Source organism: Prionailurus bengalensis, chromosome E4, assembly GCF_016509475.1.
Source record: "Prionailurus bengalensis isolate Pbe53 chromosome E4, Fcat_Pben_1.1_paternal_pri, whole genome shotgun sequence".
Taxonomy (NCBI): Eukaryota; Metazoa; Chordata; class Mammalia; order Carnivora; family Felidae; genus Prionailurus; species Prionailurus bengalensis.
In genome coordinates this window covers 12,862,371-13,006,549 of record NC_057360.1, presented here as the reverse complement: position 1 = coordinate 13,006,549, position 144,179 = coordinate 12,862,371, and the positions used below count along the sequence as shown (strand labels likewise).

At 43.5% G+C, this 144,179-nt stretch overlaps 1 protein-coding gene across 4 annotated transcripts; it reads right to left on the bottom strand.

Moving 5' to 3' along the window:
* Positions 1–54,787: 54,787 nt before the first annotated feature.
* Positions 54,788–139,160, bottom strand: PRRX1 (paired related homeobox 1). Of its 4 annotated transcripts, none has more exons than XM_043568458.1 (5): positions 131,777–135,243; positions 76,317–76,492; positions 71,390–71,571; positions 67,566–67,637; positions 54,788–54,982 (listed from the first exon to the last, which is right to left on the bottom strand). In XM_043568458.1, exons 1-4 carry the CDS (start codon positions 132,015–132,017, stop codon positions 67,583–67,585), a joined length of 654 nt encoding a protein of 217 aa, XP_043424393.1. In that variant the 5' UTR covers positions 132,018–135,243; the 3' UTR covers positions 54,788–54,982; positions 67,566–67,582. The 4 variants fall into 4 exon arrangements, with proteins under 4 accessions (XP_043424393.1, XP_043424391.1, XP_043424394.1 ...); XM_043568459.1 differs by lacking the exons at positions 54,788–54,982; positions 67,566–67,637 and adding exons at positions 58,942–62,281; positions 139,143–139,160 and having other exon boundaries at positions 131,777–131,930; XM_043568456.1 differs by lacking the exon at positions 67,566–67,637.
* Between the last annotated feature and the right edge of the window lie 5,019 nt (positions 139,161–144,179).

Sequence of the window (144,179 nt, the reverse complement as noted above, 5' to 3'; positions counted from 1 at the left end):
AAATGGCAATCTACTTAATGGGAGAAGATATTTGCAAATTATATACAAATGATATATTCAATAAGGGGTTAATATGCAACATATATAAAGAACTTATACAACTCAACACTAAAAAATAATAATCCAATGAGAAATGGGCAGAGACCTACTCCAAAGAAGACATACAGATAGCCAACAGACACATGAAAAGGGGCTCAATATCACTAAGCATCGGGAAAATGCAAATAAAACCTCAGTAAGATACCTGTCAGAATGGGTATTGGTGAGGATGTGGAGAAAAATGAACCCGCGTGCACTGTTGATGGGAATGCAAATTGGTGTCGCTGTGGAAAACAGCATGGAGTTTCCTCAAAAAATTAAAAATAGAATTACCACGTGATCCAGTAATTCCACTCCTGGGTGTTTACCTCTCCAAAATGAAAACACTAATTTGAGAAGATATATGCACCACTATGTTTATTATAGCATTATTTACGATAGCCAAGTTATGGAAGCAACTCAAGTGTCCATGGAAAGATGAATGGGTATAGACGTGGTATATATATAAACAATGGAAAATTGCTCAGCCGTAAAGAATGAAATTCTGCCATTTGCAACAACATGGGTGGACCTAGGAAGTATAATGGTAAGTGAAATAAGTTAATAAAAGACAAATACTGTATGAATTCACTCTATGTGGAATTTAAGAAACAAAACAAATGAACAAAGAAAAAAAGAGACAAACTAAAAAGGATTCTTGACTATAGAGAACAAACTGGTGGTTGCAGGAGGAGAGGTGGGTGGGGGTGGGTGGGTGAAATAGATAAAGGGAATTGATGAGCCCTGAGAAATGTGTACAGTTGTTGAATCTTTATATCGTACACCCGAAACTAATATAACACCGTATGTTAATTATGCTTAAATAACAATAAAAAAAAAGATTTATGAAGCACATCCCCCCCCCTCCCGCCTCCTCTTTTTAAATAAATGTGCTCATGTCTTCATGGGATGCTTGAAACTGCTGCAGCTACGCTCTTGAACATGAGATGTCACCAACACGTATGGCAGAGTAGAGAGACGGAAACCCCATCACTGTGCTGCTGAACAGTCTCCTTCCAGATTCCCTGCCGTGTTAAATAACACATGCCTCAGGACTGAAGGGTCTCGGTGGCAGAGTTCTGTTCCCCGCAGCAGAAATCAGCTAACTGCCAGCGTGCCACAGACCCAAGTAAAAGTCCCAGCTTTCTTCGTGCATGAGCTTCGGCATGTTACCTAAATTCACAAGCCTCAGTCACCTTTTGTATATAAAATAGGGTCAGTAATTTTACCCATTAAAATTACTTGGATAGGAGGCCTCAACAAACACACATAGACTAGTGTCTGATATGACATACTCAGCAAGTGATAGTTAAAATGATTTTCACAATCCGCTCCAATTCACACCCACGGGGAGTAAGCCCTGACTATACCTCCTGTCTGCTACAGACACTTCTCACCGGGGAGGATTTGGATGAAAACCTCACCAATGTGTGATACTCAATTCCGCTACTCCAGGCAGCTAGCTGGCTGTTCTCTCCCTTCTCTAGGTTTCTGTCCCTGAAGCCAAGGGCCTGGAAAGGGGCTGGACACCCCATTACACACACTCACACCTCAAAGGAACTATGAAGGGGGACCCAGTGTTCATGTGACCCAGGTAAGAATCTGTAGTCTTGCGGGAAAATGTGAGGCCTGAAGAGCTTCTTTAATGCTGGCGGCTGAGTGGGGAGAGGAATTGGATCTCTTAATTTCTCTCTAGAATAACTGTCTTTGACATAGTACCCCAAAGTGTCTTCCTTTGCCCCCTCTAAGTTCTTCCTGGAACAATTGTTTCTATTGTGATGTATGAATTGGGATCTTCTGCATTATTAGATATTGGTTCCTGGCATTCTTTCCATCCCCAAATATATAAAACTAGTCTTATTTTCTTAATCTTCACCTGAATCCTTTCCTAGATTTCCGTACTTGTGTTTATGTTTCCTTTTTTTCCCCCTCACTTTGCCTCACACTTGAACTTTTCCTTGATTCTTTCATAGTAACTGGAACCCCCAGCCCCTTTTCCTTTTTGGGCTGAGTCTGTGTCATCTCAGTTTCTCAGAAGTCTGCACGGAAATCCTCCAAACTGGGAGCCCGAGTTCTTTCCTTTCTGCCCTTATGCCGGCAAGTTGGCTCAGGGTCAAGGTGTCGCCAGGCACAGCAGATAAAGCCAGCATCACCATTTCTGAGATTTAAAGTGTATTTATTGCTTCGGATCACAGAGAATGTCAACATGGTTTCCAAAAGAAACCCTATAGGACGATCAGTGGAACTTGGTTATTTATTTATTTCTTTGTTTAGGTTGCCCAGCAGCAGAACCTTCTCCCTGTGTTGGGGAATTTGGCACTATAGGTTTGGAGCAGCAAGGCCCCCACAGGCCAGATACCTGGTTTCTCTGATCCCTAGCCACTAGGGGACAGCCACGCCTTCAGCATGAAAACACAGCATTGTGAAGACACAAGGACTGTTTAGAATCTGCTTTAGTGACCATGATGGCAGAGCTCAGTGTCCCCAACTGGGGGCCATGGCCACACGCTCACCAGACCAGACGGTTGGGGGCGGGAGGGGAAGGGAAAGGTAGTGTGTTTCTGGACAATCAACTTTCCTTCTGGGACCTTTCTCTCCAGGCCACCAATGAATCTGAGAGCTACAAAGGACTCCTCTAATCACTTCCTTTAGCTTAAGTTAGCCAAGACCTGTTTCTGTTGTTGGCAACCAAAAAACCCTCTTACTTCTTACTTCTCTTATTTCATTAAGTCCTGCAAATGGCAGGATCTTTACATGAGAGGACTTGGGGACAAATGCTCCCATTGACATTGCCTTGGGCAATGAAGTTAACTTGTCGGAGCCTCAGTCTTTGCCCCTGAAGAAGGGGGAAATAATATCAAACTCACAGAAGTATGGAAAGAATCAAGTGAAATTTTATATGGAAAACTCTTGGCCATTTTTATTAAAACTTGGCTCTGCCTTCCCGCCACTTACAGTTTATTTGGGAAACTATGGCATGCACACATATTAGTGATGGGTAACATTCGTATTGACGCACAGCAATATCTCGTGCATCATTCTAAATAAATGCACTGTTGCACTTATTAGTTCATTAACCTATGTCACAACTCTGTGAAGTAGGTAGTATTACTCATATTTTATAGATGAGGAAACTGAAGCTTCTAGAGAGGTTCATAAGTAGTGAAATAGAACACAGTCGGAATTCAAACCCAGAGCAAAGCCGGGACTCGTACCCCAGATCCTAACTGGTTCACCCCTATGAAGTTATTCTGCCTTCTGAGGGTAGCATACAACTGCCGAAAGATAGATGCAAGCAACATATTCCGCTGAGTTCACAAGAGAAAAAGAATGCTCAGAGTTTCAAAGAAGCAAGGGAAGGCTTTGTAAGAGAAACAGGTCACATTTCTAAGATAATCAGATTACAACGGTGCCAGAATCTCAGACTCTTTGGACATAATTTTGTTTTTACTCTGCCAATTTTTTCCCATCTTTCTTAGTCTGTCCAACTTTTATTTATTCTGAAAACTCAACCAAACAGTATTCCCTCCAGGAAATCTTCCCTGACTTTCATTGACTGGGTCAGGCACCTCTTCGATGTTCGCCAAAAATATACACATTCCTATGCCTGTCCTATAAATATTGACTCATTTGTCTGCTTACAGTCACTAGCCTGTGGATCCTGTGAATGCAGGAGTCATGTCTGTCTTATTAATCACTCTACTCCCAACATCTAACACAGTACCTGGCACGCAGTTAAGTTGTCAATCAGTGTTTATTGAATGAATGTAGAATGAATATTCCCAGCAGACAAAACCACAGAGAGACAAATCTGGCTGAAGACAGAAGGTTTGGGGTAGAAAGTATTTTGCAATTTCACCAATGTCAAAGTATCCTGGCTTCTTCCAGAATTTGATTGCAAAAATATAGATAACCAAGATAATTAAATTAGAAGAGAGGCCAAAGCAAACTGTGGGTGTTGTATAAAAGAGATACAAAAATGAAATTTTATGAGCATGTTTAATCTAAAAAAAAGAAAACTACCACTCCACCTCATTATGGCCACAACCAGTCATTTTGAATGGATAGTGGTGATTATAAGCTCAGCTCAGGGGTGTGTGTGTGTGTGCGTGTGTGTGTGAGTGTGTGTGTGTGTGTGCATGGACACATGTAGTTATGTGTACGTATATTCTTCGGTGAAATTTTGTGATTAATCATTTCATAGACAATCAGAATTTCATGCGCACTGGGAATTTTTCCTAAGCTATCCTTTTGAAAGTCTCACACTCATAGAAATAATGTTGGCTCTTTTTTCGCCATAACGTTTTGATTAGTCTGGCTCCGACAAGTCTGGGTTTGTCCTCTATCTGCATGCTTCTTGAGGAAAAAGCTTCTTGGTCACGACAGACCAATATATGCACCTGAAACATTGTTTGAATAATCTAAGTGTTAGAATATGTGCCAAGAAGAAGGATACAGGAAGAATTATAGGAGTCAAGACACAGCAGGGCAGAATGGGCTGGAATTATTAGGGGATTCCTCCTGGGTAGGAGAAGAAGGATCATAAGTGCCTTTGGGGAGCAGTTTCAGTGAGACAGCGAACAATATGGCAAATACTATGGAGTAGGCCATAAGAAATGGGTGCGGATCACTTTTTGGAAGGATGGCAATGTGGCAATAGAATGTAAGAACGAGGATAATATTTGGTGGCAGAGAGAGCCTGGGAGGGTGCCGGTCCTAACAATTTCTTATTATTAATATACAGTAAAATTGAATTTTGTCACGCACAGTTCTGTGAATTTTAACACCTGTAGAGATTCGTGTAACCACCTGACCATAGTCAGGACACAGAACTGTTCCCTCATCCCAAATAACTCCTGGCTGTGCCCCTCTCCAAGCTCTCCCTCTCCCCATCCCTAGCCCTGGCAACCACTGATCTGTTGGCCATTATAGATTTCTTTTCATAAATACCATAGTAATGTAATCATACAATATGCAACATTTTGAGACTGGCTTCTTTCAGTTATCACTATGTCTTTGAGGTTCATTCAGCTAATGTCTCAATAGTTCATTCCTTTTCATTGCTACATAGTTACCATTGTATGGATGGACCTCAGTTTATCGACCCATTCAGCTATTAAAGGGCCACTAACTGTTTCTCGCTTTTTGGTGATTACAAATAGAACTGCTATAAACATTCACGTACAGGTTTCTGTACACACAGGCTTTCATTTCTCTAAATACCTAAGAGGGAAATTGTGAGGTCTTATGTGAAGTGTATGTTTAACTTTAGAATAACTGTGAAACTGCATTCTAGAATGGCTGTATCATGTTGCATTACCAGCAGGAAGCTACCAGACGTTTCGATTGCTATGCATCTTTGCTAGCCACGTAGCATTACCTCATCATAGTTATAATTCACGTTAATTCAGTGGCTAAGGATGTGGAACATTTTTTCATGTGCTTATCTGATGTCAGTATATCCTCTTCGATGAAATGCCCACATCACGGACCCATTTTTAAAATGGGGTTGTTTGTGTTTTGACTGTTGAGTTTTGAGCGATCTTTACATCTTCTGGATACAAGACTTTGTCAAATGTGTGATTTGCAAATATTTTCTTCCAGTCTGTGGTTTGTCTTTTCACCCTCTTAAACGTGTCTTTTGCAGGGCAACATTTTTATGCAGTCCAATTTCTCCATTTTGTTTTCTTTAATGGATCGTGCTTTTGGTGTAATGCCCAAGAATTCTCTGCCTGCTCCCGGGTCACAAAGATTTTCTTCTACGTTTTCTTCTGAAAGTTTTTAAGTTTTGCCTCTTGTGTTTAGATCTACGAACCAACTTGAATTCATTTTTGTAAAAGTTGTGAGGCTAAAGTTCATTGTTTTTGCAGACTGATGTTCAATCGTGCCATTTATTGAAAAGACTGTCTTTTCCTCCGTTGAATGCCTTTGTGCCTGAGTCCAAGAATCAGGAAGGAGTGCCAGTATCTGAGGACAGGAAAAATTGGATGGCTCAGCTCAAGCAGAGAGAGAACAAATTCACCCTTCTTCTGCTTTCTTGTTTCACTTGGGCCCTGAAGGCACTGGGTGATGCCCACCCCACCCACACTGAGGAGGGCCATCCCCTCTACTCAGCTCACTAATCCAAATGCTAATCTCTTCTGGAAAACTCTTACAGCCACACCTAGAAATAGTTTCACAAGCTATCTGGCCACACCTTCGCCCCGTCAAGCTGGCACAGAAAATTAAGCAACACACAGTGTTTTCTTCCGGTGTCAGCAGTGCTTGGCTTTTGACACACTTTCCTAAAAACCCCAAGTTTCCAAAGGTCTGATATGGTCTGTGGCAAAGCAAGGGAGATGCTTTTCTTGTGTTTCCCTCTGTCAGAGGAACCCCCAACAGCTTTGTCTGGTGCCACAAAATTTTATAAGGACTTTAGTAACCAGCTCTCTCTGTTTTTATGCTCCACTTAGTTTTTGGTCTGAGGTTCAGGGAAGACTAGGATGGGAGGCAATTTCTACTGACAAACACCAAACTTTATTTAGAATTTTTCCTCCTTTACAAAATTAAGTTTTTATCATTTGATCAGATTTATTACCCCTGGATCCTTCTTTCCTGAGAACGTTTTCCTCACGAAGGCTCCTCGTGTCTCTGCAAAGGGACATAACGTTGAGCCCATCTCACCAGATCCTGAGACATACCAGAAGATTCCAAAGTACCCATGCAAGTAGGTTTCTGGTAAATCCCCGCCTCCCCCATCAGTTTGCGAATCATTTTGGACTTCCACTTAGACTCAAGCTGAGGTAGCCCCACCCCCGGTACAAGTTCCTATAACATAATGACCGAAGCATCTCTGGGAGGAAATTATTAAGGTTATCAATTCTACAGGCAAGAAGGTTACGCCTTCAACTCATTAAGGGATGTGCTTGAGGGATTCCTAGACTAAGAAGTGGAATGCAGATTTTGTGACTCTAAATACAGTAAAATCTTTATTTTCAAGCATGATTTGTTCTGGAAACATGCTTGTAATCCAAAGCGCTTGCATACCAAAGCGAATTTCCCTGTAAGAAATAACGGGAACTGTGATGCTTTGTTCCACAACCCCAAAAATATTCACATAAAAGTTATTACAATGCTGTGATATAACACAAAATAATAAAGAAAATACAAACTATAAAGAAAAATAAACAAATGAACCTGCACCTACCTTTGAAAACCTTCATGGCTGGTGTGAGGGAGGCAAGAGAGAGGAAGGTTATTGGGTAGGACAACTTTCACTATCACTAATGGATGTTGACTACAGTACGTTATCAATACACTCTTACCATATACTGTATTTAACGTATATATTATGTATAATAATGTATACATATAAAGTATTGCCGGCAATAAGGCAGCAGAGGAAAGGGTTTATATCTTCAGTCAGCCCGGCCTAAAATAAGGCAAAACATTCCTAAGCTTCCTCTCATACGGAAAAGCAGAGGAATGTCCATTCCTTTGAAGTGACAAAAAGTACACTACTGTCACTTGTGGGCATCTTCCAACATTCTGAAAGATCCCTGATTCTTGCCAAAGACCACAGCCTGAGACCGAGCATCTCAGCATGGGAGATGATCACCCACAATCCCGCAGCATGAAAGAGAGAGAGAGAAGAACCATTGGCTCAGTTGTGATCATGTGACATTTGACATCGCATACGGTCACATTGCAAGACGTCGCTCGTTTGTCAAGTTACAATGTGCTGGAAACGTTTGCCCGTCTTGCGGAACACTCGCAGAATAAGTTACTCGCAATCCAAGGTCCTACTGTGCTATTATTCTTCCCATCAAACTATAGACAAGGGCTTAGAAGTCCTCCCTGGCGATCATCTGCCAACCTGTCTACCAAAGCCAGGGAATCCCACCAATCAGTTCAAGCCCCCCTTCACATGCTGCTCTACAGTAAAGGCAGAGCAGGTTGGGAAGGCTTGTCCACACTATCAATGAAGGTCTACATGGCAAAGGAATTAAAGCCAGAGACACTGTAGCCACGAAGAACCCTATTTGAATTCTCCCTCTTCCACTTACTTAGGGAATATTTCTCAAACTCGCTAAGCCTCACTTTCCTACGTACAAAATAGGGATATTAAGAATTGCCCCACAGAATTGTTTAAGAGGAGAAAGGCGGGTGCCTGGGTGGCTCAGTCAGTTAAGCCTCTGACTTCAGCTCGGGTTACGATCTCACGGCTTGTGGGTTCAAGCCCCACATCGGGCTCTGTGCTGAGAGCTCAGAGCCTGGAGCCTGCTTTGGATTCTGTGTGGGTCTCTCTCTCTGCCCCTCCCCTGCTCTCTCACTCTCTGTCTCTCAAAAAAATGAATAAACGTTAAAAAGTTAAAAAAAAGAGGAGAAAGGAGCCAGCATGTCAGGTTGTTAGTCCTGTCCCTAGAATGTAATGCTTCCTCAAGAAATGGCAACTGTTACAGATTAATTCATTAATTATTGTTATTATATTTTGAACATATTAGGTAATATTATGTACATATTTGAACATATTAGGTAAATTGTACTCAATATATCATCTTTTTAATGGGCAAGAGCACATTATTGTGGGTAGTAAGTTCCCACAGTTCAAGTGCTCTCCAACATTTGCAATTAAATCAATTTTGAAAACGGCACTCAGGATAGCACCAGATTGGACCCCAGAGTAGGGTTCAGGAAATGAGACATAAGGAAGAAAGTTTCCTCAAAGAAATGAATTAAAATCTGGTTAGGATTTATGCTCTTCAGAACGTACTGAAATGGTGGGGGATTAAATTTCAGCCATCTTTACTCCAAAGAAATATATAAAGCAAAAGTTAATTTGAGATACATTTTCATTTCAGGGGATTATTTTTAAAGTTTGATTACTAGCATTCTTAGTCTGTTTGCTGCTGGGAAGTAAAACACACAAACAAACACAAAACACAAAAACAAAAAACACCCCCAAATAACACCCCCCTCCCCAGTTTTGTCCCTCACATTCAGTTGCTCATTCCCTTTTGGTTAAATGCTACAAATGAAGGTTTTCCCCAAGGCACATTTTCTTTTTCTTTTCTGTTTTCTGGAAAGAAAACAACAGATTAAGAGACAAAATACTATTTTTCCCAATAGTCATGTTTGGAGGCTATAATCATTATAGGAAGGTAATGTTGAAAAATCAACCTGAAAAGAGTTTATCAGGTGCACTTATTGTATATTGAGCAATACGCTGAAATTAGATAAATATAAAATAAAGAATTAATGGTCTAGTTAAGGCAGAACTGGAACACATCAAGCGATAAAAAGAAAAGCAGTTTTGTAATTTGGCACTGAAGTTGATACGTAAAAGTAACACAGAACAGCGTCACCTGATCCCCACAAAGCTAACTTGAAGAGACAGAACATTTCCATGACCAAGTATAACAAAACACAGTCATCATGTTATATTTCTAGAGAGAAGATATAAATCCAAAGGTATACATCCAAGTCTGTCCAGTTAGAGAAGACTGAGAAGGAGACATTGGTTGCATCATTTACAGACCAGGCGATGATACCAAATGGATAACACATACATTTGCAGTTATGACATTTTATCATGTTAATTTCTATATCCCCAATGCCAAGTGCTATGCTTGACTGTGTGTAGATGCTTGCCCTGGTACTTTAGAAAGCTCTAAGGACATAGTGCTGTACATGAGACGTTAGTCCTAAACTCTCATGGAGCTTATATAAATAAACAATATAGCAGGGGCACCTGGGTGGTTCAGCTGGTTGAGTGTCCAACTCTTGGTTTTGGCTCAGGTCATGATCTTACGGTTTTGGGTTCGAGCCCCACGTCACTTCCAGTGCAGAGCCTGCTTGGGACTCTCTCCCTCTCCCTCTCTGCCCCTCCCCTGCTTTCTCTCTCTCTCTCTCTCTCTCTCTCTCTCTCTCTTTCTCTCTCAAACATTTTTAAAAAGTAAACAATGTACCACATAGTGAAAAAGCTATGAAGGACCATGCTATTATTATTATTATTATTATTTAATATTTTATTGTTGGGGGGCTCCCGGCTGGCTCAGTTAGTTAAGTGTCAAACTCTTGGTTTAGACTCAGGTCATGATCTCACGGTTTGTGAGTTTGAGCCTCACGTCAGGCTCTGTGCTCTACGCCTGCTTGGGATTTTCTCTCTCTCTCTCTCTCTCTCTCTCTCTCAAAATAAATAAATAAACATTTGAGAAAAAGAAAAAAGGAAAAACAGAGAAAACGTGACCTGTCATTCTTTGCCGTGTCACAACTACCCTAGTCTGAGAGACCGCAGGATCACATCGCTCCCCAGTTTACATCAGAGATGTCATGTGTCCTCTCCAATCCCCCCTCCCCGAGACACTAAGTTCTTCAATATCTAGTTTTGTATTTCATTCATTATTTTTTTTTTCACATGCTCTGAATTTTCTCTCCCGGGGCCTTACACACGTGAGCAAATAAGAAATATGTGCTGACTTCCACAACCTTTTTAAAACTTGTTGATTCATCTTTAATCTCTTTCTCCATGTCACACTGTAAGAATACATGCCTTCTGTTTCCCTCCTTCCCCAAGGCACGTGCCCTCTTCTTTCGAGAAACCTTTTAATTGAATATAATGCCACAGAGTGTTGCGTATGATGCACTGATTCGCCGTCTCTGAACATTCCACTGTGCTCACTGCAAGGGTGACTGCCGTCTGTCAGCATACAGCGAGTGCTATTGCAGTATCATGGACCAGATTCCCTCTGTTGTGCCTTGCTTCCCATGACTTATTCATTCCATAACTGGAAGCCTGCCTCTGCCACTCCCCTTGCCCCATTTTGCCCCTCCCTCCACCCCCCTGCCCTCTGGCACCCACCCTCTTTTGTGGATAGTTTTTACTCTGGGTATTGTTGCAAACCTTAGGCTACTTTCCACCTGATTTGCACGGCGACAGAGAACCTTACGAGAAAACACGTGAGATTTATCAAGGTCCTGAATAATTGGGCCTGGGCAACACAGCAAAGAAATGGAAGTTCTGTCCTCCTAAAGGCAGATCCTAAGAGAAGGTAAGAAAGATGTGCCAAACCAGGCTAGGCTGGGAACCTAGGACTCTTACCCACGAGGAATCAAGAAGAGGTCAAAGATGCTACAAACATAACAGTGGATGCAAAATCTGACATCCAATAACCCCGTGAAATTCAGAGATCCAGATGTCAAAGGCAAGTGGCCACCAAAATGTCACCCAAAAGCCCGAGCAACCAAAAGCGTTAGACCTCGAAAGAAACCCATTTTTGCTTTAAGGATGCCTTCTACATTCACCCCATTCATTCCTGGCTCATGCTTCACTAGAGGAACTTCCCGTGTGAGGCAGAGAAAAATCTGCTCTGGCCTCAGTCAGAAAGGATGCTATGCTTACTTCCTCCTGAACGCGACACCCAGGGGTTCACGGGAAAATCAGCCTAACAGTAAACCTCGGTTTCATGGTCACACGCCTGCCATTAAATGGCGTGTTAGACACCGCACTCCTATCTTGTTATGTGTTTTCCTCCGCTGGTATTTGGCTCACTCTTTTCCATTTCTCGACTCCAGGAATAGTTTATCTCTTAAATAAAACAAATAACACTGTCAGAAAGTTTATCCTAATAATTAGCTTGAATTTATTGCTTTAAAGGCACTAAATCGTTCTCCTTCGTAGGCACTGGGAACTTTAAAACATTCACACACCATTACACACATCCCTCCTGAATTATGGTTTGACCGGGCAGAGTCGAATCTCTCGTTGTTTCTTCAACCCTGCTAGCAATCCTTCAAATCACTGCCTTTCTTCTATACCTTCTCCATCAATCACCAGCATCTCTGTTGCATCGAGGGTGCTGATGTTTAAACCTCTCAGATGCAGCGCCTCATTGGAAGGTCCCTATTTCTTTCCTAAAACTCAGCAATGCCTTTCCTGATGTGTCAGATGTTGACTTATTTTTCTGGCTAATCTAATTTATCGATGGTTTGCGTAACCCAAATTTCTTATGGAATCAACGGGATAAAGGGAAGTCTGCCGTATGGTAAAACTTGAGAGAGTGAACTTCTGATAGCCTTTTACCTCTTGTTCATTTATTCAGTGAGGTTCCCATCTATTTATATCTGTAGCTTTGAAATATTCTTAACCCTCTTCCTTGAGCAGTGCGATTGACGTACCTCATTTGGGTCTTTAATCCAACTTTAACTGTATCAATTGACGTGGCCAAGTTGAGCTTCATCTTCAAGATGAAACCATACTGATTGGGACAGACACTTGATAGAGTAACAATTCACCAGTGTTCTTGAGATTCCACCAACTGTGACTTTTGCTACTTACACATCCTTTAGTTTCTCAGAGTTCATCCAATTGATTGGCAACACTCCCCGCTGTGACATTATACCCTAGTTTTGCTTTGCTTGGCAGAAGCTCTCACATCATTTACACCATACAATCACTAATTTAAAAGTTACGGGCAGAGATGACACGCAAGAATTTGAATTCTGTAGCAGTGACTGGAGTCATTCGCTTAGATCTTTGGGTGTTTCTCTTGGAATTCATGTGGTTCTAAATAGTCTGACCAAAAACTTAAAAACAAAGAAAAAATATACTCTGTGGTCTTCTGGCTTACCAACAGATAAACGTTCGTTTCAAAAGTGCAAGTTGAATAATAGCTACCAAGCCAACGGTGCAATGCAATCTAAACATTCAAGGAAAATAAAATCTGAGTACGACCAGCTTGTTATTTGAGACTGTGAGAGCCCAGATTGAGCCAAATGTGAGATTCTTACTAACCCTTACCACACACCTGACATAAGAACAAGTGACTCAGAAAGAGTTCAGCCAACACCACGACTTTCTCCAAACATTTCCTCCAAGCGTCCTTTAGTGCAAGTTTAAATTTCACATCTTCAGGCTAAAATGAAATTCCTCAAGTCTTTCCTTGCATGACTTGTTTTGAAACACAATAAGGCTTTTTCCTGATTGACCAAAATTATTGTGCCTGTGTGCAGTTTCCAAGATTTAAGTCGGGGATAAATCTGAGCAGGATAAAATGTCTGGCACTGTTTCTTTGCTGGGTATAGAGAAGCGAGGGTGGGGAATGCTCTTAGAAGAGTGTAAAGGGAATTCAGTGCTTTGGACACCACCTCCTGATCCACTCCATCACCACAAACTTCAAATCACTAAAGCTGAAGCAATTCCTGGGCATTCCCGCCCCCAGCTAGCAAGGACATTTCATTGCCTTCACGCTTCAAGAGCTTTTTTTTCCATTCCCAGAAATGTCCTATATTTTCTTCTAAGTTATTTCTTCTGAGAGTTTCTTAAAAAAAAAAAACACATTAACTTCTCAATGCATCTAGCATTTGTTTTGCTGTATGACATAAGGTGAGAATCTAATTTGTTTTTTTCTCTAAATAGTCCATTTCAACACCATCCTACCTCTAATTGAATAGTATTTTTATTTTATAGGTATAGAGATTAAAAAAGATCAATAATTGGGTAATCAGATTTCCAAGTGACCTACTAACTTCTGTCAATCAAAACCTTTACTAATAAAATAATCCAAACAACTACCTATTAATGCAAAAATGATTGAGGAAATAGTTATGTAAGCCCCTTGCAAAGTGTGTTAACATTACTGTGAAATAGTTTAAACAACAGGAAAGTCCTGTTTATCCCCCTCTCCATTAAATAAACAGGCTTCTCATCCCCTACTCATATATCGACAACCTTAAACCTTCCGTCTTCTGCTTTCCATAGCTTAAAACTCTTCTCAGACCGCTATTTTCATAGGGCTTTGTTTCCTGTTCAAATTCTCCGAGGAGGACATTTGCCTCATGTTGTTCTAACCCTTTTGTCATGGAAAGGAAAGAGATGGCTTTGGAGTTGGACAAACCTGGAGTCACACGTTGGCTTCATTGCTTAGTCATTGGTGGCTTTGGATAAATTACAGGGCCACTCTGGACCTCATGTTCCACATCTGTTCATTGGGGATCTCTGAGACATAAGAAGATTAGCACTAATGTAAATGCACTGCTTTATAAGAGAAAGCCATGATTGTTTTCTATTGTGTGATTTTGCTTGAACTGCAGGCTGCAGACTCATGACGTAGGCTGACAAAAGAGTGATTACTCGGAGATCCTGGGCTTGGAGGTGGATGTAGTTTGGGGTTATTCATCTTTAGAGAGAGGACGAACCCATTTTCACTGTGGAATATTTACAGGTATGTTGGCCAAAACATTATTGAAAGTTAATGCATAGAAATGAAAAGATGGAGGGGGGCACCTGGGCGGCTCAGCTGGTTAAACGTCCAATTCTTGATTTCTGCTCAGGTCATAATCCCAGGGTGGTGGGATCGAGCCCCATGTCAGGCTCCAGGCTGATCATTGAGTCTGCTTAAGATTCTCTCTCTCTCTCTTTCTCTCTCCCTCTGCTCCTCTCCTCTGCTAGCACTCTCTCTTTAAAATAAAAAAAAAAAAAGCAATGAAAATGTGGATATTTGGATGGCCAAGAGCATGGAGTACATGTAAACTTGGTTTTGGTTTTGTTTTAATACAGTAACTTCATATTTGATGGGACCATACAAAAGATGCTCTGTGCTCCCCTAGCTGGAAGATAAGCAAAGAATCTAAATCAGGTTATTTTTTATTTTATTTATTTTTATGTTTTTTATTTATTTTATTTATTTATATTTATTTATTTATTTATTTATTTATTTATTTATTTATTTATTTTTGAGTGCAAGTGGGGGAGAAGGGAAGAGGGAGAGAGACAGAGAATCTTAAGCAGGCTCCATGCCATGAATCTGGGATCATGGCCTGAACTGAGATCAAGAGTCAGACGCTCAACCGACAGAGCCACCCAGGCACCCCACATTTTAATTTATTTTTTTCTTTTCATTTATTTATTTATTTTATTTATGTAAATTCAAGTTCGTTAACACACAGGGTAGTGCTGGTTTCAGGAGTAGAACCAAGTGGTTCATCACTTACATGTAACACCCAGTGCTCACCCCCACAAGTGCCCTCTTTAATGCCCATCACCCATTTAGCCCATCCCCCACCCAACACCCCCCCTAGCAACCCTCAGTTTATTCTCTGTATTGAAGAGTCTCTTATGGTTTTTTCTCCCTCTCTGTTTTTATCTTATTTTTCCTTCCCTTCCCCTATGTTCATCTATTTTGTTTCTTAAATTCCACCTATGAGTGAAATCATATGACATTTGCCTTCCTCTGACTGACTTACATTGTTTAGCATAACACCTTCTCGTTCCACCCACGTTGTTGCAAATGGCAAGATTTTATTTTATTTTATTTTACTTTATTTTATTTTAGTCCAGTGTAATCAACATACAGTGTTATATTAATAAATTAGGCTATTTGGACCCAAACTTTCTAGAATTTCATCTTAAGCACACCGACAAAGGCTGAATATTCATCTCTGACATTACTAAACATTGGAGGGGCCAGGCTGCTAGAGGAACCAACCATCCTTTCCTGCTACCTGGATGTGTGGGGTACCCTGGTCGCTGCTCTTTCTAAGCCTGGTTCTGCAGCTTTCCCTTTGATCCACAGACGGCCCTGTGTTCTCCCAATGCGTTCAAGTTAGCCAGAGTCAGGTTCTAAACTTGCAGCAAAGAGCCTGAGCGAATAGAATCCTCACTTGATACAAGTGGCGGCTGGACTTCTGAAGCTAAGGAACTCTCGGGAGGTTTCCATAGCCAGTATGTGTCAGTTCCAGGATATGAACCTAGACAGTTCAATTTTAGAATTAGCATCCTTCTGCCCCTGGCTCTTGCCACACATGCGACTTTTGAAATCTTGAGATCACTGGGCTTTGGGAAGCTCCCTTTATCCTTCGGGGAAGCGTCTTCATGCCAGGGTTAGAAAAACCAACAAAAGCGTCAACAACAATAAGCCGGGAAGCAAATGACATCACTTAGGGGACTCTGTCTGGTCGTAGCACATATTTTCCTATCTACACACTGTTTCCCATGCCTTTTGAGTTTAAGCAGTCTCTATTTGAATTTTAGCCACAGCAGTTCCTTTCCTCCTGCTTCTGAAGCCTGAAGTGAAAAGTCAGAAAGCCGAGCAAACTTAGCAGTAGCTGCTTCTGTTCACTCCCCTTTCACACCTGTCAGGGGAAAAAAAGCCCACTCCTCTGTGAACCAGTTTCTGCACATCCCAGCTAAGCTAATCCAGTCTCTCAGTTATTCCTTCAGTAATTACTGGACCCGCTCTGTGCTGGCCACCTTGCTGCTTCCCCAACCGCAATTGCTTTCTTAGGAATACTCCTCTTTTCTAGATCTCTCTCTCTGCTGGAAGCTTTTCTCAAGTTCGAGGTTCTCCTATCCTAACACCAAAAACAAATCCCTCAACCTGATGTTTCCCTCTAGCTAGTGACCTTCTTCACAGTATCTTTCAATGTTTGGGTTCTCGCTGCATTTGAAATTGATTCTCGAGTTTGGTTTGAGGCAGTGTTATAATTTCACTTTTCTCGTATGTGAATTATAGCTGTTCCAGCTCCATTTATTAAATAATTTCTCCTTTCTCATGCCACCTCTATCCTATATCAAAATTCCACATAGTCATATACTGTTTTGAGAGCTAATTTGTGTAATTGGTCAATGATACCATACACTCTTTCTAATCTTTATATTTAGAGCCACAAGTCTCTTCTCCCTCTTTCCCTTTTCAGAAACAAATTAGCTATTCTCTGCCTTTTGATTCTCTGCATAAATTTTAAAGTCAACCTGACCAAAAATCCTGTTGGGATTAATTCTGCTCCTTGAGAATACACAGCCTATTTACCTCTATTTATAATTGTTATACACTTATTTTGTCGGGACTATTCTATCACTATTGATCACTGATTCCTTAGGACAGTTTTCTAGATAGCAAAATGTTTAGTATAGTATGTTCTCTTCCCACCGAACATTGTGTTATAGAAAATTTTTAATGTCCAGAATAGGTTGAAAGAAGAATAAAATGCATTCCATGTACCAGGCATCTAAATGGAACAAGTGTTAACATTTTGCCATTTCAAAGATGCAGACGTTGTGAGTCTCCTAAAAATTAAGACATTTCTATATCTCTTAAAAGTAAGGAAATTTTTCTTTATATTCATACTACTATTATTACCTTAGATAAAATTAACCATAAATCTCTAATATAACATCGGTTCATATTAAAATATCCCCCAGTTGTCCACAAAATATCTTAATTAGTTTTTTTATGAAAAAAATCTGATTGATTGAAGTTTACCCATCATATTTGATTGTATATCTTTATAGTCTCTCTTAATTGAGAACAGTCTCACTACCTCTTTTTTTTTTTTTAACAACATCGAATTTTGAAGAGACTGGGCCAGTTGTCTTGTAGAACTTCTACGATCTGAATTTGCCTGACTGATTGTTTCCATCTGGATGTCAATTATCTTGCTTCTTTTATCTCCTATATTCCTGTAAACTGGAAGTTTGGTTTAAAGGAATAATTAGCTTCAGGTCAAACATGTTCAATATGAATACTTTATAGGGAATGCTATGTGTTTCATATTATGTTATATCGGGTGGCACATAAAATCAAATTGTCTTACTCTTGGTGATGTCAAATATGAGCCCTTGATAAAGAGGGTAAGAATCAGATCTTTCCGTTGTAAAGTCGTGTATGTTTTCATCCTTAGAGTTAGAAAGTTACGAGATAGTTTGGTTCCGTGTGAATATAGCCTTTTTTCAGCTTTATTGAGGTATAATTGACAAATAAAACTATAAGATACTTGAAGTGTATAACATGATGGTTTGGTATACATACACATTGTGAAAGGATTTCCACCATCAAATCACTTAACACATCCATTACCTCTCATGTGTGTGGGGGGGGGGGAGGGTCTGTCTGTGAGTGTGTGAAAACACAAGTTCTACTCTCTCGGCAAATTTCAATTAAACAACACAGTATTTTCAACTCTAGTCACCGTGTAATATAGTATTAGATCCCCAGACTTGATTCATCTTAAAACTCTAAGTTTGTACCCTTTAACCAAGCTCTCCCTGTATCTCCCACCCCCAGCCCCAAACAACAACCATTCTACTCTGCTTTTATGAGTTCAACTTTATTTTTTTAGCTTCCACATATAAGTGATACCAAACAGTATTTTTGGTCTTTATCTGTCTGGCTTATTTCACTTAGCATAATGCCCTCCAGTTTCACCCATGCTGCTGCAAATGGCAGGATTTCTTTTTTAAAAGCTGAATATTATTTCATTGTCTTTAATACACACACCTCACATTTTCTTCATTTATCTGTTGACAGATGCTAAGGTTTTATCTTTATCTTAGGTTTTATCTTTAACAAAGATATCTTTGTTATCTCTTGTCTTTTGATAATAGACATCCTAACAGGTGTTTAAATTGAGTTATTTCGTGTTTTTGCTATTGAGTTGTATGAATTCCATATATATTTTGTATATTAACCCCTTATTGGGTACGTGGTTTGCAAATATTTTCTTCCATTCTATAGGTTTCCTTTTCATGTTGTTGATAATTTCTTTTGCTGTGCAGAAATTTTTAAATTTGATGTAGTCTAATGTGTTTATTTTGTCTTTGTTACCTTAGCTTTTGTTGTCAAATCCAAAAACTCATTTCCAAGACGAAGGTTAAGGAGATTATTTCCTTTGTCTATTTCCAGGAATTTTATGGTTTCAGGTCTTAACATTAAACTCTTCAATTTTTTTTTTTTATTTTTGTGGACGGTGTCAGAGAGGGGTCCAGTTTTGTTACTTGGCATGTGGCTATTCAGTTTTCCCAACACCATTTATTGAAGAGACTATCCTTTCCTTCTTGTATATTCTTGGATCCTTTATCAAAAATTAGTTGAACATATATGCATGGATTTATTTCTGTTCCACTGATCTATGTGTCTGTTTTGTGTTAATATCAAATTGTATTACCTTTCATTTTCTATTAATGTGGTGTATCACATTTACTGATTTGCAAGTGTTGAACCATCCTTGTATCCCTGGAATAAATCCCACTTGATCATGGTGTATGATCCTTTTAATGTACTATCTTTTTTACAATTTTTTTTTAATGTTTATTCTTGAGACAGAGACAGAGCGTGAACAGGGGAGGGGCAGAGAGAGGGAGGGACACAGAATCTGAAACAGGCTCCAGGCTCTGAGCCATCAGCACAGAGCCCGACACAGGGCTCGAACCCACGAACTGTAAGATCATGACCTGAGCCAAAGTCGGATGCTTAACTGACAGAGCCACCCAGACACCCCTTTAATGTACTATTGAATTCAGTTTCTTAATATTTTGTTGAGGATCTTTGCATCTGTGTTCATGAAGGATATTGGCTTTCAATTTTCTCACCTTGAAAATGTCCTTGTCTGGTTTTTATAATCAGTGTAATGGTGGACTCATGAAATGACTTTGAAAGTGTTCCTTCTATTCTAGTTTTTTGAAGGAGTTTGAGAAAGATTGGTAACAATTCTTCTTTAAATGCTTGGTAGAATTCCCCATGAAGCCATCTGGTTCTGGACTTTTCTTTGCTAGGAGGTTTTTCATTCCTGATTCAATCTCCTTAAAAGTAACTGGTCTGTTGAGGTTTTCTGTTTCTTCATGATTCAGTCTTGGTACATTGTACATTTCCAGGAATTTATCCATTTCTTCTCAGTTATCTAATCTGTTGGCGTATAAATAATTGTTCATAGTAGTTTCTCATGACACTTTGTGTGGTATCATTTATGATACCATTTGTCTCCTCTTTCATTTCTAATTTTATTGATTTGTATCTTCTCTCTTTTCTTAGTCTAGCTGTTTGTCAATTCTGTTTATCTTTTTAAAAAACCACCTCTTAGTTTCATTGATCTATTGTCTTTTTAGGTTCTTTTTCATTTATTTCCACTCTGACCGTTGTTATTTCCTTCTTTCTGCTAAATTTGACCTTCCTTGTCCCTTGCTACAATTTTCAACTTAAAGTTTATTTGGTCTGATATAACTATAGCTACCCTTGCTTTCTTCTGATTTTGATTTACTTGTAATATCTTTTTCCATCCCTTCACTTTCAGTCTATATGTTTCCTTAAAGCTGATGTGAGCTTTTTGTAGGCAGCATATAGTTGGGTCATTTTTTTTTTTTTTTAATCCATTCAGGCACTCTAGGTCTTTTGATTGGAGAATCTCGTCCATTCACATGTAAATTCATTATTGATAGAATATGGATTTACTCTTGCCATTTTATTGTTTTCTGGCTCTTTCACAACCCCTTGTTCTTTTGTTTTCTCTCTTTCTTCCTTTCTTTTTTTCTTGTCTTTCTGCTTTCTTCCTTTGTGATTTGATGGTTTTCTGTAGTGCTACGCTTTGACTCCTCTCTTTTTATCTTTTTGTCTACTCTATGTTTTTTGCTCTGTGGCTAACACAAATCTTACATAAAACATATTTATTACAGTCTGTGTTAAATTGATAATAACTTAAATGTATTCAAAAGATCTACAGTTTTCTGCCACCCCCAACATTCTATGTTTTGACATCACCATTTACATTGCTTTACATTGTGTATCCACTGACAAATTACTGTGGCCATAATTATTTTTAATAACTAAACCTAGAGTTTAATGATACTAGTGTTTCATAATACTAGAGTTATGTTTTTCATCCACCCATAACATGAGAGATTAGGTTTGTCCTCGAACCATTGCTAGGTTAACATATGTAAATGCGGATCTAGTCCATCTAGACTCTACAACACCAACTCAGAATTCATTTTATCCTTTGAAACCAAAAGCACAAATGCTAATACCTATTATAAGGTTGAGTAATGCCTCCACGTGTTCACATTCTTTTCCATAAATTTGAGCGTGCGTGCGGATAGCACTGAATTTCCTTCCTAAGTCTCAGGACTGACCATGTTATTTGCAGGGACCCGTGTAAAATGAAAATGCAGGACCCCTTGTTTAAAAATTATGAAGAATTTTAAGGTGTCAACAGCACAGCATTAAATCAAGCATGGGGCTTTTCTAAGTACAAGACCCTTTGTGACTGCACAGGAAGCTCACCCTTGAGCCAGCCCTGCTCACTCTCCTTCCTAAGGGGAGATGAACAACTGATCTCTAATCTACACTTGACAATCACTTGACAACAATACTGCTTAGATTTTCTGTATGTAAGACTAAAAACTCTATCCTCCACTTTCTTTTCTTTGTTTTAGGTAGGCCCCATGCCTAGTATGGGACTTGAACTCACAACCCTGAGATCAAGCCCCAGACTCTTCACCCACTGAGCCAGGCAGATGCCCTTACCCTTAACTTTAAAACAACACCTTTAAGTTACTTAAAACAGCCGGGGTGCCTGGCTGGCTCAGTCAGTGGTACATGTGACTCTTGATGTTGGGGTCCTGAGTTTGAGCCCCATGTTGGGTGTAGAGATTACTAAAAATAAACAAATAAACTGAAAAAACTAAATAAACTTTAAAATAGCAAACCTCACTCCCATGATCACATCACAGAACTTTTATAATCAAATCAGGAATCTGGTACATATAAAGGATTAGGGCATTTTACCCAGCAAAACACTGTCTTCATGACTCTGTGGGGTAGAAATAAGTGTTGCTATTTTGCAGATGAATAAAGAGACTGAGAGAGACTAAGTAACTTATATATGATCACTTAGGAGGAGATTTTACAAGCTACTAGTTAAGCCCAGAGCCACCTGCCCCTAAAGCCCACAGTTTTTCCATTATATCATGCTACTTCTTTTGTGGCAGTGGAAAAACACGCAAAGTCATGGACTAAGGAGTTGGATTGTGAGACATTTAGTATTTTTCCTAAGCAAATAAAACCTTCCCCTTGTTTTCTCTGTATGTCTTCCCTGTTTATCCCAGATCCTTCAGTCTTAGGCATGTGTGAACAAGACAATATATGATTTTTAAAAAGAACAAGGCTATCTACTGAGGCTCAGGGAGATCCCTACCGGGACTGCTGTCATGGTCAGTCTCAAATATCAGGGGCAGATGCAGTCTATTAGGAATTACAAGGCCAGCTGTTGTTTTATATCATTAGGCTTTTGAAACCAACTGGGAAAAATCTCCTTCTGCCAGGAGGCAAGTCTCCAGGCTCTGCAACAAATATCAATTCCAATTTGGTTGAAGTTGTGCAGGGTTTTTTTGTTTTGTTTTGTTTTTTTCATTTTCTCATGATTCCAGAAGTGATTCTCTGCGCATTGGTTGGAGCCGAACCTGAAGTATGTCATATTTTCCATCTAGACTGAAGAAGATGTGCATTTATCCATGCCTTCTAAAACAGCTGGGGCACACCATTTCCGTCTAGATTGAAGATGTGCATTTATTTATGCTCTCTAAACCGGAGAGGAGGCATAACAGTTGTTGGGACTTTGAGCCCAGAACAGTGCATAATTTGCAGAGGCGATCATCTTGCCTTAGACAATGGAAAAAAGGATTATAATTTGTTTTCCTCTCTTGCGAACAGTTCCATTGTCCAGTCAAGGTTACCAGCCATCCAGAAATTCACAAGTGGTTCTCCCTGGCAAAATTGGATTTGGGATTTGACATTAATGCTGATGATTTCATAGCATTTTAGAAGCATGAAATGTTAACGTTGGAAAGGACTTTGGAGATCACATAATCCAAATACCTCATTTTAAGGATGAGGACATTGATGTTCAGAGATGTTTCAAGGTGGCCGAAGTCATAAAGCTGGAGTATGAGCTGGTCCTGGAAATCAGAGGTTCTGAGCCTTGTTTACTTCTGTTTCTATTACCCCACAGCTGCCTCCTTTGACTTAGTTGACATGTCAAACTCCGTTTGCTCTGACTCTGCCAGCAGTTTCCAATTCAGTGGGGAAGCTCCTTGAAATAGGAACGTTGAAACGAATCAAGTTTTATTGAGCATATACTTACTGGTTTTTTTTTTGAAAGAGTATTTAACACAGCGCTCCACGTGGTGCCTTGTACATGCAGGGACTTCAATCATCCTTCCATCCATTTACTTAGTCCACAAGTATCAAATATATATTGAGCATAAGAAATAATAGATGCTCGTGAAGATGGAATTCATCGTTCATTTCTACTAAGATAAATAACAGGTGGCTTCTGCCCTAAAGGAGCTTGCAGTCCGGTGGGACATAAATATGAACAATTAATAATGGTTTAATCAATAATCACACACAAAAATAGATTCAATTACAAGGGCACAATAAAAGCACTACAGAAAGATGAAATTTTACAAAGGGCCTTACTGAGTAAGTAGCATATGGAATCAAATCTATAGACTCCAATGGAGGAATAGCATTATAGGCTGAGAAAAGAGCAGGCCCAAAGGTGCAGCAGTATGAAAGGTCGGGCGATGTTCTGAAATCATGGAAGGGGATAGGCTGCACAGCCCATGAACAGGATATGGAGGTAGAAAGACAAAATTACATCAGGTCTTGGTGGCAACGGGACAATAGGCAGAGGAACGCACGTATCATCATGGAAACAATGGGGCTATTGCAGTGAGGGAACTGAGATGATCCAATCTGTACGTTTGGGGATGGCGTAAACGTTGTACCGGAAAAGCAAGAGAAGAGAGATAATTAGTAAATAATTACCAAGGTATCTCCACCCAGTGTAAATTAGATAATCCCACTGATTGTGTTTGATTAGGTCACTTTCTCCTTCAAGATCCTAAAATAGCTCCTATCGGTAATCCTTTAAAATCTAAAATCTTTAGCCCTTCACCAGATTCCTATCCTACATCGTGGACAAAAAACAAATGTAATAAAATCTTTGTGCTTGAACATTGGCATATTATTTACAAGACACTTTCTTATGCACTGTCCCGTTTGATCCTCACAATTATCCCCTACAGTAGGCAGGAAGGAAGAGGTTGATAAATTCATTTTACAGATGATGAAATAAAGGCTCAGAAAGGCTAATATTGACTTATTGAGAGCCTATTAAGCATGTTATTCTATTCTTCCACTTCTCTAAACTCACATGTCTAGTAAATGGCAATGACCTCCCACGTCCTTGACTTCTCTTCTCCGATGATGTTGCCCTCCCTGACCTCGGTGACACCCTCCCATGGGCATTGCCTGGACTTTGTCACTACCAATAACCACAGCACCTCCAACTTTCTTCATTCTTATCCAATTTTCCCACCCACTCCCCTTGTCAATCCCATCAGTCCAACCTCAGTGATGCTTTAACCTCACCGCTATGAATAACCCTACCCCCTTCTCACTGGTTCTCATTCCTTTGATGTCTCTTGTCTTACACAGCATAAATTTATAGCTAATCATTAGCATCTCTCTATTACATACATCCTTAAGAAGCTCGCCTTTCTCGTTGTGTCAAAGCCACAGCCCAGAAGCCCAATCATTCCATCTATTCTGCTCCTGCACTCAATGCCACTGAACATGGCTGGAAAAAAAAAACACAAGCCACTCTGTCTGCTCTGACCTTAACTTCATAACCACAAACCTCACATGGGCCTTAACGCTGTCAGAAAACCGAGGTATCCGCACCTAGTCCATTCATTGTGCTATTTAACAATTTAACACACCAGCTTTTCTCTCCCCAGATGTCCAACACCCCCTTCCTCCACCACCCCCTCTCAACTGATGACCTTGTCTCCTGCTTTCCTGGGACAACTGAAGCAAACAGAAGAGAAATTTTAGACTCACATCATGATATCCACTTACCTATTGGCATATGCGGCCACATGCTCTGCCCTCCTGCCTGTTACTAAACATGCACTCTCTCCCTGCTCCTCCGTAAGCCAAGCTATCCACCTGCATTGGGCAGATTCTGTCCCCTCTCACCTGCTTGAGGACCCGAATCTCGGGGTTCTCCCTTCTCACATCCACATCAATTTCCCCCTCTATAGAGGTCAGTTCCAACCAGCATACACATATCTTGTTATTTCCTCCATCTGAAGACCAAAACCAAAAATAGTGCTTCATCTATCAATACTAGTCTATGCCCTTGCTCCCCTCTGCAGCACAGTTCTGTCTACACTTGGTGCTTCTGATTTCTCTCATTTCTTAAACTCACTTTAATCAAGCTATTACCTCCTATTAAAAGTAAGGTCACTAATGGCTTCCCCACTGCTAAGCCCAGAGATAAGGGATTCGTTAAACACCATGAATGCACAGGACAGCACCACCACCCCCCCCCCCCCAACAAAGAATCATCTGACTGGGAATGTCAGTGCTGAGGCTGAGAAACCCTTGTTTATCCTCATCACAGCTGTTAGAGTGATCCTTGCTTTTGAGACAGAGAGAGAGAGAGAGAGAGAGAGAGAGAACAAGCAGGGGAGAGGGGCAGGGGGTGAGAGAATCTTAAGCAGGCTCCACACTCAGCACAGAGCTGGATACTGTGCTCCATCCCATGACTCTGGGATAATGACAGAGACGAAATCAAGAGTCAGACCCTCAACTGTTCAACTGACTGAGACACCCAGGCGCCCCTAGAGTAGAGTGATCCTTTTTCTTTCTTTCTTTCTTTCTTTCTTTCTTTCTTTCTTTCTTTCTTTCTTTCTTTCTTTCTTTCTTTCCTTCTTTTTGAGAGAAAGAGAGAGGGCACAAGCAAGCGAAGGGCAGAGAAAGATTGAGAGAGAGAGAGAGAGAGAGAGAGAGAGAGAGAGAAGCAAGGCTCACCAGAAGCGGGGCTCATGTTTTTACCCAAAGCAGGACTTGTGCTCACCAGAAATGGGACTCGAACTCATGAACCGTGAGATCATGACCCGAGCTGAAGTCAGATGCTTCACGACTGAGCCACCCAGGCATCTGATCCTTTTTTAAGAAACAAAATTAAAATTTCATATTAAAAAAAAAAGAAAGTGGGTGATGGGCATCGAGGAGGGCACCAGTTGGGATGAGCACTGGGTGTTGTATGGAAACCCATTTGACAATACATTTCATATTAAAAACAAAACAAAACAAAAAAAAAACCAAAATTAAATCTGGGCACCCCTCTGTTAAAAACTCTTCAAAATGTCTCCGTATCGTGAAAGTAAAACCACCATTTCTGCAATAACTTATAAGGCTCTATAGGATCTGGCGCCTGATGTTCTAGCATGCTCCATCAGGCTTATTCTGCTCCAGAGGAACTGCCTCTATGTTGTTCTTTAAACATGCTGGTTATGCTGCCCCTTGAGGCCTGCTGCAATCATTCACTCTGGCCAAGATACACTCATACCCCCACGTTTAATCCAAATCCCACCTACTCTTACTGGTTGGCATCACAACCTGCTTCCTCCCCTGCCATTTCTGACTCCCCTTACTCCGTTTTCTGTTTTCTATTTCCCATAGCAATTATTACTTTCTAACATGCTATAAAATTTACTTTGTTATGTATGTTGTTTACTGTCTGTCTCTAGAACATAAGCTCTATCAATGTGCCCAACAATCTAGAAGCATGCTTGCAGACGAGGCGCCTGGGTGGTTCAGTCAGTTGAGCATCAAACTTCAATTCAGGTCATGATCTCATGGCTTGTGGGTTCGAGCCCCATGTCGGCTCAGAGCCTGGAGCCTGCTTCAGCTTCTGTGTCTCCCTCTCCCTCTCTCTCTGCCCCTCCCCCACTCCCACTCTGTCTCTCTCTCTCTCTCAAAATAAATAAACATTAAAAAAGATTTTTTAGAAGCATGCTTGCATATAGGAAACCATATTTTTTGAATGGCTGAAGGTTGCTTGAAGGCAAGAAGCCCAACCCAAAGTTGGGTTATGTTCGCAGAAGTAGATAGATCAAGTCATTTGCAGAACAAATCTGAAAGGAAGACATTCTCAATCCTATTCTTCAGGTAAACAAGAAGTCTGTGACTTGCCCTAATTCGTGCAGCTAGTATATAGGGAGCAGGCTCCAAACCCTGGTCTACTTGACCCCAACTCGCTGTTCTTTAAGCAGTGTTAACCTGCACGTCAATAATCAGCATGAGATTAACATGGGCAGAGTGGGGGAATCTTACGTGAGCTTCACCAAAAAGCTGAGCATAATAAAGGTGCAGAAAAAAAAAACAGGTTAATAAACAAAGTTGGCAAAACCCTTCCTGAAAGAATCGAGGCAGTAAGAGTAGAAGAAAAGAGGGAAAAGGACAGTATTCTCAGAGAATCACAGAACGGGCAGGAACATAGAGACTGTGCAGTCCTCATTCAACAGATGAGAATGCTAACGTCTGGGGGCAGGACAATTTAATCCCGTTAAAAATAGCTCTGACATGGCAAGAGTCAGGATGGAAACTTGGACATCCTGCTCTATCCAGTGCCCTTTTGATCATATCTCCTCCGTAAAGTAGAGCTGCTCTTCAAAATAAAATTGGCCACTGTGAGAAGACACAACAAAAATTTGAACAATTCGATTTAACTCAAGGGTGAAGGGAGTGGACTACTCAGGATGAGAAACTATTTTTAACAGATTATTTTCAAATTCAGATGATAACAAAAACTACGTTTAGGAGTGTTGTTAAATATTAAGGCTGCAGTGGTCTATACTAATTAGCACACTATTTTTTTTTTATGAAATTTATTGACAAATTGGTTTCCATACAACACCCAGTTAATTAGCACACTATTGTTAATGTGCATTGCTGATATATAAACACAGGCTATAAATACATAAATACAGGGGCGCCTGGGCGACTCAGTTGTTAAGGGTCTGACTTTGGCCCAGGTCATGATCTCACAGTTCACGGGTTCAAGCCCCGTGTCAGGCTCTGAGCTGTCAGCACAGATTCTGAGCCTGCTTCGGATTCTGTGTCTCCCTCTCTCTCTCTCTGCCGCCTCCCCCCACCACTTGCGCTCTGTGTCTCTTTCTCTCTCAAAAGTAAACATTAAAAAAATTTCAATACACGAGTACATATTTTTAACACATAATTATGCTTTCTATCGTCATCCAGAACTGTTTTCTCTCTTAAATTCCAAACCTTTCCACAAGCCATGGCCCACCTCTCAAATCTAGCAGATAGGCATTTATTTATGTGTGTACGTGTGTTTCGTGTGTATAAGTACTTATTTATGCCTTGTCTCTGAGCGCGCCAGGACTATGCACTCATTTCCCAGATTCTACCCCTGCCCCCCCCATGTATATTTATAGCCACCAGAGCTGCATGGAGGATAGGCGGGTCCCCCAAGCCTCAGCATGAAGCAACTTTCCAGAGCACCAGATCCTTCTCCCTTCTCAGTGGCCAGCGTATCTCTGGCCTTCAGGATTCCATTCTGGCTGGCTGCCAAACAGCCAGGAGAGCTACAAAACAGAAGAAGGGGGTAAGAACGGGATTCCAGAGGACCTTACCCTGGGGTCCAGTCTCTTGGGTTAAATTATAATACATTACTAAAAACTGTTAATTTCTCTTCAATTAGTTTTCTATTCAGTACATCAGAAAATGCTTCCTTCTTCCTAAATAGGTTAGTGTGCCATAAAAAGTCACACTTTTGCTATATCCTATGTTTTCCAAAAACCTTTTATAGTGGCTCTTTGGGCACTCATCTGCCTGCTTCTAAATTATCTTGCATAGATCTTTCTTCAGACAATAGGATCTTCCAGAGCAGGATCTCTTTCTAGTTAATCTTGTGTGCCTGATAATAGTAATAGGAGTAGTAATTCTTTTCTAAAAATTTTTATTTTAGTTCCAGTACACTTAACATACAGTGTTATATTCGTTTCAGGTGTACAATATAAACATTTCCACACAACACCCGGGGCTCGTTGTGGTGAAAGGATAATCTTAATCCCCTTCACCTATTTCACCCACTCCCCACCTCCCTCCCCTCTGGTAACCTTTACTTTATTCTCTATAGTTAAGAGTCTTTTGGTTTGTCTCTTTTTTCCTTGTTCATTTGTTTTACTTCTTAAATTCCACATATGAGTGAGATCATATGATATTTGTTTTTCTCTGATGGACTCATTTCACTTAGTATTATACCCTCCATATCTATCCATGTTGTCGCAAATGGCAAGATTTTATTCTTTTTATGGCTGAGTAATATTCCAGTGTGTGTGTGTGTGTGTGTGTGTGTGCACCACATCTTTTTTTTTATGCACTCATCTATTGAGGGACACTTCTTCCATTCAATAGGTTGCTTTTTAATATTGTTGGCTATTTCTTTGGCTGTACGGAAGCTTTTTATATTGACACAGTTCCAATAGTTTATTTTGCCTTTTATTTTCCTTGCCTCAGGAGCCATATCTAGGAAACTGTTGCTATGGCTTTTGTCAGAGAAATTTTTGCCTGTGTTCTCTTCTAGGATTTTTATGTTTTCAGGTCTCACATTTAGATCTTTAACCCATTTTGAGTTTATTTTTTGTGTATGGTGTGACAAACTGGTCCGCTTTCATTCTTTTGCATGTGGCTGTCCAGTTTTCGCAACACCATTTGTTGAAGAGGCTGTCTTTTTCTCATTGCCATATTCTCACCTCCTTTACCAAAGGCTAATTGGCCGTATAATCATGGGTTTATATCTGGGCTCTCTATTCTATTCTATTGATCTATGTGTCTATTTTATACCAATACCATACTATTTTGATTACTACAGCTTTGTAGTATGTCTTGATATCTGGGACTGTGACACCTCCAGCTTTGTTCTTCTTTTTCAAGATTGCTTTGGCTTCGGGGCACCTGGGTGGCTCAGTCAGTTGAGCATCCGACTTCAGCTCAGGTCACGATCTCGCGGTTCGTGAGTCTGAGCCCCGCGTTGGGCCCTTTGCTGACGGCTCGGAGCCTGGAGCCTCCTTCGGATTCTGTGTCTCCCTCTGTCTCTGCCCCTCCCCGACTTGTGCTCTGTCTCTCTCTGTCTCTCAAAAATCAATAAATGGAAAATTTTTTTTTTAAAAATTAGAAAAAAAAGATTGCTTTGGCTTCTTGGGGTCTTTTGTGATTCCATACACATGTTAAGATTATTTGTTCTACTTCTGTGAAGAATGTTGTTGGTATTTTGATAGGCATTGCGTTAAACCTGTAGATTGCTTTGGGTAGTATGGACATTTTAACAACATTGATCGTCCCAATCCACAAGCATGGTATACCTTCCCATTTGTTTGTGTTGTCTTCAATTTCTTTCATTAATGTTTTATAGTTTTCAGAGTACGTGTTTTTCACTACCTTGGTTAAGTTTATTCCTAGGTATTTTAGTAATTTTGGTGCAACTATAAATGGGATGATTTTCTTAATTCCTTTTTCTGCTGCTTCATTGTTAGTGTCTAGAAATGCAATGAATTTCTGCATATAGATTTTGTAGCCCGCAACCATAATGAATTCATCTATCATTTCTAGTAGTTTTTGGGTGGAGTCACTAGGATTTTCTATATGCAGTACCATGCCATCTGCAAAGAGTTTTACTTCTTCTGTATCAGTCTGAATGCCTTTTATTTCTTTTTGTTGTCTGACCACTGTGGCTGGGACTTCCAGTACTATGTTGAATACAAATAGTGAGAGTGGACATCCTGGTCTTGTTCCTGACCCAAGGGGAAAAGCTCTCAGTTTTTCTCTATAGAGTATGATGTTTGCTGTAGGTTTTTCATAAATAACCTTTATGGTGTTGAAGTATGTTCCGCCTAAACCTACTTTGTTGAAGGCTTTTATCAGGAACGGTTGTTGTACTTTGTCAAATGCCTTTTCTACATCTATTGAGATGATCATATGGGTTATATCCTTCTCTTATTGACGTGATGTATCATGTTGATTGTTTTGTAAATATCAAACCACCCTTGCATCCCTGGAATCAATCCCACTTGATTATGATGAGTGACTTTTTATTTTTTTTCCCTTTTTTTTAATGAAATTTATTGACCAATTGGTTTCCATACAACACCCAGTGCTCATCCCAAAAGGTGCCCTCCTCAATACCCATCACCCACCCTCTCCTCCCTCCCACCCCCCATCAACCCTCAGTTTGTTCTCAGTTTTTAAGTCTCTTATGCTTTGGCTCTCTCTCATTCTAACCTCTTTTTTTTTTTTCCTTCCCCTCCCCCATGGGTTCCTGTTAAGTTTCTCAGGATCCATATAAGAGTGAAACCATATGGTATCTGTCTTTCTCTGTATGGCTTATTTCACTTAGCATCACACTCTCCAGTTCCATCCACGTTGCTACAAAAGGCCATATTTCATTTTTTCTCATTGCCACGTAATATTCCATTGTGTATATAAACCACAATTTCTTTATCCATTCATCAGTTGATGGACATTTAGGCTCTTTCCATAATTTGGCTATTGTTGAGAGTGCTGCTATGAACATTGGGGTACAAGTGGCCCTATGCATCAGCGCTCCTGTATCCCTTGGATAAATTCCTAGCAGTGCTATTGCTGGGTCATAGGGTAGGTCTATTTTTAATTTTCTGAGGAACCTCCACACTGCTTTCCAGAGCGGCTGCACCAATTTGCATTCCCACCAACAGTGCAAGAGGGTTCCCGTTTCTCCACATCCTCTCCAGCATCTATAGTCTCCTGATTTGTTCATTTTGGCCACTCTGACTGGCGTGAGGTGATACCTGAGTGTGGTTTTGATTTGTATTTCCCTGATAAGGAGCGACGCTGAACATCTTTTCATGTGCCTGTTGGCCATCCGGATGTCTTCTTTAGAGAAGTGTCTATTCATGTTTTCTGCCCATTTCTTCACTGGGTTATTTGTTTTTTGGGTGTGGAGTTTGGTGAGCTCTTTATAGATTTTGGATACTAGCCCTTTGTCCGATATGTCATTTGCGAATATCTTTTCCCATTCCGTTGGTTGCCGTTTAGTTTTGTTGGTTGTTTCCTTTGCTGTGCAGAAGCTTTTTATCTTCATAAGGTCCCAGTAATTCACTTTTGCTTTTAATTCCCTTGCCTTTGGGGATGTGTCGAGTAAGAGATTGCTACGGCTGAGGTCAGAGAGGTCTTTTCCTGCTTTCTCCTCTAAGGTTTTGATGGTTTCCTGTCTCACATTTAGGTCCTTTATCCATTTTGAGTTTATTTTTGTGAATGGTGTGAGAAAGTGGTCTAGTTTCAACCTTCTGCATGTTGCTGTCCAGTTCTCCCAGCACCATTTGTTAAAGAGGCTGTCTTTTTTCCATTGGATGTTCTTTCCTGCTTTGTCAAAGATGAGTTGGCCATACGTTTGTGGGTCTAGTTCTGGGGTTTCTATTCTATTCCATTGGTCTATGTGTCTGTTTTGGTGCCAATACCATGCTGTCTTGATGATGACAGCTTTGTAGTAGAGGCTAAAGTCTGGGATTGTGATGCCTCCTGCTTTGGTCTTCTTCTTCAAAATTCCTTTGGCTATTCGGGGCCTTTTGTGGTTCCATATGAATTTTAGGATTGCTTGTTCTAGTTTCGAGAAGAATGCTGGTGCAATTTTGATTGGGATTGCATTGAATGTGTAGATAGCTTTGGGTAGTATTGACATTTTGACAATATTTATTTTTCCAATCCATGAGCAGGGAATGTCTTTCCATTTCTTTAAATCTTCTTCAATTTCCTTCATAAGCTTTCTATAGTTTTCAGCATACAGATCCTTTACATCTTTGGTTAGATTTATTCCTAGGTATTTTATGCTTCTTGGTGCAATTGTGAATGGGATCAGTTTCTTTATTTGTCTTTCTGTTGCTTCATTGTTAGTGTATAAGAATGCAACTGATTTCTGTACATTGATTTTGTATCCTGCAACTTTGCTGAATTCCTGTATCAGTTCTAGCAGACTTTTGGTGGAGTCTATCGGATTTTCCATGTATAATATCATGTCATCTGCAAAAAGCGAAAGCTTGACTTCATCTTTGCCAATTTTGATGCCTTTGATTTCCTTTTGTTGTCTGATTGCTGATGCTAGAACTTCCAGCACTATGTTAAACAGCAGCGGTGAGAGTGGGCATCCTTGTCGTGTTCCTGATCTCAGGGAAAAAGCTCTCAGTTTTTCCCCGTTGAGGATGATGTTAGCTGTGGGCTTTTCATAAATGGCTTTTATGATCTTTAAGTATGTTCCTTCTATCCCGACTTTCTCAAGGGTTTTTATTAAGAAAGGGTGCTGGATTTTGTCGAAGGCCTTTTCTGCATCGATTGACAGGATCATATGGTTCTTCTCTTTTTTTTTGTTAATGTGATGTATCACGTTGATTGATTTGCGAATGTTGAACCAGCCCTGCATCCCAGGAATGAATCCCACTTGATCATGGTGAATAATTCTTTTTATATGCCGTTGAATTCGATTTGCTAGTACCTTATTGAGAATTTTTGCATCCATATTCATCAGGGATATTGGCCTGTAGTTCTCTTTTTTTACTGGGTCTCTGTCTGGTTTAGGAATCAAAGTAATACTGGCTTCATAGAATGAGTCTGGAAGTTTTCCTTCCCTTTCTATTTCTTGGAATAGCTTGAGAAGGATAGGTATTATCTCTGCTTTAAACGTCTGGTAGAACTCCCCTGGGAAGCCATCTGGTCCTGGACTCTTATTTGTTGGGAGATTTTTGATAACCGATTCAATTTCTTCACTGGTTATGGGTCTGTTCAAGCTTTCTATTTCCTCCTGATTGAGTTTTGGAAGAGTGTGGGTGTTCAGGAATTTGTCCATTTCTTCCAGGTTGTCCAATTTGTTGGCATATAATTTTTCATAGTATTCCCTGATAATTGTTTGTATCTCTGAGGGATTGGTTGTAATAATTCCATTTTCATTCATGATTTTATCTATTTGGGTCATCTCCCTTTTCTTTTTGAGAAGCCTGGCTAGAGGTTTGTCAATTTTGTTTATTTTTTCAAAAAACCAACTCTTGGTTTCGTTGATCTGCTCTACAGTTTTTTTAGTTTCTATATTGTTTATTTCTGCTCTGATCTTTATTATTTCTCTTCTTCTGCTGGGCTTAGGCTGCCTTTGCTGTTCTGCTTCTAGTTCCTTTAGGTGTGCTGTTAGATTTTGTATTTGGGATTTTTCTTGTTTCTTGAGATAGGCCTGGATTGCAATGTATTTTCCTCTCAGGACTGCCTTTGCTGCGTCCCAAAGCGTTTGGATTGTTGTATTTTCATTTTCGTTTGTTTCCATATATTTTTTAATTTCTTCTCTAATTGTCTGGTTGACCCACTCATTCGTTAGTAGGGTGTTCTTTAACCTCCATGCTTTTGGAGGTTTTCCAGACTTTTTTCTGTGGTTGATTTCAAGCTTCATAGCATTGTGGTCTGAAAGTAAGCATGGTATAATTTCAATTCTTGTAAACTTATGAAGGGCTGTTTTGTGACCCAGTATATGATCTATCTTGGAGAATGTTCCATGTGCACTCGAGAAGAAAGTATATTCTGTTGCTTTGGGATGCAGAGTTCTAAATATATCTGTCAAGTCCATCTGATCCAATGTCTCATTCAGGGCCCTTGTTTCTTTATTGACTGTGTGTCTAGATGATCTATCCATTTCTGTAAGTGGTGTATTAAAGTCCCCTGCAATTACCACATTCTTATCAATAAGGTTGCTTATGTTTATGAGTAATTGTTTTATATATTTGGGGGCTCCGGTATTCGGTGCATAGACATTTATAATTGTTAGCTCTTCCTGATGGATAGACCCTGTAACTATTATATAATGTCCTTCTTCATCTCTTGTTACAGCCTTTAATTTAAAGTCTAGTTTGTCTGATATAAGTATGGCTACTCCAGCTTTCTTTTGGCTTCCAGTCGCATGATAAATAGTTTTCCATCCCCTCACTCTCAATCTAAAGGTGTCCTCAGGTCTAAAATGAGTCTCTTGTAGACAGCAAATAGATGGGTCTTGTTTTTTTATCCATTCTGATACCCTATGTCTTTTGGTTGGTGCATTTAATCCATTTACATTCAGTGTTATTATAGAAAGATACGGGTTTAGAGTCATTGTGATGTCTGTATGTTTTATGCTTGTAGTGATGTCTCTGGGACTTTGTCTCACAGGGTCCCCCTTAGGATCTCTTGTAGGGCTGGTTTAGTGGTGACAAATTCCTTCAGTTTTTGTTTGTTTGGGAAGACCTTTATCTCTCCTTCTATTCTAAATGACAGACTTGCTGGATAAAGGATTCTCGGCTGCATATTTTTTCTGTCTAGCACCCTGAAAATCTCGTGCCAATTCTTTCTGGCCTGCCAAGTTTCAAAAGAGAGATCAGTCACGAGTCTTATAGGTCTCCCTTTATATGTGAGGGCACGTTTACCCCTTGCTGCTTTCAGAATTTTCTCTTTATCCTTGTATTTTGCCAGTTTCACTATGATATGTCGTGCAGAAGATCGATTCAAGTTACGTCTGAAGGGAGTTCTCTGTGCCTCTTGGATTTCAATGCCTTTTTCCTTCCCCAGTTCAGGGAAGTTCTCAGCTATGATTTCTTCAAGTACCCCTTCAGCACCTTTCCCTCTCTCTTCCTCCTCTGGGATACCAATTATGCGTATATTATTTCTTTTTAGTGTATCACTTAATTCTCTAATTTTCCCCTCATACTCCTGGATTTTTTTATCTCTCTTTTTCTCAGCTTCCTCTTTTTCCATAACTTTATCTTCTAGTTCACCTATTCTCTCCTCTGCCTCTTCAAGCCGAGCTGTGGTGGTTTCCATTTTGTTATGCATTTCGTTTAAAGCGTTTTTCAGCTCCTCGTGACTGTTCCTTAGTCCCTTGATCTCTGTAGCAAGAGATTCTCTGCTGTCCTGTATACTGTTTTCAAGCCCAGCGATTAATTTTATGACTATTATTCTAAATTCACTTTCTGTTATGTTATTTAAGTCCTTTTTGATCAGCTCATTAGCTGTTGTTATTTCCTGGAGATTCTTCTGAGGGGAATTCTTCCGCTTGGTCATTTTGGATAGTCCCTGGCGTGGTGAGGACCTGCAGGGCACTTCCCCTGTGCTGTGGTGTATAACTGGAGTTGGTGGGCGGGGCCGCAGTCAGACCTGATGTCTGCCCCCAGCCCACCGCTGGGGCCACAGTCAGACTGGTGTGTGCCTTCTCTTCCCTTCTCCTACAGCGGGATTCACTGTGGGGTGGTGTGGCTCGTCTGGGCTACTTGCACACTGCCAGGCTTGTGATGCTGGGGATCTGGCCTATTAGCTGGGGTGGGTAGGCAAGGTGCACGGGGGCAGGAGGGGCAGCCTTAGATCGCTTCTCCTTAGGTGATCCACTTCAGGAGGGGCCCTTTGGCAGCGGAGGGAGTCAGATCCGCTTCCGGAGGTTTGGCTCCGCCGAAGCGCAGAGTTGGGTGTTTGCGCGGAGCGAGCAAGTTCCCTGGCAGGAACCGGTTCCCTTTGGGATTTCGGCTGGGGGATGGGCGGGGGAGATGGCGCTGGCGAGCGCCTTTGTTCCCCACCAAACTGAGCTCTGTTGTCAGGGGGCTCAGCAGCTCTCCCTCCCTTTGTCCTCCAGCCTTCCCGCTTTCCGAGCAGAGCTGTTAACTTATGACCTCCCAGACGCTAAGTCGCGCTTGCTGTCGGAACACAGTCCGCCCGGCCCCTCCGCTTTTGCAAGCCCGACTCGGGGGCTCTGCTTGGCCGGCGAGCCGCCCCTCCGCCCCGGCTCCCTCCCGCCAGTCCGTGGAGCGCGCACCGCCTCGCCGCCCTTCCTACCCTCTTCCGTGGGCCTCTCGTCTGCGTTTGGCTCCGGCGACTCCGTTCTGCTAATCCTCTGGCGGTTTTCTGGGTTATTTAGGCAGGTGTAGATGGAATCTAAGTGATCAGCAGGACGTGCGGTGAGCCCAGCGTCCTCCTAAGCCGCCATCTTGCCGCAACTCCCCTCGATGAGTGACTTTTTAAATATATTGTTGGATTCGATTTGCTAATATTTTGCTGAGGATTTTTGCATATCTATTCATCAGAAATATTGGCCTATAGTTCTCTCTCTCTCTCTCTCTCTCTCTCTCTCGGTAATGTCTTTATCTGGTTTTGTATCAGGGTGATGCTGGCTTCAAAACTTGAATTTGGAAGTTTTCCTTCCTTTTCTATACTTTTGGAATCGTTTGAGGAGAATAGGTATCAACTCTTCTTTCAATATTTGATAGAATTCACCTGTGAAGCTGTCTGGTCCTGGACTTTTGTTTGTTGGGAGTTTTTTCTTTTTTAAATTATGGACTCATTTTCATTGCTGGTAATCAGTGTGTTCAAATTTTCTATTTCTTCCTGATTCCATTTTGGAGGTTATATATTTCTAGGAATTTACCCATTTCTTGTAGGTTGTCCAATTTGTTGACATCTACCATTTCATAATATTCTTGCAATCCTTTGTATTTCCGTGGTGTCAATTGTTTTTTTTTTTTAATTTTGTTTTTAATGTTTATTTATTCTTGAGACAGAGAGAGACAGAGCATGAACAGGGAGGGGCAGAGAGAGAGGGAGACACAGAATCCAAAACAGGCTCCAGGCTCCAAGCTGTCAGCACAGAGCCCAATGCAGGGCTCGAACCCATGGACCGTGAGATCATGACCTGAGCCAAAGTCGGATGCTCAACCGACTGAGCCACCCAGGTGCCTCTCCGTGGTGTCAGTTGTTATTTCTCCTCTTCCATTTCTGATTTTGTTTATTGGATTCTTCTCTTTCTCTCTTTTTCTGGATACTGTAGGTGTAAGGTTAGGTTGTTTCTTTGAGATTCTTCTTGCTTCCTGAGGTACGCCCATATTGCTCTAAACTTTTCCTCTTAGAACAGCTTTTGCTGCATCTCAAAGATTTTGGATCATCGTGTTTTCATTTTCATGTACCTCCATCGATGTTTTGATCTCCTCTTTGATTTCTTGGCTTGTTCATTAATTGTTTTGTAGCATGTTATTTAACCTCCATGTATTTTTGTTTTTTCCAAGATTTTTTCTTGTGAATGATTCTTAATATGAGCATAATGCATCACAATTTTCAAAGGATGTTCATACACCCTATCTCACTTTATTTTCACATGTTGGTAAAGTATACGTATTAGAAGTTTAGGTCTAGAGACATTTACAAGACTCACTTGGTATCATAAAACTAATAAGCTGTGACTCTGGATCTAGAATATAGAACTCTTATTGCTACCAATGTTAAAAAATAGTATAAGAAGAAGAAGAAGAAGAAGGTTTTTAAAATCCATTAAACTTAGTGATTACAAAGTCATTGGAGATATTCATGAGTATAGTTTCTGTAGCATAGTGGTAATAAAAGCAGTTTTAAAAGTCTGTAGTATGTCTCACAGTAAGAAAATGGAAAAAGAAAATTAACTTGAGGATTTTGATAGTAAAATGGAGACAGGTAAAAGATCAGGTTGATGGAGTTGCAGGTCAAGAACCTGTTTTTAGGCCATAAAATGTGAGCGTATTGACATGTAATAAGAGAGCAAAAAGGCTAGAAAAACTATATCAGCATGGTATAAAGAGTATCTTCCTGAAGAGTTGTTTTGAGAGAAGAGCAAAATAAAGACAAAAGTGTCTAAAAAGAGAGAATTTGATCTTAACGTCTCTCTTTAAATTGCATTTTTGAAAAAATATCACAGCCGCAGATTTCAAATTAAAAATACATGAAGATGTTCTACAGACGTATCTTCTATTCATTCAACAGATGTTGATTAAGTCTCTGCTGTATGGTAGGCACTGTTTACCCTTGGATTTAACTTCTCGGCAATGACTCTCTGAAGTAGTTGTTTCGATCCCCACTTTTCTGATGGGGAAACTGAGTCTATCAAGTCTGTGATTTTCCTGAGGTCTCCCAGCTAACCCAGGGACAGGCCAGTGTCTCACAGGAGCTCTTTCCAGCACATTAACCCCCCTTGCAGAGGATTTACCACCTACTAGGCCAGTAAGACAGGTAAAGTGGTCAATTACTGGATACCCTGGACACACCCACACGGGGGGCTGTGAGGCTCCTATCCACCTGGAGACCATCAGAGGAGGCTTCGTAAAATAAAACAGTTTAAAATATCTCTTTGAGATATTTAAGAAGCTATTTCAAATACGCAGCAAATGTTCTATTTTTAACTGCCTTGTTTTTCTGAAATTCTCTCAATGCCTTTGAGAAAGGCGTTGCAGGAAGGAAACTGGTGTTAGCTACTTTGTCCTCTAGTGCAGTTCTTTCTGGAGCCACCATGTGGTATTGTTGTGCAATGAAAATAGCTCCGTCTTCCGGCAACCTGGCCTTCCCTTGCCCAGTTCCAATCTGAGTATCTTCTCTGAATATTACCTGTCAATTCCGTAATAGGTGCTTGTATCCTTTCCCTGACGTAGGGCTTTATAAATGTCTACGTTCTCCACTTTCTCTAGAAGCTGAGGGAAATGGCTGGCCAAATACATTTGTTCAGACAAAAAGCCACTAGGGCATCTGTTCCCCTGTCACTGTTTCAAAGAAAAAGGACACTTGTCTATCTGTGGGCTGGCCGCCTTTTATCACAGCATCACAGGGGATAGCAGTAGTCAGCCCACACTCTGTTGGAGCAATCCCATGGCCAGGGCATAGGATAGCACCACTCGGATGCACTGGCTTGAGCTGGTTCTTTGATGCTCCGCAGCTCTTCCATCATGAAAGCCACATAAAAGCACATGAAAAATTAGGTCTCACATTGTCACCCCCTAAGGGAAAGCTATCGCTGGGGGAGGGCAGTTCACACTGGCTGGGATTTGTGGAAGGAGAACACTGAGCTTTGGAATTTGCACCGGAAGTCCTGGAATCTCCTTGGAAACCTCTGGAAAGGGTTGGGTCTCAAATTTCCCATCTGTCCTTGAAAGATTATCCTTGTTTTCTACCCATCAGAATCACCATCGTTCCTGTTTATTAAATTCTTATTGGCTTTACATTATTTTGCCGTCCCGTCTGGATACGCTAAAGGACAATTGCTCAGACACCATCTGAGATTGTGTTGGAAGTGAAACAACACCTCAAATCAAATGGAAAGGGTGTGCTTAAGGCAAATAACCGTACAACCTCTAATACTTTTGTATTGCTGAGGAGTTTTCAAAGTATCTTCTCATGCATTATCTCATTCGATCTCACAGCAACTCTGGAAGGCAGGTATGACGTTCAGTGATTTTCCTCAAGTCACCAAGTGACAAAGGCAAGGTGGAACTCAGGCTTCTGATGCTCAGTACATTGTGTTTCCAGCATGCCTCAGCTACCCAGGCTAAGAGGCAGAATATAACAAACAAATTGTACACTCAATAAATGGAGTTTGGGACACAAGGCAAGGAAAAGGCATGACAAGGGACAGAGTATTGGGGAAACAAAGGACAGTGAGATTTCACTGATCAAAATATAGTACATGCTTGGAACTCCCTTTTGGTAGAAATCTCATAAAATGGCTGGGTAGGCTGCAGGGAAGTTGATTCCACAACTTAAGAAAATCTCATCAGCTAATGTTTGTCATGATGTCTTTCATTTGAAAATGTGCTTTGCACATGTGAGTGCCTAATAAATGCTACTTGATAATGACAATGAGGACTGATGAACTGAAATCACCTTTGGCACTGAACCTGTCAGCTTTCACATGAGCTGCATGTGATGAGGCACCCTGCATCCCATTACCAGCTTGCTGAGCATTTGAGTCTGTAATAGTCACTTTTAGAACCCACTGTGGTGGGGGTACAAGGACTGGTAACACAAGGCCATATACACGCAATGCCAATCATCCCGATGAGAACTGAAAAATTCAGTCAATCATCTAGGGATCTATCCACATGACACCAAACATCTGGATCCCTGCGTGTTTCCAGTTTTCACCAGCTTGGTGCCATGTAGATGCTTACACTGACTCATAGAGGCCAGTAATGCTCCAAGATAAATAAACTTTTACATAGCATGGCACATTTGGGGCCACAAGAGTATATTCCATTCATTCCTTCGCTCAGTAAACACATTTGTAAGAGGGAGAACTATGTGTCACCAATCACTGTTCTGGTACAAGGGACCAAACATATACAAAGTCCTCATGATCTAATTCAGGAAGACAGTGATTATAATGCACGGTAATAAAGTCTATCATAAAGACATAAACAAAATGCCAAGAGAATGCAAAGCGGAAATGAGCTATCTCTGTCTAACAGAGCCTGCAAAGCTTCAAAGATGAGGTAGCATTTGAACCAGGCTTTGTGACACGTCAGCAGAGTAGGCGTGGGTGTTCCAGGTGAAAAAGAAAGTCAGGGAGTAGCATATAGGAAGACAAAGACATTCTTAAAAGCACTTTTTAGAAAAAATGAGAAATTAGGAGGGGAGTAGAACTTGAGGTATATTGGCTATACCTTCTCGAGGTCCTGTGCATTAGAGGACCAGGCTTCAGTCGGCCTCCACCTACACACCTTCCATGAACCAAGAAGTCCTTGGGAAAGAGAACATACTCACTCAGAGCTCATACCCATGCCCTCCCCACCACCCTACCCTTATCCTTTGCAGACCACAGTCTGCTTTCCCAGGGTCAAAATGCCCCTGTCCAAATGGCCCCCAAACATACTGGAGAGCTTGCAAAGGCCTTTCCCCCAAATCCATCCTTCCAAATGCAGACCACGTGATTGATGAGAACACCCACGGGCTGAGATGAAGCCAAAGAGGGTGAGCGTGTGGTCAAGCTTGGATGCATGAGCTAGAGTCCACGTGGTGTGTATGAGGTCCCTCACGTTGTGGCTGAAGCTGAATGTCGGCTGTAACCAGGGGCTGGGAGCAGCCACCCCACATGCTTAAGAGTGGAACTCACAAGAGTCCAGGAAATCTAATTTAGAAGGTAGCCTGCCAGGTTGTTGTAAAGGCAGGATACTCAACGTGGGATAGTACAGCATGTATTATTTAACAGTCTGTTATCTTGTTTTATAACTTTAAATATCTAAATGCCTGTTATATGAGCTTCCACTGATAGCCTTGACCTGCATTTTATAAATTTTAGAGACAAGTCTGTATTTTGGGGAAACTGGTTAGAGAAGGAGCTGGAAAGGCTGGGTCCAGACTGTGAAGGGTTTTACATGAAAGGCTTGGCATAGACTTTTCTAAAAATAGATTTGTGAGATGTCAAATGGCTCAAACTTCCCTCTTTCATATCTTCTCCAACTGCTCCTGCTCAGAGATGCCTTTCTTTTCCAAGCTACTATTATGATGATTGGCCACAACATAGAGGTTAGCTCTTAATTAGACTATCGAATTGATTCATGAATATCGTCTTAACTCCCCTACCTGACAATTAGCTCTAATGTAAGATAATAAATGTCTAACATTTATTTTTTATCTTCCGTGGACGTCTTGCATAATTTTAGGGTGGTGGTTTTTCTAGCAACTACTTAAGGATTCATTGCACAAAGTTGTTGACGAAAAGCAAATTTCAGGGTCACAACTGAGCCATGTTCTGATGCCAACCTTTTCACATTCCTCTCTCCTTTTGGGACTGGCTATACAACTTGCAGCACCCAGTGCAAAATGAGAGTGTGGGGCCTCTTGTTCAAAAATGAAGAATCCCAGGAAGGAGATAGGGCCAAGCCTGGGGTCCTTCTGAGCATGGGGTCCTACATGATGGCACAGGTATGCTTCCTTTTCCTCACTTAAGACAAGATGCCTTTCCAGCAGACTTTGTTAGTCAACTCAGTGGAAATGGTCCTTATAACTCTTTCCCAAAGTGTGGCTCAGTGGTAGACAATCTGATTTTAGATGGTGCACAGATGGACATTTGTTTAGTGTAATGGTTATGTACCAATGTGTTATGATATATGTAATAGCTATGCAAATAGGCTTTAGGGAAATACAATTTGCACATCAATCAATAACTTCATGTTTATTATTGTTTGGGACAAGGCTAAGTTAAAAAAATGGATTGAATTAAAGAAAAATATTAAGTAAATAAGAGTACGGATGGTATGCAGATGTTGTAGAAAGCATAAGATGGTATTTACATGATGGAAGTTTGGAAGCCGTGCAAAACTGAATGGTTAAGGTGTCCTAATGCCCTTATCTACTTGCGTAGCATTCTTGGGCCACATCTGACCTTTGATTTTTTGTCTGGAAGATCCCTTTTTTGTGTTTTCCTACTTGTCTGGTACAAGGTTTTCCAGTTTTGAAAAAGAAAGTCCACTGAATCTGGAGTCTCATAGTCCCCAGAAATCCCAGGATTCCACAGTCCGTGATGGACCCCTTCACCCTACCCTTTCCTGACCCTATTTTGCAGATGGAGAAGACTCTTTCTTTACTAGGGGCAGAAAATGGAACCACAAAGCTCTTTCTACCAATTTCGAGTTGACTTTCCACCCAAGCTTTTGCTCTTCCCAGTTTTAGACCTGTGCATGCAAAATTTTAGCAAAGATCATTCAAGACAACCGCCCGAATTTATACCCTTTATTTAATTAAAATACTTTGGTTTTTTCAATTTTTTTGAACGTTTATTCATTCTTGAGAGACAGAGCATGAGTGGGGATGGGGTGGAGAGAGACAGAGGGAGACACAGAATCCGAAACAGCTCCAGGCTCTGAGCTGTCAGCACAGAGCCCGACACAGGGCTCTAACCACAAACCGTGAGATCATGACCTGAGCCGAAGTCGGACGCTCAACCGACTGAGCCACCCGGGTGCCCCAAATTAAAATACTTTTAAAAGTACAAAATGAAATTCCTAATCTTATTTGATCTTATCAACCTTCCAGGAAAGTGTTAGTATATCTGTATTGCCAAGTGGCTTGCCCTGGATTGCCCAGAGGGCGAGTCTCTGTAGGAAAGCTTGTATATAGCTCTTCCAGTTTCCAAATGTGTAATATTTCCACCATCCTTTGCTGGGACACTTAACACCAGAGCTCCAGGATTCTGTTCTAGAATGAGATTTCTTCCTAAATTTATCCAAGGCCAGTGTTCTACATTCCCAACAGGTAATCTTAGGGACTTGGGAACAAGAAATCTGAATTCCTAGGAATTCCCAAAGTCATAAGGTATTCTTAAAATACTTCCAACGTTCTTTATCCTCTGTACTCATCACGGACGTCTAAAAAGTGCTTGTTTAATAAATATATTTACTATTGCTGATGGATTTATCAATGTTGATTGTTAACAAGTAAGAGATATTAAGTTTGGTTGTACCAGCAAGAACTATGATCCACAGCAGATATTCAAACAGTAGAGAACATTATTGGGTACTCTTTAAATGATGTAACATTTGGCTTTTCAAAACAGGATAACGGCAGTACATAGAATCGCATGTCAGTATTATCAGCTGAAGGACTCATTTCGCCTCCCCAACTTGTTATTTCTAGAAGCGCTATTCCAAGAATTTGTATCAAACATTCCACGTGATTAGACTTACTGATATTTGTTTTATTTACAAGAACGACTCTGTTCGCAGCACAGAGACCGTGGTCCGACCACAAGCAAGGCTGATCAGACTGGGATCTCTCCTTCGTGCTGCCGCCCTCCTAGTGAAGATGCTGCCTTTGCACTTGCCCTCCACACGTCCCCGCTTCCCGAGATTCCTTCGACTCAGCAACATCCCTGCGTTGCTGATCAAGTTTAAATCTCTCAGGAGATACTACATTTCTCACCATTTTCTTGATTTCTCAGCCTATTTTCCTTGGGATTCATTTAGAAAAGACGATAAAGGTAAAAGATACACTGGAAGAAATTTCCAAATGAAACACTACCTGTGCCAGGCAGGGATCCAGGATCGCAAGTGTCTGGGCGGAGCCCTTAGGTCAAATTATTTGTGTTCTGAGAAAGAGAAGGGCAACAATTAAGTAAAGTTTTTAAAAGCACTTCCTGTTTTTAAGTAAAGAATGCTTTAAGCCTCATATTAGGTAATAAGCGTTCTACATGGACTTAAAATCCAGTCTTCCCAGGAAGAACTATTATTTAGGAGTTAATTGCTGTTGCTTGTTCAGTCTTTCTGTGGCCGTCAGATTATTGCTGAGTGGGGGCCTCATAAACAAGAAGCTTCCTAGCCTGTCCTCTCCAGACCAAATGGACATGTGTTTCCCATTTCAACATTTCATTGCCCCAACTGAAAACAAATCAGCTGTGTCTTTGGGATCTGAAGGGGAGAAGGTTGGGATTTATTCCTGGACAAGCCTGAGGAAAACATTACCCTAATGGATGAAATATGTTTGTACTAAAGACTTCTTAGAAGTGTTGAACTGATCTTTCCCAACTCGATCTCCTTTTCTTTGAAAAGAGAGAAAATGCGAGAAAGTCCTTCGGTACTCTCCTAGAGCTTTGTCCTCAAAGGAGGAGTAATGGATACAACTTGCTTTGGTTTCGGTAAGCATCAGAAGGAGTGGCCACTGTCTTTGGAGATTATTCACGCACCTTTGACAATGTGGTCCAGAAGTCCCATTCTCTGTTGGCCATACACAGCAATAGAAACCCACTTCCTGTTTTCTAAAGCCAAATTCCTCCTTTGGTTCAGTTTTTCCCAAGAAGGCTCTCCCTGATTTCTCAATACTCAATGTGGTCAGCAAGAAAATTGGTGCTGGAAAAAATATTTGACTTTCTGTGTAGAAAATAATGGTCTCCTAAGACTGCAAGCCCACTGTGGAGGAATTTTGGCTTATTTTATGTTTTGTACCCTAATGGAGCACAGGAAATAGGAAAATAGATTATTTTCCTTGGAAAACCCTGAGTGTGTTTGGTTTAGCAATTGGACAATTTTTAAGAGTTCAAACTGGCCAGCACAATGTGGAGCCATTCTCAAAACGGCATGTCAGGGTCTGAAGCATAATTAGGAAAATTCATCAACACTAACGGCTTTATTCTGAAATCTATGCGATAGGACTGCCCGGCCAGCACAATATGTGGGTATTTTTCTTTTCTTGGTTTCATTTTGCCATAAAAGGCTTGGAAAAGAAAAGAAACTGGAGAGATGGCATGCCCCACAGGGTCCCCAAGGACCCGCTAGCTAACCAGAAGCTGGCACCTTGCTTGTTTCAGTGCTAGGCCACTCAAGCAGCGAAAGTATGTCAGAGTGGTATAAAAAGTCTGTTTAAAATTATCCTGGGGCACCTGACTTTGGCTCAGGTCATCATCTCACAGTTCGTGGGTTCGAGCCCCGCGTCGGGCTCTGTGCTGACAGCTCAGAGCCTGGAGCTTGTTTCAGATTCTGTCTCTCCCTCTCTCTCTGCCCTTCTGTTCACGCTCTGTCTCTGTGTCAAGAATAAATAAACACTAAAAAAAAAATTTTAAATAAAAAAATAAAAAATAAATTATCCTCATGTAGATACCCAAATCAAACTGAAAATGAATTGTAGAAGTCACTCACAACAAGAAACCTCACTCAAGCTGGTAAGCCTCCATCTGGAGATAGCATGAAGGAACTCTTCTTATTTTAGGCAAGAACAAACCTAGGCTCCCAGAACCAACCTGATTGTCTCTTAGCAGAGACAATTTGGGCAGAATCATCAGGGGTCAGTCTGTGGTTTGCCCTAGATTACCTTCTGGCTTTCCTATTCCGTGGTATGATGTCTTTCTTTTTGAGTTTTAATTTTTTAAATTTTTTAAAATGTTTTGTTTATTTTTGAGACAGAGAGAGACAGAGCATGAGCAGGGGAGGGGGAGAGAGAGAGGGAGACACAGAATCTGAAGCAGGCTCCAGGCTCCAAGCTGTCAGCACAGAGCCCAACGTGGGGCTTGAACCCATGAACTGTAGATCATCACCTGAGCCGAAGTTGGATGCTCAACCAACTGAGCCACCCAGGCGCCCCTTGAGTTTTAATTTTTTAAAGTGAGACCGTAGGTTTTCCTTACAATCATCATTCTGTAATGCAAAACGAGAGTTTACGTGGCAAGATGATTCGCATTCGTGTGAAATGTAAGCATATTATCTCATGCTGAAAATCAGATTCAGTTTGTATTTGGTACCAACATGGTTGCCTTCCAATAGTAGATGGTGCCTAAATTTCAGGAAATTTCAAGGTACGCATACAGATATATTAATCATCAAGAGAAGTATAAATACAAGAATAAGTAACAAAGATTATAATAATGGTTATCATTGCTTATTTGCAGATCCTAGTTCTTGAGGCGTTGAGGACAATTCTGAACATATAATATTCTCAGAAGTGACAGTGGGAACTTTGTTTTGGGTCTGGATGTTCCATCAGTTGATCAACACACACCATGAGTTTAACCATTACTTTGCAGCTCAAGCCATTGATCAACAACGGTTCCTAGATCTCACTTGCTACAAGTCAAACTCGTCACCACAGGGTCGTTCCAGGAGCTTCTGTTTCTGCTACTACATACTTTATTGGTGTCTCTAACTTTTTCTTAGAGTTCTACAGTCAGGCTATTTTTAAATCAACTTTATTGAGACCATAGTTTACATACAAGAAAATCTACTTAGTTTTTGCATGCGGTTTGAAGAGCTTCAACAAACGTGTGTAGTCATGTAACTATCATCCCAGTCAAGATAGAGAGAACAGTGCAATCACCTCAAAAAAGATCCCTTGTAATGTTTGCAGTCAATCCTCCCAATTCCATCCCCAGGCAACCTACTGAATTTATACTCCTCCAGATTGGATTTGTCTTTTCTAGAGTCTCACGTAATGGAAGCAAACATAGACACTCTTTTATCTGTATCTTCTTGCAGTCAACACGTTTTTGAGATTCATTCGTGTTGTAGCATGAATCAGTAGTCTGGCCTTCTCCCTGCCAAGTAGTATTTGATTGTATATATATACCACACGTATGTTTATTCATTCATGGGCATGTAGGTGGTTTCCATTGGGGCTATTATGAATCAAATGGCTGTAAACATTTGGGTATAAGTTTTTACATAGCTAAATGTTTTCATTTCTCTTGGATGAAAACCTAGGAGTGGAATTTCTTGGTCACATGGTACTGTATTTTCAGCTTGGTAAGAAACTAACACAATGGGGGGCGCCCGGGTGGCGCAGTCGGTTAAGCGTCCGACTTCAGCCAGGTCACGATCTCGCGGTCCGGGAGTTCGAGCCCCGCGTCAGGCTCTGGGCTGATGGCTCGGAGCCTGGAGCCTGTTTCCGATTCTGTGTCTCCCTCTCTCTCTGCCCCTCCCCCGTTCATGCTCTGTCTCTCTCTGTCCCAAAAATAAATAAACGTTAAAAAAAACTTTTTTTTAAAAAAAGAAACTCACACAATGTTCTACAAAAGGATTATATCATTTTTCATGTCCACCAGCAATGTATAAGATTTCCAGTTGCCCTACAACCCCACCAACAGTTGGTATTGACAATCTCTTTCGTTGTAGCCATTCTAGGGGGTAGGTAGTGGAAACCACACCAGTGAAAGACATTGCTTTACATAGATTTTGTTCCTTTGGAACTAGAAGTCCACTAACCGGTTATCTAAAATATATAAACAACAAGGACCATTTTGAAATGAATTCTGTGCTTCAAGTCCATGAGCTATTCTTTCAAGTTTTGGGTCATTTGAGATTTTGACAAGCTTACATTTTTTTTTTTTACCTTCGTACAAGTAACCGATTAAACGATTAAGCAAAAATGGACCTAGTCCCAAGTTCTGAGATAAGCTAATAAAGACAGATAACCTTTGGATATGGTTTCTCAGCCAGTCAAAAATCATATCCAATTGCACTCTGTCATTATCTATCTCATTTTTCTCTGTTTGTTGTTGTTGTTGTTGACAAATGAGAAACTTACTAAAAAAATCCTCTTGGGCATCTTCAACTTTGTAGCTACCAGTCTGAGGATAAAGCCATCAAGTAAAAGAGTACGGAATCCCTACCATACTAAGTTTCTTTTTTTTTTTTTTAATTTTTTTTTTTAACGTTTATTTATTTTTGGGACAGAGAGAGAGACAGAGCATGAACAGGCGAGGGGCAGAGAGAGAGGGAGACACAGAATCGGAAACAGGCTCCAGGCTCTGAGCCATCAGCCCAGAGCCCGACGCGGGGCTCGAACTCACAGACCGCGAGATCGTGACCTGGCTGAAGTCGGACACTTAACTGACTGCGCCACCCAGGTGCCCCCTAAGTTTCTTAATTTGGGGGCACCTGGGTGGCTAAGTCGGTTAAGCATACAGCTCTTGATTTAGTTCAGGTCCTGATCCCATGGTTTGTGGGTTCAAGCCCTGCATTGGGCTCTGTGCTGACAGCACAGAGCCTGCTTGAGATTCTCTCTCTCTCTCTCTCTCTCTCAAAATAAATAAACTTTAAAAATCTTTAAAAAAAGCTTTCTTAATTTTTAAAAGGTCTTCAAAAAGGAAAGTGACAAGTACTTTAGAATATCCTAACCTACCAGTTTACTAATCCTGCCCATTTAAAAGAGCATAATAAACACATCCTATCCTCTTGTGGTCATATTCACTTTTATCTTTTTCTAGAAAAGCATCCATTCACTAGTTTTCTGGGAAACAAATAAAACAAGACAATACATTTTAGCAGGGGGCTTGGATTGACCTAAAGACCAAATGCAAACATTACTTCAATAAATCAAGCTGGATTCGCTTTTTAAAAGGATCCTTAAGGAAGTTAGTACTGTTAGAATACACAGCACATTTTCCAGGAAAAATGGAAGGGCACATTTTCACACCATAATATCCCGTACAGTTATGGATGATAACATCTTAGTAAGTGAGGGTCACATCAGTCTTCAGGAAACGTAGCTGCTTTGCTTCCTTAGTCCTATATAGGCCAAAGCAGGCCTGAGCATAGACTAGACTGAACATATGCCTGAGATTATCAAACTATTATACAATGTCCTATATTATTATTAGGTACAGTCCCGCATAGTACGTTCAGAAATCTCCCTCAGCCTCCATAGGTCACCATGAGTTCAGTCCAGGTATGTTCCAAAACTCAATAGAGTGGGATAAAGACAAGGGTCAATTACTGTGATGTCTCCAACAGCCAGACCAGCATCATCATAGACTACCTGTAGGGCTTCTTCCCTACACACACACAGGGAGAATATCTGTTATCTCCCTTCCTTAAAACTTTGTAATATCTTCCTCGACATATACTTCTAGAATACCTTCTGCTGTCTATGACTTTCAGATATGGCCTATCATGTTTTCCCATCATATTTCTTTAGTTAATGATATGATGTTTAACCAATTTATAATGAAAAGGTGGTCTATATAATGAGTTCTTTGATATTTAAAAATTATTTTATATTGTCAATATTCATAAAAATCAAGCTCATTCGTTGTCTTGTTCAGCTCTTCTGTATGCTTCCTAATTTTTAATCTGCTTTATTATTGGCTGAGAAAAGTACGTTAGAATTTCCAACTGTGATTGTGGATTTTTATGTAATTCTGTCATTTTATGTTCTAGAAATTTTAAGGTTATGTCATTAAATGTTTAGTGTTCTTTCAAATTGTTACGGCTTGGTGTTGAATTGTTCTTTTTGTCATTATGTAATGATGCTCCCTATCCCTAATGGTGCTTTGCCTTGACGTCTATGTTATCTCTCATTCATATGGAAAGACTAGGTTTCTTTGGTCTAATACTCATCTAATTTATATTCTCTTCAAAATCCCATCCTTGTGTTTTATGCATCTCCTGTCAATAGCATATACTCGCAGGCTATTTAATGCCATCTGACCACCAGCAATTTATTCATATTGGCGTGAGATGGGGGAAAGAGGTGTATTCTTTCCTTGGGAGGATGGGGACTGAGTTAGGTACCCAGTGAGAGAGACTGCAGGGTGTGTGGGAGCCAGCCCCAGACTTCAGTTTTCTGAGGCTGAAAGAAGGACATGTCACAATCATTCCCAGGCCCCCATGGTGACTGCTTTTTCCCTCACTGACCCAAAAACAGTTGACTCCAAGAAGACTCTCTGAAAACTCGCTTGGAGCCAGGAAGGCAGAGGTTGGGAGTGAGGAGAAAGAGGGAGGGCCATCCAGGCTGAGGGAAGTTCTCTAGCAGGCTGGCATCTGACACTTCATCCCTGAGGAGAAGGGACATCGCACAGACAAGAACACTATGGAGACAGAACTGAACTAAAACACTTACAGGGCCTTGTCTGCCCTCAGAAATGATCTCTGTGCTCTAGGGCTTTGTGCCTGAGCTCTTCTGTGTCACTAAAGAGAAAAAAGGAATTCATTGAAACTCTGTAGTCACTGTTCTGTAGAATTGCCATTGGGGTAGGGGAGAGGGCTTCTCAACTTCTGAGCGCCATTTTGGTATCCCAGGCAAAACACACACACACACACACACATACACACACACTCAATTTTAAAAAAGTTTTTATTTGAATTGCAGTTAGTTAACATACAGTGTAACATTTCAGGTGTACAATATAATAGTTTCAGGTGTGCAATAGACTGATTCAACTCTTGCATAAGACATCCAGTGCTCAGCATAGCAAGTGCCCTCCTTAATCCCCATCGTCCATTTAACCCATCCCCCCACCCCACCCCCACCCCCCCGCTCTGGTAACCATCAGTTTGTTCTCTATGGTTAGGAGCCTGTTTCTTGGTTTGCCTCCTTCTTTCTTTGCTCATTTGTTTTGTTTCTTAAATTCCACATATGAGTGAAATCGTATGGTATTTGTCTTTCTCTGACTGACTTACCTCACTTAGCATAATACTCTCTAGCTCTATCAATGTCCCTGCAAATGGCAAGATTTCATTCTTTCTCATGGCTGAGTAGTATTCCATTATATGTATATATATGTGTATATATATATATACACACACACACATATGTAAATAATAAGCAAGTATATATATGTTTATGAATATATATAATATTATAATATAATATATAATATTATATGTTACATATTATATATTACATATATTATATATAATAAGCAAGTATATATGTATATATGTATATGAATATATATAATATAATATAATAATATAATATATAATATTATATATTACATATAATATATTACATATATTATATATAAGTACATGTGTATATGAATATATAATATTATAATATAATATATATTATATATTACATATTATATATATATAATAAGCAAGTATATATATGTATATGTGTATATATACACCCATATAAATTTACACACACACATACATATACCACATCTTCTCCATCAATTCATCACCTGAAGGACACCACTTGGGCTGTTTCCATAATTTGACTATTGCAGACAACATTGCTATAAACATCAGGGTACATAGGGTACCTGTATCCCTTTGGGTTAGTATTTTTGTATTCTTTGAGTGCGATTGCTGGATCATAGGGTAGTTTTATTTCTAACTTTTTGAGGAACCTCCATACTATTTTCCACAGTGGCTGCACCACTTTGCATTGCCATCAACAGTGCAAGAGGGTTCTCCTTTCTCCACATCCTCGCCAACACCTGTTATTCCTTGTGTTGTTGATTTCAGCCATTCTGACAGGTATGAAGTGATATCTCATTATAGTTTTGATTTGCATTTCCCTAATGATCAGTGATGTTGAGCGCATTTCATGTGTCTGTCTGGATGTCTTCTTTGGAGAAATGTCTGCTCATGTCCTCTGTCCATTTTTAATTGGATTGTTCATTTTTGGGGTGTTGAGTTGTGTAAGTTCTTTATAGATTTTGGATACTAACCCTTCATCAGATATGTCATTTGCAAATATCTCCTCCCATTCTGAAGGCTGATTGTTTCCTTTGCTCTGCAGAAGCTTTTTATTTTGATATAGTCTCAATAGTTTAATTTTGATTTTGTTTCTTTTGCCTCAGGAGACATGTCTAGAAAGAAGTCAATGTCAAAGAAGTTACTGCCTGTAAAAACACCTCAATTTTAAGAGTAGCTAGGCAACAGGAAAACCATCTTGTGTATACTTGTGGGAAGAACAGTGAGGTCGCCCACATTCTATGCAATGTGTTCCCTCTTTTCCTTCCTACATTTTTCCTCCTCCTCTTGCTGCCACACTTCCCTCATCTTTAAATTCCTTCTGCTTTCATGCCACACAGAGAGCCTGGGCCTCCTGACCTTTTCAGGACTCTTTTCGCCGTTTCTGAGTTGCCCCTCGATAACATAGAAGGGAAAGGAAATCCACAAGGGGATTCCAGTAGGATCTTAATGCTTTATGTATGTTGTCTTAGTTTATGAGGTAGGTATCATTGTACAAAAGAAGAAAAAAGACACAGAGGGGATAAGCAACTTCCCAAGATCACACTGCAAATAAGTAACCAGGCAGGGACCGGAAACAAGGTCTGTGTTTGTCTCATTACATCCCGTTATCCCCTCAAATTCCCCTCTGTAGAGTTCTCCTCAATGTTTGCAATTCTGCAACAGGATTCTCAGACCCTACACACATACCTCTCTTTTGCCCCCATTCCACGTATCAAAACTATGTCCTATTCTTTCAAGATCATGCAGGAATGACGATGGCTAATAACTTCAAGGTATGGGTCACCTGATAGAGACCAGATAATGGATCCTGGAAACTCATATTCTGAAAGCACAAATTTAGGTACAATAGTAAACTGAGGGAGATGTTTTTGGCAGAAATCTTTCAGAGCCATTGACTCTTCAGTGCCTAGAAGCTTGATTGGGTGAGTTAAGATATATGCAGGATTTTTTTTTGTCTTCTAAAAAATATAACATTCTTCCTCCCCACTTGGCTACAGCAAAGTCTAGAATTACACAAACACACCCACCTCAGTCTCCCATCTTCCCCTGCCGAGGCGGTAAGATATACATGCCCATTCTTTTCTCTCCACATTTAACAAATTTTGAAACATGATATGCACAGAAAAGTACAGAGATCAACATCATGAACATGTTGTACTTACCACACAGCTTTTGTTAAACTTTAAGACTTGTCATATTGGCTTCTCATATTTTTTATAAGATATTTCAGATGTGTTTGAAGGACCCAGTGTATCTCTCTACCTCCTTACTCAGAAATTGCTTTTCTGAAATTATTATTCTGAAATTGTTTTTCACTCTTACGCGTCTTTTTACATTTTTGCCACTTACATTTGTGTTTACAAACAATACGTGATTTTAGTGTGCATTTTTAAGCTTCATGGAAATACGGTCATACAGCTTTCTGCAACTTATTTTTCCCCCTCAGAGTTATGTTTCTGAGAAGGATCCAAGTGGATATGTGTAGCCATGGTTCATTCATTTTTTATTTCTGAATAGTATTTCATTATATGAACATATCACAGTTTATTTATTCTCCTGTTGATGGACATTTCATTTGTTTCCAAAATTTTGTTATGACAAGCCATTCTGCAATGAACATTTTCATTCATGTCTTCCTGTACACATGGGTGAGTTTCTCTAGCTGTCTGGTTTTGCTAGCCTTGATTTACCTCTTCTTAACTGAGTGACACTAAGCAAATAAATATATGACTCTAAGAAGTAGTTTTCAGATGCCTTCAATTTGTAGATGACCTGGCTATCTTCCTTTCAGGAATGCTCCTTTTTTATAACTAGAATAACATTTTCTAGGAAGTCCAGAGTGTCAGGCGTTAATTTTTTGATAGTGTTATTTCATGTATTCATTTACTATTACATCCAATTACTTTATTAGGGGTAATCCAAAAGGCACAAGATGCTATATAACTATATAATATTTATATATATAATATAATATATTATATATTATTATATATAATATATAATATAATATATAATATTATATTATATATTATATAATATTTAAATGTCCAGGGTGGGAGAATTAGAGTGTGTGGTCATTGAGAGCCATGTCTATGAGTTACAACAAGCATCTTGAAATGCAGGTAGTACGGGAGAAAGGAAGGAAAGAAGGATGAAAGGAAGGAGGGAAGAAGGGAAGGAAGCACTGAAGGAAGGAAGGAAGGAAGGAAGGAAAGAAGGAGGGATGGGCTGAAGGGAGGGAGGGAGGGAGGGAGGGGGAGAGGAAGGAAGGAAACAAAGGAGAGTAAGAGAGAAGAGAGAGGAAGGAGGTGTATTAGTTAGGTTGGGCTAGGTTGCGGTAACAAATAGACCTGGTTGTATAATGATTAAACATGATAAAACTTTATTTTTCTGTCATATAACACGCCAAGATGGTTCCTGGTCAGCAAGGTTGCAGCTCTGTTTCCTGCAGTCACTTTTCAGGATCCCAGGTTCTGCTGCTTTACCATCTTTAAAACATGGCTTCCGAAGTTGAAGTCCCCTGGGGGCCAAATGCTGTGGTAGTGCCTAGAACTAGAGATGGGGACAAGAGGAGATGTGTTGGTGCCCGATACAGGCAGACACCCTGGTCCGGATGCACAGTATGCCTCCACCTGCAGGATACAGTGACTGGATCATGGCTGTGCACAGAACAATTCAGGACCCTGGAATCCACCCTCAGGATTTTTGTAACAGGAGCTTGTTTCTCTGATCTTTTCTCCAAAGTGAAATGGATGGATGGTAGCCTGCTACCTGCAGAAAACTTGCCTGCGGAGATGGGAGGCAGACAGAGAGTTCTGACAATGTCAAGTCTCAGTTCTAGTGCCCGAGGTTCTCAGAGCTACCCTAGTTCCTATAGCCCCTCCTTTTGTTCTTTGACCACCCCTACCCATCTAATAAATCCCCTGATGAAACCATCTCAGCCTAATTAGAGTTGAGTTTCTGCCACTTGCACTTGAAAGGTACTTGACAATATAGAAACTGATAAGTAAGTGGAGCATTATCTATTACAGGCCTTGAAATCTAGAAGCAGATGATCAGAGGCACTTCATGCAACAGGGAGGATCTCTACCCAGTCCCAAATCTCCCAGACTCCCAAGGGTCAGACAATAGTAAACTCGTTTTTCAAGCAGAGTCGGGAGGTTTGAGATGCGGTGGAAGATATAAGGGCTTAGAAGTATAGGGCAGAGAAATGACTGGAAGTGTTCTTTCTTGGTCCCTTCCCAAACCTCTCTGCTGTCCCTTCTCCCCATAAGCCTGAAACAATGTGTCAAGCTCCCCCCCCACCCCCCACCCCCCATTCACCGCAAAGCATCATATATGGAGATGCTGCTAAGGATGAAGGGCTGAGTAACTGTCCCAAACTCTTCTGCCACCCTGTCTCAAGGGAGAGGACTAAAGGAGGCTTTCAAACTGAGGTCTTGGGTGAGCAGAGCTCTGTCCTGTTTCTAAGAGGGAAAAACAAAGTGAGGCCAGAAGGGATTCACGTTCAAGAATTACATCTCAACAAGGTTTCTGGCATGGGTTTCTGTTTCATGGAATCTCCAGAAAGTGACACAAAAGACAGAGCTTTAAAAAAGGTGTATGGCACCCATCCACTGGGGACACTAGAGCAGCGTCTGGGCCCCGGGGACAAATGAAAGTCCGCGTGTTCACATCCATAAATTTGTTATAAATCAACCTAACAAACCGTTCAACAAATTCTGTTCTACCCTCCTATTTTAATGAACATACTTTCGCAGTGACCCGGAAACTCAAGCTATATGTAGAATTCTCAAACTATTTGGAGTTCCTTTCCAGAACACGGCAGTGTGGGGACGCTCTGACTCTCGAAAGCCAGCCTGTGGCCTGTCCACTTCTCTTTTCCCATCCACCCACCCAGCACCAAAAGCAGACCTGCACATACAAAGGGGGCAACTGCATTATGCATATCCCAGATTCATCTGCGCATCCTGACCCACACAAACATTGGTTCACAGGGGCCTGAAAATGGGCTCAGATGATTGAGCAGGGAATTCTAAATCCCAAGTGCCTGAAGGATGGTCTGCAATAGGGAGTGCAGGTTCCAGGTGGGCACGTCCAGTTGGCCCTGCAGACTCGTTGCCCAGGAGAGGGGCACAGTCAGAAGAGTGCTCATGGATGCCAGGACAAACTGTGCGGATCTTGCCTGATCTAGGGACTTGGGCCTTCTTCCAGGATCTGGGATCTCAGGAGCTGCTTGGGTTCCAGCAATACTTTGGGTTCAGTGAGCAGCCCTAGCGGGCTTTAAATAAAATCCCTTGTAATTTGAACCGGGTGGTAGGTCTCTGCCACCTGCACCTGAAAGAATCCTTATTAATAAATTTTCAGTGCCAGAATGTCTCAAGCAAGGGGCCTATAAGCCGCTATTTCTGGTTTTTCTGAAATGCTTATTCTTACCCTGACTTGTCAAAAGGCACCTTCTTCCTCCGGCACCGTGGTAAACTGTACTCTAGAAAATCATGTAGCCAATGGCCTTTCCTACATCCCCGGTTAAGCTGGTCTGCTCTACAGCATTTGAGCATATTGAACATTCCCTTCTCTTTGACAATTCCTCTTTTTTCAACTCTGGGATAACAAACAAGCTAATCTTCCCCTATTTCTCAAGCAGCTCCTTGTAAATGGTCTTCCATAGCCTTCGCTCCAACTGTAGATGTTCTGCAAAGTATAAGCTTCCTCCCTGGGTTGAAACTACAGTTGGCCTTTGAATAACCTAAGGGTGAGGGGCGCCAACCCCCGGTACAATAAAAAATCCATGTATAACTTTTGACTCCCCCGGAACTTAACTACTAATAGCCTACTCTTGACCAGAAGCCTGACCAGTAACACAAAAAGCCTATTGACACAAATTTTGGATATGTATTATATGCTGTATCTTTACAATAAAGCCAGCTAGAGAAAGGAAAACGTTGTTAAGAAAGTCATAAGGAAGAATAAACCCATTTACAACACTGGACTATCAAAAAATCCACGTATCAGCGGTCCCACGCAATTCAAACACGCGTTGTACAAGCGTCCACTAGACTTCCAAAGGCCATTTATCAGAAGCATGATTTGAGCACGGTGATGATGCTCTCTCTTCTCGAAGAACTCATTCGCTCTGGTACCTCACGGTGTCACCTCCTTAGAGATGAATCCCAAGGTTCGATCTCCATTCGTGACTTTGCCTTCAAGCCCTACTTGCATATCTTCACTTACGGGACACTGACATTTTGGTTTTCAAGTTCAGTCACACGCTTAAAACTGCAGTTATTGTCCTCTGTCACTGGGTCTCTCCTGTTTCTCCTGGGTTGTGTTGTCAGTTTTGTCCACCGAGGGATTCATTGTCCTGGTTCCCGGGTTTCAAACCAGTATCTCTAACCTCTCTTTCCTGCCAACAAGATCCTACTGATTCTTTCTTTGCAAGACGTGTCCTATTCAACCTTTGCTTTTTGACTCCACCCCCCCGCCCCCCACCCCCGCTGTTTTTCTGCTTCTCGTTCCTGTTCTGCTCTGGAATAGCTTCATTCTTTGGCCACAATGATCCTGCTAAAGTTGTATTTTTTTGCATGACCTCCTTTTTTTTTTTTTTTCCTGATTGATAACTTCCAATGGGTTTCTATGGCCTGAGCAAAATTCCAAACGCCTCTGCCCTGGCACACAATACTTTGCAAGATGAAGACTCGGTTTCAATCTCCAGCGTTTTCTTCCATTCAGCTTCACAACAAACCCTCCGTTCCATCCGGGCCCATCTTGCCATGGTCCCTGAACACAGATTCCTCCTTTCTGTGTCCCCGTCTTCATCCCATCTCTGCTCCCGGGCTTGAAAGGCCAACAGCATCTCCTCTCCTCTCAGCGCTCGCTGATGAAACAAGCCAGGTCCTCCGAGAAACCCTCAGCCACTGGAGCTCGCTGTTTTGTTTTGTTTTTTCTCCCTCTCCTGGACTTCCGTCTACACTATTTGTTTGTTTGACACAGGCGCTTACTGTCTTGAACTGTTGCATACCTTGGTTCACGGTTAATTTGTATGAAAACAGAACCCATGTCTCCCAATTTGGTTTTCTAGTTCCCTCCCAGGCTCATTCACCCAGCGCGAAACCCAGTAAGCAGCTGCCTAAGAAGTTTTGCCCTGTTGCTTCTGTACTCTAAAATGAAAGTCTGTGCTTTGTATTTTGTCTGTTTTGTTAGCTGGTATTGTGGGCGCTAAAGTGGTGGGTAAAAAGTAAGTGAACTCCCATAAAAGTTCCACTTTACACGTACCCATTATACCGATAAAGGCCCCCGTCCCTCCTACCATTGTCCTTGCTTTAGAGGAATAGATTCTTTTCCTTTTTGAGGAAACACTATCACACTCCAATAAAAGTTCTCTCCTACAAATCCCTCTTACCTTCACTCTTTCCTGCATGTAATCTTAGGTCCCAGCAGATCAATTTTTGAAATTCGAAGAGGAAACAATCAGCAGACTCAAATGTACGTAACAAAAGACGACACAGTAGTATCCTTCTTCTTTTTATTGAAAAGGAATCATTTCTATTCTAGCGCAAACAATGTATATTTTACATCATAAAGCAAGATATAATTTACATATTACATTTCTTATGAGATCTTTATACCCTAAGTGTCATTCCCTTTTTTTTATTCGATCACCTTCTCTGCTTAATTTTAACCTGCCAGGTATCCTACAAATCAGCATCTCGTTTGGGGAGGGATTGGGGACACAGATAGTTGGTACGTATTATCTGCACCTGGGTATAATGATGGCGAGGAACAGGGGTATGTATGCCTTGGGACTTTGTGGTCCCGAGGCCCTCTCTTGAGACCTGGCTTGGGAGCCAAAAGGCTACTCCTCTAAATCAGATATCCAACTTCTACCTTAAAAAAAATCAATAATAAATGAACAATACTGAGTGCTTGTCCCATGTGTATACTTCTTGATCAGGTGCTTAAATAACAGATGCTTTCATTATCCATGAAAGCTCCTATGGCTGATCTCGGATATTCTCGGATATTCTCATCGTTAATCTCGGACATTCTCAGACATCGCTTCCCAGGCTCTAGTAGTAAAACTGCCCAGTTTCACAGAGCATTTGGGTTTGGGGTTTGGGGTTTTCTGCGCACCGCTGAAAACGGGTGTCAGGATGAAAGCTTCAAATGACTGTTTCACAGGACCTTCTATCCCTTTACACCCTCTTCGAAGACTCCCGCATCCAGCAACATCTTGTCGTGTGTGATTTCTGTTCCCTGCACTATCACCCAAACGCACTTGTGGCTCTTCTCCCCAAAGTCCAAACTCCAAGAGTTCGCCAATGTCTCGGATTGTACTTATTTCACAAAGAATGTTTTAATCTGTTGGACCACACCGTTCCTTTGAATCTTGAGAATCCACAGCAGCTAGCGGGACAGAAGACTTCACCGGGGGACTCTTTAGGAAGCAAGTCATATGTGGTGTTCAGCCAGCCTACATAAAACATCTGTTTAATAGTTGTATTAAAAGAAGAGGGGATCAGTTGGTGAAAGCAAAATGCATAAGATGGGCTTCCTTCTCATTGTGAAAAGAAGTACAGAAGCAACATTCAAAATATGTTTTCAGATCGGTGGCTGTTTGGCTGAAAAACTACCACCGTTCACTCAAGGTGCCAGGTGGAAGGCGTAGCAAATGTGTGACGAAAGTGCATCTTAGTCCTTGCCTGTCATTCAGAGTTGGCATATTTGGCCAAAGCCAATCTAAAGCTTTTTAATTACTGACAACTAAGATTACTGGAACCAACCTGGTCAGGAATAAAAATAGGTCAAGAATATGTCTGTTCTGTGCATCTTACATTATTCTTTGGTCAAGTGATGTGATTTTTGAGAGGTCTGGAAGTATAAACCTATTTCTCATTTCCAAATACGAGGCTGTAAGTATTTACAGCAAGGTAGCATTTCCTTGCTAGGAAACAAGGCTTCCAGGTACCATATCTTTCCATTAACGTTGTGTACTTTTATAGTCTCTTTCCTCCCATGGCTACAAAGTGCTGCACAAAGAGAAAGTACAGGAAAGAATGAAGGAGCAAATGAAAGGAGCCTCACAACACCCCTGTGAGGTAGGTAAGTATTGTTAAACCCATTTTTACAAAAAAGGTAAACTGAGGCACAGGACAGTGGTGTAGTTTGGTCTAGTCCACCTGACAAGTTACCAAAGCACAGCTGGAGACAAAAAGAAAGAAACAAAGACAGGTCAGTCCTGGCTCGCAGCCCTAGGCACTAAACTTTATTTCAAAATACTGTATTAGAAAGAGAATGGCCCACAGTTGCCTTTTCCATTTTTGGAACTTAGACAAGCCTTTAAGTATCCCATTTAAACATGGTCTTTCAGATTCCTGTCGAGTGGAGAAGCGGAAAAGTACATGGCTTTCCATCCTCTGAGTGTAATTCCCATGAGGTGTACCAGGATCTATCCCCATTCCACCGGAGCTCAGACTCCAAACTCAAGAACACTGTCAGAGCCTCAAATAGGTTCTGATTTATTTGAAGCCCAAATGTGAAAATGAGACCTGTTCTCAAACAGATGCCCTATCAGTTGCTCTGTGGCTTTGATGAGAATTGTGTGTAGAGAAAGGAAACAAGATCCCTAAAAACATCTCATCACTGTAGAGATAAGGACAGTGGTGACGGCGTGAAACCTGCTTTTTGTAGTGTTTGAGTTTGCAAACTCAAGCTTGCAAGAATATTTTATATATATATATATAAAATATATAAATATATACAGTATATATATATAAGTGTGCATCTGACTACCCTTAAGGCACTAAAGAGATGTAGGCCATGCCTTTCACAACTCAGTCTCTGTTTTCCTAGACAAATTTCTCTCCCTCTCTCAAGCGAAATATATTTCTTTTAACAAATAGCCCGTGACAGCAAATCATTCAGAAACAACAAATATCTTTAACTTAATGTGGCTGACTGCTCAGATGGGGGTGAGGGGCGGTGGTGATGGTGATATTATCATCTACAGCTTAGAGCTTAAATCTATAGCTTATAGTAAGTAGAGCTTAGATCTACAGCTTAGAGCTTAGAACTAGCCAGACACAGCCAATCGCGTTGGATCTGACAAGCCAGTGGCCAGATGTGGTTAACAGTAGCTGATGGAAAAGCCGTACCGTGACCAACAGAGATGGAGACAACGAGAAAGGAAATCGTATCTGGCACAGATTCTGCAGAAAGACTTTGGCTTTCCAGAAGTTTCTAGAGCTTCTATACAGAGAACTGGGAAGAAGGAAAGGGTAAGGCACTAAAGTTCAAACAGGTCACTGAGGAGACTATAGACAATGATTCTGAATATATATACGATTTCTTTGGCTGCTGTAGGCTTTTTTTTTTAAACCCATACAATCATGGGGGGGGGGGTGGGCTGAACCTAACTGAAGAAGCTTGGAGTATATTAAAGCAAAGCGCGTGAATAGAAGGAAAAACAAAATTAACACACACAGAAACAAGTGGTGGTGGTATCCCAGAGGGAGGAGAAACATTGGTTAACTAATTTTCATTTTGCTCCTCTCCTGCTTTTCTCTGCCATGGTCCCAATATTTTAGTTCAGGTTTTTGGTTTGTTTGTTTTTATTGATTTTTTTTTCCAGCAGATGAAGAAATGACAGAGCAGGATAGGTGTCTTATGGTTTTTGATTTCTTCTTAGGCCTGCTTAATTATTTTTTTTTTCCTCAGTTGACTGTTGGCACCTGGTTCCTCTGTAAACTATATTCCTTGGCCTTCAGTCTCAGGTTGGCAATGCTGTTGGCCATGTTGATGCCCTGTGCAGGGCTATTGTTGGCACATGTGGCAGAGTAAGTGGCCATGGCGCTGTAGGGACAAAGGAGAGAGCAGGGAGAATAACAGGCATTAGTTTCACGAAGCCGCAAGTCTGTGCCCCAGATGGATGCAATTCTCAGCACGGGGCAGGTGGGTCGGATGAATGACCTCTGAGGTCCCTTACTTACAGCCCCAGATCTCATTGGTCTAAGGCACTTGGGAAAATGTTTGGAAGGGCAGGGGAGAGTGGGGAGAGTGAAACAGGGCAGGGAGAGGTATCTGCTGTGTTGGACACGGTGAGTAATCATTTATTTCTGGGGTGAGAGAAGAAAGCTGCTTATGTTGAATAGAAGGTGTTTCGTCAGCCAACCAATTGAAACAGTATTGAATCTCTCTTCCTGCTTACATCGCCAGCCTGGGGGAGCGGCGAGCCAGAGAAGCAGGCATTTGAAAAGGAACTAAAGGGCATTTTGTCCTCTTCGCTCTGAGTAGCGGCCTTTAATTCTAACACATTTTAGGTAATCAATGAATACCATATTAAATAGTGTACTTGATAACCAGTTCAGCAGCCCATTCTTGATTGGTGAGTGGCGCTAAGTATAGCCAAATCAAGAGCTTCTTATCCCAACTGGGCTTGATTTTATAGCTTCTTCTCAAAAGTACGTGAGAAGCTCACGATGTCTTCTGGGTCAGTTATTTGGGAAATGTTGAAATCCCCTAGATACACCAGCAGAGGCTCCAGCCGGTTTCAGGATCCCTGACCTCAGAGGTAACGATTTCCCTCTGTCCTTATTCTGGAGAAAAAACCTGAAGTTGTTTCACATTGTCAGAGATTGTAATTAAAAACCTAGAAATACAACTAGACAGAAATGTGCACTTGGGTTTTGTTTTTGTTTTTGTTTTGTTTTGTTTTTTTGCTAATTGCATCCATGAATTTCTTTTAAAGGAAAAAGCAGTGCTTTCTTAGCCTTGAATGTAAATTATTCATTACTGTGTACTAAACAGTTAAAAGGGAGCTCATGTTAATTAAGTGAAAATGTTTCTAGTTGTTTCTAAGATTAGCAAAATCCTTTTCAACTGAGGCCTGAAATGAGATAGACTTATAAATGGAATGACATGTGCTTTGCTGTTGCCTGCATTCCAGTGCAATTTTATCGGCCACACAGGAGTTTGTGGCTCTGGGGATCAAGTGACAGACCAGAAAGAGAGAAAAAGTAAAGCTACTCTACAAATAGAAAAACTGTATCATGAATACTCATCTGGGAGACCGTATAGTCAAGACTTATAGTCAAGACTCACAATAGCCTATTTCAGTTACTAGCAATTAACCCAGGAAAATTAGGTTAATGAAATGTAATTAGTCCCAGATCACTAGGTTTTTCCAGAAATGCACATCCTTAACTTAAAATCCTTACAGCACTGGTGTGTGTGTGTGTGTGTGTGTCTTATAACTGAGAAATAGCTACTATAATTAAACTGATTCCTGCTCAGTGTCATTGATCAAGCAGGGGCTGATGATTGCATATTCTTGATCCATTAAAAATATCTTTTCATAGTTAAAAAATGAACAAATATCAGTGCAGGTTAGACCTACTCAACAGACCATCATTCTACCACTGTCTACCGAATGAGGCAGAAGGGACCCCAGTTAAGGTAGTTTTCACTTAGGAGTCAGATAAATGATCAGAATAACCTGTTAAAATGGGGCAAGGTTTTTTTAGTAATATCCCCAAAGTTCTCATTTGTTTTCGAAACCCATACACATATCATTCAATTCCTATATGAACTACGTGCTTCCATTCAAAACCCTACCAGAAATCTAAGCAAACCTGTAAATCTTACACTCAAGAAATTGCTAGGATATACTGAAATCTAAGATTTCAGTGAAATCAAAGATGTAAATAGTGAAGAAAAGAGAATTGAATTTGGGAAATGTTCCTAAGTTATAGATTATAAAGTGAACCAAATCAACCGGGTTTCTGTGAGAGAATTAAGTCCTAAAGACGGTTCTTAGTACCATTCAACATGTGCAGGAGAGAAGCTGAAATGGTGAGTTATCTGTATTATTTGTTAAACACTGAGAGTCAAAATGAAAGACTTCTGAAAACAGAAGGCTAAAACTTTACGAGACAGCATAAAGAAAAACCTTCCCTGATGGTAAATTGTAGAATGTCATAGAGTATTGCATTTTTAAGCACTTGACCTAATTTTCCAAGGAGTCTGTTTTCCAGCCTTTGAGATTCTAGACAAGCAAAGTCCTATTTAATAGAGATTCCCTCCTTTTTTGATGGTCAAAGGTGTGGTCCATTTTCCTTGGCAGACAAAGGGAACTGGAACCTTGGGGGATTATTTTCATTAACTGAAGATGCTACTACTGTTTTCTAGAAATGTCTACTAGAGTTGTGACTTCAGTTTCATCTACTGTAGAGTCATTTTTGCCATTCTTGCATCATAGTTTACTAACTTCATCTGACAGTCTGGTTTGAAGACTTCATATGGTGACACATGTCTTAGAAAAACTGAGATTCTCTAATGCGGGCCAGATATTAACATCCCAAATGAGATGAATGTTGGTCCACTTTCCATCTCAAAACCAAATCAATGCAAATTAGACTTGTATGTCGCACTGGTCACACTGGAAATTGGATTTTCACTGGGACATTTTCCCTTAAATGGCAGCCTGAGCTGCTAGAGTTGAGTAAGTACCCCTGTCCGACTGTACTGTGGTGCCACTCTAAGGACAGCACTGTATTAGCGATACTCTGACGATGCCTTGTAGGTAGCCCTCAAGTTAGTGGGGCTTGAAGACAAAAAAGCAGCTGATATTAACAAGTTTTGCCATTCCCTAGGAGCTTAATAAATGATAACATTTGCACTTGATAAATGTCTAGGAAAATTATTAACTTTCAAAAATGGATTCAACGTACTGCAGCACCTTCCATAACCCTAAGAAATAGGACAAAAGAACAGAGGCAGTCTTACTTCATGGCCTCTAAACCAATGTTTAGAATATATAATCCTGCAAGTAGAGACCATAGGGAGATTTTGTGCACAGACTAAAGAATTACAAGTCCGTGTTCCCTCCGGTAGTTTGACATAGGTCTCGTTTCTCAACTTGCACCGAGAGAGCCATAGAGGCAAGCAGAGAACAGTCCTTTGACACCCCGGTGGCAAGCAAGACTTGTGACAGGTCAGAGAAGACAGAATTAGTGAGTGGGTCCTCTAGAGCAGCTTAGTCATACTTTAAAAACAGCATGAAAAGTAAGCTGGGGAGGAACCCGCTTCCTAAAGTGACAACAGATGCAAGAGAGCCTTGAATGGCCGCCAGAGTGAAAGATTGTTTGTGACCACCTGTTTCCCATGTCATCAAAACGTATAAAGCTCTGTGTTAGGAAAAGGGAACCTTGAAACGTTTTCTCACAGGACGAAAACAAGTGAGGATAGTTAGCTATTTTCGACAGATTTTATGGGCACATTCCAAAGGTGAAATACCTGCTCGTTCCTATACAGGATCAAGCTTCCCGAGATTAGAAAGTGAGACAGAAACTAAGTGATTTGTATAGATAAAGCACATGATAACTCCAAGAGCCTCCTTAGCAACCCTGAGAGATCCTGTGCATTGGTCCTGCCTTCTAAGAATCACCTGCTCCTCTAACAGGATGCAGACATGAGCTGAGTACAGGGACTGGGCTTATGGGATTTGGCCGAAGCATCATTTCTATTGAGGTTTGAAGAATGTATGTTCTTTGTGTCTGTGACCAAGAAACTGCATTGCCAAATACAATGCATGGAGGAAGTAGAGATGAAAGGAAATGCTTGTATCCCATCTGTCGATTCAGCAGATCTGCACCGGGACTTGCACAGACCTGACACATTGAAGCAAGCTTGAAATTTTTCCATCTCCTTATTTGGAGATTCCTAACAGATGGAGCTCAGCCACAGACAGCAGAATGCTAACCACCAGCGGGGTTCGAGTTCTGTTTGCACTGGGGACAAATCATCTCTGATCATTTCAACCTACCCCGAAAGGTTGTCGGGAGGAGGAACGTGTTCGAGTGACTGCCAAACACCAAGGAAGCATGGAAAATTCTATATACGGTATGATTTTAAAGCCAGGAAACTTATGGACATCTGCCCCTCTGCTTTCAAATCACCCGTGGTGTTATGTCCCACAGATCACAAAGCAATTGAGGAGCGCTGGGGGAAGAATAATACCTGCCTCAATTTTCAACTCTAACTTTGTTTTCTATTTGGCCCTTTTGGACAAATGATGACAAGCTGTTGAAAATTTCCCCCCAAAGACAAATCTGTCAGCCCAAGAAGCCCATGTGTCATCCTGAGATACTAAGGTTTCCCCGGCTTAGGGTTTTTTCCAAAGGCTGTAGAGCTTGAGGCATGTGTGACCCTGTCTGCGAGGTGTGGAGGTTGGAGACCATCTTTCTGGCTTGTCCTCTCGTCCGTGCAAGAACAGAGGTAGACCTGCTCCGTCTAAGACAACTCAATACCAGCTTTCCTGTGGACATTTACTTATAAAGAGAGACCCCATAAATCCTTTCGGAAACCATCTTTCGTGATTTAAATAGGCATTTCTAATTTCTGTTTTTAAAATTCAGGAGCTGATTTTTTTTAAGGGCGTATTTAGCTCTTAAGGTAGGTACACTTGGACCACAGTTCATTGGCAAGCGAGCCTGGAGTTTGCACTGAAGGTTCTGTGAGCCTTCTGCCATTTTTAAATGTTCTTTCTAGACACGTCTTTGTACCTGGAGCCTTGCGTCTTTCTCTCGTCTCAAGGACTTTCTTATCTCCTGCTTGAAATGCACAGTGACTACCTGAAATCAAATGCCCCTGGCAGATACGCAGTAGGGAAACGTTGCTAGCTCAACCTTAGATGCAAGGCTGCATGAGGGACCGATGATCCAACTGGCCTGGGGAAGAGCAGGAGCCAGGATGAGAACGCAGTTCTTCGGACCCCTGCCCCATATCCTAGCAGTCATCGAACACCCGGTGTCGATAGCATCAGCACCACGTGGAAACACGTTAGAGATGCAGACCCCGACTCCTGCTCCAGACTCACAGAAAGAGTCTGCCCTGTAACACACTCCCAGGTGATTCACATGCTCAGCGATCTTCGAGGAGCCCTGCTCCAGGCCATCAGACCACCCTTAGCTTGAGGGACACATATGCTCACGGCTCCGGTTTCCCGGGGGTATCCCCCACTTGAGGACCTCACTGCTGCCATTGCTACAGCTGCAAGCCCCGCTTTCTCGAACACGCTTCATTCCCACTGAAACCCTGCCCCCGCAGCAGCCACCCTCTTCCCCCTCTGACAAGTTACCTTTTCAGTGTCTTCCGTTAGAATCCGTTATGAAGCCCCTCGTGTAAACAACATCTTGGGAGGGACGAGGATCTATTTTTGAAAGCGTGAAAGGGAGAAATGAGCCAAATGCGTTCAGCGGATGTCAGGCAGCACCGTGACCACGATCAAATGGGGGAGGAGGAGAAGGGCGGGGGAGGGGAGCCGTGGACAAGGATAGCTGGTCTCTCTTTCGCTTTTCTGTGAAGCCCAGCCCTCCCTCTGGAATGGGCACCACAGACCCAGCGCTGCAGATCCAGGCCATTCTCGACCTCCCAGAGGAGAGGATGTCTCCGGGGAGGGGCTTCTTGACCACTTCATGGAAAATAACAGTTAAAAGCCTAGGATTTGGTCGATCACTGCTCCCCAGGAGGCAGAGCACCACTAGACTAGTGAGTCTTAATACCTCTGGTGTGGTGCAAGCTCTCCTTCGCCTACGGAAAACAGATCTGAGCTAAGCAGCGGGCCCATGTGCCAAAAACAAGCTTCCCTCAACCGGCTGTGAGTAGATAAAGAAGACACCTGCCGGGACAGTAGTGTCTGTGTCGTCAGAGAACGCTTGCCTCCTCCTGGTGACTCAGTTGCCTGCCTGACATCATCACCTGTAACATGCTCAAGGGAACGGACAAGGCCATGTCGTGCTATAAATAGGATGAACCATATGTCCCAGTTCCGCCTGTTGTCCTGGTGTAACTATTCACAGCGGTCCCCTTTCACTCTCAACAGTGTCCCAGCTTGGATGATAAATTGTACAGCCGCCACTCTGGATATAGAAGACACCCAGAAAGAAAAAGGGTTGGCTGCTTCCCATCCCATAATTCTGCCCAGATGCAAACAATTGCTTTGAATCTTGGTTTCCTCCTCTCTTCTTCCAGGGGAGAGCCGCGGAAGTCAGCGAACCGTCCCCCCTGGCCAAACTGCTCACTGTCCCTGGGTTGCAAGGCCAGGCCACATCCGAGGGGAGGCTCACACACCCCAGAAGGTGGCTGTCAGCTGTGGGCATGCTGCACCGATCTGAGACCGAGCCTGAATCAAAACGGCATGATCACACAGTCTCCCGGTCTTCTAGTTTTTATTACGTCCAACGTAATGTCAGGTTTAATTTGAATGAAAATATGGTTATGTGGCCTAATATGTTGGACCGAAACAGGGATCACGAGCACTGGGTCTCGTTCTGCTTGCTGAAGCCTTAAACTTGGGCCACTGTTTAGTTTCTTCTTTGGAACCAAAGCAAGGACAGAGCCGCACACAGGCGCGTTCCAAGGATTGACCGAAAGAAATGCCTTTTAATGAATGTCACACGTGAGATAACTAACTTGACATAATAGTGCCAACAGAAATAGCCCATTCATTTTGTTTATAACACAAAAGGTCTATCATTGCCTTCGCTTTTCGTCACGTGTTTCTCTTTTATGTTTCCGAAACAAGACATGTTTCCTACCAAGCTTCAATATGTGAAACCATAATGTATTTTGGTTCTGAACATAGCAGAAAAACCTCCGAGTAACAGAATAGCTTTGCCACTGTTAGAAATTAATCAAAATAGAAACACTTCAGTCAACATTGGGTCAAAAACATTGAGGTTGATTAAATTACTGCTTTAAACCATCATTCTACTTCTGTCTGGAGATTAATTTATTCTTCACACAGAATATGAACAATCAGATTCTATGCAATTTTTAATTATTATTTTTTTTTACAAATTCTGTATCTAAGAGAAAAATTATATAAAAGTATACCATGAAATGAGTAAAAAGCACTAGTTTATAAGATTTTAAATGAAAACAGCAGAATACAAAAATATGTAGACTAAGGCTACACTATATAAAATACTGTGCTCTAATGGCAAAAATAAACAAACTCGTCATGTAAAGGTGATAGAATTATGTTTTTTTTAAATGTACCTACTATTTCTCCATAAACTTTCGAAATAAAAATAGAACATTTCCCAAAAAGGCACACACAAACTGCACGTTAATAATTTCAGTTAGATGCCCATATACAAAATACATACGATGGAGGCAAAGGAACTTGAACTTCCACTGAGGTGCAGGAAATCTAATCCAATATTAACGCAGGAAGGATTTCATCCCCACCCGCGCAGTGTCCCCTTAGACTCTCACTGGTAAGGATAACACAGCAGCCAACTGCACTGTTCAGAGCTGAGGTGAAAAGTTCCTAACGGGGACCCAGGCGGAAAAAGGAGCACTATTTCCTGGTTGTGACCAAATCCAAACCAGAGCCCTTGAAACATCAAGCTTTGAATCACATCCATTTCCCAAGCCATGTAGCGAGTCTATGAGCTACCAATATATCAGAGAGACAAAGCAGTCCTCCCCTTGTTTAAAAGACTAAAGAAAACGTGCTTTTACAATGGTCTCCAAACTGTGTTTTTAGTAAATCCTATGGGAAAAGAGTCTACGTTTTAAGTAAGACATACAGATGTGACTAACCTCTGGCAATCAGCAAGGCTTACTATATCGGAGAGTGATAGAAATTTCCAATTTCCCATGTACAGGGGTCTCTGAGTTCTAAGACCAACGTAATTCAGGCTGATTTCACAATGGGGGATTTAAAAAAAAAATCCCAAATACATTTATGGCATTTCTTTCAAGGAACTGATTTGGAACAGAAAGAACATTTAGGGGAGGCCTCATGCTTCGATTAAAACCATCAACTTTTGAAAATTATTTGTACATTTCGCAAACGTGGCATTTCACATCAGGAGTTCAGCTTTAGCTGGGAGATAATCTCCTATGATTAGTTTAAGACCTCTCCTTAAACCGCTAATTAACCTTAGCAATAAAAAGGCCAACAAATGGACAATAAATGAATTTGTGAATACTTCCTCCACTGCAAATGGCCAGAGACAGCACACGGCCTTGACCCATTTTCTAAGAGTACTCAGATTTAGGTTCAAAGAAAGGCACTTGGGATCAATGACAATGTCTCAGGCACTCACGTCTCAACTTCCCTCTAGCATTCACCTGTATCATAATAACCTGAACAGCATAATAAAAGGAGGTTGAAAACCTCTCCAAGAGATTGAAATAGTACTCTATTAGTTGCTTCTTTAAAACTTTTCACCTTTTTAATATAAAAGTTTAGCGTAAATCATACATTGTTGTGTTTTTTTTAACTTTAAAGACTCCACACCCACAAACCGACCCCCAAAGAACTTCAGGTAAGTAGATAAGAATTAGCAATAGAACAGGAAGGTATTTTAGATCATGAGACGTCCACACCTACTGACAAGGACAGTGGCCGTGAGGGTGATCGGGATGATTGTGGATTCTCCTTCCTCACCTCTCTCCTTCCTTCCTCCCTTCCTTTCTCTTTCCTTCCTTTCCTGGTTTGGATTCAAAACCAGTTTTACTGTGAAATTTGCCTTTGAGCCTACACTTAGAGCCTTCCAAGTTAAATTTCTACTTGAGCATGGCGAAACCAATCTCTCTTAAATTTGGAAATGGAGTCAAGTTTTGTTCCTGCGTGGTTGCAAGAGGGACTCTGGGCATAGCTTATCAATCTTTTCTTTTAGATTCTTCCCCATCTTTGAAACCTTTGCAAGAGTTCCTGAGTCCAAGAGAAGGTTGCTGATGGCCTGCCCCTCTCTCTTCTGCCCCAAACCCTGCTCCTGGGGCAACTAGTAAGCTCCCGTGAAAATCTGGGGGTGTCAGCAAGTTGAATGTCTCTGAAGAGGTTAACCCAGTAAGAAATGTCAGCCAGCTGCACAAGCAGCTTTGCACGTGACCGAGCGCTGAGAAACGCATGGAAGCGGAGCAAGGGAGGGCGGGCCAATCATTCACCTGTACGGAGAGGCCGTCCCCCAGGACAGATAGTCGGTGGGTCTTGGAGCAGGACGAGGTACAATGGGTTGTTCCACGGCAGTCACGTCCCCTGAGTAGGATTTGAGGAGGGAAGCGTTTTTATTGGCCAGCATGGCTCTCTCATTCCTGCGGAATTTGGCTCTTCGGTTCTGAAACCACACCTGGAACAGCATGGGGAGGAGAGGAGGGCGTGAGGAGGGAGAGGGAAACAAAGAAGAAGAGGTTACACGAATAACGTCCTGGCTGACTGACCCTATAAATGCGTCCCCGAGGAAGACACAGGACAGGGACCGGATTCTTCCCAGAGCAATACAAATATGCCGCAGCCCTTCCCCGGTGGGCCAAGCTAGAGGGCCACTGAGGGCCAAGACTCTTACAACCGGACCCTGAGGTACTTCCCTAATCGAGCCTGCAGAGGTGAGATCCACGGCTAACATATGGGTTGTGACCCCTGTTGCTTTGTAATCAAGGAAAAGAGACAAACCTCATTAGAGTTCAGCCACGGATACGACATTTCTTTTTTAAGTTGTTTCAAAATTCTTCAAAATGTGACAATACCATCTGCTTTCAAAGTACTTATTGGACATTTAAAGAAAAGTCTCTCCATCTCACCAAAGGGGCGTGTGGCAACAATTTACGAGGCAAGTGGCTCGCTGGGAAGGTGCGGGGAGCATTGGTATAAGAGCGAGGTGAAAGGAAATAAAAGGAAGTAACAGGGAAGAAGAGCAGCTTCTAGAAGTGAGTTTCCAGGCAGCGCCCCCGTGATGGCCCAGCCACAGAGCCCTGAAGACCAGTGCAGGACACAGGGCCCAGCCGGGGTGAGAGAGCCCACGATTTGTACGCTGGCTCCCATCAGTCGTGGGTGATGAATGTTCCAGCACTTCTAGCATGCGGAACACAGGCAGGGCAGTCTCCTGACGTTCTAGAAAGAAACACGTAAAATAGAAATGCAGATACCCAAGGTTGGAAGTGGACTGGAGCACGTTTCCCGGCAGGGTCTGAGGGATGTGGGCAGCTCGGCCACCAAGGGCTGCACCCGATGACACAGCAGCATTGATCAAGTGCCGCGAGGACTCGGAATTACGCGAGCACATGGCGTACATTACTTCCAGTTATCGTGGCCATTCCATACTTTAGGTTGCACTGTTTTCTACTTCGGAGCTGAGGAAACAGGTTCAATGAGATTCGTCTGTTGAACTTCACACATAATAAGTGGCTATGTGTCTGTGCTCACGGACATCTGACTCATGATCATACAACTCCTCCAGAGCGCCACGGAATTCTATTCACTCGGTTACTCATTCAAGAAATCTTTATGGAGTTCCTGCTGTGTTCCAGGATCTGTGCTAATTGCCGGGAATAGACATGAGATTTACTCTCTGCTCATAAGCAGCTCATAGTCTATTAAAAGAAGGCAGGCATGCAAATGTCAAAAACCGCCAAACAAGTCTTTTAGGTACAATTATAGAAATGCATGACAAAATATGGGAGAAAGAGATTCTCTGGTGTGGAGTGGGACAGGTGCACAGCCTTTGGGAGCAACATTCCTATAAAATACCATGGGGCTGGTGCCCCGCAGAGTCGCGTCACTGGAAGGGCCCTGGGGGAACTTGGTAAAGGAGAATCTGGACATCTCTTTCTGGCTTCGCGCGTGCCCGGCTCTTTCGTTTCTCATGTGTCCTTTGCATGGCTATTAGATTTCTCATCTTAAATGCAGATGGAATCATGTTAGCGCCCTGCTTCATAGCATCCACTGACTCGCTCTCCATTACTCACAGAATAAAATCAAAACTTCTTACCATAGAGCAAAGGCTGTTCAGGAATTAGCTCTTGGTCCACCAACCCGGCCACATTGTGCATCACTTGGGCCTCACACACTGGCCCTCCATCATTTCCAGTTCCTATCCTGGACTCAAGACTACCAGACGTATTCAGTGATTTGCCACCTCTGTGTATTCACACCAAATCTCCCTCTGCCTGCGATGGTCTCCCCCTCTTTGTCCAGGTATCAAAAGACTTGTTTTTCAAGATTAAAATTTTTTTAATGTCTATTTATTTTTAAGAGAGAGAGAAAGTTGGAGCAGGGGAGGGACGGCGGGGGAGCAGAGGATCCAAAGCGGACTCTGTGCTGACAGCAGAGAGCTTGATGCGGGGCTCGGGCTTACAAACCGTGAGATCATGACCTGAGCTGAAGTCGGGTGCTCAACTGACTGAACCAGCCAGGTGCCCCGGTTTTTCAAGATTTAATACATCACCCCTCCTTTGTAAAGTGGTGTAGTGGAAAGAATGTGACTTTAAAGTCTATCAGAGTTGGATAAAAATACTGGCCCTATTACTTTAAAAATTTGTCATTGAATAGTTCTTTAATGTCTCTGATCCTCTGTTTCCTACCCAAATGGAGGAAATAATACTCACAGGGCTCTTCTGAGAGTTGGCACAGAACGGGTGCCTGACATACGTGTATTTTCACCCTTTTTCACCGGACAGGTTTGCTCATTCCTTCCTCTGGTCTATCGCTATTTCTTGTATATTCCTTCAGTGTAGGAATCATCTTACTATATCATAACAGTGTGGTATGCACATCTGTCTTCTCTGCCTCCAGTCTACAACACCCTAAAGGAGAGGGCCAATGTCTTACTCATCCCCAGCAAACCAAAAACAGTTCCAAGAGTATAACAGGTGCCTGATAAATGTTTGGGGGTGGGGGCGGGGAAAAGAGAGGAAAAAGAAAGAGGAAGAAAAATGACTTTTGCAAAAATGATAAGCTATGACCTCCATCCAAGAGGATTCGCAGTCTAGTTGGGGAAGCTGGCCCACATACAAGTCAATATAATACGTGTCATGTGATAAATGCCATAAAAGAAAGCCAGAGTCACAAGGGACTGGTTCAGGCTGGGGAAGGGTAAGACTTCACGGAGGAGGAATAAAGTTGCACAGGGAGAATTCTGTCCTGCTCGTGTATGAAACGCCCGCAGCTCTGAGAGGCATGAGAACATAGTAGGGTTGGAAAGGAGGAGGAGAAAATAGTTTCAACATATAAGAAAGCATTCGTTCATTGTTGGACTGGGAGGAAGACCAACTCACAAACTGCTCCTTCACATTAAAAAAATTATTTTTTTCCAGCTTTGCCCCATCCAGGGTTTCCTTATTTACAATTCAGATCACCACGGCAGAAGTGGTACTTCAAGGTACGGGGCGGGGGGGGGGGGGGGGGTGGGTGGGGGGGGTGTTATTGGTCTAAAATGACTCATTACACCGCTGTAGGCCAAGCTTGGGGCACAGAAGCTATGGGGGTTTTGAAGGGAGAGGAAGGGATTGAAAAGTGGAAATATGGAGCGTGTTTGGAGAGCTGTGGTTAGCTGCACAGGGGATGAGGATGTGGGAAGGCAGACCTCAGGATTTCGCTTTGGATGGTGGGATCCAGGCAGCAAAACCAAGTCCCGTCCCTGCATATCCTGCCGGTCTCTCTCACCCGAGCCGGGAGGGATTGCCACGCAGTGCCCAGTGCCTCACGCTTTCTCCTGACCCACGTGGCGCCACTTCCCCTTTGGTGGCCGACCTCTTTTTGTTCTCCTGGGGAGCACTTCTAGGTGAGGCGGATGCGTCCCTATGGGGAGAACTCTTGCAAAGTTTCTCGCCAGGCTGAAGGGACCTCCAGGACCCTCTCCGTCAACTCAACCGGTGTCCCTCACGGTACACTTCCTGTCAAGGCACAGACACAGCCTCAACGCCCTGAGGGTCTAGCTCAAGCGCCTGTCAGTCGAGAGATCTGTCATCTGCAGAAGGGAATCCCTCAAGCCCAAACTGAACACAAATATACAAACAATAACTTCCTCAAGAAGACAAGACAGATTGGCCTGGTCCCCTTCCACTTTTACCAAGATGGCGGCCCACCCCCGGCTAGGCAGAGGACAATGAGATCTTTACTTCCAGCAGAGGTAGCAAAGGGCCCCTGGAAAAGCACTTAGCCAGCAGACTCTTATTTATTCAAAGTCGACTCCATGCTTAAAAGCATGAACTCTGCATATCTGCACTCAAATCCGAGCTTAGCTATGCCCTAACTGCGTGAGGCCCGGCAAAATAGTGTAACCTGTCTGTGTCTCAGTTTCCACGTCTGCAAGGTGAAGAATACTATCCACCTCACTGAACTAGCAGGACGATTAAACAGACAGTTTATATAAAGGACTTAGAACACTACTCGGCCTATAAGGGTTCAAGTAGTGTTATTATTACATTATTACCTTCATTAGTACTAATCCCGGGTTGTGTTATTTCTAGATGCCTGGATTGCAGTTGATGTGTCATGGCATTAATGTCAGAAAGAATTGCTGTTCTCTCTCTATGCGGTCTTACGTGCCTTTGCTCTTCATCGCTTCACAGAAGCACAGAATCATCTACCGGAACGTGCTCTTAACGCCCTTCCTAAACACAAGGTCTCTGATGGGCTCATTTCTACTGCCACCAGGGTCCATAAGCGTGTATATTTGTAATATGTCTCTTGAGGGTTTGTATGTTCCCAAAGTCTGGGAAGGAAAACTGACGTGGGGAACGGAGAATTCATCTCCGTGGCCACCCTAGAGCTCAAATTGAAAGCTGGGGGGTGGGGGGGTGGGGGGGGGAGGGCCAAGTCAAATGCTCCGAAGTACAACGTTCATACCATGAATCTGAAAGGGCGGGCAACAAGGAGTGAGAAGTCAGAGCTGTAGCGAGGCATATTCTGCCCACCTAAGGGCTTACATCTGATTTTTAAAAATACTAAGCTGCCCAAAGAAACGCAGCTCGGATCCGATTCTGCCTCGTGCTGCCCCTTTATCATCTTTCTCAGCAGCAGCCCCTGTTTGAAACCAACGACTCGTGTTTTCGAGCAGTCTGCAGAGGTGTGCCCCTGAGGTGGTACTTTGGTTACCTGCACTCTGGCCTCGGTGAGGTTCACCCGGCGGGCGAGGTCCTCTCGCACAAAGGCATCTGGGTAGTGTGTCCGCTCAAAGACGCGCTCCAGAGCCTGCAGCTGGCTGCTGTTGAAGGTCGTCCGGTTCCTCCGTTGCTTTCTCTTCTTCTTTTCCTCGGAGTTCAGCTGGTCATCTGGAGCAGAAGAAATTGATGCTAAGGAGCTAAAGTCATGTCGGAGTCCCCAGGTACACTCTGGCTGAATATCTATGGTAAGGGATCATCGCATTCGCTCACATTCTTATCCAAGTGTTGGAACCAAATGCCACTTTCAGGGGGCAGATTCGGGCATCGGCGCTCTTGAGTTCACAAGCCGACGACCCCCAGGGAGTTCTGATGTTTGGCTGTTGCTTCTAAATCTGGGACCAGACCCGAACCGACAGGGAGACATTTCTTGCACGTTCCTCGAACCCTGTTCTGTCAAAGATGGCTAAAGGAAAATCTTACTCCTACCCATGATCCCTAGACTTCTCTAGAGATGAGGGAAGAAGGGTGGATTGCTTTGGACCTTATTTGCCTTATATTGTGTTCATTCATACAATTTCACAACCAAGGAAACCAACTATTCCCTGGTTCCTTCTCCTCAACATACCCACACAAACACAAATGCAGAGTTACGGAGGGAAAAAATGTGTTCAAACTGATTAGGATGATTCCTGTTTACCACGCATTCTCCCAGAAACCTCAAGTCATTTCTGACTGCATCTGCCCTCGCTAAGGCTGGCTAGGGAGGCCTCAGCCTAGTTCAAGGATGGTGCTCCAACACCATCAACCAAAGCCAGCATCGGCTTGGGACGTGCCCTAGGAGAACGCAAGCACGGGGAAGAGTACTGAAAGACCTCTGAAACAGTTTCACCCCAAACTGGAGTTCTAGGACCCTGAGATCTTAGGAACCTTTGGAGAATCGGGACCCCAATTTTTCACCTGTCAAGATCCCCCCTGCCTTGTTTTCCGCTGAGTTCTCCCAAAGGCACCTTGGCAAACTGATCACCCAGGATGCTCTTGGAAGTAAGAGGGTAGCATGCTCCCATCCTGCCACCTGACCCAGTCCAAGCAGGAATGATGGATGTGTGAATCCAAGTGGAACACCTGTTGTGCTACCATGACCACCATCCAGGTGAGGTCCAAACCACGGTAAAGGCCATGTAGTTCTCAGAGGTGCTGAGGCCTAAGACACACGCTCTGCCTGAGGAACTGGACTTACACTGCCAATGGTCTTCCCCTGAGAGTCTCGGCCCAAAGAAAACCAGGAATGAGTGGGAAAGCAGGGCTTGGGCACTTGCTCCACGTTCAGTAGAGATTAGCTCTCAGCCAGTTTTATTTCCAACATGTGAGGTTGGAAATCCTGATCCTCTCTGACCATAAACATACAACCCACTCAAGAAAGGGACCAGCATGAATCATGATGTCCCAAAGAAAAGTGATGCCTACCTGAGCTATAGCATTATCTAGATTTGGGTGTGCATTCAAAGCATAGCTTGAATCCAAGAGCTCCTGGCCCGGATCTCTGAGCGCCTGACAACTGAGGCCTCTAAGTGGTTTTGATCAGAGTTTTCATGAGTGCTGCCTTCCCAGAATAGATACTTGGGGTAGAGACTGCGCATTTCCCCCAGATATTTAAGGCACCCAGATAGAGTAAGTACTTGTTGCATTTGTTTTCAAGGAAAATGTGAAACTTTTCTTGTCTTTAGAAAACTGTTACTGTTGAAAGAAACCACATGATCCCAATCCCATTCTTCCAGCAAACAAGGTGCCGACACCCATTCTGTCAGCTTCGGGGTTGTGATTCACAGTTGACCACCTCCCTGGTTTCTTCCATTCGTGGTACCCCAACCAGGAGCCCTGCTTTGAAGACGCTGCTGTGACATTTTCAATAAGAATGTCAGACCAGTGGCATCCTGAGAATGAAGCCAATCTAATCATCGTGATCTCTGGGATCTATCAAGACCGGGAACATTCCACCCAGCATCCTGTTCGGCTACCAGAGAAACCCATTTGCAATTACATTCACACTAGAATTCACACACCTGGGGTCAAACCACTCTCAGCGGCTGCCTCACATCTGTGTTCTCCTTCCTATTAAATATTGGGAGGCTTTCCTGTTGGTCTCATTCTCTTTCCCAAATCTCTTTGTCTACAGTTTGATCTGTCTTGCACTTCAGGTCTCTCTGGGTCGTCTAGGCCTTTTTCACAGTGCCACCATCTGGATTTCATGCTCCTATGAAGTCAAAGTCTGGGGGAAAAAAAATCCTTAGTTTCCATACCTGCCCAGGACAGAGACCAATTAGACCCTCGGCTATTATTCTTATTCCTATCAAGGAAATCCCTTCTTAAGCCAATCCCATGATCTATTTCTTCCCTCAAAGAAGTCTTCCTCAGGTATAACCACAAATTCTAAATCCTTTCTTCCGCTTTGTAAGCCTTTTCTTTTTGTGCTGCCACACTCTGATCAAGCACAAGGGTATTTTGCGTTTTGTTCTTAGTACTACAACCTGCTACATAATCTCTTGGTAGTTCTTTGAAATCGTCCACTGTTCACTCAAATTCCACCGACTGTCCACCATAAACCACCAGCTCCCCCGACGTGGGAGTAAGGGAAGTGGAGAATTATAGTTTGTGACACAGAATAAATAGCTATGATGGCCTGAAACAAGTCCAGCAAAAGTTTCCCAGTGAATGTTCTTGTTGTTTTTAACAAATGAAAACACCAGTCCAGATCACGTGCAAGGTGAGAAAAGACACACAAATAACAGGGGTCCACGGACTCTGGATCTGGCAAATGTCCTTCAAAGTGCAAGGATAATGGAAAGAGACACTGAGTGGGCAACAGAGACAGCTTGAGCGGCAGTCCTTGGCTCGTCTGTCTTTGCTCACTATGCACAAGCTGCGCGCTCCCTGCTTTCCTCCAAGAACACCGAAGACAGGACCCAACACGGTCTCCCGGGCAGCATGAGAGGAAACGTACACATTGCAGAGGTTCACAAACGTGGGGCATCTGAAGGGCCTGTGATAAGCTCTTTTACCAGATTCCGGACTCCGGTTAAGTAGAGGGGAGAGAATGCAGTGTATTTTTATCACTGCAGGTAAATCATCTTTCTCGTAAAACCAGTTGCTTCGAAAGTTGATTTTGATACCTTCTGCTGCCCAAGGATACTGATGTCCGATTGGACTTCGGGAAGCATTTCCTGTTTTGAAATTCTGAAGTGGGTAGGAGTCACCAAGCTGCAGAATAACCACAGAGGACACGGACGGATTCGTCTCAAAATCAATATTTCTATTCCAAGGTGTTTATGGATTTTATGAAGGATTCTGTATTTTTATGTATGCTGTGGATGACTAGTAAATTGCAAGTATACAGTTGCTGCCACGATTTCTAATAAAAAGCTTGGACCCACGAGTCATAAAACATTGGCACCAAGTGAAGCCAGAGAAATTGCCTAATTCAACCCCCTTATTGTATAGATGAGGTAAACGAAGGCTTGAAGGATGAAGTGACTTACCCCAAATTACAATACCAGCTGTGACTGAGCCAGAGCTAGAAGCCAGGACTCCTAATTCCACTCCAGTCTCAAGTACAAATGACAATAGTCATGTTGTATGAAGCATCAGAGATATAAATAAAAACCCCTATTCTGGGAAATTTTTCTGGGGAACACAGGTTTTTCCATATGAGCTACATAAAGAGGGTCTAAGATAGGGGGTGCATGTGTATCACATGTTGTCATTCCTATCAGAACATTTAAAAATGCAAACAGTCTCACCTAGAATAGCTACTTTGATCCAGATGTTCTTGAATTTTCTTTTTCAATGGCTTCTATAAGTCCCTGCCTCATCAATTAAACATGTGCAGGGGGATTTTTGCACAGTAGGAAACCCCATCTTCCATCTTCTCTCCACATCCATATTAGCCCTTCTCTTCCTTTCGTTCTGGGACACAGTTCAACATCTCTGCTTCCTGTGGCACATCCCAAATGTTACCTCCTCTAAGACTTTGCTGATAACTTCTATCCATATTGATCTCTCCATTCTCTTAATCCCCACATATATTTTAGTATACTACCAAATAGTTTGTTTTAGAGGGGGGAAGGGGGCAAAGAGAGAGAGAGAGACAGAGAGAGAGAGAGAGAGAGAGAGAGAATCTTAAGCAGGCTCCACACTCAGGGGGGAGCCCGACTCAGGGCTCAATCCCACGACCCTGGGATCATGTGCTGAGCCAAAATCAAGAATCAGACACTCAACCAACTGAGCCATCCAGGCTCCCCTAACCAAATATTTTTTCTAAAAGTTATGGTTTCATCCTTTCTGTGTAAATGTTTTGTCACTTCGAGGCACTCATATATTCCCGTGGAAAAGGTATAGAGTCCCTTGATAAATTGGCATGACAATAAAAACGTAAGAGTCGGGTAGTAATTGTAGCATAGAAGCAGTCTCAGAAAATCAGAGCTTTGGTGATTCATCTGGTTTCAAACGGCTGAATGATTTCTGAATTCCAATTATTTTTTTTAACAGCCCATAGCAAATAGGCTAGCAAATAGTAACCATTTAGGTTAGGTTAGGTTAGGTTAACAGTCTCTTTTGTTTCTGGATCACCTTACCGGTGGAGGAAAGAAAACATTTACCGTTTCTTTTTCAGATAGGTCAGTCGTCATCAGATCTAGACCTGGGAAAAATCTGTGTGCTTCCGATTCCTTTGTTAAGTGCAGGAGTTAGTCCTTCATTTTTATTCCTTACTAGAAAAGCAGCTCCGAAATAAATGAATGGTTTCCACAGGCGGAAGCACAGGCAAGAAAGAGGTGCTAAAGGTGTTTGCAATGGATCAGGATGTTAGAACACTCCAGAAAAGAGAGCCCCTAAGTCCTAGGCGGGACGTCCCTTGTACATTCAACCAGTAGTTAAAGGGAACACCAGCTCCGTCCTTGGTTCTGGGCTGAAATTCACAGTGGACTCCACTTATGGCTGCCGGAGCCTCCCTGGAGAGAGGGTGGAGAAGACAGCGTGAGGCGTGAGGAGGGCCATCCTCAAGCAGAAGGGCCAGGCGGCACACCGTGACCCCTACTCACTAGGGCGCCGCACGCGCCACGCAGGCTTCATTAACTCCCAAAGACCTCGGCCCTCTTTCTGCCCCGCATCTGGTGGGAGATGCCTCGGAGATTCCAAATAGGTCAGCCAAATGTAATTTAAAGGTAGAGCAAAAACATATTTTAGGAATAAAATCTGAAGAAAAATGTGTTTCGTACGCCCGAGTCACATCAACTTGGAAAGAAATCTGATGCAAGAAGATAAAACGCCAGCTTCAGTAGCAGAAACCAACCACCACATCAAAGCGTGTCTTCTTCCTTTGGGTTGAAAACATGGCAGGCAAGCGGATCTAAAGAGCAGCCCGCTGATCATTTTATGGGCCTGGAAGAATGTTTTCAAAGGAACTTCCATTGCACAACAACTACTTACTTTAATGGGATTTGTGTGGTTCGGGCCCGGCAACCTTTGGAGAATTGAAGGGAAGTGTAATTGCAAAAGCCACTAAAAACTGTTTAGCTTTTATTGCAAGGCCTATGAAAAGCAGCAAGATACAGCCGTGGTATTCGTTTGCGTTTCTTTGGTTACACTAAGCTGCTATTGCAATTGAGACAGCATCCTTTTAATACGCGCCCCGATAGATGGCACATGGGTCACTTAACGGGGATGGCTGTTGCAGTGTGGGCTCAGTGCGTCACAACGACCAAAGCCAAATTTAGCAGCACATCTACACCTTCTCAAGAGTAGACCTGGTACCTTCCATCCCTGAACCCCAGCAACTGTCAAGAGTGCCCGGGTCTCTGCCAACGCAAGTGTCCAACGTGCAAGCTATTTCCACCTTAGGGTGCCGCTGCCAGACCCTGAACGTCGCGTGACGGTCCTTGATGTGTAGCGTTTTTTTCTTTCCTGTCAACTTGGCAAGTGCCACTCTTGCTTTTCAGTCAAGTATCAGTCCTAAACCCTAGAAACGAGCATGAAAACACGTTAAATGTAATTTTGGGGCCATCTGTCCTTTGGAGAATACAATCCTTTTCCAAGGGACATAATTCTCAATCATCTTATCTACTTTACCTCTCTTAAGACACTTTTCTGAAAAGATTCCTGATCGGAACCCCAATGAGACCCGATATAAAGCCAGCCTCCTCATGCAGTCCCATACTGGAACCCTAGCTTTCTTTTGGGACGAGGTGCATAATTTCTCCCTGCTGGCATTTTCCACGTGGCTCTGAGTCTATTTTATTTATTCACGTATTTCTTTTTTGTTCAAATTCGAGTTCGTTAACATACTGGGTCATCTTGGTTTCGGGAGTAGAACCTGGTGATTCGTCTCTTACATAACGACTCCTGAGTCCGATTTAGTAACCTCAGAGTACAAAGTTTATGTTTGTACTCAAATGAAGCTCTTACCAATACTCAATAAATACAAATTGGTAATCAGGTGTAAAATATCCTATACTGGAATTATTATTACAGGAGTTCAGCTGCTGAACAAGTTACCTTCTCTTTGATGAAAAATAAAATTCTGGCTTCAGATATGTAACCTACTCCCAACGTCTCTGTGGACGAATCACGTATACACTTATTTTCAATTCATTTTTAGATGTCAAAAAAAAAAAAACACTGAAAAATAAGAACGTTTCCATCAGACCCAACTAAACTGCCACTGGCAGGTGGGCACAGTGACAGGGAGCAGAAGTTGAACTGGCTTCGGAATCAAGATGACCCGTGCTCTCCCACAGGCCCTGCTACTTCCTGGCTGTGTGGCCTTGGGTAAGACCCCTCCCTTCTCTGAGCCTCAGTTTCCAAAACAGTAAAACGGAAGACCACCTACCTCCCAGGGTCATTTGGAAATGTAATGACCACACAGTAGGCATAAAGTCTGGCACATAGTAGGCATTTGGTAAGTGGTGGGTTATATGGCTACTTCGTTACCCCTCAGAGACAGGCTGCTCAAAACCCCTGCTGTTGTTTCTTTTCTCCTTCTGTTCACTGTTTGTTGGTATTTAATCGGCAAGCTTTCTATCGTAGCGTAACAGTGGAGAAAGGGAGAAAACCATTCACATGTGTGAGAGGGCTTCGTTCGTTTGAAGGAGGGCAGGACTGAGACCTAGGGAGCTTGAAAAATGAGCAAAAGCCTTAAAAAATCAAGATCTGAGACATGGTGGTTGACCAAAAATTGTACCATAGAAGTCATGCACAGACATTTGTCCAAAAAGCCTCATTCGGGACATGTTCTGTCGTTAGTCAATCCTGGCTTTCTAACAAGACATTTTTCCTTCCTCACTTCAAATGTTGAGGAAACATTCAGAAAGCAGGCCGACTCTCCAAAGACAGGGAAGCCATCGGTACCTTGAACAAGTAATCCCAGAAATGAATTTTAAAAAAGAGACAGACAGACAGGAAAAAGGAAGAAGGCCAAGGGCTAAAGCCAGGCTATGAAAATTCAATGATTTCCCAGCCTGTTTGCCTTGGGTTGACTAATTTGGTTGCCACATGTCTAAAAACACAAAACTTGGGTCATATTACTCAATATTTATTCAGTGACTTTTTTTTCTAAATGTCTGAGCACTTTGGTAAATGCCAAAGGGATGAAAAGAAAACCAAGAAAGGCAAAGTTCTGGGAAAAGAGCGAGCTCTGACTGAGATTTTAAAAGCTTTCTAAACTTGCAGTATTCCAGGTGTGTGGTCCCCTTGGAAGTGCTGATGTTCCGAGCAGGATTACAAACACAGCTCTAGATGAGCCATAGGCTCCTGCCTTCTTCTGGTGCCTTTTTTTCCTTTGTAGTGAGACTGTTGTCATCTTGTAAATGACACAACATCAATCTTGACATGAGCAGTAGAAATTGGTGTCTTCATGGGAGGTAACCACCGTGTGTTGGTTTTTTTTTTTTTTTTTGATGATTCTTTTTTTTTTTTGGCAATAAATTTTAATGGTTTTAAAGAAAAAGCTGGTTAAAAAAAACAGCTTTAAAAAAGCACAACTAAAAGCAGGAGGAATGAAGGAGATGTACCTCATTAATGAGGAAGCTCAGCTCTTGGAAGGACAGTAGCGATGGAACAACTCTTTTAGTTGGAGAAAAAGACAATTATGAGGCAATTATGAGGCATTTAAATACTTGAGAGCAGGGGCGCGACTTGTGCTTCCTTAACTTTGTCATCTCAAGGGTTTTCTCTCTCTCTCTCTCTTTTTTTCACCTCAAGTTTTAACTGTAGGACAACAAGCCCACAAGAGAGAAAGCCACGGGGGACAGAGAATTCACGTTTCATTGCAATAAAAGACGGGGCCAAGGTAATTCTGTAACAACACCACATAGAGAAGAGGGAGGCCGGAGAGAAAATAAAAGCCCCTATCAGGTGTTGGCCCAGTCTTTGACATCAGCCTAAGATGAAGACCGAAACATACTAAAATGGTCAACATAAGAGGATTGGTATTTTTAAATAATGTTTAAATGAAAGGAAATAAAAAATTGTCCTTCAAGAATAAGAAAAACCACACAGTGATATAAAGCTGAATGTTTTTTGGAGGAATATGCCACACCGTAACATCGCTGCATTTCAAATTTCTCATCTGTCAAATGGGTTGTGTTGAGACATAAACAATACATGTTTTTAAAACTGTAATGATTAGGCATGCACATTTCCTTCTATTTTTTTTTTATTTTTTAAAGATGAGAATTCTTTTTTTTTCAAATGTTTATTTATTTTGAGAGAGAGACAGAGACAGAGAGAGAGAGAGAGTGAGAGTGCACGCCTGAGCCAGGGAGGGGCAGAGGGGGAGAGAAAGAGAGAGAGAGAGAGAGAGAGAGAGAGAGTTGTAAGCAAGCTCCATGCTCAGTGCTCAGCACAGAGCCCATCCTGGGGCTCGAACTCATGAACCGTGAGGTCATGACCTGAGCCAAAATCAAAGAGTCGGATGCCCAACCAACTGAGCCACCCAGGTGCCCCTTCTATTTTGTTTTCAATGCTACTATGGAGCAATTGTGGAAAGGGCTTTGGAGTGGCAATCAGGAGGCTCACATTCTACCCCAGCAGCATTCCTGGCCAAATCCGTGATGTAAAGCCTCGGCGGACTTACGGGCAAAGTTACAGGTTGGAGTAGGTGACTAAGATCTCTTTCAATTCCAACGTTGCGGGTTTCTACAATTGTTTTATATTTTCCATATCTTGCCCAATAGAAAAGTATGAATAATTGCTTATTTAAGGCAATGTCTGAATCTTGTCCTTTGTTGTTATTGTTGTCGTATTTTTGTTTTGCCTTGTTTCGTTTTGTCTTTGTTCTGGAACATCCTTGGCTAGGTGTTATATTGGAAGAAGACTATACTGTAATTACCCGTGCCTGGAGAAAGCCCAGGTGATTGACCTGTTCCTCTATATCCAGAGCATACTGCAGAGGTCAGTCTCCAAGCTGGAATCAATGTGACTATTTTAAAAGAAATTTTAAAAAGCAGGGGGTCAGAAAGTGCCTGGTGGCTCAGTTAACGGTCTGACTCCTTCAGTCAGTTAACCAGCTGACTCTTGATTTCGCCTCAGGTCATGATCCCAGGGTCGTGGAATTGAGCCCCGAGTTGAGCCCCACGTCAGGCTCTGTGCTGGGCACAGAGCCTGCTTAAGATTCTCTCTCTCCTTCTCCCTCTACACCTCTCCCACTTGCACACTCTGTCTTCTCAAATAAATAAAATCCGGTCACCTTTAAGCACAGTCTAGAGAAAGAGGAAATCTGAGAGGTTCCTAAAGAGACAGCTATTCTAATATTTAAATTTGCCAAACAGAAATGACAATAACTGCTATTTATTTTCTTTTGCCAGCCTTGACCTCCTAACCACGGCTTAGCTAATCATGGCCTTGCTGAGAACACTGTCTATATCAACCACCTTAGGCTAATCCCAAAAGTGACATCACTAACAATGGTCACACTCAATCTGGACCTTCACAGGTTTTCACTAGCACCCAGTTCATTCATTTGAACAAATATTTACTGAGCATGTGCTAAGTGCCAGGCAAATAGGTGCTCTGAGAAATGTCGACAAACCCTTTCAAGAACTTCATCCCTGGTTTGGGGAAAGAAGTCACAAGTACTTGAAAAGTAAAGTGACAGTAACCAAGAGATATTCCAGGAGGGGTGGCAGCCAGCAGAGCCAATGATAGGCAAGGGAGGAGGGCAGAGACACCAGCATGAGTGGTAGGTCCAAAGACAGTCTGTAGAGGTTTTCTCTGTCCTATGAAAGTCCAGCATCCCCCTCTCAGCCACACTGTGACATGTCACTCCATCACCCTACTCTAGTTGTGCTGCAGACAGTGGTGACATTTTCCTCATCTTTCATTTACATTCTTCTTTCACCTTGATTCTGCCCAACTCCACAAGCTTACCTGGATCCACTGACTCTTTACATCGATGGCTCCTTCCTTCTCCAAGCCTCAGTTTACCTGTCAGCAATTCACAAGGACCTTCTCTGATCACCAACCAGAAGCAGCCTTCCTATCATTATTCTCTGTCCGGCATCTGAACCATCTGCTTTACGACAACCCTTCTGACCATCTGTAATTACTGCTGCTGACTGCCTCACTCGAATACAAGCTCCGCGAGGAACGATTTCTGACTCGTTACCTGTAGCATCCCGGCATCTGGCGTTAGTGTCTGGTACATTTTAGGCACTTTTCTTGGGACGACTGAATGAATATGTTAACCGTGCTTGGTGAAAATGCCTATTTGGCACAGCCTGATCGGTTCACATTCAGCCACCAAACCTGACAGCCCCTTCGGGGATGAGTCTCAGGTGAAGTCTCAGCACACAAATTTTCCTGAGATGAAGGTTTACTTCACTCTTTATAAGACATGTAAATTCCAAGAGCGTGTGTTATCCAGGTCTTGCACGAACTTTCTCCGTGCGAGACTTTGCATCAGTAATTAGCTCCCCAAATTAGAAGGCAAGCCTGGAAGGCGGGTGAGCCAAGCCTATAGAATGGAGCCCCCCTACATCTTGGCAGCCCCCAGTAAATGCTTGGCTTTGATAATGATGGACCCGTATGGAATTATTGACCATTTTGGACATGCCCTGGCACGGTCATGTCTATGTGCCAAAAAATATGTTTAGCTTTGGGTTGTATTTTCTTCTAGTTAGTCATTTCTAGTCACTGTGTTTTCTGTTCCTTTTCACTGGCAGAGGAGCTTGGGCCAAAGCCTGGCTACTTTATTCTCTACCATACAGCAACATGACTCCCTGCCAACCACACCTAAACCTTAATTATACGGTGATTTCCTCTCCAAGGATGTGTGACTGTTTTAACTAGTAAGAAAGCTGATGCACTAAGGTCACATGAAGTTAAAAAAAAAAAGTTTTGGGCAAAACACTCAAAACTCCATGTGGAATAATCTTAGTCCACTGAATCATGTCCCCTGTTGTTGAACAGCCCTAAAGAACTCCTTGTTAATAGGTGATTCTGTCCGCCTGGAGTGGAAACCTATGAGTAATCTATGTGTCACTGTGAGTCATGTCATGGCCACCACTTCCAACTCCCCATCATCTGAAAGTTGGCAAGAAGAATTCAGACTGCTCAACTCATAACAGGAAGAAGCCAGGATGGAGGAAAGACCTAATAACCAATTTTATTGATTAAAAAAACAAAAGATACCAGAAAAGGAGGCTAACCCAAGGTAAGAACAATGGCTTCTTCGTCGCCACCGAACACATTCTCTTCCTTGGCATCTGTTTCCAATGTGCCTCTGGCGCTAACACAGGTGCTCTTCCTTCCGCAACCTTGAGTCTTTTTCCAGATTTCCCCTAGTTTTAGAGGGCTTTCAGACTTGTAAATTACTTTCAAGAAAGGACTTTGATAGCAATATGTTGAAGCAAGAGGAAGGACAAACGGGGGCAGGCCAGTGTGTAATCCCACTACAGCCATTCCCCAGCCATCGATAGGACTTTCGTTTGCCAGCTTTCTTCTTATTACACTTCCATTCCTCTGCAATTCCAATTAAAATGGCATAGAGTTAATGATGTGATTAACTTACTGGGAAGTCAGCACATTCAAAATAAAGTGTCTTGAGGATAAACTGGAAGATTTTATGAACTCAAGGGACCCCAGTAAAGGACATATACTGATTCGGTAGGTAGGTGGAAGAAGAGATTTTGGAAAATCAGATTTTATAAGCAAACTGTTTGCCATAAATTGGTTAAAGGAAAGTATGTGTATGGCAGTGGGTTTAGGCAAAAGTGGGGACATCTTAGCGTGTACAATTTTTTATGTAGCCAACGAGGGAGTTATTTACAAGGACGTCTGCTCCCCTTTGGCTCTTCAGACATGTTTTGCAGACCCTTGCTGGGCTCCTTCATCTTATTCATTTGATTATTTCTATCAAGGTTTTTTTTAGGGATAGTGATCACACCTCCTTTGGTAGCATCAGTAAACTTCTTCCTTTACTACAGATCTGTTAGTTTGGGGATAAAGCTCCTTGGTTAGAAGGATCCTTGTGATTTTCTTTCCTGAAGACTTCAGTTTTAGATTGAGTCCCAGCTCTTCCCAAGGCTAAAGGGACACGAGCTTTGCCGGCCGCTGTGGTTAGGTGGTCACCAAACAATAAGAGATAGTTAACTTCTTGACCGGAGAGAGCCCATTTTTTAATATCAAAGCTTATCTCTAGTCACAGCCCCAGACCAGATTTATTCAATAGTTTTATACCCCTTCTCACATTTTCCACAATTCAATATTCTAAAAAGTTTTTTCATAGGATTTTATCATTAAGGCTTTACATAATGGTTGGGGGTGGGGCTTCGGTGGATTAGAAGTCAGACAATGTGGGGATTCACTCTGTCCCTAAAAAGTCATGTGATTTTTTTTTCCAGCCATGTTATCTTAAGAATGTAACTTTGCCAAGTGGGTTTCCATTTCTATTGCTGTCAAAAAGGGTATTGCACTAGATTGTTTCAAATATCTCTTCCTGATTTTAACTTACAAATTCCTTTTCAAATACTTGACCAATGGAGAAATCTAATAATAATATGTTTACTTCATGTTTGTAATCTACTAATTTATCAATGGATTAACTAGAGTTTATATAATTCCACAGCTACAGATTTCTATAGTCAAATGTGTAATGTTCTTGATGTCCTAAATAACATTGCTGTCGAGTTTTGCGGATGTCAGGGTTATTTCAACATTGTATGGATGTTTATTTTCTTTTAAGTAAGTTTTAAAGAAAATGATCAGATCTGGCAGGTATTCAAACAATTGAGAAGACAGCAAAGATGAAAAGCTGCTTTCGCAAAGTTCTTGAATTTTAAAATAATTTTACACTGAAGGGTGGGGCGACATATTTCTCATAAAATGTCTGCGTACCTGTGCACACATACGTGGCACGCGTGGGTGTCTGTACGAGCATACGTGTGACTCAAGTCAGAGAATCCTGGGTTGAACTATAACAGCGCTATAAACACGAGAACCAGAAGCAGATCCAATTGCCCACAGGGAAAAGGACAAACCTGTGGCACTGTGAGAGATCTTACTTGTTTGGGCTTTCTGTAGAGCCCACTAAAACTGCTGAGACCTATCATCATTACCTAGTCTCATGCCAACTATATCTGGTAACGCACTTTGACATATCAGTTTCTAGGTAGACGCTCCAAGACAATGGCTCATGTGATATCCGTGCCAGCTGGAGTCAGCTGCAAACAAAACACACACACACACACACACACACACAGTATTTTAAAATAGATATTTCAGATGTTTCAAATTTAAATAAAACAAGGCAGAGTGTGTGATGTTCCAAACGAAGTCAATTGCCAAGCTGTGCTGGTTGGTACAACCAAGTGCTGTATCAACGGAGCCATAAATCGCTGCATAACGCAGACATGGCGGAGGGAGAGCGGCAAGAAAAAAAAAAAAAAGAGTGTGCGTGCATTAAAGATGAATCCCTAAGGATACTCTTCCGTGAAACTCTGAGAGTTTCCAAAGTGACACCATCCCACCAGGACCCACGGAATATGTGAGCCTTTGGAACCATTTGCAGTATGTGTTTCAAAGTCCAGACAAAGCTACTAGGCAAGTTTTAGTGGTCCCTCTAGAAAGCAGTTTTTTGACAGGGCTGGAAAAACGATGTTACAAAGGATCCAGTAACAACAGAGTCTAGGCCTGTTAGTTAGATTCCAAGTTGATGCCGCTTCCAAAAGCAGAGCATCCAGAAAAACACCATATTCCCCGGACTAGGAGAGGAGGTCCAACATTGAGGATTGAGAAAAGTTTGGTAGATAGTCTATTATACGCAGGGTGCACATCTGTTGGTGCAAATCTGTTTTACCCTCTTATTTGTTTCAACAAAGACTATCACAAAGGTGAGTTTCTCCAAGATCATCCCATGTGGGAACTTGAAACAAACGACAGGAGGATGTATGACTCGCTGGCTTTCCAAAGTCTATCTTGCTTCTCAAGTTTCTTTAAGAACTAGTACAGCCGAGAAGACAAGTTTGCATGCATACAGTCCTGTACAATGACCTCAGCGACCAAAGGCCAATGAATCAATTACATCACATGCACCCTACTTAACCTTTGGGTATGATGAATATTCGGAGTGTGTTTTTGTGGTCTCGAGCCAAAAATTAACCGCAGCCTAGAGGTTGTTGAACCTCAGGAAAATCTCTGTTCCCCACTTTATTTTCAGTGCAGTTGGGGAGGACAGAATTCCATTAGAGAGAGACAATGTAATTGTGTTCATAACTGTGCAGTTGAGAGGTTGCATTTATATGGTGCCTTTCTTCCAAGGATCATAAAACACCTCACATATGCTATTTCGTTTATATTTCAAACGTCTTTATGCTATAAGAGCACAATGCAGTTTCAACAAAACAAATGTACCAATAATTTATAGAGTTTAGCAAAACTAAGCAAAGTAGCATTTATTAAATTTAGTATAGAGGGGAAACCAACATCTACTAACATGCGGAGAAAAAAATGGTCAGTAGGTGGGTACATTATGTTTAACCTTTAGTGAAAACCTTAATTTTATTTTACTTTTCTCAGCTTCTCCAGATCACATTAATGACTCTCTTTTCTTAACTCTAACTGCACTAAGTGCTTGAGTCTGACAATTTAGTACATTGTTACACACCGTCATATTGTCTTCTTTGTTTTCTATGGGTTTGAGTCTCAAGAGCTACTAAGCAGAGATACTGGGGTATATTGAAAATGGCACTAGGAGGCCGAACTCCAGGGTGCCAATCTTGCCTCTGTCGTTCCTTATCTGTCGGCAAGCTCCCTCATCCTTCCCACGCTCCAGTGTTTTTACAAAAAGGTGACATTAAAGTCTGAAATGGCTTCAAGGATTGCAAGTGAAGTTCAAGTGAGATGACTTTTCTGAAAGCACGAGGCGGATAAGTAAGGCAATATCACTATAAACTCCATGAAAGCAGAGACAATATTTTGTGCCTCTTCTACATACTTTCTAGGATCTGATGTTGGATGAACACGATTTCCCAAGTAAGGACTTAATAAACGTTTCTTGGTAACAATCACTGGAGCACTTACCATTTGCCAGGAACCACTGTTAAGCGTGTTACGTGGAATATTCTCATATTTCGCTCCCCGAAGAGGTCACGTTATTATTAATCCCCGTGCTGCAGATGAAGAGGCAGAGGCTGAGAGAGGATGAGCCGCCTGCCCAAGGGCACACGGCTGAGGCTCCTTGACACCTGGTAGTTTGGCCACGAAGCCCAACTTCTGAAAGGCTCTCCTCTGCCTGCCTCTCCTACAACCCGCGGTCCGGAATGAATGCGGAGGTTAGGAAATGTGCTTCCCAAACTATTAAAAAGTGGAAGAACTTTTAAGAAGTAGACAAGAATTGGAGACAGCGTGTTGGGTATCATGTCAATCCAGAAATTGAAATAAAGAGGCCAACTTCTTGATGTGATTGGTTTGCAATCATACGATGTTTGTGAGAGGTGTTTAGTTCTGAGAAACTCTCCTAAACATCTGATTTGGCAAGAAATTGAGAATTGAAGTTACGACCTGCAAGCTAGTTCTATTCTCCTCCTGATCATCTAGCTGCAGAACTCTCTCCGAATCGTGGGAGCATAAATCCGATTATGCACGAGGCCAATGGGAACGAGATAATTGCGTGGATCCAGTACCCATCCATTACGCTCGGCACCATAAATCACCGAACTGCCACAACCTCAGCTTTCTGGAATCCCCAAGTTGTTTGAAATACTCTACGACTGCCATTTATGGAAGAACCATATTATACTGTCTTTGCCTTAAGTGCTGTCAAAATAAAATTTAAAAGTTGAGTGTTTACCCTTCAGAGGATGTTCATGTGACACAACAGTAGAAAACACGAGAAAACCCAACAAAATTTGTGTCTTCCAGCGTCAGCATGCGCAGGCACGAAGGAACTGGCTAAGAAATTAAGCAATGACGTTGGGTAGTTCTCTTTTCCGTCCTTTGGTGATGAACATTACATTAGCAGAAATGCGGGTCTGGTTTTCCCTCACACACACCTCACACACGTGCCAACTTCGTGGGTTGGCGGGGGGAGGGGAGCCTGACAAATGGGTAATTCTTGAAACCAGCAAGCGAAGCATTTGGCCTTAGTAGAGATGGAATGATCAGATGGCCACAAATTAAAATGAGTTCATGCCCAAGGCTTATTTGAGCCCTTAAACCATGCAATTGAAATTAAGTTTTCCTACCTTGTATTTTCTTTCTATTCATTGTAACATATGTTTACTGAACACCTACTGGCTGCTGGGTATGAAAGGTGAGTGGCCTCCCTGCCGCCCCACAAGGAGCTCACAGTGTAGCGGGAAAAACAGATATATACACAAGTAAGTGTTTTAAACGAGCTAACTAAAATAGTGGAGGCAGACACCGTAAAGCTGTGGCACCAAGGAGGGATTAACTGTATCTTAATACGTGAGAAAAGAGTCACAGAAAAGGAGGGAGTAATCGCACTGAGTTCCGAGGGAAAAATACACATTGTGACGGGGAGGAAAAGTCTGGAACGGATGGAGCAGAGTGATAAAGAGCAGTATTACTCATTCCTAATAGCGAATTTTCACCTCATTCATTCCTCACTAGGGTGCCGTGTCGGGGCATGTCATTGTCCCCATTTTAGAGGTTCAGAGAGGGAGACGTCTCAAGAATGCAGGGCTGGGAGGTGAGAGGATCTTGACTCTCTTGTGTTGCCACAGCTGAGCATGGGGGAGCTCTGAGGAGAGGAGAAAGGGAGAGCTGGAGGGAAAGCAGAGCCAGCTGCTGGAGAGCCTCTTACAAGGAGCCTTGCAACTTCATTCTTCAGTGCAGGGGGGTCAGGAACGGATTTTTTGGCTGGGTAGTGGGCAACAGGAAGACGTGTGCCTTTCAGACAGCATCCTGGGAACGGCACGGAGGTTGCCTTGGGCTGGGCACGAGACAAACATCCGTGCTTTATAGATTCAGAAAGTTAGCACAGATAATGCGGCCCATCCGGCTACTTTTAGTGGTCAGGATGCTTGAGGCTTCTCTGATTCCTAAACTGCCACCATAATATCTCACTGTCCACCGTCTCCCACGATCTCCCCGACCTGGGCCTGTTTTTAACTCTCCTGCTCATCTTTCTTCCGACCTATGAAGTACGTATGTATCAAAGTTACTAAAGACGCAAAGTACACGTTCAAGACACAAAGAAGTATGACTCTTAATGTATGGACGTTCCAAATCGTCCAGATACAAATCTGAAAAGCCCACGCACCCCTAGGTGGGAAACTTGCAGTAACACAGCGCACCGAAGGCTCTACACCCACCGGAAGTGTGTCCGCCCTCCAACCTTCCCCCGGAGTGAGATCGGCGGAAGCTGCCCGGACTCTGAGGAGCCTCACTTTAAGCCACTGGATACATAAAAAAAGGAAAATCTCCAAAAACACAATATCGGATGTGACAAAAATTGATCTCAGGATATATACTGTTCTTATTTTAGGGTGGGGAGGGGGGCGGAGGGAGAGAAAGAGAAAATGTCAAGCAGGCTCCACGCTCGGTGCACAGCCGGACGTAGGGCTTGATCCCACGACTCTGGGAACGTCACCCGAGCTGAAATCAAGACTGAGGTGCACAGTTGACTGGGCCACCCAGGCGCCCCAACATTAGTATATTTTAAATTGCTAACTCCACTAGTACATTTAAACTATAATTGAGGCGCCTGGGTGGCTTAGTTGGTTACATGTCCAACTTCGGCTCAGGTCACGATCTCGAGGTTCCCTTGAGTTCAAGCCCAGCATCGGGCTCTCTGCCGTCAGCACAGATCCTCTGTCCCCCTCTCTCTCTGCCCCTCCCCCCTCCAATAATAAATAAACATTAAAAAAAGAGAAATACTTAGACATGCTTTTAAAAAAATAATTAAAAAATAAAATAAAATACAGTTTCATATATAGGAAAAGCCCAGAAACACATCCATTTGTACTCTGAGGGAAACTAGTATTTCTCATTGTGTTTTTGTGTCACTTCGTTTCATTTTTAAAGGCAGTAATCCCAATTCGAATCTCAGCAAGCCTGTCTCCATTCGAGGCCGCAGGAACCCTTATTTCTCTCTTCTTTGCCACTTTCCAGCCCCTTTCACTGTCATTTCTCCGCTCGGGCCTTGTGACGACACCCCCTGAGACTCTCTTCCCGGATTCCACCGCTCATAATACGCTTTTCTCCAGGCTGAGGGGAGGCTCCTCCTTGCCATTCATCCGGAGGAGCCGTAGGCGAACCAGAGCTCCAGAATGGAGCAGAGGAAGAAGCGAGACACCCTGAAAAAACTCCAAGAATCCTCCTCCTTTCAGAGCACCAAACATTTACCTCTCTGAAAGAGTTTTGCGAAAGAATCAAAGTGAAAAGTGGAAAAAAAAGGAACACAAAACCTTCTTAATGTCTGCCGGGGAAACAGAAACGCTTTCTCCACGGGAAAAGTCCTTTCTGTACTGAAATTGGCAGCCAGACGGCCTGCACATTTATCTCCTGCACAGAAAGTGCTCTGTCAGGCAAGCTGTGACTAACAATGCACTGAAAACACGCCACAGACTTCCCCTGTATTTTATTTGGCAGAGAGGAATTATTCCTCGGCACAAAGAATTTGCAACTGGCATCGGTTAAACAAGAAATTACAACCTTTAAAAGCCCTATTTATCATTAGCTGCAAAAGTGCAGACTTCACCGTCAATTACTCTGACAAAAGATTACAGACCATCAACACCGCACGCGGGAGAACAACAGCCTTGGGGGCCAGCGGGCCTCTCTGAAGGGAGGATTAGAAACTTAAGGGCCAGGAGCCCCTTCTCCGGGGACCCCCCCTCCCCACCGCAACACCCTTCCTCACCCACCCTCCTCCCCTGTGCGGGCTGACTCTCCCACCTCCAGCATGCTCTCTCCCTTCGCCTCGCCAGCAGAGGCTGGTAGACCAGCAAGCCTTCCCCAGAAAGACTGGACGATGGTTGTGGAAGTCAGTGCCTGCGGACCGCTGGCCAAGTCAAGTCAGCAGCAACTTTGCTCCAGTTCTGCTCTCTGAATGTGTTCTGTTGATAAATATGGAAATCGCAAGATTGATTTCCCAAAGCTAAAGAAATAATATGGCGTTATTCCTCTCAGATGCTCCATTTAGTGGGTCAATGGTCAGAAAAACAGTGGATTTTAATAAGCAAAAGGCCTCTACTGTGATGCTAAGACATCCTCCCAAACACTGAATGGTGCCTATGTATTCTTGGAAGAAGCCTTTTTGCATTTCACTGAGGCATCGACCCATCTTTAAATGATTTCATCCCCTAGGAACAGAAAAACAAAGAGAGGCTTTGTTCTCCACACTTTAAAATTAAAAAAAAAAAAATGTATTCTCAAGTGCTTATATAAGTGGCAAGAGATCTTTATTAAGAAACATACTTATACATCCTTACTTGGCTTTAACTGTCCAAAGTCTGAGGTCATTATGAGTGTCACCACCACCTTGTTGCCAGTTAAATCAGTTTATATAGTCCTGAAGCTTCTCTCAGAGGCTTACGGGTTAATATTATCATTTTCTTCGATATTTTATATTTATTGGCTATGTTTGTCTCAGTATACAAACATCAATATTTCATGAAAATGAAATAAAATAACATGTAAATTACTTATATATGGTTTGCTACAGAGTGTTCGATAAATGATGTTGGTGATGTTTCTAACGATGAGGAGGGGGGATACGCGATATGAATAGTTATATTTATAAAGGTGTTTTACTATGAGAGCACCTGTGAGTATACATGCATGTATATTCGTATCCATTTATATGGATACAACTTACACATATGGTGTATTCTTTTTTTTTTTTTTAATTTTTTTTTCAACGTTTATTTATTTTTGGGACAGAGAGAGACAGAGCATGAACGGGGGAGGGGCAGAGAGAGAGGGAGACACAGAATCGGAAACAGGCTCCAGGCTCTGAGCCATCAGCCCAGAGCCTGACGCGGGGCTCGAACTCACAGACCGCGAGATCGTGACCTGGCTGAAGTCGGACGCTTAACCGACTGCGCCACCCAGGCGCCCCATATGGTGTATTCTTAACTATATAAAACAATATTCAGCAAAAAATCAAAAGACTGGAAGGAAATAAAATGTTAAGAGTGTTCACCTCTGAGAGATGCACTAAGGGATATTTTCCCCTTATTGCTTTTTCCGTATTCTATTCTCATTTTCTCTGATGAGCTTGCATTACGTTGATTACGAGAAAAAAAAATAAATAGGAAAAAATAGATACAAAAATAGAAAAGTTACAGTCAAGGCAAGGATAAAAGCTAAAACATTATACTTGCCAGGTGATCGTGAATGCACACACTTGTTTATATCCAAGAGGATAACTCTTCATGGGGGACAATTGTTCCCATTTCACAATAAAGCAACTGAGAGTCCAGTGGATTTGCCCAGTGCTGCAACCAAAACCCTTCCTCTTTACTGCTTCCTGGAGTAATGAGTGTGTGCGTGCACACGCACACGTGTGCATGTATATAAACATGGGTGCAAGTGCGCACTCACGCACGATTGCAGGCACGTTCACATTCCACATCTTTTCCAGTTAATGCGTGTTTAAGGAGTGGGTCTATTCGTGTATGAAGCTCCTAAGCTCTCCAGATTAGAGCATGCCCTGCACATTCAGTCTGCTATGTGGATAAAAACTCTCACAGGGCTATCACTTGTGGGTGACCTCCTTTAAAAATCACAGGAGTTTGGATAGCTTTATTTAGCTCTATTAGGTTCAAAGAATGTGCCAGGCAGATTCTCAGTCCAAAAATAATCTCCCTTTATTGGTGCTCTAAATTAACTCATGGAGGAGTGAGCTGAGCTAAATTAAAGCTTTCATACGGCGAAGCCCAGGGATTTTTACTGAGTGGTAAACGTTTTCTCTCTCTGTGAGAACTTTACTGTTTCCTTCCTCTAAGAGAGGCTGTGCTTAGACGCAAAGAAAGTAGCTCCAAGCAGATCTCGGAGAATTCCTTTTATTTGACAAAGACTCTTAGTTTAAGCCCCCTGGTGTGGGACATTTAAAATTTTATAGGTTTCCCTAGCTTTTAAAGTAATTTGCATGTAAATAAAGATACTAATCTCTAGCACAAATGGCAAAACGTGTCCTTCGCCCTTTTTACACTGGAAAACTGGATTCATAAGAGTCATTGGGGGGAGTATTTTTACGTATAAAGAACTTCAGATGGCTTGACAAATCTTAACCACATCCTTCTGCACTGCTGGCTGCACCTTGCGTTATCTTTTCATAACTATTGGAATACTGTGGTACGTTCCCATCTGAGAACCACACACTAGGCGACAGCCAACCACAGACCTAAAATACGATATTGAGATTCAAGGTTGCCTCTTTTTCTATGATACAGGCGTGTTTCTGCTGGTCGCGGCTAGTGACGCATTTACCATCATTCCTGAATTGTGGGACTAACACCCGATGAGTTTCTAAATAGCCACAGAAAAGCGTGCCCAACTTGTCTTACTGCCACATGGCCCTGGGACTTTTCATGGGTCACTCTCTCCTTTGCTCCTGCCTACCTCGTACCCCGAATGAGTGACTGGCCAGGTGTGAGGTGTTGATCTTCTCTGTCTCTCTCTCCTACAGGATTTTGGATATGTGCACCACCACCGACAGAGCAACCTGAAAGGCCAAAGCCTTTCATGTTGAAATCTAGAGGACAGCAGGTCTCCATTTTATTTCTCCACACTGAACATCTGGAAGGTCCCAGAAAAATCATCTTAAGTTAGTCTAAGCCTGTGCTGGGTTCAACCGAGGTTCGGGCAAAGGTCCCCAAGAATAGAGCAAAAGAAAAAAAAAAAAGAATATACCCAGGTAAAGAAGTGACAAGAGAAGAGGGGGTCAGGATAGCCATGGGGAAAAGATTCAAGTTCCTACCTCCGCCAGATTCTTGTTGAATTTGAGGTGATATGAACTAACAGAAACTATCATCGGCTGGGAGCTTGTACATTCAAGTGAAAAGAACTCAGGCACAACTGGCAAGAGAAAAGGCTTCCTTCTGGTCCTGACTCGGGAAAAGAAAACACTCTCCTCTACCTAAGTGTGGCTGTGACTCTCCCGTGTGTATACATTCTCAGCATGAAAGAGTGAACTTTCCACCCAAGGACACTCCCTTCCTCCACCAAGCATATGTGAATACTTTCCATAAAGATTTTGCTAAAAGAAGGGGGCGGAAGGGGGCAAGTGATCGAATGCATGGGTGCATAATACTGACAGAGCCTCTGATTCTGAGCGGTCACAACCAAAACGCAGCTATGGGAGGCCATCGGTGGAACGTAGTGGGCATTGAACGGGAGCTCGAGTTCCAGCCCCACTTCTGCAACTAGCTAGCTGGTCTTGTGCAAATGGCCTCAGTTTCCCCGCTCTGCAAATAAGAGGCTTGGGTAGACCACCCTCGGCAGCCCCTTCTCAGCTCTGACAGTCCATCGGGGGCAGTGAATGCCTTCAGCCATTCTAACAGCAGATAGCTTATAAATCAGGACCCCAAAGACATCCCGGTGGGGGAACCCGACCCAACAGCATGCCATCTCTCCCAGGGCACTGGATTCTCGCTCTCTGCCAGTTTTCGAATTTGTTGCAGGAAGAGCCTGAAGGACAAATCAGAAGAGCTGATGCCTCTAGCCACCTCTTAATTTCTATACGCATTGTTACTCCAACAACAAAAACATCCTTCGATGTTCCCGTACTTTAATTTTTATCTATAGGAACTACTTGAAGCACAGCTGTTAGTCATTATCCTCTAGTGGCTGAAGTATTTGGTGACTCCAGGAAAAGGAAAAAAGGAAATCAGTTAAGTTTTATTTACAATCTGCTTTCGTTGTGAAATAGTAGAAGTCCCTGAATCAATAAAAAGATGCGCTTGTTTCTACAAGCATAAATATGCTTTCTTAAAACACTGGTAAATACTGTGGGCATGTTTCTCAGATTTTAAGTGCTATCCCCATTCTCTTATTTTCCCCATAAGTACGCTCACACTTCTTAGCCCACGTGACCAGCTTTTCAAAGAGAAAATGCAGTTACATAAATATATATATATATATATATATATGCCTCTTGGGGCACCTGGGTGGCCCAGTCGGTTAAGCGTCCGGCATCGGCTCAGGTCATGATCCCGCGGTTTGGGGGTTCGAGCCCCACGTTGGGCTCTGTGCTGACAGCTCAGAGCCTGGAGCCTGTTTCGGATTCTATGTCTCTCTCTCTCTCTCTCTCTCTCTGCCCTTCCCCCACTCACGTTCTGTCTCTGTCTCTCAAGAATAAATAAACGTTATAAAAAAAAATATGCCCCTTACAGGGCATATGTATTATACATGCACACAGGCATATACATACGCACAATTTTCATATAAACTTTATAAAAATAATTTGCACCATACAAAGAAACAGCTGTTCTATGAGATGGTGTCCTCCCTATCTGTGAACATCTTTAATTAAGCAAGCCTGGCTTCCATCTACCAGGAATACCAGAGAAGGAGTTCTAGATTCTAGAGTAGATCTGATTCGACCACTTACGAACTCAATTTTGAATTCACAGATTCCCTGAAGTCACTATTTTTTTTCCTAAATCCATTAAAAATAATCGATCCAACCTTCCACCTGTGTTTCAGGTGTTGGCCTGTACTATAACGGACCCATGTGAGCAACGGAAACTTCTCAGTACTGACATCTGGACACAGGAATCGAAGTCCGTGGAATAAGTCCTTCGTGGTCATCCCCTTCCTCAACGAAAACTGCAAAGTGCTTTGGAACACAAAAACTGGATTTGCCTCATGGGATCTCTGGGTGGTACACGATAGCATTCCCACTTCTCACAAGCAGAAAACATGAGCGTTAGGAAGTAAATATTTGTAAGTAAGACGATTATTGCTCCCAACCGTTTTACTTGGTGGGCAGAAACTCACCTGAGTTCTACAGAATGTGGAAGCATCGCTTCGCTGCTACATCTCGCCTTCAGTTAAGATCAGATGTCGGCGACAATACGTGTTCCTGGATCCCTTGTCTCAGCCGGAAATGTAGTCCAATTCCAGATCTGAGTTTCTCAGCTTTCTAGCTCAGTCTCTGAGAAATCGCAAGGAATAAATGGACCCACTCCCCCTATTGTCCATCCTCCATCATGCTACCCATACAACCCAACTTCTTATTCATAAGAGTTTTCCTTTGAAGAGTCTGGCTGAGCAAGTTTTACCCGGCAACACAAAATTGCAAATTATTTACGATGGTGACTGTGGACTTCAGTGGGTGTGGGGGATGGGGAGGTGGGGGATCGCAGCCCAGCAAGAAAGTCAACTGTTATTCTTTCCTGGTCCCCTTCATAGGGAAGGCAGGACTGCCATATCAAATATCCTGTTTCCTGAGAGCCTGCCTCTGAGATCGGTATGTGCAGGAAATTACATCATTGCAGAATTCGGTCACACTGACCCTAAGCGCACCCCTATTCCAGCATTTGCCCTCTGACCCCACCTCCTTAATCACATTTGCATGCTGTCTCCACTCCTTAGAGTAATATTTAGAACCTTTCTACAGCATATTCTATGCTTGCAAGTCATTTATCAATGCTAATTCATCTTTTCTCACCTTCGTTCCGCTGAGGCAGAGCCCTGTGATTAGAAATAATAACAAAACCATGGTATTTGGCTTTTCTGTAGCTTCTGTCTCCTGAGAACTCTACATATATTAACAGCACGCACATGGGTCTCCCGGAATGGCTCAGGTCACAGGAGGGGTGGGGGAGAATGCTGTGTGACTAGCCCAAGTGGAATAAATTGAAGGCTGGGTTGGAACTGAATCAAGATGCCGGTGTTAATATGCCCGACTATTTAGGAAAAGTTCCAGGATCGCTTAATGATGAAAAGCAATAAGGCTGTCAAAATTTGCCTGGAATATATATAGGATTAGGCCAGCTCCTAAAATTTCCCAAGGTACCTCAGGGTCAAGGGCTTTCTGCAGAAGGTAAGCCTTCTTGATGATATAAAAATTTCAAAAGCCCCAGATGCAGAAAAATGTAAGAGAGGTAGGTGTGTGTGTGTGTGTGACAGAGGGGGGGGAGGGGAGAGAGATTGATTTAAGGGTTTCTTTCACTTATTTCCACAAAGGTTCTCTATTGGACACATTCCAAACCTCATTACTTGTTGTGGATTCTCATTTCTTATCTTGAAAAAGTGATTCTACATCCAGGACAAATCTGACTAATAAATAATAAGAGAATGCTAGTGGTCTGAAATAAAAAGTGTTAGTTTTCCATCAAATACATGTAATACAGCAACTTAATAATAATGTAAGATTATAATGCTTATTATAATGTAAGGTTATACTCAATAATAATGCAAGGTTATCCTTTAATTATATTCTAAAGAGTCAGCTACATAAAAATACACAATTCAACAGTGAATCAAGAAAGGGTATCCTGACACATTTACTAACTCCCATTTATTGAGGTTTTTAAGGCCTTTCTTTTGAGTTAAATAAAACTTTCAAATCAATTAACTTAATGAAAAGTGTTAGAACCATGGAAAAATAAGAAATTAGTTCTTAACTCATAAGGATTATTGGAAGTTATTGGAAGGACTTCCTGATCATGGACAATTGTAAACATAAACACCTATTCTTTCCTGGAAATGTATAGAAATGTTTTTCCTGGAAATGTATTTCCAGAACAGATCCTTCTTATTCCAATTTTGAACTGCCAAGATAAAGATAACTCCCATATCATATAGTCCGTTCCTCTTTCATAGTATCCCTTTCCACTTGTTATTATATTTATTTGTTTCCATACCTAATCTAGAGTCTAGATTCTAGACCCATCAACCAACTCTTAAGTTTCCTGAAGAACAAGGAACTTCATATCCCCCGGAGTGCTTAACATAGTACCAAGTACATACAGTTGTACCTTAAATATTTCTTGAATAAATGTTGCAATAAAGCAGGCTTAAGTGTTGTGATAAGGCATCGTGTCCCCCACCCCAACAGAAGGTCCCATAGTTCCCTGAGACCTGTTGCCGGAACTCTATGAGCCACCCGGAGCACAAGGGTTAATGTTTTCCCACTTCCCATTAAGCCCTCGGGACTACACTCCTTTATTTTATTTATTTTCAGTACTACACTTGTCCCTCACACAAGAACAGGGGAGGGAAAAAGAGGGGAGGAAGGGGAAGAGGAAGGAGGAAGGGAGAAAAGGAGGGTGAGGGAGGGGATACAGACAGGCAGAAGGGGGAGAAATAGAAGAAAGGAGAGGGAAAAAGAAAGGGAGAGAAGGAGGAAAGAAGGAAGCTGAGGAACACATAATTCCATGTACCTGAAAAAAAAAAACATGAAAAAGGAAAAAAGAAGGAGAGAGGGAGGATGGGGGGAGGGACGAGAAGAAGGGAGGAAGGAAAAAAGGAAGGAAGGAAGGAAGGAAGGAGGGAAAGAAGGAAGGAAATTTCTTCTCAGTGGTGTTGGAATCCATTTAAGCGGCAGCTCAAAACAAGTTGGATCTCACCACTTCTCTGTTTTACCTGATTACACCCAGCAGCAGTCTCTAAAAAACACTATATTTCACTCTCAGGTTGGCTGATAAACATATTAACCCAATCTCTGCTTGCTGGCTGGCACCCAACCCATCTGCTTTATTTCACTACTCATTTGATAAACACCTTTTGAGCAACAGTTTTCCAGGTGTTGATTGGCACTGAAAAAACAGTGGTGAGCAAGACGCAACTCTCACTTGAAAGGCTTGCCTTACTTTCTCCACAGCCACACCAAACCCACATTACTGGTATGATGCATCCTCAAACTGGATCAGGCAAGCACCTTTTTATAGCATTATCCTCACCAGACTCATCTGGTCTGCCGAGACAGAACCTTCTCCCTGCAGTCAAGCCTCTTCTAATGGGCCGCCTCTGATCAATTCAAGCAGTCCTTTGTTCCCATACCAATGACATCACCGGCCTGCGTCAGGCCAACTTACTATTCTCCCTCTGGGCCCTTGCATTTTCTGAAATTTCCATCTGTTTGAATAGTTTCTAAATTTTATTTTACTCATGCTCTTCCCGAAATCATACTTTTAGGACCTCTCCGGCACATAATCCAGGTACCCCGTGTCTATCCATCCTGACCCCCCCCTCCAAATCTTGCATATTTAAGCCCAGTTTATATTATAATTACTCTTATCACACAAATTCTCACATATGACAGGTGGTGGAGAAGTCAAGTTTTGCCAAATGTGTATTCGCTCCCATTTTCAAATTCAAAAACTAGTCTACTAATGGTAACTACTGATTGTGCTTTCGAGCATGATTATGAATAAATGCTAAGACCCGACCAACTTTTTTTTCTCCTATGTGCCACACACACTTGAATTGTTCATGGTGGCAAAATTAACTATTATGATAATCTCCCTCTCTCGATCTATTCTAAGCGATGGATATCTATTCATCTTTCACTATCCAGCTCGAAGTTCATATCTTCCATGAAGTTTTTGCTTGGCCACTGGATAACAACTCTATCCTTTGCATCCCTTCTTTATCCTGCCCTAATCCTGACTCTATTCTAGAACCCATAACATACTGCCGATTTAGGATTCACACGTCTTCTTTTTTTAACCTCTGAGCTCCTAGGGGGCAGGGACCAGACCTTATATGTCCCAATATTTCTAGTGTTGTGCATAGAATATTGTAGGTGTTCTGCAGAGAATGGATGGAAGGGAAGAGACTTGAGAGAATCTTAAACATAATGAAACACTTAAAAAAAAAAAAGTGGCTAGCAGGAGCTAGAGACCTTCTGGTAGCTCCTGAATTTTCCAAGTGAAATATTATCTGAAATCGCATGAGAGAAGTGTTTCATACAGATGATGAATGCCAACTTCGTCTTTCTCAGCCAAAAGGTAACCAAATCTTTAAAGTTTTCCCTTTTGTGATCTATTCATCTGTCTGTCTCTAAAATGCACACTGATCAATCTGCTCTCCGGATCTCCATCCACATGCTTCCCCCCCTCACATGACATGATCCAGTCTCAGTGCCCCACCCCCCGCGCCCTCCCCCCCAACAAGCTCCCCACACCTCACCCCATATCGCCCCCTGGTGTCCTAAAGCAAGAAAAATACCCAAGAAATGAAAATGATTTTTTTTTTAAGCTGATAAATATCAGGACCCTGGAACTACATACTGAAAGTTAAACAAACAAACAAACAAAAAGCAAAAACAAAAAATCCACGTCCTTCTGAGCATAGACTTCTGGGCACAAACATAAAATATTAAGTGTATAAACCCCCCTCAAAGCACAGCCTTGTTTCCACACATATCTTCACAACATAGAAATGCTCTCAATCTTTTCAACTCCATGGATTGCCTTCTCCCCATAGATTCCATGTTTTGCAACCCTTTCTACCAAGTAAACTATATTCTGTCACTTGCATTAATTAAATTCAAAATTGTCTCTCTACAGTACAATTTAGCTTGTGACAGGCCAGAATATCATCATTCATTACTGGATCCATTCAGTTCTTTGATCAGCCCCTACTGTGTTCAGGGCTCCACAGAATCACACTAAACTCACATTGATAAAGTCAAAAAATCTTAAAGTTTTTTTTTTGTTTGTAGAGGATAAACATATATTATTATGAGGTATCTTGAAATACTGAAAATTGGTAAAAGTTCCCTTTCCTGCCCCTAAGACATTGGGGAATATGAGATTGGGTACCAGTGGATTAGGAAAAATATACATCCTGGTGGATTTAGTACAACTTCAGATCAATAATTCATGTCCCAAATGTCTACTTTTAGCTCAGATTCTCTTTCATCTGGTTTTAACTGTGCATTTGGTTATTCATGCATATTGATGATCATTTTATTAGCATGGAACTAGGAACCAAAAGACGTATAGCTAAAGAATAATAACAACTTTGCTTGAACTTGGGTCACCACGAAATCATCAAATGAGTGTCATTAATGAAATCAGCAACCATATAGTGAAGTATAGGAAGCAAAAAATGCTTCAATCAGAGATTCCCAGTCAACAATCCTCAGAACAGAGACAAAGTTTTCAAGACTCCAGAATAAAATGCGGACGGGGGGATAAGAACAGTATAGTGAGTTTCTTCTTAAGTTAAATCCATTCGTTTTGAGATTACAGTCATTTTGTTATTTTGGTGCTATAATGTCCTTTCTTTTCTAAAACAATATACACAGAAAATGGTAGGAAGTTTATGTAATATCCTTACTTAGCTAAATAAATAAGGATACTCAGATTTTTTTTTAAATAAAACTTTACTGGGTAAATAAATTTCTAAAGACTAGATAACCCTGAGCATAAACCTAAAATTAATTTTGAAGGGATAACATTCAGAATCCTTGCAACATACTTCGCTTTCTGTTATCGTTAAGATCAAATTTAAAAATCAAATTGCTTTTTCAAATGGATTGGTTAAATAAAAGCAATCTTTTTAAGAAACATAGAAAAAAATCAGACGTCTTAATTTTGCCACAAGAATGGCCCAATTGCAGAGATATCTACTAACACTATGTAACATTACATCTTCCTGACCCACACTGTACCTTCAGTATTAGTGTTTTCTCAAGCTATTTTTTATTGCTTTCGCAGTCCAAAGTTGTAGGGGGTTCTAGGTTTTATTTTCTCTCCCAAGATCTCTTGGTTAATAGGAAAAATGATAGTAGCAATTCAAATTTCTAGGGAGGGATGACAGCAGACTTAGAAGTCACTCCACAAACACGTGAAGGGATAGCCTGATGCTCTGACTCCTACATGACATAAGAAACACCATGTTGCTTCTCAATCAAAATATTCTTGATGCTTAGACTCAAGCAAAAGCTATTTCTCTCCCGCCTCTTCTTTTTCACCCTCTTTCTTCCCCCCCTTTCTCTCATCACAAAACTTTCTGGATCTTACTTTTAAGTAGTTGGTCACTTGCTCTTTGACCCCAGAGTCTCCTGAGACTATATATTCATTTTAAGAATGAGTCCCTTTAGTTACCTAAAGTGTCCTCGGACTAAATTGCTTCCAGATGTTTGCGACTATTTCAAGGAAATATCCACACAGCTTTTATGGCTGAGTGATAAAGGACTCCACAGTGTCTGCTCAGTTGTACAATGGGAACCAAGTACTTATTATAAGACAACTTCCATCCAGTAAGGATCTGTCGCATGCCTGGCTCAGCGCTAAGCGTGTCCCTTACTTTATCCCAGTGCATGCTGACAACAGCCTTCTGGGGGAGGCCACGCGATCCTCATTCCAGAGAAAGGTGAGGTTCCAGAGAAACTGCACAGAACAATGAGTGACAGAGATGAGTGCTCCCCAGAGCCCGTGGTCTTGGCCTCGGGGTCCTCCCTCTCCCTCGGAGCCAAACTCTGTTAGCTTAGAACAGAGAAGAACAGAAAGAATTCAGGAAAGTCATGGGGTACTGCTGAGCCACCAGAGACATTTCCTATAAGACACTGCAGAGGGGGGTTCGCAGACCAAGAATCCTTGTTCAGTGTCAGTGAGCACTTCCAACCGAGTCACGCACCAAATATGACTCCAACAGACTATGAGCGTTCGATGCCAAGATGTTCTCATCATTTCAAAACCAGCTTTCACATATGGGGTCTGAACGCCGCCTGTTTAGCGTCGGTGTTGTTCTTCACTCAGTGTTCTGAGTTGTAAAGACAAAAACAAAGACACAATCCCAAATGGTCAAGGTGACCTTAAAAAAAAAAAAAAGAAGCTCTCAATATCATTGAAATCACGCTTTCTGTTTAATTCTGTGCTACCCTCAAAACAGGCTGTCATTAGTCCGAAAACTTAAAAGACTTGGATTTGGGGTGGAGGTAGGGAAGGGGCCAGTCGATTCTTGATTATTCTAACCGGTGGAAAGAAGCCGGGTGGAACCATTGACGAGGTACTCCGGGAATGTTAGTTCCATTCCCCCAAACAAAAGCCCGTATTTATTTCCCGGGAAATTATATGGGGTCCTTGCTTTCATTTACCCGGAAGGTACACACTTCTAAAGTTTCACCTGGGTTGACTTTCCAGATGACGGTGGATTCGCAAAGCGCATCCTCCCTGACAGCGAACTGAAGGAACTCCGGCGTGTGCGCGTTAGAAATGTCAACTGCAGATTTTGAGAAGAATCCACCAAGCGGGGAACCCATATGCAGGCAATTAAGAGGTGATTCTGTTTGTTCTGGAAATGCCTCCCATGGAATTGAGTATGCAAGCTGCTGCGGCCGCCTGTCTCCTACCCATGTTAAAAGTCATCTGTTCAAGGCTTCTCTTCCTCTGCTCTCATCAACCAGCTACCCCCTAAGGCTAGAATTTGAATGAGTGTCAGAAATTGCTGACCTTGGCAAATCACATTTTCCTTAGTCCCACTCCCCAAGGCACCAGAGAACTCTCAGACTTTCGACCTTGCTGAAAACCATGGGATTATTTGAATGAGAAATTCTCTCCACTTCTCTTCCTTCGCCTTCTGCTTCTCCCCCTCCCTCTCCAGGGCCACTCTAGCTCCTTCTAAAGAAAAGCTGGGTTATAAAATGCAGGGTGCCTTCTGAGGGTTTTGGTCCTCTAAGCCGGCATTTTTTCCAAGCTGCCATTCTCCACGCAGCAGACCATATTTTTTAAAAATATCTGAAACACAAACAGCAACTTGTTTTCTTGTACCCTTGACCAAAAATCTAACCGGGCTTTTTTTAATTCTATTTTTTTAATGTAATGTTGTTTCAAATCATTTTTAAAGGAGTTTAATGTTGGTGAAAGGTGCCAGATTGACAGCCTGGAGGCGGAGAGTCTGTATTTTTAACTATAACAGGGTGAAGCAATGTCAGCTCCTGCCAAGGAAACTCACAGGCCTCGCCCTTCTGCTTGGAAGGGTTCTTATGGGATCGAACAGGTACGTGCCCATGTGAGATTTGCTTGCTTGGTGTTTATGTTGTTCCTAGCTCGCAGTCGTCTGACTTGTAAAACAGAATTTCTGGTACGCTTCAGTCCCGTTCAGGTGACGCATCTTCCATGAAATCTTTCCTCATGCGTCCCTGTCAGGTGTGAAAAGTCCACCCTCTGAATCCCTAGCAGTGTGTTACCCACTTGTTGTACTAGAGTCTTCCAGAAGTATCGATCCGAGCTGGAACCACATGCATCCCTTCTTCCACACTGCACCCCGAGACGCCACAATGATAAAAAGAATCAGCAGACATTATTGTTCCATTTTATAGACAGGTGACAGAGGCCAAGAGGGGCACGCGCAAGGCAGAAATAAAGGCAGAACCGAAATCTAGATTTTTCCGATTCCGAATTCTTTATCCTTCATCTCTGGAAACAAATATTTTTTAAACTTCCTAGTCTGAGCGAAAAGTACTGTAAGTCCCCAATCATCTTCCCTCTAAACGTGTCTCCCGAATCCCCCTGGCTGGGAGTGAGCCTTTTGAGAGCTGCTGAGGCGTTTCCTAGTCAGCTGTGAGTCCAGACTTGAATCAGCCTTTGACAGGACATCCCACGCCTGCCACTCTGACGAGCCTTCCCCACCTGGCACTGTCCTGCATGTCCCCTGACATCAGGAGGCGTCGGGGCTGGTGGCGTCAGTCACATATGGGGCAAGCTGCTCTCTCCTGACTCTATTTTCTCTGCTCTTTTTTTCAGACCATTAATGAAGACATTCGGAGATGCTCGGAAGAGAGAAGCCCAATAAAACCTCAAATAAACCCTCTTGCGAAGCCAACGTTTCAGCCTCAGGAAAAATATGGATTCGGTTCCCTGTGCTAAGAAATTAAGACACTGATTGCCTCTGAGTTCTAGCGTGGAAGCCTGTCGTCTTGTTCCGAGGTTTGGTGTATATGAAGCCTAGTCTTTCTATCCAAACGCTGAACTTGTTTGCACAGTTTGTTTAATCGATTGCATACATAATTATAAGTGTATGCTGACTATAACTTTCCATTTGCCAAATTACTCAAAATAGCATGAGGGGTGTTGGCAGACTTAGAATATTCCAGAAGATGAGCTACGAGGAGCTTCTCAACTCGCCGGGGCTACAAGTTGCAGAATGCCTAAACTACTTGGGGTTGAAAATCTTCTTTATTTACAAAAACTTTTTTAATGTTTATTTTTGAGAGAGAGAGACAGACAGAGCACGAGCGAGGGAGAGGCAGAGAGAGAGGGAGAACCAGGACCTGAAGCAGGCTCCAGACTCTGAGTTGTCAGCACAGAGCCAAACGCGGGGCTCGAACTCACGGACCTCGAGATCATGATCTGAGCTGAAGTCGGGTGCTCAACGGCCTGAATCAGCCAGACCCCCCCCTCAAAATCTTCTTTAAAAGCAGGATGGAGCTATTCAAAATTTCTCCTGATAGTTTGCCAACTGGTGGTTTCTTACAGGTTTGAAATTCTTCCTCTAGGTCATAAAGTTCCATCTGTAAGGAACTGCGAGGAAAGATCCCACCCAGCCCCCCTGTGACACAAAATGTCTGCCCTGAGAAACAGGCCCGTAGAATGAAAGACAGGAAGGGGGTGGGGTTGCTGTTGAGATTTTTGAGCTGGTTCCTCCCCCATCCCCACCCCCAGCTTGAGATACTGTTGAATAACAGGCAAAGGAGGAGGAACAGTTTGCAGGATTGATGATTTCAGGATTGGACGTGTTAAAATTGCACAGAGGGGAGCCACATGAGAGCCAGTATTAGATTTATCTCACCAATTAGACAATTGGCTCTCTTGGCCACTGCCCATGGCCATTTGCTTCTTTCGGTTCCTGGGGAGTGCTCCGCACTGGGCTGAACACAATAAATATTTGTTAGCTGAATGGTCGTAGGTAAAACGCCCTGATTGCAGCTCCAGGGAACCAGGATTGCTATTCCATTGTTTGGAGAAAAGACCTGATGGATTTCTGACCTTGGGCGGCATTAATGCATACACACGAAAGCAGAGGAACTCTCACCTAGGAAATACAAACCCCTTCCTACGGCAACACAAGCCTTCACGTCTCCGGATCGCGATGCTGCCTTCTGATGTTTTTGCTAAATTACAAAGAGGCTGCTTTTGCAGAACTTAAAACAGAACCCTTCCTTTCTGGGAAAATTATAGGCAGTACCTGAATTACAGGCTCTAACTTTTCAAATAACAAACTCAAGAAAACATTGCTCCCCTATCACACCCCGATGCATCCAACCACTCCCTCTCCTTTGTCAGCTGCTTCCAGGGAGCCCGCCAGGGAGAGGCTTTTGAGTTTGAGAGAAAACCCGGGTACAGAAATTCAGAAAAGACGAGGCTAAGAAAAGCAAGTACCCTGAGTGAGTCCTCCAGGCAAGGCCTCTTGCAGCTACAAGGCCAGCTGGTTCATCAGCCTTCTAAGCCCCTACGGCGAGGCCACTCTGGATGCCCACTGGGAACCCAGTCTGCTCAGCGCCTCACCCAGAAGGCCATTCAAAACACCATAATCCCTTAGCTGCCCCCATTGCAAAGGCCTCTTCATCACATCTCCTTTCTCCCCCAATATACATTCTCAATACAGCAATCAGATTGTTCTTTGGGGGCGCCTGAGTGGCTCAGTTGGTTAAGCGTCCAACTCTTGATTTAAGCACAGGTCATGATCCCCCGGTGCCTGAGTTTGAGCCCTGCGTCGGGCTCTGCGCTGACAGCACAGAACCTGCTTGGGATTCTCTCTCTCTCGCCCTCTGTCTCTGCCCTTCCCCTCCTCACATGCCCACACACACTCTCTCTTTACATACATAAATAAATAAACTTAAAAAATTATTCTTTTAACTACATAAATCAGATTACAAAACTCCCCAGTTTAAATCTCTCCAATGGCTTCCCACTGCCATCATTCTTAGCCTATAAACCCAACTCCTCACTGTGATCTACAAGGTCCCTGTCACCTGACCCCTACTCCAGTTCTCCGACCTCATCTATCACCTCCCATCACTTGCTATCTTCCGGCTATACTGTCCCTCATTCTGTTGCTCGGACTTAGCAAGTTTATTCATGCCTGGCGGCCTTTAAACTGGCTATTCACTTCTGCTCTGCCTGACAGACTCTTTAATCTCATCTCCACATAGTTAATATCTTCTTTTCATTCATATCTCTCTGCTCAAATAACCCTGGTTCGTCTCCTTTATAGGACTTATTATTATTTATGATTGACTTATTTATCTAGTTGTTTATTTGCTTGTGTATTGCCTTCTTTTCCTAGGAGAGCGTGAGGCTGATGAGAAGCAGCAAGTTGTGTTTTTCACCTGAACCCCCAGGCCCTGGAACAGTGACTGGCACACAGCTGGCACTCAATACACATTCTCTGAACGTAAGACAAAGTGAGTGACAGAAAGAGTAGAGGGGGAATCTGTTCTGCAATCGTAACAGACTGAAGCCTAGGCCTCCAACTTTGTCGTATCAACACATCCCTGAAGACGGGGCCAGGGCTGATTGAGCGCTTGTCCAGATGATGGCCATTCAGCATTTTATCCCCACTCATCTCTTGCTCTGTTGTTTCTCTTCCTCACTGAGAACTCTGGAGAAGAGGGGTGAGCAGGATGACGGAGGCACCGAGACGTCAGCGGCATTCTTAAAGAGGCCATGCAACATGCCCATGCCATGGAGGGTGACGGAAGGGCACACAGGAGGAGCACCATATACAGACACTGATGGTCAGGGTGGGTGTTGCAGCAGGCTGCCCGGAGATTAAATTCATTTAGGTCTAAAGTTTACCCGGCACTGGTCCTACACCAATAAAGAAGGCAAGACATCCCCTTGCCCCTCACCGCTGAGACGCTTTCTTCCAGAAGCCACACCCTGGCTGCCTCCAGCATCACTACAGTTCATCTGTATCATACATTTACCAGCCTTTTGGGGGCTTCCAGGGAACCTAACCACTGCTTGCAACATTGCATCTGGAAAATGAATTTCAGGCTCCAAACAACCAGATCAGACTGTCTGAATCTTTCAAATATAATCCTATTCTCGGGGCACCTGGGTGGCTCAGTCAGTTGAGCGTCTGACTTCGGCTCAGGTCACGATCTCACGGTTCATGAGTTCGAGCCCTGCATCAGGCTCTGTGCTGACAGCTCAGAGCCTGGAGCCTGCTTCAGATTCTGTGTCTCGCTCTCTCTCTGCCCCTCCCCTGCTCATGCTCTGTCTCTCTCTGTCTCAAAAATAAATTAAAAAACATTTTAAATCCTATTCTCAACTTTAAAAACACACATACAAACAAACGAGCACCATTCATTCCCATAGAGGAAGAGAATTGAACCAGAAATTTTGGATCTGCCTTTTTTCTCCCCTCCATATTCCAATCCAGCATTAGAACTGACACAAATCCAAAGCTTTGTGCCACCTGCGAGGTAAGGTAAGACAGATCCCCATACACCTGATTTAATCTTCAACAGACTTGTCAAAAATACATTGCTATTCTTCCAGCTTCATACGATTATAGTTCAGAGGGGTGTGGTGGCATGTCCAAGGTCAGAGGCGTGATCCCAATCAACTCTTCACCTTCAGGAAAGCCCTCTGGTTCACCCGGTTTCTTCTCTCGTACTATCTTCCCACTCACTCTTTCATTCGAGTTCCCCGAGCCCCGTAATTAACCTCAGTTTAGCTGCTCAACTGTCACTGAAATATCCAGTGCCACAAGGGTTTTCTTTGCAAAGATACAATTTCCTGATGGATTATTTGCATGTTTTCACTTATAATCCCAATACACAGTCCAGGACTACAATCACCGGAGTTCTGTGTTCCACTCAATAAATGTCGCAGAGAAGCCATTGAGCTCAACCAGCTCCTTCCAATTTTCTAGCCACCGGAGGGTAAAGGCGAGGACAATGGAACACAGTGTTCCAGAGGGGTCGAGACAAGTTCTGGTTTTGTCAAGACTACCTTTGAGGCTTCAGGCAAGTTGCTAAGCCTCCTCGGAGCCTCAAAGCCTATTTGTAAATCAGGGCGACAATATCTACCGCTCAACCTTATTCTGAAAATTTAAACAACATAAGTAGTACAAATCACCCAGCACATTACGTGGTCATGTTGGGTGCTCAATAAATCTTAATTTCTTTCCTTTAGAAAAGACTTAGGGAATCTTAATTTCCTTCCGTTTTTTTCCCCTTCTCCCATTGAGAGACCCCCCCCCCCTTCAAGGCACTAGATAGGTGGGGACATTTCTGAGCAACAGGGCCCAACACGATGAAATACGGAGACTAATCCACCTTCACTTTGCTAACCCAGAAACCTTCTTTGTTATCTGATTGATTCATTTTGTATCCTTACGGGACACTGGGAATAAAACCACATTTTATAGTTCCATTCTCAAAGTCAGTATCACATTCGGGACTGTCTTTCTATAGAAACTCAGAAAACTGCATTCACACTCGGAAGCCCAGCTGTCTTGGGTAACTGTTCCTGCAAAAGGAAAACTCATTGAGAAGGTGAGTCAGCCGGGACAACTTTCAGGACAATCACAGCCGAGGCCAGCATCTGCAAAGGTCTGAAATATGGGATGTTATGACACTTGGTGAATTACTTCTGACGTACTTAATTATGCAACGACAAGATTTGCAGGACCATAACCACACAGCTCCCCTGGGTATGCTGCCAGTGTGCTCCACAAATGATTAAATATAAAATAAACAACAGCTAACTGTGAGTTATGAAGTTGTAATTTCGCCAAGGGGGCTCCAGTGATGTCAGAAACCACCAGAGCAAAGTTCATGTCACCAAAGGATCCCAGATGGGCTCGGAGGCCTGTTACACAGCAGTTGTCTCTGCTGCAGAGAGGGCTCCAAAAAAGCCTTTCTCTTTGCTTTTTGGCCCTTCTCGTCTCTGCAAGCGCCCTCCATTCTTTTTCTCTTTCTCTGAGCTTTCTAAAGTCACACAAACCCTGCTTTTCCAAATGAGTTAAATGGTCTGTCATTTAAGAGGCTACTTCTATCGGGGCGCCTGGGTGGCTCAGCCAGTCAAGCATTGGACTTCGGCTCAGGTCATGATCTCGCAGTCGGTGAGTTCGAGCCCCGCATCAGGCTCTGTGCTGACAGCTCAGAGCCTGGAGCCTGCTTCGACTCTGTGTCTCCCTCTCTCTCTGCCCCTTCCCCACTTATGCTGTCTCTCCTTCAAAACTAAACAAATAGGGGCGCCTGGGTGGCGCAGTCGGTTAAGCGTCCGACTTCAGCCAGGTCACGATCTCACGGTCCGTGAGTTCGAGCCCCGCGTCAGGCTCTGGGCTGATGGCTCAGAGCCTGGAGCCTATTTCCGATTCTGTGTCTCCCTCTCTCTCTGACCCTCCCCGTTCATGCTCTGTCTCTCTCTGTCCCAAAAATAAATAAACGTTGAAAAAAAATTAAAAAAAAAATAAACAAATAAACATAAAAAAATATTTTTTTTAAGAGGCTATTTCTATTCTCCCCTCCTCCCCATATACACACTCTTTGGAAAGCAATCTATGAATTTACACATACTTCATTAGGGAAAAAAAAAGCTTTATATATAATAGAAAATCCGCTTAATACAAAAGCCTTGCAGCACACCTTAAGAGGAGACATTTCAGATGCAGCTTTAGTGTATGCCAAGTCTAATACCCCACGGATGGAATATACTTGTCTTTAAACAGGGCAAGGTTGGAAAAGTTACATTGAAATTTCAAATACAACCTTCTCACGGCCAGTGTCTGAAAAAGAGGGTAAATTTAAAGACTTGGTGCCTCCACCCAAAAGCTCCTGAATTAAAATTCTGGGAGTAGAGTCCAGCACTCTGTGTTGTAACACCCTCCAGTGATTCTGGTGAGTGCTAATGTTGGAGAACTACGGGTCTGTAACTAACGGCACCCAAGGCTGAGTCTGGACTTGGCTTCTACTCGGTAACGCAAGACCGTATCCGTCTGAAAATCCCACCCCCCCACCCCGAGTTTCTGGCGGGTCCTCAGGGGTGCCTCCAGCATGCCGATGGATAGCCTAGTCAGTTACCATGCGACACCCCCCAGCGGTTTTCCTCTGTAGTATGAGTTTATGAAGTTATGCAGCACCTTATCAACTCAGGCTTCGGGGTCTTGTTTAGAAAACGTTGCGATCCATCCTACTCATGGAATGGTTTTTAATAAAATTCTACATACCGACAAAAAAAACCCCACTTGGCTTTTTTCAGACCGTGTAGAGAAAGAGTAAGCAAAATTGCATAAACATTGGAAGAAAACTGGGCTTTATCAACCATGAAACAGCAAGGAAGGACTTTGTAAAGAAAAGAGACACACAATACTGAAATACAGCTTCCTAAATGTGGCATGCTTTCATCTGAAAACGTACTTAAAACTAAAGTCAAATTGTAAATATTAGTTAGTGTCTGTGTGATAGCGTGCCCTGTCTTTGGCACAAGGTTTTTCTTCTAGAATAAGAGTTGAGAGGGGCGCCTGGGTGGCTCAGTCGGTTGAGCGTCCGACTTCGGCTCAGGTCACGATCTTGCGGTTCGTGAGTTCAAGCCCCGCATCAGGCTCTGTGCTGATGGCTCAGAGCCTGGAGCCTGTTTCAGATTCTGTGTCTCCCTCTCTCTGACCCTCCCCAGTTCATGCTCTGTCTCTCTCTGTCTCAAAAATAAATAAACGTTTAAAATAATTAAAAAAAAAGAGTTGAGATAGCAATCACCTAAAATTAGCCACAGTTAGGATTTTTACAACCTTCAAGAATCACCTTAGTTTCACCTTAAATGGTGTGTCTTTCTTTCTTTTTTTTTTTTTTTATATGTGAAGCATTTAAAACAGTACCAGGCATCTAGTGAGTGCTTCATGCATTCATTTACTCAGTAACTGCTTATTAAAGTCATTTACAATAGGAAAAGCACCATCTGTTCTCTGACGTATAAAACATCTTCCTGTCTGCCCTTGTCTTGAAAACTTTACATAACTGGTTGAAGAGATAAGACTAATGCTTAGGGAGAATTTAGTAACAACGGACCACACGGGACACAATGGACGGCACACACAAAAAGACATCATTCGACCAATCGGTATTGGTAGAGAACACGGTCTGCGTCCGTGTTGTCAAAACTTATGGTATATGAAAATCATCTGCAGTCAAAAGGCACATGTTTGGGAGATGCTGATTCACTGGCTATAGACTGGGATCCTGGAATCTGCATTGGAAGACATTTCAGTTCATTCTGATGAAGAGGAACCAGGCATCATCACCCTTTAAGATATGCAGGGTTCAATTGTAAGCACATTAGAGAAAGAATCCGATTATCTGTTATTTCTCTTTACCTCTTTCCTCTAAATCATTAGAAATGAATAGCATATGGGAGACACATAGAAGGTGGAAATGCAGGAAACAAGGACCAAAGGAAAGTTTTCCTACATGAGGAAGGATTCCGTGTTCTCTAAAGGAGAACAGTAATCCAGCTATCCACACCCCAGAGACTACATACTACTGTAAAGCACACACAGCATTTTTAGCAAACACACAAACACTTTTCCATATGTCAGAATGGATATTCCTGACAGATCCGTGCTCCTAGTCTCGACTAATACCCACTGAGCATGCTTACAAGCTGACTTGCCTCTCTTTTGCATAAAACGTATGGTAAACTGCTTCTCTAGACCAGCACACAAGTCAAGCGACAAACTCATCCAAGTCCCTCACCCCCAGTGACCCGTTTTCTCCCCATGGACCAAGGAGATGCGCATCTATTACCAAAGAAGCTCATCTATTACCAAGCAAAGAGGCCTGGATGCTTTATGATAGAGAAATGCAGTCTGAATACCTTCCGGGTTTCCCATATTTCGAAGCAACATATCTGAAAGCAGGTCACATATCAAACTGGGGGACAGATGTTTATCCTACTCGCCTGGTTGGGAAATCCAAGTTGGCACAAGAATGGCAACTTCACATATGATCACAGTGTGGCGAGTATTATTCATGTATAAAAAATTAAATAAACCCAAGAAATCTCAGAGGGGTGGTAAGACAGTGCTATGTCAGAGATATTACACTACCGAGAAAATTTAACAGGGCTGGCATCCAGGAAACCTCGTGGCTCTGTCAGGTCTGGGATGAGGAGTCTTGATGGCTGATGTCCTAAGCATATGTCGTATCTTCTCCATTAAACTCAGGGTCTAAACTGGGGCGAGGCATTTGTCTTCTTTAGTCACCGTTCAGTCCGCGGTGATGGATGAAGCAAGTGGAAATAAAAACAGTTGGGGCCAACTCAAAGTTTAAGAAGATTTAGATTACTGGTTCATGCTGATGAGGAGAAGGGGTGGCCTGAAGGAGTGGACCACAGTCCGGGACTTCTGAGCCAGACTCCGGGCTCTGCCGGGCACACATGGTGTGGCTTCTGCCCGTCATTAAAAATCATAAGGCATCAGTTCCTGACCGTAGATCAAAAACATTTGTCTCTCTGGTCGCTTGGTAAGGGACATGTTGTAAGAGCGTGACTTTTGGAGTATGGGAATATTCCTAGTTCTAACGACATTAAGTGGCCTCCGACACCGATTGGGAAACCACATTGAATACATATCCGAGCCTGGAATGAGTGACACTTGTCAGACACGTCACAGAAGTGGGAGCAGGAAAAGAGCAAGCATTTATCTGAGTGCCTTCAATGGGATGGGAAATAGGGTTTTGGGGTCTTTGTTTGCACTACCTCATTATTCCAAGCAACAGACTTGTGTAATAGATATTAACGCGCCAGGTTTTTAGGTGAGGAAATCGTGACCCAGAGAGGCATCTAAAGTCAAGGAACAAGTAAATCGTAGAATCGTAATTTAGCACAGAAGTCTCTAAATACAAGGTAAAAGGCTTTGAAACCCCCAATGCCCCTAAATCTGAATGAAAGATTCTTGCTTTTGGAGGGCTGGGCATCAATCTACTGAGACACCTTCTTAGCTTTAAATTTTTGCTTGATGACATCATTTAGAAAAGTCTCTACTCGATTCCTTATGTATGATGATAAATTTGGCCCTTTATTCCTCAAGTGTTTTCACAAAGGCAGTATCTTTTGGGGCCTGCTGCATTCCCACGAGGAAGACAGGTACAGTGGTTAACACGTTCCCTTTATAACACAGAATGCGAGCCAGAGGAAATAAACGAGAATTGTGCTGCATGGTCATGTGTTACGAAGTTGGCATGCTAGTCTCCCTATTCGTGACTCAGCATTGTTTCACTGAACTATAATGCATTAACAAGAATTTGGTTGACATCAAAGATGATGAGATAGAATGAAAAAATAAATAAAATGGGATCAAGAGAGAAATCCTCACTTAACAGTAGCTTCCTAAAATTCTCCGAGCCAGTTTTCTTACCTGTAAAAGGAAAATAATCATGCTACCCCTACCTGCTTCTTAGGACAGGTTTTATAAAACATAATAGTATGGATATATATGTTCTTGGAGTTTGTGAAGCAAGCTTTCTTTTTTTTTTTTAATGTTTTTTATTTATTTTTGAGAGGCAGAGAGAGACAGAGCACGCGCAGGGGAGGGGCAGAGAGAGGGAGACACACAATTCAAAGCAGGCTCCGGGTTCTGAGCTGTCAGCACAGAGCCCAACGCGGGGCTCGAACCCATGAACCGCGAGATCACGACCTGAGCCGAAGTCGGACGCTCAACCGACTGAGCCACCCAGGTGCCCCACAACCTTTCTTATTCATATTAATGTTATTAATTCTTTAAGACAAACTAAGACATTAACTTACACAAGTAATCAGGGAAAAGAATTAAATCCTCCCACAGTCAGAGTATATACAGTAATTCAGTTAAAATGATCGTGCTTTAAGGCCTACCCAGGCACATCTGGAATTTCTTGGCTGCTCAAGGTAGCCCTGATTCTCCAAGCCAAAAAGTGCAAAACAGGGCAGAAAACAGATATTCTTACCACCCTGAGAAAGGATAATGTCAGGGCAAAGGCGGGGGGTGGGGGTGGAGGGGGGAACCATACATTTAAATAGAGCTTCATATATTCTGAGTAAAACTGATCACACCCAGAAAAATCTCTTCTTCCCTGAGGGAAGCTAAGAACAGACTTCTAACAGTCAAGTGTACATGGTAGGATTTTCTGTTGCTCTTGACAGAAGGGATTCAGCCTTTGAAATATGTGGAGCAAAACTGCAGATTTCAGTTTCATGATTAATGAACTAAATTACGTTTTATTTCTTAAATGTGTTGAGGATTCATCCTGTGGTCTTCCCTCAGACTTGAGTAGGGCTGCTGAACAGCACATCTGGTTACAGGCAAAGAGCTCTCTGGGTGGTTCTCCTTTCTTCCCTCAGAAATAGGCAACGCAGGGAACTGCAGAAACTTTTATTGGACAAGTGTGGTTTTTTAATCCTCAAATGTAATGATTATTCTCTCTGTCCCCCCTTTCCCAGGAGAAGGAGATTCCTTATTAAGATATATCTAATTCATATTTTAAAAATTCTGTTCCACATGATTTTACATCACTTTTTAATACTTGCCTTAAAGAAAATATTTGCATGCATCGGGCAAATATTTTAACATCAATTTGCCTGGGAACGATGTTTAAGTATACTTCATAATAACAATTTATATTTTCTCTGTAATTATCACTTTAAGTAAGGGCTGTGGTACTGTAGACTTTCATATACGGATAAATGCGTTATTTTTTTATTTTTATAAGTGCTTCTCCTATCAAAACACACTGCTGTGTGATGAAATGTGTCACTAACTACCTGACCATCATTCTACAAGGTATATAGAGAAATAAATGTTGCCTTCCTCCTCCTATGTTACAAAAGCATGTATGAGTTTTAAAACATTTCAAAGAAACGTCAAGGGGGTTTGTGAATTCGAGCCCCGCGATGGGCTCTGTGCTGACAGCTCAAAGCCTGGAGCCTGCTTCGGATTCTGTGTCTCCTTCTCTCTCTGCCCCTTCTTTGCTCATGCTCTTTCTCTCTCTCAAAAATAAATAACATTAAAAAATTTAAAAAAAAAAAAAAAAGAAACACCAAGGGGAGCCTGGGTGGCTCATTCGGTTGAGTATCCGACTTCAGCTCAGGTCATGATCTCACTGCTCGTGAGTTCGAGCCCCGTATTGGGCTCCATGCTGACAGCTCAGAGCCTGGAGCCAGCTTCATATTCTGGCTCTCCCTCTCTCTCTGCCCTTCCCCCGCTCATGCTGTCTCAAAAATACATAAACACACAAAAAAAATTTTTTTAAAAACATCAAGATCCAGAGATCTACAATAACAGAAAATGTGCAGTCCTTTAAGACACTTTCTCCCCACCAGTTGTGTGGAGCTCTTCCTTACCAAACTATGTAAAAACTAATTTTTTGAGCAGTAGCCCTCCAACTGTGGTCCCAGAATGTCCTTTAACTACTATGCCGGCTTTTCCAATTTTAAAAGGAGACATGTGCTCATGTCTAGGGAAGGTTCCCCGCTAGAACAGGCAGAAAAGAAACAGCAACTGTTTACTCTGAAGGTCCTCACTGCTGGATGGAAATGGACCCAATGGCACCTGAGGATTCTGGGAAATGACTGTGACATCAGGGTTCCCACAATCCTTGAGGAGTTGCTGTTTGTTGTGCGTGTGCTGGTTGAATTTTTCTGATGAGAGCAAGTGGGTTATATGTTTGTGTATGTTCTGAATGTGGGGGAAACACAATCTTTGAAAATGAGAGTAAAAATTCTTCTGTTGGGGCGCCTGGGCGGCTCAGTTGGTTAGGCCTCCGGCTCTTGATTTTGGTTCAGGTCATGATTTCAGGGCCATGGGATGGAGCCCTGCATCTGGCTTCATGCGGGGCTTGGAGCCTGCTAGGGATTCTCTCTCTCTCTCTCTCTCTCTCTCTCTCTCCCTCTCCCTCTGCCCCTCCCCTACTCTCTCTCTCAACGGAAAACAAAACTGCTCCGTTGGTTTAAGAAAAATCAGTAATGGATGACATTAATACAAAATTGTGTAAAAAATAGAAAGGAAATATTTCAACACCAAACTATGAACTGTGTCTACCTCAGGGTGGTGAAACATGGGTGACTTTATTTTCCCATTTAAACTTTTTAGTGTACAATAGAACAGTTTCTAAAATGAGCATGAATTGCACGTTGGTGTTATGCCTATATATATGCATATGTATATGTATGTGTATATATATATGCATATATGTATGTGTATATATATGCATATATGTATGTGCATATATATGTATGTATATATATATACATATATATATATATGTATTTTAGGGTTTTTTTGAGAGCGAGTGAGAGAGAGTGAGTGGGGGAAGAGAAGAGAGAGGGGGGAGAGAGAAAGAGAGTATCCCAGTAGACTCCACACTGTCTGTGCAGAGCCCCATGCAAGGCTTGAACTAACAAACCATAAGATCATGACCTGAGCTGAAGTTGGGTGCTTAACCAGACTGAGCCACCATGCTTTATTTCTAAAATATTACTCTCAGCTAGAGAGTGTAAAACCAGCAGAACCACACTATACAAAAAAGAAAGAAAGAAAGAAAGAAAGAACAAAAGAAAGAAAGAAAAGAAAAGAAAAGAAAAAGAAAAGAAAAGAAAAGAAAAGAAAAGAAATCTATTTACTTACACAGCTTTGCTATATACACTATGGAATATGCCTCCCCACCTCCCTACAAAACTCTCTAATCTTAAGAAAATCCTCAGGGTAAATTAACAATCATAGCTCATTTAGAAAATAATTAAGCAATACTTGTAAAAGTGCCAATCACTTCTACCGGAAGCGTGGAGGAAAGGGGTTCACTCAGGCCAAAAGGAAGCAGATCAAGGAAAGAGTCTCAAGGAGGGGAGATGGGAGCAGAACCTTGCAAGGGAGCACAGGTGGGTTTGCAAAGAGAGGTGCAGAGAAAGGACATCTCATCAGAAGTGAGAGAAGCAGGAAGGAGACTAGAGGACGTGCGAAATGTCCCAGCCTAACTAGCACGCTAGGGAAAAGTAGGGGAACAGTTCTGATCTACAGTGAATGGGCAGGCTGCTGGGACCTGGATGGAAATCCAGAAGGCACGGGTGATTTTAGAAGGTAAACTTGCTCAGATCCCGACATGGATTGGCCAGAGGTGGAAAGGAAGGAGTCAGGGTGAGCCTGTAATTTCTGAGGTTTGCATCCTGGGTTGTGATGCAGAAACACAGGAAAAGCTAAAAGGGGATCGACTGGGGAAAGGGAGCGCCATAGTGTCATGTTTTGTTGTTCTGTGATGTTCACGTGGAAATCAGTTGAACAGGGCACTACCTATATGGATGTGCAGTTCCAAGGGGGGCCCTGAAGCCTTAACCTGGGAGTCATTAGTATGCAGACCTATGCTGAAATGGTGAGCCTGGGGGCGATCTCCCAGGCAAACAGTATAAAGTGGGAAGGGAAGTAGAGGGGGCCCAGTGCTTGAGCTGGATTAGAACGGGGGACCCACTAAAGATGGGGAGGTCACCCCTTCACTTAAGCATTCCCTGAGCCCAGGCAACAGTTTAGCAGCTGTCCCAGTGGTATGGGACTACTGTGACCCAGACAGGTATTTGGGACAGTAGCCCTGGTGGAAAATGAAAGAAAAGTCACGATGTACACAATTATTTAGTGTCACTTCCCAGTCTGGATTGATGACAATATGTCAATGCCCAGGCATAAAAGTTGAGATTCAATACCTATTTCCACTGGAAGATTCGACTTCATATATTTATGAATCACCTGAAAAAAGAAACAAAACAGCAACCAGTTCCCCAAACCTCTATTCCCGAGAAGTCTCTAAGTACGCTAGTATAAAATGAAATATCAGAGAGAAAAAATACATGAAAATGCTTGGCTATGTTATCAACCATTGACCTCAACAGACCCTCTCCTTTTCTGTGGATTCTAGAAAGCAGCATTTAGGGGATTTCCAGGCAGGAGTCTTCTGGGCAGCACACATACCTTGGGCAGCCAGTCGGGGCACAGGGCATGAAAAGAAAGGATGGCTGACGAGGGCAGGAGGCTGGACACTGATTCCCCTACCCCCCACGAGGCCCAGGCCAACTCCACCAAGCCCTTTGCACCCTAGCATGAATCTGTGTGGATAAATACAATGGAGATTGGAGAAAATGGGCTTGTCTGTAAAAATCCCAAGTGCTGGAGAGGCCTTTCAGTTTGCCCCAGAGTCAAGCTGATTAAACTTAGCATGTCCTGGCTCAAACTTTGATTGAGTTGGGCCCCTTGGCCTTTAAGTTGTATATCTGAATCCTCTTTGAAAAGATTTGGCCTCCCCATATACATTTCGAGTGCTGGGAGAGCGCCCATCTGTTTTTATGCTTATTTATAACCACAGCACCTTCCAGCACCGTGAGGTCCTTAAAAATATAATGACATGACTGATGATGAGTAATTAAGTGAATAGGGTGAATGTTCTTACTCTCAGACAAACGTTTGTGGGAAAGCAATTTCCCTTGCGGCCCTGGCCTGGCACTTTTGCTTCTAGTGAACACCCAAGCTCCGATTATCTTGGAAGCTATGTGTGAACCACCACCTCTGCTGAGAAGACAAAGTATTCTTTCTGCCCGTTCGTTCCTTGCTCCCACTGCTGCCTTGCCTTGTTGACCTCCAAGTTCAGGGTGTGGTAGGGAGCCCAGTAGAAAAACCCAAGATTTACAGAAGGGGGTTAAGAATCTTCCTCAAATGTCCTGTAAGCCATTTGCCTAAAAAGGGAGGATGAGGGGAAGCCAGGGGTCAGATCTGGGGACACACACACACACACACACACACACACATACACACAAGACTTGGGGTAGCTGTTGTTCTTCCCTTGAGGGAAAGAGGGTTCCGCTAACCCCAGGGCCTGACTCTAGGGTGGCCAGTGTCTGTCCTGCGTGAAGACTGGGGTACAGTGAGGGTGTGTGTCACAGCTCGGCAGCCCCTCCCTAACACGCCAGCCCTCCCGCTCTCGCTCTCCCATCTGCCCAGGTTTCTTTAAGCACCTGGAGTTGATGTGCAGAAGCATCTCACCCGCCTCCACGGAGACAAAGCCTCTCCTTCCCAGCCTCCATCCCTAGCACCCGCTGACCAGGGGCATCTAGTCCCCCCCACCTTCCTCCCCCTTCCTGGAATCCTGACCACCCTCATGTCAAAGGCAAGAAAGGCAGAACTCCTACCAGCTAACTCCGTGTTTCTGTGAACACGCGTGTATGGCATACATTTATGCAGTCCCTGGAGTGTCTTCGTGACACAGACATTTCCTATCTGTTGCTACTTGCGTAGACGGGTCTTCCAGCTGGTCGCTCTGCTGCCAAAGTCCAAGGATTTTGGAAGGCAAGGCCCGTCCCGCCCCGGCCCCGGGGGGAATGCGCCTCCTTTCGGCCGGAGAAGGCAAGCAGGCTCGCGGGTACATCCCGCGGCGCCCAGGGCAGCCGCCTCGCCGCCCTGGGAACTGGGAAGGCGAGGGCGGCGGTGGGGTGGGGGTGTTTGCATCTTTGTTCCGGCCCAGATGAAGAGCAAGAAAATCTAAGCCATTGTCAAGCTCTGTTTCGAAAGTTAAAATCTAATTTCTCTGCTCTATCAACTCCCTCCTCCACCGCCCCCCCCCCCCCCAAATGGAGAGCCTGCTGTTCAGGCCGGGTGCGATCTCCATTCTTGCAGAGAAGTTTCCCGAATGGTGTCTCCTCGCCCGCCCGTTAAGAAAATTCCCAGTCGCTTGCAAACAGCTCCAAGCAGACGAAACAGCAACTGGAGGACCTATCCTTGTCCTTTCTAATAACGCGAATCGTGAGGATTCAAATTAAGATGCATTTTTCAGATTCGTTCCTCATTTGAAGCTGAGTCTGGGGGTATCGATAACGGCAAAAATAAGCCTCAGAGATCTTGGGAATTAGAGCTCCCTCGTTACGTGGTGCAGCAAAGAGGCTGGGACATCCAGTACCCGAGGACTGATTTCTGGTCATGACTCTCTTCCTGTATCTGAGAACTGCGGGGCGCAGAACCCTTAAGATTCCGATTGTCCCTGGGCTCTTCTGAGAAGTCACTCGTGTATGTGTGTGATTGATTTGTTCTGACAAGTTTATTTTCTTTCATAAAATTTCCTTCACCAACCACTGGTTGTGTCTTTGTTCCCCACCCCACCCTTAAAGTGACGATCGTCCCTGTAATCAGCTTCCTAGATATTTTTTCAAGAAAAGTGGTTCCAGGGCAAGTGAAATGTAGTGATTTTTTGTTAAGTCTAAAGCTAAAATTGGTAGTTCCTAATTTTCTGTACAACTACTTCCTCCAGGCTGCCTCACTATATTAGACAAAATGACCACGCCAAGAATCTACTAATATTCAGACTACGGTGGAGACATCTTACTCAACAACTTCTACAGGTGGAAAGCAAACCCGCAGACCCCGAACACCGATGACTGTCCCTTCCTCAGATGTCTTGGCAATGCATTTCTGCATTTCCTGATTTAATAAGAAACAGCATTTAGAGAAAAGAAGGTCGTGGCAGTTTGTTGATATTGTTATTACTGTTTGAGATAGATTTTAATTGAGTGTTGTTAGCCTGCTCCTGAAGCTGGTGGAAATTACAAGAATCCAAATTCTTGTGGATAAACATTAATGCTGTTGACATAGACATCCTCTCTGTATTGTTGAAAAGGGAGTTGAAGGGAAACCGTTTGGGGTGGTACTCGGTCTGAGTTAAATTAAAACCGAATTCCACCGCAGAGCACCCAGATTACAATGGTGTGCACTCACAGGTAGTTCTGTAAATGTTTGGACACCAAGTGGACACAGGAAGTTAGACCTTATCCAAGTAGTTCCTGTAAATGTCTAATCTCTAGCTCAGAGGAATACTCCAAGAATCCTGTTGGTTGACCTTACGAATTGGCTTGAATAGAGGATGCTGAACCCCCAAGTTTTACTTTTTTTTTCCGGGTGGAGTTCTTCCCCAAGAAACTCTTCTACCCCTTGGGGGGGTACCCCCTTCTACCCCTTGGGGGGAGAAGCAAAACTCAAGACTTATCTCCTTTTCTATAAACACTACTCGCCCTATTTAAAAAAAAAAAAAAAGTACCTCCTAGCGCTTCTTCTATCTAGTTCCATCTCTCAAAGACTAAAAAATAAATATATGACCTTAGAACCGCCACGGACAGGAGGCACGCGGGGATCGCCTTGCGCGCACAAGCTCGCAGAGATCTGCGACATCCCGTTACCCTAGTCCCCGATGCGCCTGCGAAGAAGCCGAGTTCTCTCTGGGCTAGCGGTCAGCTGGGGTGGCGGTCCCGCTGAAGGAGGGAGCAGGTAAGCAGGGTAGAGGGGAGGGATTGTGAAAGAAACGCATTAAAAAAAAAATAAAAATCAAACTGACCTCTAGTTGAAATCTACAGATGCCATTTAAAAGTGAAAAAAGGTCTCCGAGGTGGCTGCTGGCCGGGCGCGCAGTCCAAGACCCGGATCTCAGTTTATCGGAGCCAGTAGGAAGGTATCTGTGGTTCTGAAGTTGCTGGGGTTCCCCACCCCCCGCAGGGCAGGGGAGCGTATGTGACACCTTGTTCGTTTGGAGATGGTTTATTGACTCGTGTTGTAAAATCTAAAATGACGCCGCTGGGAAGACGAAGGAGCTGCTGGGCCCCTTGCGACCCCCGGTCTAATCTAAGTATGCGGGGGACCCTAAAGTTCACCATGGCAAAATGCACGGGTGCCTGACGCCTAAGATGCGGCAGAGGCGCTCGGGAGTCTTGGAAAGGGCTTCGTCAGATAAATGAATGGTGGAGACACTCGCTCACTGTCTTCTACAGTCGGGGGGGTCTGGAGACCTGGCGAGTATTGGCAGTGTGCGGCCTCGGACTGTACGGGCCCGGATCCCTGACCTTCGCACTCCGGGCTGCCCTTCTCCCCAGGGCGGGTGAAAGTCACCAGACTGTCAAATTCTCCAAAATATTAAGAGAAGGAGGCCATCCAGCGCCCTGCTCCTGCCTGTCAGATAAACAGGATTTGCCACCTCTCCTCTGGACTTGACTTGCGACCATAGGGGCTCCGTGACCTGTCTTGATTCTGGATTTCACTGCCTCCTATAAAGAGAAAAAAATCTCCAGGCTACCTTTAAAATTATATATTTCCTTGGCTCCTCTTTGAATCAAGATCACTGAGGCCCAAATTCAGAGTGCCAGCACCGGCTCCAGGGCCCCAGGGTGGTGCCGCAAAAATTTCTGGCGCCCTGGGCGTTACAAATGCTGAAACTCCAGGGAAATTGATATTCTGATGTGAATTCCAACTAGGGAGCACCCTAGAGAACATTCCCGCTCCCCTGGGCGTACCTCGTGCGGGGAGGAGCCGGCGGAGCTGGGCCCAGGGAGTGTGGCCGGCGACTCCTTCGCGCCGCGTTTACACCTCTCCCTTTGTGACAAATCGATTTCCCGCGCCGCTGTTCTGCATTTGCATCCCGCCGAGGCCCGGGGCCCAGCTGCGCCCGGTGCACACTTAGCACCGGCTTGGGACTGTGTGCGTGTGTGCACGCGTGTCTAATTGACTTTCCGTCTACCTTTTTATGACTACATGTGTTTCCAACAAAAGGTCTTATTAGGACAATCTGGTTTCACTAATTTAGAGGTTGGGAACGTGGAAGGCAGGCGCTTTTTTTTTTTTTTTAAGAGTTTGCAGAAGTTCAGATTAAGAAATGACAGCGGGATGCACCGTGGTCCTAGGAGTAGGTCTGCCTATTTTTATGACCTGTTCCTCTTTCCTCTCCCTGGCTTCCCCTGTTCCACCCCCTTCACACTCCACACTGCCCCATTAGCCACTGGATTCCTAACTGTTAAAGAACCATTTCTTTAACACTTGAGGCGTTTGAACCCAGAAGTCTGAGAAATTTACTGGGCTGGGGAAATCAGTAAGAGGGAAAAGAAATCATTCTACAGAGAAGAAAGTGCAATGAATATCAACCGAGGAGGAAACAGAATTGTGCTGAGGAGTGACAGAGATCAGTGAGGTCTTACTAAGGTCGGCCCAGGTTATAACTGGAGAATTTGCAATATCGTTGTAAATGAAACCTTTTTTACTAACGGGAGCTGAAAAGAATATTTAGGAAGAACAGGTTTCTATGTCACTGAGAGAGTAAACCCGGGTCTTCTACACGTGCCCCATCCCTCTGAAGATTATGGCTTCCCACTTTGGGGTAGACTGCCAGCAGGCTGCAAGGGGCACCTGATTCTTGGGGTCATTCTCCGTCCCTTTCAGGCTCCAGAGCCCAGCTTTAGTCGTCTGCCTGAAGACACCTCTCTTCTCTGACTCGCCCTGGGAGCCTCACTGTCCACTGCCCACTGGAAGCCCAGCAGGGCCCAGTGGGGGGCCCGACTCCAGCAGCTCACGACAGCTTCCTTCGAGACCCCTGATGGCGGACCCAAGGACTGAGGACAAGGGTCCTCCTGAACACTAGCACCCCACTCACCAGACCTTCCTATTCTCATCTCAGAGATGAGTGAGGAGGTTGAGGAAACAGGGCTTCTAAAAGCAACAACTGTTTGTTGGAAGAATAGGCCCCAGTCATCTCCAGAAAGCCAGGCCTTGTTGTATTTCTCTGCTACTTTTTAGCCCCAAGTGTCGGTCACTTTGTCCCCATCAGCGCGGTCTGCATTTCTGCTACCTTCTTCCAGAACCGTCTGTCCACCATCCTTCCTTAAACAGCCTCTCTTTGGCTGGCACCCGAGCCTCAGTTTCCTCTCGGGGGCCCACTCCCCACCAGGCCTGTCGTTACTCCTTGAAACTCAGAGATGCGTTCAAGAATCAAGGGGGCGGGTTCCCGAAGTTCGCATCCCCTTCCCTCCGGACACACGGTCCCCAACTTCGCCCGCTGCCCTTTTTGTGTCCTTCCGCACCACGGCGGACGCCACGTGCGCAGCGCGACCTCTGGCCACGCCAGGTCTGGGTCTCACAGGAGCCACCACCGCGCGCCACCTACACCTCAGGCGTTTCCCAGGCGGCCTCCCCAGTCCAGAGTCGTTCCATTCACACCAGGAGGCCACCAGGAACCCGAGCTCCCTTCTCGTGGCGTTCCCTCGGCAGCCCTCCAGCCGTCTTGTATCCGGCGCCCATCGAGGCCGACGCGGGCCCCGGACTCGCTGTGACCACCGGCCTTGGGCCTGTTTTTCACATCCCTCTGCTTGTTTTAGGGGTCAAGCCACACTGGTTGGTCTCGCCCGCCCCATCCTGGTCTTTTCACGCAGCCGTTTCTTCACGACCGTGTTTTCGGTTGTGGGTCCAGCCTCCAGTTCTCCGAACAGCGATAAATGTGGCGATTAATAATTAACCAGGGCGAAAGGAGAACCGCGGAAGGTGCGGAATCAGAGAAGCTGGGCGATTCGGCAGCCTAGTCTCCCTGTGCTTTGCATATTTAAATTTTCCCTAGCGAAACGTTTAAAAAACAATCACATTCCGCCGCGCTTTCTCTTGGAGCTCCAAGTGTGTACTCCAGCAATTAACTCCTGCTGCGGACGCGTGCAGCGCGAGCAACCCCCCTCCCTTCCACCCCTTCCAGGCTCCAATATCTTCAAGAGAGCCTCCGCCGCTGTGCCCAGCCATTGCCCGGGACTTGGGGACACCGGGTGTTCATTCCTCAGAGCTGGCCTTCTTTCTGTAGTAACAGAGCAGGCCACATTTCCATCAGCCTGAACTCCCCGTCGCCCTCTGCCTCTGGGAATACGTAGGGTGGATCGACCCCAGTTCGATTTGGGCTGAAAAACGCGGAGGGGATCCTAGGCCTGGACCCAGGAAGCTGGGCGAGGGGCAGGCGGCCTGCCGGAGCAAGGGGCTTCCCCTGCCGCCTGCTTCTTTGCAGCCCTTTGCCCGGGCCTTGCTTCCAGCTGTCTCTGGGTCCTGTTTGCTTTGTCTATTTCCCGAGAGTCTGATATTGGCTTTTTTTTTTTTTTTTAATCATGGAATGCCGGCGGGTCTCCTGTGTCTACAGGTTCCCAATTTGAAGACCAAATAAATAATGACACGGAAAGGAATTAGCTTCATTTAAAAACTTCCAGCCAAGTTGAGACCCTTGAAATCTCAAAAAGGAAATATCAAGCCCCATGTCACCTGGGATGAGCCAGGTGACAGGTCTGTTACAGACCCCAGAACGTAGGGATACGTTTGGGGTCACCTTTTAAGGCATGGTTAATGAGGCCAGCGACATATCCACGGAGACGCGGTGTATCAGTAGGGAAGGATGGGGAAGGGAGACTGTACGGGGACTTTTCTCGAGGTCTTAGGGCCAATAGGGAGAGCTCCTCGAATGTGACACTAGGCTCGGCTTTGGGGCCCGCGCTTCCCCTGCGCATCTCTCGGGTGCGGGACCGTGCGGGCCGGGAGCTCGGGTTTCACCCCAAAGGACACTCCCTCTGCTTCGCCGAGTCTTCCCCAGGCACAGGCCTTTGATTCCGCCGGGGGTCTCGAACCCAACCGCAGGTGGAGGGCGGCCACCGCCGGGCACAGAGAGCGGCTGGGCCGCTGGGTCTCGGCGCTCCAAGCGGCCCCTCCCGCACGCCCCGGCCTCAGGAGCCCCGCGCGCGGGGGCCGCGCGGGTGTCGCCGCTGCGCGCCTTGCCCTCCTCCTCCTCTGCCCCGCCTGCCTTCGAACCCGCGCTCGCGACCTGGGAGGAGCCCCCCCGACCCGGTTCGGCGCCTTTAACCTTCCGCCTTCCCGAACAGGGCAGGCTCCCCGCCTTTACACCCCTTGGGGACCCTTGCCCAGCCAGCCCGGTTGCCCCGCGTCGCCGCGCGCGCCCCGGACTGAGGGGCGGCCCAGTGGGTTTCAGAGACAGTCGGCGGCGGGCAGAGTCCCCGACCCCGACCTCGGGGCCTCTCCCTGCAGCGGCCGCCTGGGCTACGCCCTCGGCAGAGCCCTCCTTTCCTCCCCGTCTGTGACCGGCCCTTCCTCCGGCCACTGCCACCACCTCTCCTCGCCCCCTCTCTCCCCTGGCCCTGGCGGGCTGCAGGCGCCCGGCCGGGACCCCCAGCGTCCCCAACCCCCCACCCCCACCCCGTCCCGGACACACACTCCCGCGGGCATGCGCCCCTCACTCACTGTCCTGCTGCGGGGTGTCGCTGCCGCTGGTGAGTCCCGGCGACTCCAGTAGGCTCCGGCCGGCCTCGCCCACGCTCTCGTCCGCCTGCGCCGCCACCATGTCCCCGGCTTCCTCCAGGTCTAGCAGGTGACTGACGGAGAAGTTCTTTTTCGCCTGCAGGGTGTCGAGGTTGCCCGGGCTGTCCAAGCGGCCGCCCAGCGCCGGTTGCCGCTCCAGAACGTGCCCGTAGCTGGAGGTCATGGTCTCCCCCTCCGATCCCACCCACCCCCCTCTTCCCGCTCGAATCAACACCAAACGCTGTGGGCGCGAGGGGGGAGAGGAGCCGAGTGGGGAAGAGAGAGGGGGGAGTGGAGAGAGAGTGAGTGAGAGAGAGAGAGAGAGAGAGAAGGAGGGGAAGGACAAAAAAAAAAAAATTGGAAAGAGGGCGGGGGACCCCCTTCTGCGGAGCAGAGTTCTGCACCAACAGCCTTCGACAGCCTCGGTTGCTTTCCTGAGGCCAAGTCCGGCGCGGTCCAAGGAGATAATCCACACCAAAAAATAAAATTAAAAAGTCACCCTATGTTCAAGTCAGGAGAAAAAAAATTCCTTCCAGCTCTCCAAAAGCGTCCACACGCACACACTAAAAATAATAATAAGGGGGAGAAAGGAAAGGGGAGGCCAGCAGGGCGGGGAGTTAGGCAAACAGAAGAAGAGAGAAGAAGGGGTGGGAGAGAAGAATCAAAGTGGGTTTTTTTTTTCAAGGTTAAAAAAGTTATTCCCAGGCAAGAGTTCAAGCACCAACAGAAGAAGGCTTGTTCCAGCTTTAAAACATCTTCAAGAAAACGTGTTCCCCCTCTCTGCACTCCTGTGGATTCTCAGGAGTGACTAAAGTTTCAGGAGGAGAGGGTGATGTCTTGCAGATGTATTGGAGAGCAGGATTCTCACTTTACTTTTCGTAAGAAGAAAAAAAAGGGCTTCAAGAGTCCGAAGGAGGGTGGTGGTGGGTTTCCCCCCTTTCCCTTCTCTCTCTCCCCCTCTTCTTGCTGAGCTCCTTTTTCCTTCTCAGTTGGATCAAGAAGCTCTCTGGCACTTCAAAAGGCACAAACTGGCATGCAGAGGAGGCTTTGTAGGGAATACAAGAAAATTGGAGACCCCTGGGAGGGCAGATCTCGACTTAATAGGAGCCTGTAATTACGTGGCAAAGCCTTTGTGCGGTGCCTGACGTTTTACAGACCCCCTTTCTCCATCACAATCTCCTTCTTCCTCCTTTCCCTCGGACCAAAAAACAGTCTGATTAAGAAAACCCCCTTTGCCAACATCTGAGCAAGAGAGAAAGAGAGAGGGAGGGAGCCAGAGAGGGAGGAGGGAGCGAAAAGGGAGGGAAGAGAAAGCGAGAGAGCCCCTTTGGATTTTTTAAGTAAAGGTCTAATTATCATTCCCCTGCAATAGTATCACGGGGAGGAAAGACAAACTGAAACCCACAGTCACTTCAAACGGACTGTTATTTTGCTTGGGCATTAACTCCTCCAGATTTGTTTAAGATCTTGTTGGAAAAGCTCATTTGCATGTTTTGATAACAGCTGCGGGGAAACTTGTTGGAAAAAAATCCACAACTATCTCAATCAAATTTTCTTCTCTCTCTCTGCCTTTTTTTTTTTTTTTAAGCGTTTCCTGCAGTTCTAACAGTTTTTGGGAGTGGGGGTGGGGGAGTGTCTGAGAGAGAATGAAGGAGAGAGCAAGCAAATTAAAGCTACGTTTGGCTCCGTAGAGACAGCCTCTTAAATAATGTAATAAACTAACAGGAGCGATAATAGTGGGAGGCTCTCCCACGCTTCTTCCGCGAACCAAAGGCAGGTTAGGGGAGATCTAGAAGGCGCCGAATCGGTTCGAGTCTCTCGCCGCTAGGAATCCCGGGGCCAGGGCAGTGGGAAATTTACATATTTATTTAGCCGGAGGAAAGGACTCTGCGAGTGTAGCATAATTGCTCTCGCCTCCCCCCACCCTGGCCAATTTCGTAACCTCTTTGGTGCGGCCAAGGTCGCTTCCCCAGGCGACGACGCTAAGCCGGGAGGGTCGCGTTGCCCAGATGCTCGGAAGGCAGGGGCACTCCTGGAGCGAGCGGCCGGCCGGGCGAGGCTCCTGCTTAGTTCAGGGTCCGGCCCGGGTGCCTGGGCGGGCGGCGGGGGGCGGGCGGGGGGGGGGGTAAGAGGAAGGACGCGGAGGGAGAGAGGAACCCCCAAGTCTACGGATAATGCTCTGCCGTCTGTCTGCTGAGCCCTGACTTGACAAGGAACAGAGAGGTGCAGAGGCATTTTTTTCATGACCTGTTGGAATTTGGTAACAGCTTTAATAGTCTCATTAGAAATGAGTTACTATATGACGAGTAAGTAAAATATTAAGTGCTTATTTGTGGCATTTTATGTTCTTCAAATACACACACACACACACACACACACACACACACTTTCCCACTGCCTTGATTACTAGACTCCCCCCCCCCCCTTTTTTTTTTCCTCCTCCTATAGCCGAGAGGCTCTACTGGAGAGAAAGAGGGGTCCGAGTGTGTGTAAATGCTTTCTGGGCTCCAAACGGCCATAGTTAGCCCAGAACTCCCAGCCCTGATCTGGGAAAAGAACATTTGATGCCATCAAAGGGCTGCAGATTGAAACCAGATGTGCTCGCCTCGGTTCTTTCCATGCATTTAATTAAGGAGCCGGGATGGAGGAGACTTTTTCATCATTAGTCCACCCACTGCCCCCTCCTATTTCCATCCCCTCGCCCTCCCCCGCCCCAACCCGGCCCGCGCGCACCCCCGACCGGGAGCCCAAAGCCCCGCCAGCGCCGCGCGGTGCGCCGCGCGGGTCGCTGCGTCTCCCCAGCGGTCGGGACTCCAAGCAGTAAACATCTGTCCGCGTCTGGGCCTGTGCGAGCGGCGCGGCGGGGCTAGCGGGACGCCGGTGGGAGGCGGACGCGCACCCGGGTGGGCCCGCACCGAGTGCGGGCGCCGCGCCGGACGCCCTCCGCGGGGATTTCCAGCACCGCAGCCTCTGGGAGCCCAGGCCGAGCGCCTCACGTGGCACTGCCACCCGCTCGCTCGAACGGACGCGACTCGATCGCGCAGAGGTTTCCCCCAGACGTCCTGCTGGATGAGCTTAGGGGGAAAGGCCGAGGGGCCCTCTCCCCCTTCCCCGCACGCCGAGCGCGAGGCACTGCTGGGTTTGTTCCCGCAGCCGGGGGCAGCCTCCCCCGCTCTCCCCTAGCCTGCTCAGACCCGGAACGGGCCCGGGCCTCTCCCGCCTTCTCCGCCCTCATTTACAGTTGAATTTCACGTTTCTTTCCGTGCTGACACTGACCGAACTGCCCTTTGGGACAAAGGGCTGGGTAAGAGGCCGTGGGGCTTCTGACGGCCCCCCGGAACGTGCTGCTGCCCCTGGAGACCGACCCAGCGATCTGTCAGTCGAGGAAGATCGCCCTTCGGAGAAAGTTGCCTTGTCCCTGGTATGCGGTCGGGCGGTCTGGTTACTGACCGAGAGGTAGCGACGGGGGAGATCAGGGATGGGCCGTTGGAAACAGAGTCGGAAGTCTCCACTTCTACTCCCCCGTGTTCTCGGGAGGGATCAGGCACTCCCTTAACATCATCCACTTGTCATTCGTGTAATAATGTCAACCAGTCCTACCACTACCAACGAGGATGCTAACGGCTTCCACAAAAACATCAGACACATTTGCTTAACATTTGCCGACTAAATATGTGTATGTGTGTATATATGTTATATTATGTAGAAGTTTCGATGCACAACATTTCCCTAAAATGTCTCCGGGAGTGAGAGCTCGAATACCGCCGCCTGCGTGGGGCTCGCTCAGCGCTGGCGAAGCGGCCGCTGCAGGGGCTCCGGAGGCCCGAGTCTGGGAGCCCTGCTCCAGCAATTGGGGTGGCCTTTGAGGACCTTGGTGAGGGAGTGGGGGCAGGGTCCAGAAACTGGAACTTGGGAAAGAGAGATGCCAGTGTTGGGACAGGGATTCCAGGCAGGAGGCAGGGTCCCCGTCTCGCAGACGCAGAGCACTTTTTCTGGAATCCTGCGGAGGAGGCCGCGGGAGAGGAAAAGGCTCGCGGCGCTCTTCAGCCCTCCCGAAGGCAGCTCCTTCCCAGGGCATCCCGTAGGCCGCCGTTGCAGGGGTCAAGCCCCAGAATCCCCCAGCCTCCGCCCCAAATCACTGCAGGGAGTCGGGGCTGCAGGGTGGGCTAGAAGAAGGAGCAGGCAGGATCCCCAAGAAAGCAAATCCCCGAGGCATAGACCCTGCAGAATTGGTTTTTTTTTTTTACTTGTTTACACCTTTTTAGTTTTTTTCTCCCCCCCCCCCATTTTTTATCTATTAACAATTGCTAGTGGATTGGATCCACATCCTGATTATGTTTACATACATTTGTAATTTGCTGAGATTCTGGATTTGCTGGATCGTAATTAAAAGCCATCGGGATAACCCTACAGGGAGACTCAAGACTGACTGGAGAGCGCAGTTCGCCCAAGTAAAATGGTGAAAAGCACGGGTTCGTGCCGCCAGCCGGCCAGGCCGGGGAAGGCTCTCTGGGACCCTCAGAGCCAGCGCCGCCAGGTGCTCTCTTTTAGGCACACAGAGGTGGGCAGGAGAATGCCTTTCCAGAGCACCCAAGGTCGCAGCCTGGCCTCCCCTTGCTGTCCAGGCGCCAGGCCTTGTTCACTAGAGGGGTGGAGGGAGGGGAAAATTGGTGGATCAAAGTTCTCTGGGCTCAGGTTGCAGGAATCAGAAGGGCCAAGCACCTCTAGAATTCAAGAAGGACCATCTGGCAGAAAGATGTCAGAAGAAGGGAAGCTGTGGCCGGGAGCACATGCCCATCTCAGCAAGCAGGCAGCAGGCCTGGCCTGGGAATTTAGAAGGCCCCAGAGAACGCTGTGGCCTGTTTAGTTCCTTAATCACTACTTTGCTTTCCCCCTGTGATTTCCTTTTGGGAAGACTTGGAAGGAGAGCATTTCGAACTCACAATCTCTGAACACGTGTAGATCTTTCCTTGGCTTTCACTTTGACTTCCATCCATCCATCAATCTTTATTAAAATTCTGAAGCGCTGGGTGATGCAGCTAAACAGAACCCTCTTCCACATGATCCTTCCAGCATCTGAGCGCGCCTTTGCAACCCTTCCTTCTGCCCCGCCCTGTTTGAAAACTAACTCCTGTTTCTGGATTCCTCCATAAGCAAGTGGGAGCAAAGCTGGGACTAGCAAGGAAACATGACGAGAGATCAGACCATGGTAGGAAGGAGGTTTGGTTTCTAGCCACGTGCCCTTGGGTGGTCCTATTCATAGGCAGGTTTGGTACTGATCACTGTCCAGGGTTTCCCTGGCACGGGGAACTGGCAGAACACTGCCTCATCTGGCTAGCAGAATGTCCCCCACCCTAAGCATTTCTCCCCCTGAGGTGGGAACCAGGAGTTGCACTCCCTGATGTGTTAATAAGCTGATGTGGTAATCACATGTGACAGGTCACAGGTCCCACGACACATAAACAAGACAATACCACCCTCATGCAAATAATACGCTTTGGGGGTAGAAATGTTCTCCTGCTCCTGGTTGACAATCTAATATATTATATATTCATAGGCGATGAAACAGGGGAAGAAAATGAGATGCAAGATCGATTCCACAGGGGTGTCATATTTTAATGTTTCTGAGAAGAAGGCTCTCTGCCAGATTTGAAAGAAACTCTCCTTTGCCCTCCCAATTCTGGTTCTTATAACCATACGTGGCATTTTAGGAACATCCCATGCATTGGGTGAATGCTCTCTACCCACACCCACCTCCATCCAATAGCCCTATTGAATTATTTTGAAATTTTGCAAGAATGAAAGAAAATAGGACTAAAAACACATTTCCAAAATAGGACTAAAAACACATACCCATAAGATGGATAATGTGTCCATCCTACTCCAGGCTGGGAGACCCAATATATTCCCTGGGGCCATTTCACCACTGGATACTAACTTTGCACGCACCGTTGGGCCAGCTTCAGCTAAAGATATCTGTAATCTGGGGGCACCTGGGTGGCTCAGTTGGTTGAGCGTCTGACTTCGGCTCAGGTCATGATCTCAGTTCATGAGTTCGAGCCCTGCGTCGGGCTCTGTGCTGACAGCTCAGAGCCTGGAGGCTGCTTTGGGGTCTCTGTCTCCCACACTTGAGCGCGCAGGCGCGTGCTCTCTCTCTCTCTCTGCCCCTCCCCCACTCACACACACACACACACACACACACACACACACACACTCTCTCTCTCTCTCTCTCTCTCTCTCTCTCTCTCCAAAATAAATACACATTAAAAATTTTTAAAAAGATATCTATCATCTGTAATCACATTGGCAAGTGCAATGAATATTCTCAGACCTCAGTTTGTTAAGTGCCTCAGCTGTAATTGACAGTATCGAACACTCTCGTTTTGAAATTTCTTATCCTGGCCCTCTGCTTCTCTGAGCACTTCTTGGTCTTCATAGAGTACTCCTTTGCTTTAGCTTACTCCTTAAATATTAATATTCTCCGGAGTCCTGCCTTTTGTCTTCACTGTCCTTTCCATTAAACAGGTTGTTACTATAAGATCTCATAGATTTTCATGTGCTAGCTGCCTCTTGTTTGACAGTGAGTCTAATATCTAAATCTTAAGCTTTCTCATCTACTGACGGTCACCTGGGGCAAACTGAGCAAGTTACTTAATTCTCTATGCCTCAGTTTACTCATCTTTTCAATAGGGCTAATCATGGCCCCTACCGGCATATATTTGCAAGCATTAAATGAGAATGTATGCAAGCCATTTAACACAGTGCTCAGCATATAGTCAGCCCTGAAAGAAAAAATTGCTGTCTTCTTGCTGACATTCATTCATTCATTCATTCCGGAACCTTAAACTCAACATGTCCAAAACTAAACTGACCTAGTCGTTCCATGCTTCTCCTCTTTCCCCAGTAGGAAACCAAGGAATTACCCCAAATTCCTGCCTCTTTGACACCAACTCTGGCTTATCCAGGCAGTCACTAAGGTCGGCCTATTTTATCTAGCTGGCATCAAATCTGTCACCAGATAGTCACCAAGTGATTGTTGCATTGGTACTGAAGACTAAGTCATACTGGAGCGAACAAACAGGCGACATTACATGCGAATGCATAGCTATGGTTATTATAGAGTGTTCACGTGACATAAAACATAACAACTCGTCAGGATGCCTTGCCAAATGCCCTCGGAGGAAATATGAATGTGCAGGTACTCTACCTTCTCTCTCCTGAGGAACTCAAGCCCTTCTCGCCAGGCGAATTCAGAGGGACCGCACATGGCTATTGGGAACATTAAGAAAACAAAAGCAAAGTGCCTTACCATAGTCGTTATTCGACAAACGTGAAATTCCTTCCTCTGCTCTTTCCCTTAGGCTCAGATGGCCGGGGCTTCAGGTAGCTCCGGGCACTACTGAGAAACAGGAGGCTAAATTCCTGCTATCTTCCTATTTTAGAAAAATCCTTTAAGGACAGGCATACGCATGTGACTAAGAAGCTGAAAACCGGGAAGGGTTCTAGGCAAGCAGCAGCACACAGCGCTGCCAGGGAAACCATTGCTGACCCTTCATTCCTGCGCCAGAACAGCTAAAGCCTGCTGGGTTTTTGTATCACACTCTGAGAACCAGAGAACCTGCGTGCTCGCTGGATTCTTGGCCCCGCACGAGACATCTGAGCTGAGGTCCCAGGCTGGCTGGCTGCCTCTGCGGGCTCCCCAACTTCTGGGCCCTGGAGCTCTGTTTCTAAGCCAAGCAAAAGTGAGGTGGACTCTTTGTACAGGATAGGTACAAAATGCTTTGGGCCCGGCTAAGTTTGGCTGATTTGAAACCCGTAAGGCCCTTCAGCTGACTTGAGTGCTTATTTATAGCATACCCAGTGGGTGTGCCGCTTTGGATAACCTTCTTTGGCTTGCTGCTTTCATAAATCTGGAGCCAAACACGGCCCATTCTCCACCTGCTTTCTTCTTTGGAGCCCTTGCACAAACCCCTACTCCCAGACGGGGCTCTCTCTTCTCCTCTCCTGTTGTCCCCTCTGCCTCTAACAGTGGCCCATACGTAAACAAACTGGCTGTGCCTTCTATTGGCCAGTTACACTTGTTAGGTTAGGTGTATATATATTATCTTCTTTTTTTTCTATTTTTTATCATATCTATTTTTTTATCATGCCTTATTTTAAGTTTACAGTAAACAGTAGCAACACATTTCGGCGACATTTTTTTTTTTTTCTGGCTCACCTCAAAAGGGTACCGTGAGATAGCAGGTGTGTGAAGAACTTAATATAAAAGGTATGACTGTAGATAAGGCCAGCTGTAGCTACCAATACCTCTAGTTGTCACATTTTCCTGACACTCTTGTCTCATTTTCGTCACTACAGAAGGAAGAATTGATAGAGCGGGATTTATGAATTTTTGAATTTTAAAGTCTGAAATAATGTATTATTTCAACACTTTGCAGCTCAGGACCCATTCACTTAAAGTCACTATTCACCTCTCTTACACAATACATACCTTTGCTTTTCAGGAACCTGGTGTCCAGCTTCCTATTTAAAACACCAGAACCGTCCCTCCCAACATACATGATAAAAAACAAACAAAACAAAAACACTCACCTTTTGATCCTTTCCTCTTTCTGAAATTTTTCTTGTGAGTATCTTCGGCTCTTTAAGCCAGAAGTCTGAATCATTTCCTTCAAAATTTGAAGGGTGTGGTTTATTGAGCGCTCTAATTTGTCAGATATCGTAGTTTCTCCATTAAAAATTAGTATACAGAATCTCGGATATCCAATTTTATGTTGTTTTTGGACCAAATGACCATTAATCTTTAGCCATTACCAGACAGGCTATTTTGAGCCTAGCGTGACAGAGAGAGTAGAGCTTTAGAGGCTGTGGAGGTACGTTCCTTGGTTCTGCCTCTCAAAAATTTTGAGCAAGTTACTTAGTCTGTCCGAGCTTCAGCAATTCAAAGAACTACTTAAAAAATGTGAGCCAACACAGGTAAGGATCCATCACAGTGCCTGGCAAATAGTAAATACTCAGCAATAGTTCAGCATTTCCACTTTGGGCTATGACATGGTAGTTTGTAGCAGACCAACATTGTTCCCTCGGAGAGCAACTGGAAAAATCTGAACTACTTATGTCGTCTTCACCCTAAATATCAGAGGGCTTCTAAGGCAACCAGGACTCAGGGGTTGGCTCATGGAAGTAATCATGTTCCAGAAAGAATGCTTTCTGAGGTAAACCAAACTTGATCCATTCTTTCTTTATCCTTGGGTTCTCTGCCACCTTTTGGCATAGAGCAACAAGAGGGAAGGACTTGAGTCCGGGCAGAGCTTTATCAATTGTATGACCTTAAAGGAAGATACATGTGAATCTGGGATTGCTGAGATTTCATAAAGGAGGGAGACTGAGACAAATGAGACCACTATTCACAATCGCTCTCCCCCCCAACCGCCCCGAGGTAGTTGCCAGTTAAGCTGCACAAGGCCAAAGGTTAAGAGGCAATGTGAATAAAAAGCAGATCAGAGATTCTGGCAACCTGACAAGGTCCAAGAAGATCACAATTGAAGTTCATGGCATACCAAGGAGAATCCATGAGAAACACTTCAGGCTCTCTGTTAGGAGATCTAGATAACTATATCCTAAGAAAGAAAACAAATTAGATGTAGGCTGACTCTTACCAACATTGAATTCAGTCACAAAATGAATTGAGCTGATTTGCCTCTCTGTTGTCCTTTAAGATAGGCTGAATCCTCTATGAAGAAATATCACATCCAGAGTCACCGTAATTTTCATACAAAATGTCCAGCATTTGATCCTAAAACAGAGAAGCAAAACCAGACATATTAAGAGACAAGACCAAGAGAAACGACACGTACAACAGAAGTAGGTGGCCCAGGTATTAGGGAAAGCAGGCGTGGACTTAAAAGATTAATAATTAAGGGGCCCCTGCGTAGTTGAGTCAGTTAAGTGCCCGACTCTTGATTTCAGCTCAGGTCATGATCTCACAGTCGTGGGATCAAGCCCCACATTGGGCTCTGTGCTGAGCATGGGGCCTGCTTAGGATTCTCTCTCCCTCTTTCTCTGCCCCTCACCCCTGCTAGCACTCTCTCTCTCTCTCTCTCAAAATAAATAAATAAACACATTAGAAAAATAAATCTTTAAATTAAAAACATTAATAATTCATATAACCAAAGGAACATATAAGATGAGAATTTCACCACTAGAATTGTAAAAACTAAATAGAATTTCTAGCACTGAAAAAGATGACTGAACTTGAAAGCCCAGTAAATAAGTTTAACTGGATATTTGACACAGTTCCAAAGAGAATTAATGAGCTGAAAAATAGACCAGAAGAAAATATCTAGACTGAGGCATGGAGGGAAATAAATACTGGGAAGCAGAGAGGGTTCTGGGAGACTGGAGGAGTCAGAAACACCAGAAACTGTCTCTCCACCTAGGCAACAATTGCACTGGCAGAATCTGTCTAATATAATTAATTTAAAACTCCAGAGTCTATTAAAGGCTTGAAACTTCCAGGGGTAAGGCTTGGATGGTAAATTGAGGTTAATTTCAGTCAGTTTCTCAGCCCCATGGCAGGAAGCTGTGCACATGTTCTCAGAGCAGCTACACACAGTTTATTGGACCCTATCCTCCAATATCAGGGATTTGTGCTCTAATTGCTGGTTGTGGCTTCTGATCACAGAGGTGCAGACAAAGAGGGCGGGTGGCAATTATTTTTCCACTCCCCGCATTGTTGCAAGCCCCCTCCCCTCAAACTAAAGTGATTTCTAGGGGTTTTAAGTGGCCAGTGCCCTTTCTCCCCCTTCATTTTTCTTTTCCCCCATTTGGGAGATAGACAGTTTTTAAAGACGAGGACATTCAAAAGCAACTGCCTATGTGGGGAAAATTAGAAAGTGACCATGTATGCCCAAGGAAAAGTGCAAGCTCAAGAAAGACCTGAGAAGATCTTAAGTTTGCACCTCAGGCTGATCCGTGAACAGAGAGCCTGCAACAATAAAAAAAACAATACACAAAAGCAATAACCGAAACCTTGGGAAAGGGGAAGAATCTGATTTCCAGGATTACCAATTAATTAGATTCGAATGTCCGGCTTTCAACAAAAAGTCACAGGGCATACAAAGAAACAAGAAAGTGAGGCCTGTTCAAAGTAAAAAAATAGATGAACACAAAATGTTCCTGAAAAAGATTTGATAGAAGATCTGCTAGAAAAGCCATTAAAACCATCATTGCCTTAAGGATGTTCAAAGACTTACAGGAAGATGTGGAGAAAGTTAAAAGAAAAAAAAAAAAAAGATATATGAGCACATTGGAAATGCTAATAAAGAGATAGAAAACATAAAAAGGAGCCAAAAAGAAATTCTGGAGCCGAAAAGCACAATACCTAAAATGAAAACTTCACTAAAGGAATTCAAAAGCAGATTTGAGCCAGCAGAGGAAAAAAACCCACAAAGCTAAAGGTAGGAAGGTGAAAATTATCACATGTGAACAGAAAGAAAAAGTATAGAAGCAAAGTGAATACAGTCTAAGTGCTCTGTGGGTTGCTATCGAGCAGGCCCTTTACATGTTATACGAGTTCTAGGAGAAGAGAAGGGGGCACAGGGAACATTTTCTGGAGAAATAATGGCCGAAAACTTCCCATATTTGAGGAAAGACACGAATAGAAACACCTAAGAAGCTCAACACTGTGCAAATAAGATGAACTCAAAGAGACTCACTCCAGGACACGTTATAATCAAACTTTCAAAAGCCGACGATAAAGAGATCATCTGGAAGCAGCCCAAGAGAAGCAACTAATCACGTGCAAGGGAGCCTCACTACAATGATCAGCAGATTTTTTCATCAGCAGCTTTAGAGGCCAGAAGGCAGAGGGTCAATATATCCAAAGCACCTGAAGGAAAAATAAAAAACAAAAAACTTGCCAACCACGGATCCTATATCTGGTAAAACTGTCCTTCAAAAGTGAGGGAGAAATTAAGATATTTCCAGACAAGTAAAAGCTGAAGGAGTTCATTACAACTAGAGCTGCTTTACCAGAAATGCTCACAGGAATCCTGCAAGGTGAAATGAAAGGAAACTAGACAGCAAACTGAAGCCATTTAAAGGAAAAAAAATTATATATATAAAGTTAAATGGAAGCTAGTATTATTTGCAATTTCACTTTTTCTGTTCTACATTGTTTAAGAGACTAATGTCTCTTAGTCTCAAAAAAAAAAAAAAATTATTGTCTAGGGATGCCTGGGTGGCTCAGTTGGCTAAGCATCTGACTCCTGATTCCAGCTCATGATTTCACAGTTCATGGGTTTGAGCCCCACATCAAGCTCCATGCTAACACTGCAGAGACTGC

Bases quoted from the DNA above. Each gene is read 5' to 3' on its own strand.
- PRRX1 (XM_043568455.1), bottom strand. From the start codon at position 132,017: ATGACCTCCAGCTACGGGCACGTTCTGGAGCGGCAACCGGCGCTGGGC. The intron at 71,572-76,316 runs GTAACCAAAGTA...ATGCTGTTCCAG, and splicing joins TCACCGAGGCCAGAGTGCAG to GTGTGGTTTCAGAACCGAAG. The intron at 62,282-71,389 runs GTGAATGATTGG...TTGTCCCTACAG, and splicing joins GGGACGGCCTCTCCGTACAG to CGCCATGGCCACTTACTCTG.